The 144,179-nt window shown below is 37.0% G+C and overlaps 2 protein-coding genes and 1 pseudogene across 6 annotated transcripts; 2 read left to right on the top strand and 1 right to left on the bottom strand.

Moving 5' to 3' along the window:
- Positions 1 to 27,799: 27,799 nt before the first annotated feature.
- On the bottom strand, positions 27,800 to 113,391 carry MAP3K7 (mitogen-activated protein kinase kinase kinase 7). 5 transcript variants are annotated; one of them, XR_006356332.1, is made up of 18 exons: positions 112,930 to 113,391; positions 91,153 to 91,263; positions 90,136 to 90,201; positions 88,349 to 88,394; positions 87,195 to 87,333; positions 81,299 to 81,423; positions 80,211 to 80,339; positions 77,265 to 77,395; positions 74,750 to 74,831; positions 70,848 to 70,978; positions 69,994 to 70,123; positions 68,113 to 68,193; positions 53,829 to 53,896; positions 47,687 to 47,792; positions 39,908 to 39,969; positions 38,761 to 38,876; positions 31,519 to 36,284; positions 27,800 to 28,379 (listed from the first exon to the last, which is right to left on the bottom strand). XR_006356332.1 is itself a non-coding variant. In XM_044002194.1 (17 exons), the coding sequence occupies exons 1-17, from the start codon at positions 113,047 to 113,049 to the stop codon at positions 36,104 to 36,106; spliced, it is 1,824 nt and encodes a 607-aa protein (XP_043858129.1). In that variant the 5' UTR covers positions 113,050 to 113,391; the 3' UTR covers positions 28,599 to 36,103. The 5 variants fall into 5 exon arrangements, 4 of the variants coding, with proteins under 4 accessions (XP_043858132.1, XP_043858133.1, XP_043858129.1 ...); XM_044002194.1 differs by lacking the exon at positions 27,800 to 28,379 and having other exon boundaries at positions 28,599 to 36,284; XM_044002195.1 differs by lacking the exons at positions 27,800 to 28,379; positions 68,113 to 68,193 and having other exon boundaries at positions 28,600 to 36,284; positions 112,930 to 113,389.
- Positions 40,139 to 40,761, top strand: LOC122753477 (mitochondrial import inner membrane translocase subunit TIM14-like). Its single transcript, XM_044000865.1, has 2 exons — positions 40,139 to 40,169; positions 40,379 to 40,761. The coding sequence occupies exons 1-2, from the start codon at positions 40,139 to 40,141 to the stop codon at positions 40,759 to 40,761; spliced, it is 414 nt and encodes a 137-aa protein (XP_043856800.1).
- A 4,953-nt stretch (positions 113,392 to 118,344) lies between the features above and the next one.
- On the top strand, positions 118,345 to 120,416 carry LOC122725633 (annotated as a pseudogene).
- The last annotated feature ends 23,763 nt before the right edge of the window (positions 120,417 to 144,179 follow it).

Below are 144,179 nucleotides of genomic sequence, written 5' to 3' on the forward strand. Positions count from 1 at the left end.
GGTTTTATTTTTGTCCTTTGAAGCCTAATCAAAATGGACCCAAATTCCTACATGCTCCAAATGTTTGGGGAAGATTCTTTAAAACCTTGTAATCCACATGGAAAAGACAGATCAAAGGAAAATTAGATGGCAATTTGTTAAAGAAATCTGTGGCGGCATTTTAATTATATAATATTCCTCTGATTGAAATGAAGAATTCCCCAGGAAATGCTTTATACGTTAGAGACACTCTCTTCATATTTTATCACAAGTTATTACAGCCCTACATAGAGCAGTCTTCATGTCAGGAAGCACCTAATATTCTGCATAATAAAAATAGTTGATACATATTAACAGCACTTTCTATTTCCCAGACCTGTGAAGATTAAGGAGCTCCTCTTCCTCCTAGGTTATAGGAAGTGGAGTGGGGAGAAGTGGAGAAAAGGATTTGGGATGGTGGGGGGATGTAAGGGGATGGGGAGGGGTCTGATTTCTATAGCAGAAGGAAGAGGCCTCAGGGCAAAGGGGTCTTGCTGGGGGCACATAATAGGACAATATGAAATCATTTTTGAAGCATTAGAGCCTACCCTCTAGTCCAATTTGTTTCAACAATAATCCCTACATACCTTTAAAAACCATTAGACACTCTGAAATAATTTCATGGGGAAGCCGACTCATCTTCTATTGATGGAAAGAGTATTAGTCTAAAGGTCAGAAATCCTGGGTTAGAAAAATCACAGGGTTACAGTCAAAGTTATGTGACCTTGGTGAGTTAATCTTTCAATTAATCAATGAGCAATTATTAAGTGCCTGCTGGTACCAGACCCTGTGCTCCTCCTAGAGATACAAAGACAAACAAACAAACAAAAAAAGAAAACCAGTCCCTCCCTTTAAGGTGTTTACATACTGCCTAATGGAATCTCCAGGCTTCTTTATATATGAGGGATGAATTAGATGAACCCTGAATCTCGAACAATCTGTGAGTCAATCTCCTAAGTGTTAAGCTATTCACAGCAGTGTAATAGTGTTTGCTGAATCATTCACCCCTTTCAATACAATGTGTGTGTGTGTGTGTGTGTGTGTGTGTGTGTGTTACCTTATTTATAGAGAAGATATTTGGTAAAGAAAAAGAGGAGCATGACGGTGAACTTCTGCTTCTGATACTTAGTAGCTGTGTGACCATAGACAAGTCACGTCACCCTGGGTTAACTCTTGAGACTTTTCTGCCAAGTTATATATGGGTTATTACTAAGGAGTCAGGTGGGGCTAAGATGAAAATAGAGTTTCAAGGTGAGGACTTTATGCTACCAGAGTATAATCATTCGATGACAGAGATGGAAGGGACTTAGAAAACATCCAGTCCATTCCCTTCATTTATAAACAAAGACACCAAGGATCACAGGATTGAAAGGGCTTGCTCCTGGTCAGCTTCAAAGTTGAGACTATTATTGAGGTTTCCTTCCTCTCAGAGTTTTTTCCTTTTCATTAGGCCATACTGCCTACTTTGGAACTCTTAGTTTCAACATACGTTCTTATTATTCTTTGGCCCAAGCAAGGAACAGGAGTTTAGGAAATATGTTGGTTTTTGCTGGATTATCACAAATGATCAAATTCAAAATTCTTAATAGCAGAGCCAAATAAAGCCACTTTGAGCCAGATCCCAGGAACATTTAATTGGTAAAATTTAAAACATGGAGAGAGAACTTTCCATCATTTTTTCTTTTTCCTATTTCCAAATCCACATCAGGGACTTAGGATGGAAGAGTTGATCTTCCTTTCAACAGAGCATTGGTTTCCATGGCAACTTGGCTTCTTCCTTTTCAGAGTTACAAGCTGGGAAATTCTCTTAAATGCTTAGGTAGGGTGGCTGCCTTTGAAATGGTGCCTGGGAACAGTGGTTTGGTTCGTGTCGTGTGTTCTACACAATCACCTCTGGAGTTTTGTGACTTGGTTTGTTTACAGTGTATAGATGTGCATAGATTCTGGGTCTGCTGGGCTTTAGATCACCTGGCCCACATTCTATACACCTATGATCAAATGTATATCCTGAAATGAACAACAGCCCTGGATAGATAGTGTTGTTGTGCCCAAATTCTAATGCTGGGACCATACTTTGTCACTCCAGTCATCTTCAGCTGCACCCATTCATTCATTTCTACTTCATGTTCTTTGAACTAGAATCAAATCAACACTACCTTGCTTCTGGAAAGGCTAGTCAGTCAAGTTCCTTGTTTTATTCATCATTCCTGTGATTTCTGAGAACAAAACACCCATCCTTGGCCACCACTTTCCTAAATGTGATTTCTCCCCCAAGAAGAAAGTAAGTTTCCTGAGTGAAGGGACCATCTCTCTTTTGTATTTGTACCCCAACACCTCACACAGTGCATGCTACATAGTAAGCACTCAATAAATGCTTTTTTTATTCATTCATTCACTCATTCTTATATAATCTTCTGATAAGATATTTTCAAGAAAGATTCCAGACACTTTTATGATTGAACATCCTGGATAAGAATCCACTCTTCTTGCAATGAGTGGCTGCCTTTTGGCAATTTTAATGTTCAGGTGACCCTTGAGTGCAATATCACATGTAAGTTACTTCCTCATCAGTTTGTCTGGAGGATGTAAAGTTTCAAAGGACAAAGATTTTAAATTCTCTATATTGGCTACAGGGGCTTTCCTAGATTCCTGCTATACTGACAAATGGATATTTTTCTAGTCTATGCAAGATTTGCAGTTGGCTACAACCACCTACTGGCAGAGTTATAATAGCAATGTAAATATGCAAATGCTATGTATGTGTCAAAGTATTCACACACACGCACACAATCTTAATCAAAGCTCACATTTGGATACTGCTGTAAGGTTTCCAGAGCTTGTTTTTTACTGGATTTGGCATCATGGATCTGGTTTGGAATCTTAGCTCTATTATTTAGACTACCTCCCCCGACATATTCTACTTCTGTAGCCATGGGCAAATCACAGCCTCTCTGCCAAGGTTAGGTTTAGAGTTAGGGAATAATAATAATAATAACAACAATAATAATAATAATACCTCTAGTACCTACCTCACAGAATTGTTATGAGACTTAAATGAGATAACATACAGAAATCACTTTGAAATCCTTAAAATGCTGGGGCAGCTACGTTGTGCAGTGGATAAAGCACAGGCCCTAGATTCAGAACACCTGAGTTCAAATCCAGCCTCAGACACTTGACATTACTAGCTGTGTGACTTTGGGCAAGTCACTTAACTCTCATTGCCCTGCAAGAAAAGAAAAGAAAACAACCTCAAAATGCTATGTAAATATCAGCTATTTATCTTTTTCCTCCTTATTTTCATTTTTATAAACTATGGAGCTCAAATAGAAATGGTCCTTAGCTACAGTGTGTTAGTAAATGCTTAACAACGGGTTCTCCAGGGGGAAAAAGTATGCATGACACACTTTAACTTTAATCTGCATTATTAACATTTCTTCATCACTTCTTTAACAACAAGAACAACTGGTAAATCCAACTCTGATTTGTAACATTTGCTGAATTGAGGTGTAAATATTCACCCTGAAAATTTAACAATTGGCTCTCATGAGCTGGCTCCAGCACACCCCAAATCCTGGGGACAAGCTGCTATCCTACTATTATTCTTTTATGTTAGCTGTTTGATATATTATTCCAAAAGTAGATAAGATGATGGCTTTAAAAAATAACTGAATGAGAGCACTGGGATGTAGGGTTATCTTCTGTAGACTCAATCTTTGGGACAGCTCCTCCAACAGCAGAGAGGATGACAAAAAGGGTAAGAACTTTTGCCCTTTCTTACATGGATATTATTTCTTCTGCTGTTTCATTCTTCTGAGGGCTTTATTATCATTATCATCATCATCATCACTCTTTTCATCTTTTTTGATGGAATTCAGGCAGAGTCAGTCAGAGGACAAGTCACTATTCTGCTGTTAATTATTTTGTATTGAATGGTCCTTGTTTCATTTCTTGCCATGGTCAGAGAATTCATCACTAAGTGGCTAGCCTAGTAGTCTTCTCCATCCCTAGAAAGACCCTCAAAAAACAGACAGATGCACCAGTACCAGATATAAACCCAGATAATAATAATATACACTATTACGTGATAAATACTAGGGAGTTAAAGAACAAAATGCTTTAAAATTATGAGTTTCAAGGGGCAGCTAGGTGGCGCAGTGGATAGAGCACCGGCCCTGGAGTGAGGAGGACCTGAGTTCAAATTTGACCTCTGACACTTGATACTTACTAGCTGTGTGACCCTGGGCAAGTCACTTAACCCCAATTGCCTCACAAAAAAAAAAAATGAGTTTCAAATTCTATCCCCCCTTCCTTCCCTCCCCTCTCCTTCCATGAGACAGTAAGCAATCTGATATAGTTTATACATGTGCAATCGTGTAAAACATTTACATATTAGTCATTTTGTATAAGAAGGCTCAAAAAAAGAATGAAAGTGAAAAATAGCATTTTTCAGTCTTGTTTTAACATTAATTGGGGGAAAAGTAAAATATTATATTAAAATTTTAAAAAGAGGTAATCAGGACCCCACTTCATACTTCAGAAACCTCTGATAAAAGAATACAATACCTGAATTACCACAAACTGAATGGTAAACATTTTGGCAAGGATTAAATATATAAAGCTTAAAGAAACTTTTAAAACATAAAATTTTGAGGCAGCTAGGTGGCACAGTGGATAAAGCACTAGCCCTGGATTCAGGAGGACCTGAATTCAAATCCGGCTTCAGACACTTGATACTTACTAGCTGTGTGACCCTGAGCAAGTCACTTAACCCTCATTGCCCCACCAAAAAAAAAAAGATATGAACTAAAAAAAAAAAAAAAGAACAAGGTGCTTTGGGGTACTCAAGGGAGAAGATCCATATACAATCAGGTAAGGCTTTAGGGAAGATGTAGCATTTAGTTTCAAAGCATCGTAGAGTTAGAAGGGACCTTGAAGTTCATCTAGCCAAAGTCCTCTTCTCTCCTGTGTCATTTTATAGATGAGGTAACACACCCAAAGGAATAGAATGACCTGCCCAAGTAGTAGAAAAAAGTAGGGGTGTGACACTGAGTTTTGTGACTCCAAATCCAATTATCTTCCCATGACATTATGCTGGCTCTCCCGAGTTACAAGGATGAATGGCAACTCAGGAAGTGGAAGATGGAAGACATCTTAGGTATAGGAAAGTTTTAAGCAAAAGCACTAGAGTAGGAAAGCACAGGGAGTGTTTGGGAGACTGTAGTTTGAGATAGGGGAAGAATAGAATCCAAGCTAGAGAGTAATGTGAGATAAATAAGAAAAATAAGGTGATGTCAGATTGTGGAGGCTCTTAATGCCAAGCATTCAAGGGAGCAAGTGAACATTTTTTGAACAGGTGAATGACATGATTTAGTTACTATCTCTATGTTGATGATTCTTAAATCTACCTTTCCTGCCGCAATCTCTCTACTGAACTCCAATCTCCCATCTCCAACTACCTTTCAGACATCTAGAATTGGACATTCAGGAGACATCTTAAACTCATTATGTCCATCCTGTCTTCAACTGTGGCTTTGTAGAAGACACAGAAATGTTGGCTCTTTGGGGCAGCTAGGTTGCGCAGTGGATAGAGCACTGGCCCTGGATTCAGGAGGACCTGAGTTCAAATCTGACCTCAGACCCTTGACACTTACTAGCTGTGTGACCCTGGGCAAGTCACTTAATCCCAATTGCCTCACCAAAAAAAAAAAAAAACTTGGCTCTTCTATTGAAAGCAGAGGAGATAACATTAAATTGTAACATTATAAAAAGACAAAAAAAGTAATAATAAAAAAGGAAATTAAAATGCAAAAAAATTGTAACATTATGAAGGTATTTCCAAGATGAGCTAAGAATATGCAGTGCAGTTGAGAGAGTGCTGGGCCTAGAGTGAGGAAAAATTGAGTTTAAATATAGCCTCTAACACCTCAGCCAAGTCACTTAAACCTATTTGCCTTAGTTTCCTCAACTGTAAAATGGGGATAATAATAGCACCTATCTCTTAGGGTTGCTGTATGGGTCAATGAGATAATAATTGTAAAGTGCTTTGCACAGTACCTGGCACACACTAAGTACTATAGAAATACTAGTATCATTGTGGTTGTCGTTGTTAAAATACTTGGCCAAAATATTTGGCCTACGGATTGGCTTTCTGGTACACACTTATATGATCTCATTATCCCACAGATAGAAAATCTCCAATGGTCTTTCTCTTTGAGTCAACACTGATTTTTGAATAAAGACCACATTTCTTAGGCTGGTTTTCAAAGTTCTTCCAAAGTTGACATCATACCAGACTCCAACCTACTTTTATCTGTTATGTTAACTGGGAAACCTTGGGAACTATGGATATGTGACTCATTTTTGGTCTTTCCAAAAGTTCCTCAGCTTTCTTGAAAGAATTTAGGCTAATAACATATTGAATATGAGAGATTTTAATTAACCTTGCAAACACACGCACACACAAACACACATGATACCTGAACCTATAGATAATCAAGGGAATTTTTCCTAGCTATCTACAGGGATTATACAGTGTTTTCTAACATATTATACTACCTGTGAGACTCAGGTTTGCTAAAGAGTTGATTGTTTCCTCGTTCTACACACAATCCAGGCGGCACACAGAGAAGTCCCAGAGAAATTCAAGGTCCAAGATTGTTCCTCCATATTATGTCTCTATGGTCCATTGCTCCTCTGTCCACATAGCTTTCTTTCTAGCTACCTCCTGAGATGTGCCTTGTTGTGGATCCCTCTGACAGTCTGATGAATCCTATGGACTAAGAATGATGGTTTTTCTTGGGGGGGGGGATGAGGATTAAGTAACTTGCCCAGGGTCACACAGCTAGTAAGTGTCAAGTGTCTTGAACTCAGGTCCTTCTGAATGATGTTTTTAAATGAATAAAAGACATAGCATTACAAAGGAAACCAAATAAATTGAAAAAAATGTATTTTAAAAAAAGTTCAGGGGGCAGCTAGGTGGCGCAGTAGATAAAGCACCGGCCCTGGATTCAGGAGTACCTGAGTTCAAATCCAGCCTCAGACACTTAACACTTACTGGCTGTGTGACCCTGGACAAGTCACTTAACCCCAATTGCCTCACTAAAAAAAAAAAAAAAAGTTCAGGACCCCAGATTAAGAACCCCTCCTCAGGTAGAGATTCTATCACCATTGCCTATTTTTTTTACTGAGTCTCCCATTCTTTGGAAGCTATGTAGCTGTAGATACCTTGCAGATCTCTACCTCCACATCACTGTCTCCAGATCCATACGGTTTGCTTGCTCTCTCTATTCCTATCTTTTTTTTTTTTTTTTTTTAGGCAATGGGGGTTAAGTGACTTGCCCAAGGTCACACAGCTAGTGTCAAGTGTCTGAGGCCAGATTTGAACTCAGGTCCTCCTGAATCCAGGGCCAGTGCTTTAACCACTGCGCCATCTACCTGCCCCTTTTTTTAAGTGTAGTATCTCTGTTTAGTGATGGCTCCAAGGAACATGTATCTCCCTGTAGGGTCTTCAGGATGCACAAACCTCTCCCAAGGTCCCCAGGTAGCTCAGGATCTCATATTTATAGTCATTATGTTTCTTCTCATATCTCTCCTCAAGCGTGTGTCTTTGTACTGAATACCCCCCATCTTAATTTTTGCCCGTTGACAGTCTACTTATATTTAAAAGTTCATCTCAAATACTACCTTCTCCATGAAACATTCCCCAATTTCCTAAGCTAGAAGTGATTTTCTACTATCTGTCTCATGGCACTCATACACACTAATCATAGTCTTAACAAATATATTTATCTGTATGTATTGTATCTGCTCCTACTAGACTCTAATATCCTTGAGAAAAAAAATCATGTCTTATTGATATTTGTATCTTTATCAGTGCTTTTCATAGAACCTTTTACCTACTAGACACAATGAATATTTCTTGCATGAATTGCCACTGTTGAATGAATAACAAGCTAACTGAATAAAAGAATAAAGGAAAGTCTATATGAAGCTTATCTTAGTGTGTTTTCCCTCCTTTTGCCTCTCTGCTTAAGCATTAATATTAACACTTCTTGATTGGGGCAGGATATAGCTCTTTTCTCCTGAGAAATAATCTACTTCTTTTTCTTTTTCTTTTTTGGCACCCTGAGGAGAAACATGCTGTTTTCTGTATGGCTTTTCTCAATGTGAGCTGCAGGAAAGCTAGAGTTGATTTTATCTCTCTGGGTGAAGAACATGGTATTATTGATGCTCTGCGCTGTGCCTAGTATGTGTCTCTTGCTCTTTGATTCCCACTATCTGTGGGCTAGATGTGAGTAGTGATAATTTGTTTGTAATACATAATCCCTGAAAGCTGGGCAAATGGCTGACATGAGCAATCCCTCTTCTGCCTTTCAGTTAAAGACTGCAGAACCTCTAACTTCTAGGGGAAGTATGTCAAGCAGATCCTTGAGAATGCTTCTCCCCTTCTTCTGGGTCCTCTGTTCCTCCGCATCCTGGTAGACAGAAGTGGTTGCGATGGAAACAGAAAACAACCTCATTAGCCCTTGACTCCAGAGTTTTCATTTTTCAGACATGGTGGGAACAGTGGCAATTACTGCATGGAATCTTTCTTGGTTGATAAGAAGGGTAGGACATTAATGATGGTAATCAGTCAACCAATCAACCAATCAGTGAGCATTTATTAGCACTGTGCTAGCTCATGAGTATAAAAAGACAAAAATGAAACAATTCCTGCCTTCAAGAATATCTGTGTGTGTGTACGTACATATATATACATATATATATACACACATGTATGCATCTATATATGTATATGTAGATAAAATAATGATTTAAAACACATATATAATATATATCTTATATTATTATAAATGTATTTAATATAATTTATATATTTATAATACATATAATTTATTTTGCATTTTATATATATAATACAAGATAAATTAGAAAGGAAAGTGCTATAAGTTAGGTGATGTCAGGAAAGATTTCATTTTTTGGTTTTTTTGTTTGTTTTTTTGAGGGACAATGAGGGTTAAGTGACTTGCCCAGGGTCACACAACTAGTAAGTGTCAAGTGTCTGAGGCCGGATTTGAACTCAGGTCCTCCTGAATCTAGGGCTGGTGCTTTATCTACTTTGCCATCTAGCTGCCCCTCATTTTAAAAAAAATTTCAATTTTATTTTATTTTCAGTTCTGAATTCTAGGCTTCTCATCTCCCTATTGCCCCACCTATTGAGAAGGCAAGAAAACCAAAACCAGTTACAAATATGTATAGTCAAATACACACAAAAAAAATCATGTTAGGGGTGTGTGTGTGTGTGTGTGTGTGTGTGTGTGTGTGTGTGAAAGAGAGAGAGAGAGGGAGGGAGGGTAGGAAAGAAGAATGGAGGAAGACAGGCAGAAAGGAAGAAGGAAAGAAAGAAGGATGGAAGAAAACACACATGCTTCAATCTACACTCTGAATCTATCAGCTTCATATCTAGAATTGGATAGCATGTTTCATTATGACTGAAGTCATAATTTGAAGGAAATGGTATTCTAGGAGGTGGAGGTAAGGAAGAAATGCACTCCAGTATGATGGATGGCCAGGCAAAGGGTCAGAAATAATAGAAGGTGTAGTATGTCAAGATTAGCAAGAAGTCTTCTTCAACTAGACTGGAGAGTTGGGAAAATGGGTTAATATAAAATAACATTGGAAATGTAGGTTGGGGTCAGGTTATGAATGGCTTTTAAAATTAGAGTAGAACTGTATTTAATCCCACAGACAATAGGGAGCTTTTAGAATTTTATTTTATTTTTTTTGCAGGGCAATTGGGGTTAAGTGACTTGCCCAGGGTCACACAGCTAGTAAGTGTCAAGTGTCTGAGGCCAGATTTGAACTCAAGTCTTCCTGACTCCAGGGCTGGTGCTCTATCCACTGTGACACCTAGCTGCCCTGAGCTTTTAGAGTTTAATGAGTAGGGAAGTCACATGGTCAATGCTCATTTGTTACATTACAGAGATTTCATTTAAATACTGGGTCCTTTAATAAGGAGCTCGAGTCCTTTCAGCTCAAATCTATGATCCTATGATCATTGTGATGTAGTGGAAAGAGCATGAAATTTAGATTCAGACAAGCGGGGTTTAAATCCTGGCTTTTAGTGACTGTAATTTTAGGTAAGTCATCTTTCTGTGCCTCAGTGTCCTGATTTCTAAAATAAAATGTTTGGATATAATGATCCCTAGAGTGTCTTCTAATTTTAAATCCTGTGGATTTTTTTTCTTCTAAATGTCAGATTCACTTGGAAAGAGCACTGGTGTGGAAGGGTAAGGGGCAAGGGCAAGATAAGACATCCTGAGGGAGAAATAGGAGGCAGCATGTGCCCGGCAAGTAAAACCAACACTATAGCCAAAGCCATCATTCCAGAAAACAAATCCTAGGGAGAAGGGTGGAGTTATCTTCACCAACTGCCCACCAACTGTTCCCTATGTCCCAGGCAAGAGAACCTAGGTGAAGCAACAAAGTCTCTGAGGAAAAGAAAAGAGGGGGAATGGCCCAGGCAGGTTAAATCACCATCATCACCATTTCAGCTGCCATATCCTTTAACACTCTGAAAGAGATGGCACAGTACCTTGTACCTACTATCCCCTATAGACCGATGACCTTGATTTTAGCCTAACCCTGCAGACATTCAGGGAAGAAATCACTGTGCAAAAAAGGGACTACTTTGCTTTTTTTCCAGACTTCCTAAGTTTTTATTATTTTTTTCAATTAAAAAATTATTTGTTTTCAACCTTTGTTTAGATAAGATTTCCAATTTCAATTTTTTCTCCCTCCCTCCCTCCCCTCCCTGCCCCCCTCCTCTAGACAGCTGGTAGTCCGATATATAACATTAAACATATTTCTGCATTAGTCATGTTATACAAGAAGAATAAGAGCAAGAAGGAAAAACCTCAAAAAAGAAAAACAACAGCACCAAAAACAAAAGAGATAGTATGGTCCAATCAGCGTCCATATTCCACAGTTTCTTTTCTTTTTCTTTTTCTTTTTTCTGGATTTGGAGAGCCTTTTCCATCATGAGTCCTTTGGAACTTTCTTGTACCATTGGATTGGTGAGAAGAATCTAGTCTATCGCAGTTGATCAACACACAATGTTGATGATACTGTGCACAATGTTCTCCTGGTTCTGCTCATCTCACTCATCATCAGCCAGGACTACTTTTCTTGATACTGCCAACACTAACTTCTGAGGAACTGTCACTGATAGACAGGTAAGCCCAAGAAATCTCCAACTGGAAGCATTCTCCAGACCATTGGTCCTGCTTTCAGCTCAGGCCCCACAGCCATAATCCTAAAAAGCAACTTCAGTGTCTGGGCAACAGCATCTATAAGGGACACAGCCATAGTTACTGAAGATCCAGGAAAGAAAGTCCTTGCCACCAAAGTCCTTGGTACTGCCAATGGTTCAACATAAGAAACTGACATGGTTTTAGTTAGTATGAATGACATTACCATCTTCTTTGCCACTGTACCCTTAATGACCATAAAGCCTTTCCATTTGATTTGAAACTAAAAACTTCTATATGTATAGTTTCTCCCACCGGAATGTGAGCTCCTTGAGAGAAGGAATTGTATTTTTCCATGTGTCTCCAACCCTTAGCACAATGATTTTTAAGTGCTTAATAAAGTCTTTTTCTTTCATTCATTCATTTATTCAAGAGTTGGGTTCTACTATAAGCTCATAACTCTAGCTCTGATTCTCAAAAAACTATCAGTTACATTTTCTGTACCTCAGTTTCCCTATTGTTAAGGATAAGAATTCCTAACACTGCCCCTCTCACAAAGATGTTGATATATACTGAATTGAGCCATGGAACATTTTTGTCCTTCTTCTGTGAGATCTCTGGTCATACAAATGAGATCAGCGTGGTGGTAAAAAAAAACAATGGATAAAGAATGAATATTTCCCAGATTGAGACATTAAGTTGTATGGGCGAAACATTGAATTAGTTCATTAGTACATATGTCTTGGACAAGAATTGCAGAATGAAAATAAGTTGTGTGCAGAACTTAGAGTCTAATCTCATTTTTGCAAATAATGTAACTGAGGCACAGAGGTTGAATTACTTGCCCAAGCTACCCAGCTAGTAAGTGTCTGAGGCAGGATTTGAACTCAGGTATTCCTGACTCCAAGTCCAGCCCTCTCTCTACTATATTATCTAGCAGCTGCCAATGATCCCAAGCTGATCCTTCTCACAAAAGTCTACCTTAAAATTAATATTCTCCCAGTGATACTTTATGGCACAAATCCTGGAGTATTAATACCTTAGTAGGAGCTACTGTTTCTGAAAGATATCAGTGGGAGAACGATGGGCATACTCAGAGTTTCAGTTTCAGTTGAGGCTTTATTTTATGTGTGTGCTTTTTTGGGGGGGGGGAGCAATGAGGGTTAAGTGACTTGCCCAATGTCACATAGCTACTGTCAAGTGTCTGAGGCTGGATTTGAACTCAGGTCTTCTGTTAATCTGGGCAGTTTATATTTTTGTAAATATTCATCCATACCTTTAGATTGTCAAATTTATTGGCATATAGTTGAGTAAAATAACTCCTTGTTATTACTTCGATTTCTACTTTATTGGTGGTGAATTCACCCTTTTCATTTTTTTTTTTTAGTGAGGTACCTCTTCAGCCTCAATCTCAGTCAAAGCCTTCTATTTTATATCTCCTATCTCCTTTTACTATATCCTATAGCCCCAGCCTCCTATCTTCTATCTCATATATCCTTTTCAATTCTGTTTCTGTCTCTCTGGGTCTCTGTCTCTCTCCCCTTCCCTCCCTCCATTGATGGCTTCTTTGGGGATATAAGCTCAGTAATGGAGTCTCTGGTTCAAAAGATATGGTCATTTTTTTTTAAGTGAGGCAATTGGGGTTAAGTGACCTGCCCAGGGTCACACAGCTAGTAAGTGTCAAGTGTCTGAGGCCGGATTTGAACTCGGGTCCTCCTGACTCCAGGGCCGGTGCTCTATCAACTGTACCACGTAGCTGCCCCTAAGATATGGTCATTTTAGTCACTTTATATAATTCCAAATTTCTTTCCAAAATGGTTGTACCATTTCACAGATGTACCAACAATGTATTAGTGTGCCTATCCTTCCACAACTTCTCCAACATTGAGCATTGCCATTTTTTCATCATCTTTGCCAATTTGTAGGGTTTGAGGTGAAGCATCTGGGGGGTATTTGATTTGCATTTCTTATTATTAGTGATATAGAACATTCTTTCATGTGGTTGTGAAACTTGAAAGTAGGTTTGGAACAGCCATTGTGGTGAATGGAATAATGAATTAAATAGGAGTGGAAAAATTTCCTTGTTTCAGTTGAAATTAGATAACATGTATTTGTTATAGTTGTGGAGTTGGTTCAGTTGTGCATAACTCTCAGTGACACTATTTGTTTTTTTTCTTTTTTGGCGGGGAGGGGCAAAGATACTGGAATGGTTTGCCATTTCCTTCTCCAGTGCATTTGACAGATGAGGAATTGAAACAAACAGGGTTAAGTAATTTACCCAGGGTCACACGGCTAATAAGTAACTGAGGTCACATTTGAATTTAGGTCCTAACTCCAGAGCTGGTGCTCTATCCATTGCACCTCTTAGCTGCCTCAAATACACAACAAATATATTTTTTAAACTTCCTTTAAATATATTCAGCAACATTTGATTATAAGTGAATAAGGTGACTGGGGAAGTTACAATTCACAAGCACAAAATGGGAGAGGCCTGGTGAGAAAAGAGTTTGTCTGAAAATGATCTACAGGTTTTAGCTAAATGAAAGATCAATATGAATCAGTAGCATGCTGTCACAATAAAAAAAAAGTGATCTTGGGCTACCTGAAGACACAGCTTCTGGAAATAAGAGGTGATGGTTTCTTTGCACTTTCCTCTGGTTAGACTAGACCAAATCTGGAATATTGTATTCAGTTGTGGCTACCGTGGTTTAGGATGGAAAATGCCAAGTCGGAAAGCATTTAGAGAAGAGCCACCAATTTAGTCAGATAAGAATCGGTTGAAGGAAAGAAATTTCTTAATGGTTCCTCTGTTGTTATACTTAACATTTTCTAGTTTTTCTTTTTCTTTTCTTTTCATAGAGATGGGGTTATTTCAGTATGCATGCTTTACTTAGTAATTGTATTCATATTTTTAAAAAATTCTGCTTTAGAAAGTTTTCAAGTCAAATAATTTGTTCTCCTGTTTTCAAGGGGTGCTTCAAATACCTCTCTTTTCTTGAATATCCATCATTTTTTATATATGACTAACTTCATGTATGCATAGTACGCCATTTTAGATTGCATCTTGATTTCCTTTGTTTTTCAGAATATAGTATTCCATTCCTTATTGTGTTTTCTGGTGGGTGCTGAATAGTAGTGTTCACATGTCCTTTCTTTTGCAGGTGAAGATATTCTCATGGTAACTTGCAGAATTTGTGTTTTGTCGTAAATGTTAAATTTACCCTCCATGTTGTCTTGGAGTTTGAAGCATAATTGTTGTTTTGAGGGGAACTGTAGCTTTTTTTTCAATTGGTGCTTTGCTTTCTCTATTCTCAGGGTTTTGGATGGATTTCTTGCATTAACGTGTTCAGGTATTTTTTTAATTTTCTTTTCATATTATTCTGGAAGGCCTGTGATTCTTAAATTGTTTTTATAGATCCTGTCTTCAAGATCAATTTGTTTTGTTTGCAAAAAGACCATAAGCTCTTTTTTTAAAAAATCATTTTCAGTTCCAATTTTTCTCCCTCCCTTCACCCTTCTTCCCAACCCACTGAGAAGGCAAGAAATATGATACTCATTATGTATATGAAGTCATACAAAACATCATAATCTATTTTAATTTTTTCTAACATTTTGCTTCATGTATTTGTATTTCTATGCTCTCCTTAGTTTTTTGGATAGACTCTCCATGGACTCACGTTTTTTCTGTTCTGTTATTTCTTCTGTTTAGACATAAATTTCGTTGTTCTGTTAGTTCTAACTTCACTCAAAATACAGATTCCTCTTTTGAACCATCCCATCATGGAGCATACTGCTATCTTGGAAATTCACAGGGTTCCCTGATTAATCAGGGATTGGTTCAATTTCTCTTCTCTTGTCTTCTAAAATTTATTTAGAGGCCTTTGTAATCTTCTAGATGCCTTGGTATTTATTGCCGCATCTGGTTTAATCTCTACCTTGTTTAAAGTTTTCTTTTTCCTAAGATTTTTGATAGTTTTAGTCTTCTTTACTTATATATTGTCTCCCTTCCTTCCTTCCTTTCTTTGCGGGGCAATGAGGGTTAAGTGACTTGCCCAAAGTCACACAGCTAGTAAGTGTTGAGTCTCTGAGGCTGGATTTGAACTCAGGTACTCTTGAATCCAGGGCTGGTGCTTTATCCACTGTGCCATCTAGCTGTCCCCTGTCATTTACTTTCTGATTCCTTTTCCTTTAATGATGAGTTTACCCTGGGTTGGACCTTAAAGCTGTCTTATCCTTTTTCCATTTTGGGGAATTTACTTTTCACTGGCCTTGGCAAAGACATCTTCTATATAGAGGAAGTTAAAAACAATCTCATTTTACTTATTTTTGTTTTGCGGGGCAATGGGGGTTAAGTGACTTGCCCAGGGTCACACAGCTAGTAAGTGTCAAGTGTCTGAAGTCGGATTTGAACTCTGGTCCTCCTGAATCCAGGGCCAGTGCTCTATCCATTGTGCCACCTAGCTGCCCCCAAAACAATCTTATTTATAGGGTCTACTATAAATTTATGTTATCCAATTTCAACTGGGCTCTCACTGAAACAAGGAAATCTTTCCACTCCTACTTAATTTATATCAAGCAGCTTCTTGGGGTACAGAACGGGCCCTTGCTGTGTTACAATCCTTTTTCCTTTAGCCTCAGTATGATCCTGTATTCTGGCCCACTGTCCCAATTCCTTCCATTTAGTTCTTTGGGCTGAAGGATAGCCTGCTATTTTTATAGTTTGGGAGAAGGGTGGAGTGGGTATTCTATGCAAAACTTCAACCTTTGGGATTACTAACCTAAAAGTCAGGAAACAGCCACCCTGTTCCCCACTGATGTCTGCTTCTTATTGTAACAGAAGGATAGGGAAAGGATGGGAGTACTGAGAAACACTGAAGCAGGAGAGAAATCTCTGAGTGGGTTCCAAAGAACAAGCCAATGGGTCAGTTTGGGCACCATGATGTTGAGTGTTAATTCATGAGATTGTTAGTTTGTTGGTTTCTTCCTTTTGTGTTGTGCAGAAATGACCATCATTTCTCTACTTCTGCTGCATGGCTCCTCTTTGGTGGTGGGACTTTGAGAGTTCATGGAGTCTAGAGAAAATGCTTCATTCTCTTTTTTGTTAGTCATATGACCAAGAAATGGCAGATTAATTGAAGAAATTTGGGACATTTAACCTGAAGAAGAGAAGACCTTGGAGATGATGATAAAAGTGATGGTCATTTGTCATGTGGAAGGGGAATTAGACTTGTTGTTTGACCCCAGAGGGCAGAACCAGAAGCAGGGTGTAGCACTCACAAAAAGGCATATCTAGACTTGATGTTGGCAAAAACTACCCAACAATTAAAGCTGTCTAAAAGTTGGAAAACAGGCTGCTTTGGGAAGTTGTGTTTCTCCTCAATGGAGGTCTTCAAGCAGAGATCAGGTTCCTAATTGGTAGGTAAGTTATTGTTGCGATTGTTTTCCTGTACGGGTTGTACCAGATGGCTATTGACATCCCTTTGGACAATAAAATTTTGTGAATTTTGAAACTGAGTATTTTAGAAGATGAGTAGAATAGGAGTTGAGGGAGGTTACATTAAATGGCCTTGATATAGGTAGTAAATTAGGAGTTATGCTCATTTTCTGAGAAATAAGGGATGGGGTTGAAATTAGGGCTTGAGGAGTGAAAAGAAAGTTTGAAAGTGCCATTCTAGAGATGTGATAGTGAGTCAATAAGAGAGGAAGAAAAGGATTGCTTTATACTAGGGAGGGGATACTTTAAAAATTAGCTTCAATTTTCATTGAACTTAACTGGCAAAATTTTATGATGTTTTCCCTAGGAGTGGTTAAATGTCTAGGAGTAGGAGTGGAGAAAAAAAGAGAAATTCAAGGCTTTGGGTTTGTACAGGGTAGGAATAAAGGTAAACCAGGTGTAGTGGGATATACCTGTCATCCCAGCTACCAGGGAGACTGAGGTAGGCAGATTTTAGGAGTTCTGAGATGCCTTAGATTACACAAATCAGGTGTCTGAATGAAGTGTAGAATCAATATGGTGAACCTAGTGGCTAGGGAGGGAGGGACCACCGGGTGTTTAACTAAGGGCAAATCGGACTAGGTTGGAACGAAACTCCTGTACTGATCAGTAGTGGGATTGGACCAAGGAGTAATCCTTGCACTTCCAGCCTGGGGGACATGGGGAGTCTCAGTCTTTAAAAAAAAGTCAAGGGAATTGGATTCAAGGGTGAAGGGGAGACTGTTATTGAAATAACTGACTCAACACTGGGTGGAGAGAAATGCTGAGGCACCTGCAATACTGAAAACTAAATGGGTCAGATTCTTGCTGGACTTAACGAGGCTTAGTCCCTCAGATGAGAGGTTGTTTCTCTTCCCCAATAACCTGTAGTTTGGCCACCATGGGCCCAGCTGTAGTATTACAACCCTTAATGAGCTGACCTAGCAGGTGAAATCTGAGGATCCTTGTCAGCATTTCAGGGCTCCTGTGTCCGGTTAAACAGAGCCAAGTACTGAGGAGTTTTAATTAAGCCCCAATTGGGAGTGAAGAGGGAGGAGGGCTTGGGGAAAGAGATGAAAAACTCATTTCTTATTACAGCATGTGTTACTGCTTACATAGCACGGATCAGGCCTCCTCAGCTGCCACCAGGGAAATTACCATATGTAAATACCAGCCACTGGATCACAAAAGGTCCTCCAATGCTCCAAGTGATTAGTGTTCAACTTAATCTTCAGGGATTAGTATTTATGCCAAGTTAATAACTGAAAGGATATTCAGTAAATGACTCATTTAGCCATAGTGTACATTTATGGTTTTACACAAATAATCACTACAATTTATGGTGATTACAATATTATGTTCCATTTCCACTTGTGTTTGGAGGCAGCTGTTTCTCCCTGCTTTCCCTCAGGTTGAATATAATAAGATCCATATTGGGTCATGTGCTGGCTTTGGGAATAGGGATTGCTTTTTGAGAAAGACCTTATCTATTGTGCTGATTGTACAAATACGGCCCCTATGGAGAGATGCTGTTCCACTGGCCCAATTCCAAGATTATAACTATTCTCCTAGAGGTCATTCATTGTAACTGAAATGAAGGATAACTTTCTGTAAGTTTGATCACTGGGAATTTACTCATTCCTAAATCAATGTGAAATTTTCAAAAGGGCCATAAAACAACATTCTTGCTGTCTGTTTCTCCTTGTGATTTCATCAGTGCGGGGAACTCTACCAATGAAGATTAAAAACCTTTCCTGCCCAGGGTCATATAGGCAGCATGTGTCAGAGGTGCAACTTGAACTCTGGTCTTTCTAACTCTGCAATCATTGTTCTATCCTTTTTTATATTTTTATTTTGAAAAATTTATGTCAGGAAATTGAGACCTCTTCTGAATTAACTGACACTATAAAGCAATATTCAATTCCATTTTATCAGCTATCTTTTAAAATATATCCTTTCCTGCTCTAGAATTCCAGAAGCACTGGGGCAAATGCTGGCTCAGCTCTTCCCGTTCTAATCCTATCACGTCTGCCAAATCTGGCAAGAAGAGAACCTGAGTGTAGATCATTGTTTTTGTTATTGTTTTATACTGGATACCAACATGTTGCTTCTCTGCAACATCCTATCCCCTCATAAAGATACAATAACAACAGACAGATCTCTGGAGGAGAGGTTATTTAACCTATGGTTAAATCTACATACTATTTTTCTTTCAGATATTTCATTGTGGAGATGCAGTCTATAATTGGTAGGCGCTTATATTTGGCCAACATTTTCCTCTGGTTGTTAGAGAGAGGACAAGGGAAAAAAAGTTAACATGTTTAGGAATCATAGCATGTTAGAACTAACATGAAAGGGATCTTAGGGATCATTTAACTTTCTGCTTTTCAGATAAAAAAACTGAGGTAATATGACTTTTCTATTTCACCTGGGATACACACAGGTGGTCATACCCTTTATCTTGACATCATGTACAAGTGTTCCACTTTCATGTTAAAGAAATCTGAAATTCCTTTATTTGGTAAAATATTTTATCTTTCTTCCCTTTCCTTATGCCTCTTAGGACCCCTGATCCTATTTTTGTCCTCAGTGACTTCCAATTCCTCTGCCCTTCTAGTACTTTACAAGGTCATTATTCCTGCATTGGCTACTCTCACCTTTCTTCCTAGTCTTTCACCACTTGGTGAACCAGGTCAACTACTTTTTTTTTTTTTTTTTGCGCGGGGCAACGGGGGTTAAGTGACTTGCCCAGGGTCACACAGCTAGTAAGCGTTAAGTGTCTGAGGCCGGATTTGAACTCAGGTACTCCTGAATCCAGGCCCAGTGCTTTATCCACTGCCCCACCTAGCTGCCCCCAGGTCAACTATTTTTTAATGCCTTGTTTGTCCTTTAGCTGATCATGCCTTACCACATCCCAGTCTTGGATCACTCTCACCACCTATCTGTTTCACTCCTAGTTTATGTTTATATATATATATATATATATATAAACATAATTTTCTTGAATGGAAATGGAGGAAATCACAAAATCACACTGTCTGCTATAAATGTATTTATTTTTAAATCTTTCATCTCAGTTGGGTCCTCACTTTCAGTAAGGTAATCCTATTCTTCTTTAATCAATTTTTTTCACTCGCCACAAAGGCTATTCTACACCTCTTCTCTCTTCAAACCTGTCATAATACTTTTTTTCTCTTCACCCTTTCAGATGAAGAACTTACCTTATAAATCACTGAAAAAGTTTACTCTATTTGCCAAGAAGCACCTCTTCTTTCTTCCCCATCTCATGTCCTTCTGATGTCATCTCTCAGTATCTCTTCCTTCCCACCATTGTTTTTTAAGTGAGGCAATTGGGGTTAAGTGACTTGCCCAGGGTCACACAGCTAGTAAGTGTCAAGTGTCTGAGGCCACATTTGAACTCAGGTCCTCCTGAATCCAGGGCCGGTGCTTTATCCACTGCGCCACCTAGCTGCCCCTCATATGATATCTTAATGGACAAATCTAATGTACTTCTTCCCCCCCCCCCCCAGTTTTCATTCTTCTTGAAAATTTTGAGAATATTGACCACATCTTCTTGGGTGTATCTTCTTGGGTTTTAATGATAATACTTCTTCTTGGTTTTCTTTCTACCTAACTGATCCTTTGGTGGATCTTCATCCATATCACACACACTACTTTTGGATATTCCTAATCAGATCTCTGTCCTGGGTCTCCACCTTTTATTCTCTCTACACTAAAAGATAGTGGTGATTTCATGAACTCCTATGGGCTTAATTATCATCTCTCTGCTGATGATCTGGCCCTAGTCTCTCTCCTGAGCTCCAGTTCCATTTAATCTTATTATCTAATAGGTATTATAACCCGGCTATCCCATAAAAACCCCAAACTCAAGATGTCCAAAACTGGACTCACTCTCTTTCCTCCAAAACTCTCTCCCCCTTCTGAATTTCCCTATGGGAACCCCTATGCTCCCAGTCACCCAGCTTCACAATCTCTGCATCATCCTTGGCTCTTCATTTTTGCTCATTCCATATATCCAATCCAACCCAAATGAGATTATATTTGTAAAGTACTTAGCACAAGGTCTGGCACTGGGTAGGTGCTTAATAAATGCTTGTCTCCTATCCCTTTCTCTTTGTTGCCATATCTTGTTTCTACCTCCACAATATCTCTTCAATAGATCCTCTTCTCTCCATTCATAGAGACATAAATGCAGGCCCTCATTTCCTTTAACCGAGACTTTTAAAAAATAGCCTTCTGGGAAGCTAGGTGGTGCAGTAGATAGAGCAATGGCCCTGGATTAAGGAGGACCTGAGTTCAAATCCGGTCTCAAACACTTGACACTTACTAGCTGTGTGACCCTAGGCAAGTCACTTAACCCCAATTGCCTCAAAAAAAAAATAGCCTTCTAATTGGTCTCTCTGCCTCATCTTTCCCCATTTCAATTAATCTGCCACAAACCACTAGAGTGATTTTCCAAATAGTGTGCATCTGATGTCAGCCTTAATAAACTCCAGTGGCTCTCAATTTAGTCTAGGAACCAACAAGATAAAACCCAAACATATAAACTTTTTCATACCTTGACTCCATCCCTTTTTTCAAGGTTCTTACATATTACTCACTTCCATGTATTCGCAGACTGCCCTCCCCACCCCGCCCCCGATAATGCACTCCCTCCTGACATTTTTCTTCAAGACTGCTCAAATGACACCTATAGGAGACCTTTCCTCACTCTCCCCGCTGCCACCCCCATGCTAGTGCCTTCCCTTCTGAGGCTACCTGCTATCTCCTCTGTATGTATCTTGTATGTACCTACTTATATACATCTCCAACATCAGAATGTAAGCTTCTTGAGGGGACCCATTTTTTGGGTTGCTTTTTCTTTGTATTCCCACATCCTGATATATGTTCATTGATTGATTGATAGTTGAAGAGTTAGTTGTAGGACCTGACCAACTTAATGCTCTTTCTTTTACACAGCTCTGTTCATGGGAATTGCAACGCTGATCAATAAATGCAAACTCCATTTAACGATGAGACTGTGGTACAATGGAATGAGTATTGGCTGTTTAGCATTCAGAATCTGTCCCCCTCTTATCTTTCCAGTCTTCTTAGACTTTACTCATTACCTCCTCTTCCCTACTCCTCCTTCCTCTGTGGTTCAGTGACACTGGTTTCTGCTGTTCCTTGAACAAGACAGTCCATTTTCTGACTCTGCCTTTTCCCTGTCCCTCATGCATGAAATGCTGTCTTCTCCAGTCTCCTTCAGGTCCCAGCTAACGTCCCACCTTCTGTAAGAAGCTTTTCCTGATTGTCCTCAATGCTAGCAACTTCCCTCTCTATCTCTAATGTATCCTGTCTATATCTCTTTTGTACATAGTTGTTGGCATGTTGTCTCCTCCATCAGATTGAATTCCTTGATATCAAGGACTGTTTTGCTTTTTGTTGTAGCACCAGCACTTAATACATTGTCTGGCACATAGTAGGTAGTTAATAAAGCTTGTTGCCTGACTCCAGAGTCACAACTCTGTTCAAATGCCATCTCTGTTGGTTATTATATTACCTTATTACCTTAGGGTAACTTCTCTGAACCTAAATAGCACGAGGATCAGGAATTTTGCCTGTGTAATTCACCCTCCAAACTTAGCTGGGCTGGTCCTTATGTAGATGCTCACTCTATTGCTGGTTTGATATTTAAAACCTTTCTGGTTTGGTAGGGTCTAGCAAAGGCTGTACTGCATTGACTTAGGGTTGGAGAGCCCTGGGTAGCCACTACATGCCACCAGGAGCAATTAGAGGAAGACTTTTTTTAGAAGTCAATTTATTTCACAAACAAAAATAAGGTGGAAAATTTTTCCAGAAGGCTAATTATTTTTTTGCCAAATCACAGCCTACATTTCAGTGTGGGGGCCAGAGCTCATGCAGCTAGTTGAGATGAAACCGGCCCTTGGTTATTCATGGGACAGTCTATTAAAATAGCACTTGTCCTGATTCTCACCGTTGGAGACTAGATAGGCAAGTAATTTTGAGGACAGGTCATTATTTACACTATCAGGTTATTTGGATGCTAAATGAAGCTCAAAGGTACAATTATAGCTGTAATACTAGAGCTTTGAAGACTGCAAAACTAGCACAAGGACTAGCCTGTTTTTGATTACCTGTACTCTTGATTTATGGATGTATCTTAAGTGCACATGAATCTTGGTGTAAGAATCAAAGGTCTTTAAAAAGAAGTGACTGGAATTAACAACAACCAATTTTAATTCTGATTATCTGGGGCCCTGATGTCAGGAAATGGTGTGATATGAAGATGCTTCTTTTGGATTCATCCCAAGCAAAAACAAATTCAATTCACTTCAATATGAATGTTATCAGGCTGCAGTATTTTCACAAGCCTTCCTACACATCTCAAAATAGGAGTAAGGCAGCATCTGGTGGTGAGGCATAGCAGTAGCCTAAAGTATACTGCTGCAAAATCATAGGCAATGAATTTCGTTTCACCACCTCCACATAGGTGAATAACTCCAAATGACGAGAGGGAAATGGTTGCTATTTTTAAAAGATCTTTCCCCCAAAGGGATTCCAGTTTTTTTTTTATTGCTTGTTTTAGTGTTTATCACTCTAGTATTCTAATGGACCTTTGATTTCATCCATGTGGGTACTCCCTCCAGTAATACAGCTAACAACCCATCTATGCCTGCCCATCCTGTGTGACTCTTGTTCATATCCTCCTGTCTATGCATCATGGAAGAGGGAAGGCTTACCCAACATGTTGGGGAGCTTCTTCTAGTTCTTTTGGATACAACTGGAACATGTGGTTTGTTTATAGATCATTTCTTTCTCTTATTATTTGACAAATCTGTTTTTTTTTTCTCTTGGGCATACATTTCTCTGATATCCTTAATGCTGTTGTTGCAAAAATCCCTCATTGGTGATTTATTGAAACCTGGTCACACCCAGAGCATGCTTTATCATTCATATAATCCCAAAGTTCTTATATTTGACTAAACTCTCCTGCTATGTTAAAATCTTTTATCATTTGTCAATGTGGAGTCAGCATCCTTTGTAAGGCTGGAAGATCTCATATTACCAGAAAAAATTAATTTGCCTTTTATACTTCTTTTCCTCAGAAATAACATCAATTCCCAGACTATTGTTGTCTTTGCTTGCCTAAGGCACCTGATCTATCAAGATCATAAAAGGTAATAAAATTGACCTGGGATATTTGATTTTCACAGCAGTCTACAGTTGTAACCTGCCAACTTGTCCGTTTCCAAATGACTGTACCAAGACTGGTTGACTTCAACATCATCCCCTGGCCCCTGCCCTTATCTTTGTAGGAATTCACCAGTTTACAATTACCATGGCTATTTTCCCTGTTTTCTTACCCTGTTGGTATTCCCTTTAGGTTTTTTTGAGGGTGGGGCAATGAGGGTTAAGTGACTTGCCCAGGGTCACACAGCTAGTGTTAAGTGTCTAAGGTTGGATTTGACCTCAGGTCCTCCTGAATCCAGGGCCAGTGCTTTATCCACTGTGCCACCTAGCTGCCCTGCCATTCCCTTTAAGGAAATAAAGATGTTCCTAATGTTCTTAATCATGTCTCTAAAAAATGTCAAATACTCATGTATACTAGAATTTATAATAGTCCCTGCTTATTTGAATATACTAGTTTAAAATATACCTCACGCTTCTTTCTCTGAATGTGATTTTCTACCTTATCATTATTGGGTTTGGTTAAACAATCATAGTTATTTGTTTTAGTCTGGGGTGAGGGGGGTTTACTTTGATAGAGATAAATGACATGGAAATTATAAAGAGGTGATTGCTGCCATCAGTTTTCCTTCCCTTCAGGCAGGCAGTATTTTCCTTGGTATTACACTTGGCATTATGCAAAGGAAAATATTAAAATGCCTCTTCTCTTCTTTTCGAGGCAATCAGGGTTAAGTGACTTGCCCAGGGTCACATAGCAAATAAGTGTCTGAGGCCACATTTGAACTCGGGTCCTCCTGACTCTTAGCTGCCCCTCTTTTTTATTTTTCTTCAAAGTATACATGTCATTTTTTCCCCGTGGTTTTAGCTTTAGATCTGATACTTTTAAGATGCTATTGTCTCAGGGGGCAGCTAGGTGGCACAGTGGATAAAGCACCGGCCCTGGATTCAGGAGGAACTGAGTTCAAATCCGGCCTCTGACACTTAACACTTACTAGCTGTGTGACCCTGAGCAAGTCACTTAACCCCCATTGCTCTGCCAAAAAAAAAAAACAACAAAGATGCTATTGTGTCAGTCAAGAATTTATTAAATGGGGGGCAGCTAGGTGGTACAGTGGATAAAGCACTGGTCCCAGATTCAGGAGGACCTGAGTTCAAATCTGACCTTAGACACTTGACACTTACTAGCTGTGTGACCCTGGGCAAATCACTTAACCCTCATTGCCCTGCAAAAAAAGAAAGAGAATTTATTAAATGTCTACTATGTGCCATGCACTGGTTATTACTCTAGTGAGTTGTACTGATCTTGTGTGGCTTTTTAAACTTGGCATTCAAGATTTGGCTAATTTGAGATTTCCCCAACTCTGAGGACTGTGGGGTTAGAGTTGAGAGAGACCTTAGAGGTCTAGTCCAGCCCTCTCATTTAACAGATGAAGAAACTAAGGCCCAGACAGGCTAAGTGATTTGACAAAGATCACACAGGTACCATGTGACTGAAGCTGGGGTTAAAATCCAGAGTTCTCCGACTCCAAATAAATGAACGAATTAAAAAAAAAATTATCAAGTCCTTACTCTGTGCAAAGCACTGTATTAAGCAGGGGGAATACTAATCAAAAAGACAGCCAGCCCTTGCTCTCAAGGAGCTAACATTTAGTGAGGGAGAAGTTTCAGCTACAAATCAGATGGAAAGGTCCCATGGCCCTGAGTGGACCAGCGAAGTAGATGATAATGAATCTTTATTCACTTTCCACTAATAAAACCGTATCAGTTTCTGATGGTGAACCATTTAACTTTCATCTAAGAATTTTCCATCACTCTTTCTATGACATCATGGATTCGTCACTTTTTTGTGTGTGTGGCATAGGCCTATTCTCAGAATACTGTTTTGTTAACTACATTTCCAATGGAAGGAAATGCTAAAATTCAGTTAGAAGTTACTGAAGATAAAGCTGCAAAGTTTTTTCCCATCTAAATTCAGATACTCTGAAATCTATGAATGCCCAAGGATCTTAAATCCCAGGTTAAGAAGCCCTGCACTATATATACCATAGTGCCTCTATCATATCAATAGATGCTTGTTGACTAGTTTATACACAGATCGTTGAAGAGTTGGGAATAAAGCTTGCTCTTTTCCTTATACTACACTGCTTATGTGGGTTCCAACACCCATATATATTTTTTTAATCTTCAAAGCAAATTTCATCCAATAAGTCAGTAGAGAATGGTGGAACAAATGCTGGTTTTGAAGGTAGAAGACCTATTTAAGAATCCCACCTCTGATGCTCATTTTAACTGTGACTTTGGAGTAACTACAAGCTACCACCTGCATTTTATTTCTTAGTGCTCTCTTTCAATAACATCTTTCACACAAACATCCTGTTTATTTAAATGTCTTCCTGAAGTTCATGTTGCCTTGCTGACTTCTGTCTTTTAAGAACTATGATGTCATCATTTTGTGTTCCTTTCCATCAACCTATTTTCAAGAGGAAAGGTATCATCGTTACAATTTTACAGAATGATCAAGGACTAAGAACTCACTAATAAATTTTGGCAGGTGAAATGTCACTTTGGGAGAATAGTAAGAGGCAGTAGATGTAGCTGAGAGATGGCTTTGTAGTCAAAGACCTGGGTTCAAGTGTTGCCTCTGAAAGCTCTAGCTGGGTGATCCTGTGTTCTTTAACTTCTCAGTGCCCAGGCAACTCTAAGACTAAGAGCAGATGTATGAGCTACTGATTTGTACTGGCACAGGTACACTGCTAAAATCACAAGTCTGAACCCAATGAAGAGAATAATTTCAATGTTTGAGGTTTTACTTCATTTGCTTTCCTTTAGAGGTGGCCTAACTTCCAACTTCTAGGATCATGGATCTTTTTTGTTTATTTTTTTTAGTGAGGCATTTGGGGTTAAGTGACTTGCCCAAGGTCACACAGCTAGTAGGTGTTAAGTGTCTGAGGCCGGATTTGAACTCAGGTACTCCTGAATCCAGGGCTGGTGCTTTATCCACTGCACCACCTCGCTGCCCCAGGATTATGGATCTTTATAACATATTAACTTTTCTCAGAATGCATCAATTACAATGACAAATCCAGGAAGGTTTTCCACCCCCTCTGTTCTTTTTGTAAAACTCATGATTTCACTGCTATAGGGACTCTGAGTAAGGAAATGCCTTCTACCACTACAAATGTCTGGTCATTTGCTCTGCATATTATAGTCTAGGCAGGGGTTCTTAATCTGGAGTCTATGAACTTTAAAACAATTTTTGGTAGCTATTTTAATATATTGTAATTGCTTTTCTGTTTTACTTTATGCATTTAGAAGTATTATTTTCAGGACTCCATAGGCCTCACCAAGCCCTATCTTTGAGGTGGAATTTCCTAGGTCTTCCTGAGTCGTAGGCCATTTTACCATGGCTGCTGCTTCATGAAGACCTTAATATCACTTATTTATAGGATATCTTTGAGCAGTTTTAGACATTAAAGAAAAATATTCTCAAACACTTTAAAATTACATATTGAACTAATTCAGCTGACCAGTATGTTCTCATTCTTAGAACAGTGAGTAGGGAAGGGTGAGGGCAGGGATAAAGAGTCCCCCTCCTCCTTAAGGAAGAAAGAAGAAAAATAGTTAAGCTTGTTGAGGGGGAAAGGGATTTTCAAATATTGAGGGCAACCTGGAGGAAGTAATGCTCAGGTTCTTGTGGTAGGAAGCCTGTTAATTACTGATGAGTCAGTGAAAGAGATGAACTGAAGCCTACTCACAAGGCCTCTGAAGGCTACTCAACAAAACACACTGACTTCTTTTTATTTATTTTGTTTCATTTTATTTTATTTCATTTATTTATTCCGACTTCTTAACAATCTACAAATTTGTCATCACGACTGGGTCACATGTAGCTGTGTTTATACTAACTTTAGAAGGCTGTTTTCTAAGAGCGATCATAGTGTTGCCTAAAGGCTCTGTGTCTCAGAAAACGAACCTATTGTGTGGGCAAACCAATCCATCCAATGCCAGAGGAATGAGAAGAAAGATTGGATTCCAAGTCAACTGAGTAGTATCTATGTGTGCTAAATCTTCAGTATGTTGAATATAAATAAATAAACAAATAAAACAAGCTTGATTTTGCACTTTTCTTAATACATAGGATACTTGTTGGGACCGAATTTATAAAATATACTGATACAGAAAGAAACAATAAGCATTTAAGCGCTTACTCTATGCTAGGCACTGTATTAAGTACTTAGAATCCAGAGGCAAAAGCCAAATGGTTGCTGCCTTCAAAGAGCTTACATTCTAAGGAAAGAGAATAAACACTGCAAAATATAGCAGATGTAAAGTAACCCCTGAGGGTAAAGCATTAGCAGCTAGGGTAATCAGGAAAGAAAGGCCTGATGTGGATGGCAACATTTAAGCTGGATCTTGAAGAAAACCTGGAAATCCAAGAGGTAAAGGTGAGGAAGGAGAATGGAAGGTATGAGAGATAACTAGTCTCTAGACATAGCAAATGTGAATTGAATCAACAAGCGTTTATTGAGGAATAAAAAAAGAAAAATTAAAGTCCTTGCCCTCAAGGCAAGGAACTTACTGGGGGACAGCATATAAACAGAAAATTCAATACAAAAAAAAAAATTGTGTGTGTGTGTGTGTGTGGGGGGGGGGGCATTAACAATTAGAGGAATCAGGAAAGGTCTCTTGTAGGAGGTGGAACTTGAGCTAAGCCTTGAAGGGAGCTAGGGGTTCCTTGAGGGCAGACATGGAGATATGTAACTTTCTCCTTGTGGCAGATTGTTGGTGGGAAGTTATGGAAGTGGGAAATGGAATGTGCTGTTCCAGGAACAAATAGGCTGATGTGGATGGAAAATGGGGTTATTTGAGTAGGCACGAAGCCTGATACTTCCCAGGCACTGTCCTAGGTACTACTTTGGTAACAAAGATTAAGAGAAACAAACTAAACAAACTAAAAAAAAAAAAAGATCCCTGCCCTTAAGAAACTGGTATTCACTTCAGATAAATATGTACACATATAAGAAAATAATACATATACAAAGTAAATACAATTTTTGGGGAAGGGCATGACTGGGAGAAGGCAATAGTAGTTGAGGGGGTTAGGAAAAGCTTCACAGAGGAAATGGTGCTTGAGGTGGGTGTTGGAGAAAGCTAGAGATTTAAAGGGGTTGAGGTGATGAGTACATTGGAGGCATGGGGGCTAACCTGTGGAGAAAGGAAATGGGATGTAATCCAGGAGGAAAAACAAATAGGTCAGTTTGGCTGAACAATAGTGTGAAGTAATGAGAAATGAGTCTGGGGAGGTAGGCAGGCACTGGACTGTGAAGGGCTTTAAAAACCAAATGTGGACATTTGAATTTGGTGTAAGGGGCAGTAGGGAGCCAAGGTTGTATTATAATAATAGCTAACATTTATATAGCACTTACTATGTGCCCGGCATTGTGCTAAGCACTTTATAATTATCTTATTTGATCTTCACAAACCTGAAGGTAGGTGTTATTATCTACATTTTACAGATAAGGAAATGGAGGTTAAGTGACTTGCCCAGGGTAACATAGCTAATGAATTTGAGGCCATATTTGAACTTAGGTCTTCTTGACTCCACTTTATCCGCTGTACCACCTTGCTAAGCAGGTTAGTGACATAGGCAGAATTATAGTTTAGGAATATTACTTTGGTAGCTGTGGGGAGGCTTGTCCCGTCATGTGCTTATTTGAAGTAGGCAAATCAATTAAGAGGCTTTTAAATAGTTTAGGTGAGAGGTGGTGAAGGTTTAGAAAAGGACAGTAGCTGTGTGAGTAAAGTGATTCATTGTTAGAGATGTTGTGGAGATGGAATTGACAAGACCTGGCAACTGACTGGATATGTGGGATGAGGGAGAATAAGAAATGGAAAGGATGACTGAGGACACAAAACTGAGAGACTGAGAAATCTAGTGGTGCCCTTGACAGAAATGGAGAAGTTATAAAGGCCGGGTGAGTTATTTGGGGCATTTTTGATGGGGGACACCTATGGGAAAATCCAAAAAAAATTGGAAATCTCCAAAACAAGAGCTGCTGATGTAAAAGTGAAGCTCAGGAGAGAACAGGGTTGGATATAAATCTTTATATGTCTGAGAGTCATCTCCATAGAGATAATTGAACCCATGGACATTCTTGAAATCACTAAGAGAGGAATAGAAAGAGGTGGGCCCAGAGAGAACCTAGAGATCTACCCTGTTTATTAGGAGAGTATTATCCATTAAAACAGCTAGCTATACAAGGGGCAGCTAGGTGGTGCAGTGGATAAAGCACTGGCCCTGGAGTCAGAAGGACGCAAATCCAGCCTCAGATACTTGACACTTACTAGCTGTGTGACCCTGGGCAATTCACTTAACACTGATTTCCCCACAAAAAACAACAAAACATTTGAAAGTCCTATGTGGCTGGCTGAGACTCATCAGATAGGCTTGGCCTACTTTTACAAGTCTATAAGGTTATACTGGGTCTCAGTTCACCTGATCTGTAGAGGCCATTGAGAAGAGGCTGGCCAGGCTAGAAGACAGGAGAAAAGGAACTGGAGCCTCTTTTGTTGTGGAGGAGAAAAAAATCAAGAAGCTTAAGGGTCTACTCCCCTAAATTTATTTATTGCCTGAAAAGCAACAAATTTCCAGTGCTGGCTCGAAGCATGAATTGAGGAAGGTTGGGGTGGAGTTAAGAGCCATCTGAACAAATACAGTGCTGGTGATAGACAGAAGTGTTGCCCTATAGTTAAAGATGAGCTTTCATTGAATATAAAAATTCTGAATGATGTCCCTTTTTTATGCCCAGAATGAGATAACAAGGAAAGAATTAAAAGATGGAAATGGGTACCACTAAATTGCACATAAGGATCATTGCAGGCACAGAGAATGACTTAGAAAGCCACATATTAACATTACATGTTTTATTATATTTGAGTAAATATTTCCCAATTTCCTCCAATATTCCCAACAGTGGTTCAGACTGTACTTGGGAGTGTTGTGAGCTGCATGTTTGACACCTTCTAGTGTAATGATTTGTAAAAGCGATCAAATAACCTGAAAATCAGTAATCCTTTCTATTCAATCAAAAGGAGGCAGCATGGCACAGTAAAGTGCTGGATTAAGGAGTGAGAAAACATGAATTCAAATGAGCTGATACTACCAGTCTAATCTGGACAAGTCAACTTCTCTGGTTCTGTTTCCTCAAATGTGGAATGAGGGGGCTGGACCAGACAACCTCAAATATCCCTTCTAGCTCTAAGTTCCTATAAACAGTTATTTAACACCCCCTATTCATCTTGATATTATTTTGCAACTTACATATATAAATATAAAATTAGACATTATAGTGATGTTTTTATCTATAGACTGCAGGCCTCATGAGGTCAAGGATTATTTTATTTGAACTCTGTTAACTTCTCACCCCACTCTCTGTGCCTAGCACAGGGCTGTGGACAGAATAGATGCTTGTTGAATTCATTTATTATTCTCTTCACTAGGAAACTTGCAGTGAACCACCAACTTTGCATTTCTATGGTTAAAAAACAGATGTGTTTACTTACCTTACTATAGATGACGGGGTTTTAACTACCCTTTGTGTAACACATCAAAAGCAAAGAACTCTGTGTGGAGTATTAAGAATTTATACTGCATTGGTAGTCAGGATACCTGGCTTCTAATCTCAGATTTGCCATTAATCAAGTGACCTGCACAAAATCATGTAGTTAATCCCTTTGGACCTCAGTTTCCTCACCTGTAAAATGAAGGGATAAACAAAATGATTTCCAATAAGGAACTTCTCAAAAAATTCCTGTGATTCTATGCTTCACAGACTCTAGGACTAAATTAAATATCCTCAGATATTTATAAAATGCCCAGTTTTCATATAACTACCAGGTCTTGTAAACATGTCTGCATCTTTTGCCAAAAATGTCTTCTTTTAGAAGACAGCAATTATTTTAAAATTGCTATGAAATAATAAAGACTAAAAAAGGTTTAATTTTAAAATCCCTGTCTGTTTTTAAATGAGTAAAAACTTAAAAGGTGATGCCCCAGTGTCTACTAATTACAGAATCTCATCATCACTTAGTATGGAAGCTTGCCATTCTTGGTCAATATATCAATTTATTACCAGATTTGTGTGTGTGCGTGTGCACACGTGCGTGCATGCGCACACATACACACGTGTAAGATACAGGGAGAAGTTTCACCTAAAAGAGTAAAAGTAGAAGGTTGAAGTCATTCTGAAGGGTGCAACAGTTCAACACACTAAAATACTTGATTGAAGCGGACTAAGACCAATTTGGCATTATCCCAAATAGCCAAGAGGCCACTCTGAATGGATTTGCCTTGTAAGAATGTATGGGGTAGGGGCAGCTAGATGGCGCCGTGGATAGAGCACCGGCCCTGGAGTCAGTAGTACCCGAGTTCAAATCCGGCCTCAGACACTTAACACTTACTAGCTGTGTGACCCTGGGCAAGTCACTTAACCCCAATTGCCTCACCAAAAAAAAAAAAAAAAAAGAATGTATGGGGTAGAGAGAAGAAACAGATATGAATGTGTAAGCAGTATATGTATATGATGGGTGGAGGGTAGGTGTGGGAATCAGGAGAAAATGGGATAGATATTATGACAAAGGTTTGTTGAAAAGTCTGACGGAAGCATCTGGTGGCAGAGGAAAGCAGTTTTCCTATTAAGAAAACGATCACCTAGAGACAAAGAAAACAGCGAGTCATTCATTCAGGATTCATGGGGGTTATTAAAAAGATACAATCCATTGATTAAAAGAATCTTTAACTGGAATAGGTAATACACAATAGCTTCCAACCCCTACCCCCAGCACAGAACTGCTCTAAACAATAAGTTAGTTAGTACAGGGGGGTACTACAAGGATACTGAAAGTTTTCAGTTTTTATTATATTTTGTGTAAGGTAAATACACTGTTGCAGCAGAAAGCCACACAGCTCATTCCTATATCATATGAAATCATTTGCCATTTTATATACAAGTTTTGAATTACAATCTTCAATTTTTCATCAAAAACAAAAAATAAATCTAAAAAAGCATTTTGGGAAGGGGTTAGAATCATATAGAATACAGGAGCATATTGGCATTATACAATATCTTACATAAAAATTCTGAAAATATAAGTTGAATTCATTACCTTTTTAAGGCAGAAAACAGGGAGGTGAAAATCAGAATTTAAAAAGGGGTGAGGAAGAGAAAAAAATAGATTCTTCACCTCTATGAATATATGGAGGGATAACTTTAATTAGAAACATAAGAGTAATATGAAAAATAGTCAACATGCCAAAATATTTAAACAAAAGACAAGTACAACATTTGTAAACAACTGTATAACAAAAGCCTTCTGAACATGCTAATGTTGCTATAAAGAAAATACTGGTGGTTGATTTTTGTTTAACTCAAAAGTCATTGCTACTGCATAGATCTTAGAGGAACAAAATATTTTTTCTTCACAGGTCTTTTTAAGGTAGGCAGATGTTACATAGGGAGAACCAACTTTTCGTAACCAAGGGCTGATTTTAGTTGGTAGATTAGAATTCTTGCTTTCCTTCCTTCTCAAACCCCATCCATCTATGATGGTCAAGGAAGAAGGTAAAAAGTAGAATTAATTAAATTTGGCTTCTTAATAAAATTCCATTTAAAAGTTTGAAGTGAGAGTACGTTGAAGAGATTGGTTAACATGAAGTTTGGGAATTATCTAGGGATTCAAATGATCAATGCCATTTATCCCTGTCCCCCATTACCAAGGATAAATAGTCATTGTCTTTACTCCCTTGTTAAAAAACAAACAAAACCCAACAAATAAACGCATATAACTTTAGACTGGCAATACAAACTACTTAAGAACTAAACAAGTTGAATTTCACTTAATGTATAGGAAAACTACAGTACTTAAAAATACGAGTTGACTGTAAACAAAGAAGCAACTGCTCTAAATGGCCATCTGAATTATGTACCATGTCCTCAAACTAGCATGACCTTCACATAAGCTAAAGAACTTCAATTTCCTCTTTTATATATAGATAGTGATGTGATAGAGCAATAACCAGTTGATATCCTGAGATATGATCTGACATCTGCAAATATCAACCATGCAGGTAAAATAATGCCTTCACATCCATGCTGCTATGCATCATGCTTTGAAACATGTTATGAAAATGACTGATCATAGACCGAGTCCATTTTGGTAAACAGACAAATGTATGAAAGCAGCAATGCTTTGGATAACTGTGCTATTCATAATTCTACAGTTATTTTCTCTGCCAATTACATTTTGCTATAAATATGTGTGCCCTTAAGTTGATCCCAATATCAGTTTCAGCTAGCTAATCAAATTATTTGAGAATGATAACCCTCCCTTTATTTAAAAAGTGAAAATTTTAGCTTCCAGAGACTTCCCAACAATAGATTTAAGCTAAAAATAATTCTTTAGTAACAAATCATCCTTCATTCTTTATAATACCTATTCTCTTACATACATATAAATGCCTGTGCACATAAACACACATGTACACACAAAAACACATACCATGAAGCTTAGTGGGAAGAGAAAATGGAAGAAAATAAATGTCCTTTTTATGACTCATATTTTAATCAACAATTCTGATATTAAGACTAAATGCTCATTTGAAATAAAGCCAAACAACTAAACACCCCCAATAAAAGTTTCAATTATCTTTTTGGAATTTGACAACACGGCAACCTGTTATTTTAAAAATGTTCTCCTCAGAAAATACAAATGTGTTCATAATTTGAGAATAACATCTTATCCAATGGGCTGACTTTAATGTCAGATGAAAAGATATTACTAGGCTGTAGAAATTCTAAGTGCTCCATAATCTTTTATTATTATCTCAAAGTTATTTCTATCCACATGATTGTAGGCAATGAAGGATACTCATACACACACACACACACACATGCACACACATACACACACACACACATTTCTAGGTGATGAAGTGTGGCTCCTTTTCTCTTCAAGCAAAAAGGCAGCAGCAGGCATTCACTCTAGGATAGGCTTGCTTGGAGTTGGCATCATTCACATCACTGGAATACAGAGAGTGCTCAATGATAGGATACTGTTTGCTTTTACTTCCTAACTTTACTTCCCTCTTGATTTTCTAGCTTTTATTCCTCATTTAGTGGATTCCTTCTCTACCAAGTCCAAGTCTTTCATGCCAGAAGAACTCATTGCATTTGTGAGGAATCCTGCTTCTTTTTCCATGCCTTTTGAAAATACTGTATTAAAACTAGGCAAATATTGCAGTGGAAGGAATGATCATTTAAGAAGGATCATTTTCATTAGCCTTTGAGTTGCAATTTAAGAGATATGAGAGACACAACAGTTCTAAGGTTTCAACCCATGCATCCACACAATCACACTTAATTAAAAACATTAAAAAGAGACATTTTGCTTACTGTATCGCTATCAAACTGCAGTTCAATAAGGCAAGGCCAAACCGCTCCTTTTCTAAAATGAAGCAATAGCTGCTTACTTACCTCCAAAAATCTTACAGAAGGAAATCACTAAGGCAGGGGTGTTGACATCAGATTACCTTCCATTTTACATCATTCCTAAGGGTCAAATGTCTCTGCAATGTATCACCAATTATTCTAGGACAGCACTTTGTCTTTAAACTTGGGACAATGCTTCTTTTCATCTAAAAGTGATATCTTAAATTTGCTTGAGATGAGATACAAGAACAAAACTATTCTCCAAGTTTTTGTTTTGTTCTTACTGAGGTAACATCCTAATATGAAAACCAAGAAGATCTTGCATAATAGCAGCCATTTTAACCCACCTCCTCTTTCTATCAGGCTAGCCTTCATACAATAAGCATGCACGTATAGTCATGGTTCACTGTATCTGCCTTAATGCTGAGTTCTGCTGCTTATTCAAGTCATGGATGTCCCATGTTATTCAACAAGACTGTTGAACTGAATGTCCACCAGAAGAATAGGAAAATAAATGATGTAACAAATGCAGCAAATATAGGGAGTAGGCATTCAGAACACATCAAGAAGCTAACACTCATGAATTATAAGTATTAATGTTTCCCTTTCCCCCTCAAAAAAGTCTTTCTGTGCATGATTTTCAAATCCAACGTCTGAGGGAATCATGAAGTGCCTTGCCGTTTTTGTTGTTGACTCCTGATGACCTCTAATTGTTTTTTACATTGCTGGTAGTACGTAGAAAGACTTTTGTTTTCATCTAAAAGCTTTTTATGTTCTTGTACCAGACGAGATGTATTTTGCTGGTCTTTTTCATCCTGGTCCAGTTCTGCTACTAGTTCTTGCCTAAAAAGGATACCATATAATAAAATGTTCATTATGATGGAAGAATTTGCATAATATTTGATGTTAACTGGTAGTATAAGCAATTAAAACTTTAATTCTGGTCCATCATTATGTATAATATAATCATAATGTAGTGGGATGGGAAATGCCTTCTAAAACTTCATAATCCCAATATAACCACACAAATAATATAATCCTTTCTTAAATAACTGCTCTCCTACAATCAGAGGATTTAGAAATGATAAAAGTGAGGTACAACAACAACTAAAACAGTTAACAAAAATCAGAATATCATGCCTGATCAATCCTAGTACCTTCTACTCCCTTTTTATCTAGTCAGAGAAAGACTGGCCAGGAAAAGATTATTTCTTGTGGTATAGGGGATGAGGGGAATAGGGTGCTTGGTTTTATCATACAAATTCTACTTCAATATTCATGCTACAAAGTCACAATCATATTTAACTATATGCAGCTTAGCCAAAGATGTAGATAAGACAGTCCCAACCATTTAATTGAAATAGATGCTATCTACCATAAATCCCTTTCCTGTTTTAGAATACACTACTTTGCTGGAAACACTGGGCATACTTTGGATTATTACATGTAAGCCCCCCATAATAACACATTTGGATTATATTATTTGATTCTGTATATATTTTCAGAAAAGACCTGATCATAGACCTTGGCAGAGCTCTAGCCTAGAGAGCTTGTTTTTATTGAAATCTTTTAAAACTGAGGGACTTTAGTGTTGACTTATATAAAATGAATATGTCAGAATTGGACTTTGGGGGTGGAAAGAATAATTACTATAAAATTCTTAAGTAAAATAAGTTAAAAAAAAAAACAAAAACAAGGTAGAGTGAAAACATTAAGTATTTAAACCTGGTAAAACATTTTGCCTTTCTTATTTAGAATTTTTCTCCATTTGTTTCCCCTCACAAGAAAAATTTACTTAATTTGGTAACTTAAAAACTATCAACTAAATTATAAACATCAAATGTAAACAGTCTCATTATCCTGAATTAATATCTCTAAAATAGTTCATCTTATATCTAACCCCTTCAACTGGCAACTTCTTTCAAATATTTTTGTGGTAAGAACTATACCAGTGTAGTATGCCAGGGGTAATAAATAATATTTATAAATAAGAATAGCTCATCAAAATTCAGAGGCCCAACCCTCAAAATAACAAGTTATAACAAATAACTTATGATAAGTTATTTCACTTCATTAAGATAGTATCCTTCAGTTTTCAACTCATTTCTATACCAAAGTTGAGACAACTAACAATAGTTTTCAGGATATTTCTTCAGACAATATCTCTTCCTTCAGCATTTTATTTTAGTAACCCCCACTAGCACCAACCTGGTCATGATTAAACATGCATTTCATATGGGACTAAGAGGAATACAATTGTAGAAATGTCTAAAAATGGAAAAGAAGTGCAAAAGAAAGAATATGGGAACTGAACCTGATTTGAATCGAACAAATATACTTATGGGTATTTTGTAATTTCGGAATAAATGTCTGCTGGAGGTTTTTAAAACAAAACAAAACAAAATATTTCTGTGAATATTACACTTCTAAAATAAAAGAATAAAGGATAGTCACTAGCATAGTGTATAGAGGGATGATGGCTTTTGGAATTAGAAACACCTGTGTTAAAAAATCTTGCCTCTGACCTATTCTGGCTGTGTGACCTGGAGAAGTTTATTTAACCTCTCAGCACCATAGGTCAGAGGGGTCCAACGTGCAGCCCACAATACTCCTAAGAGAGACCAAACCAGATTAAAATATAATTGTGAAATATCTGACAAAATAAATAAAAATACAATAAAAGATAATGTTAATATGCAATTTTCTAAGTCCATGTTTACCCTCAGGGATCTTTATATATAGTTCAGTGGCTCCTGTTTCTATTTGTGTTTGACAGCATTGCCCTATCCAAGAGTACAGATGCTGATCTGCACTGGAAGAAGCAATTTCTTTCCCAGGAATTCCCTAAAGCAATAAAATCACAAATCTGGTCCTAAAAACCATCATCATCATATCCTAGTAATAATAATAAAATACTAAGCATGAGTCACTTAAAATAGTTTATTTACATGAGGAAAACTTTTAAATTATTAAGCCTTTTAAGTGCAGGAAACAGAGTTGAAGCAGCAGTGATGCATCTCACTTAGTACTAAAAATGGTGTGTGTCTGTATACATGTATATGTGTACACACACAGCAACCCAAAGGGTTCATTTAGAGATACAATGACCCCTGCAAGTAGTTAGCAGTATATTTGAACTTCGGAATATGGGTATCAATGAGGGTTTGAGGTTAGGAACATAGTTATTAATTCTGAAGACCTGTTAATCTTCATTTTGTAAAAAAAAAAAAAAGTTACCCATAATTTTTAATCTATTTCAAAAACATGTTAAAAATCTCTATATATGAAAACTGACAGGGTTGTTGAAGAGTTTACTTACTTTCTCTGTAACAGTAATGCTATTTCTGTTTGAACTTTCATGTATTCTTGGGCCATTTTACAATGCTGTTCAAACACAGCCATGGATTCTTTGGAGTTTGGGCATGGTGCTAGTGGCTGAAAATAAATCAGACATGTTAAAACATAATCAAACGAAATCTCATTATCTAATCTAGCTAGTTGGACTGTGACTGTAATATATTTATCCAGTACCAGGTTGCACAAACCAGTAAGCTTTTAAAAATAAGTGCTAAACCATGTCCTGGAAAATCTCAGTGCACTCTTGCCAGGGTTAACTCAGAACTTAAATTTACACTTGCTGTTTTAACACTTTCTTTGTTACACAGAACCATGACTAAAGCTCTCTTAGTTAAAGGTATTAAATTTCAGGTTGCCAAATTACTTGTATTATACCAAAAGATGTTTATAGCTCATATAATCACATGCAGAAGCACCGAACCTTGTTATTATTTATATATTCAGTCACCATTAACATCAGAATGGATTGCAGAGTGCATCAAATAATAAAGAAGTAATTCACATAACTGCTGTTTTAATGTTCTGATCTTAAAGAATAAAAATGTTATGCTAAATGGTTGTGAATAGGTATCATTTTCCCTTAAAATGACTAGTAAAATATAAGAACGTATCAATTTGAATATTTCTCATCTGATCACCCAAATTAAAAAGAAATTTACTGTAACTTCATTCAAAAGCAAAAACAAGCCAATAAAATAGTGGTCATCTCTCAAGAGAAATTCTTTTTGGTAAGAGTTGTTGCTGTTTGTTCTTCATTCTTCAAGAGGACCATGATATCGGGGTGATGTCATGACTTGCAGTGAACTGGATTTAAGTGAGGGGGTGGTCTGCACAAGGTCACCAACCTCACTCTTTCCTCCAGAGCCATCTGGGTCCAGTGGCAAGATATATATCAAGATGATTGGAGATGGCCCCAGATATTTTAAATTTTAAGGCAACTGGGATTAAGTGACTTGCTCAGGGTCACACAGCTAATAAGTGTCTAAAATCATATTTGAATTCAGGTCTTCACAACTTCAGGGCCAATGGTCTATCCGCTTCACCACCTAGCTGCCCCAGTAAGAGTAGTGAGTTAAAGTTGAAGAGTATTCAGCAAGGAAACATAATACCTGTAGCTGGTGATCCAATGTAAGGTATGCCATTGGGATGGAGTTATCTGATCCATTAGTATCTAGAATTCAAGAATTCACATTTTAAAAAACTTTATGACAGAGATAATTACATAAAGGAATTGAGAAGTATGCTTGGATCTTATAATTTTTCAAATAAAATAATAAAATATCAATAATTATCCAAAATTATTACAATAAAAAAACCCCACAACAACTGGCTACTATAGAATGGCCAATGAAGTGTTTATACAAATGCTCAGTAAAATGAAATGTGCATTTATTAGATGCTTTTCCTTAAACTATGCTCTGATACCCTAGCATTAAGTTGGCTGACAACTACAGCACTATTAAAAAACAGCCTGGGGCTTCCTCTTTGCTTGGGCAACTGGAGGGGAAGGCTGTGGGCCGGGCAGGGCCAAGGTCCAGCCCTGCCGGACTCATGGCCTCTGGGTTTGGGATGAGCTGTAGCTTTGAAGACTCAGGGCAGTGCCTGCCGAGCCAAGGCCAGTACAATGGTAGCAGTTGGACTGACGATTGCTGCTGCAGGATTTGCAGGCCGATATGTTTTGCAAACAATGAAGCACGTGGAGCCCCAAGTAAAACAAGCTATTCGAAGTCTGCCCAAATGTGCCTTCAATGGTGGCTATTATAGAGGCGGATTTGAATCCAAAATGACAAAGCAAGAAGCCGAACTCATATTGGGAGTAAGCCCTACAGCCAATAAGGGGAGAATCAGAGATGCTCACCTGCAAATCATGCTTTTAAACCACCCAGACAAGGGAGGTTATGTACCAGACAAAATCAATGAAGCTAAAGATTTATTAGAAAGTCAAGCTAAGAAGAAAAATTAATACACAGATAATACATTTTTTTTTTGGTGGGGCAATGGGGGTTAAGTGACTTGCCCAGGGTCACACAGTAAGTGTCAAGTGTCTGAGGCCGGATTTGAACTCAGGTACTCCTGAATCCAGGGCCAATGCTTTACTCACTGCGCCACCTAGCTGCCCCATATATTATAATATTTATATAAACATTGATTACTTTATGTATAGGAGTCCTGATGTTTTATAATAAGTTCATGAAAGTTGTAATATTTCTTTACTGGTAAAAACAAACAAACAAAAAAACCAGCCTGGGACCATCACACCAGAATGAAACAGAACTTGACACAATTCATTTTAATCAGATTCTCCCTTTTGGCAGACACTTGACTACTGGATGCTTTAAACTCTGGTCCAAACAAGTCTTACCCATCCAAATCCTGTTTTCCCTCATTCCCTTTTATATAGGGCTTACTTAAGGCTGTGCTTTACACAGTGACCTAACTGGTCAATTTGTTTGCATTAATCCTCCAGTCAATTCTGCTAAAACAGTCTGAATATACTGGGGAAAAGCATGGTGGAATAACATTAGAAATTTTAAGAGGACAAAATGTTGAGCTGCTAGCATTTTATTGATTAGTACTCCCCAAGGAATGTTATAAATGAAGACAAGTGCAAGAGGAAAGCTGAGACATAGCATTCAATCTACATGGCCAGGTTTATGGCTTAGTGACCCCCTGATTGGCTGCTTCCTGATGGATTCCATCCATCCTTCCTAGTATCTTGAGAATTCTTTAGCTGTAATGAATCAGTCTACAGGTTTCATATGTAATCCACTTTTCTGCTCTTCTTTGTATGTTGAAATGTTTATGTTAGTTGATGTTTAAGTTTATAATAAATAAGATTTACATACTTTTAATAGCAAGTAAGATAAAAACTACTAAATTCAGACTAAGCTGGGGGAAGAGGGGAGAAATTAAGGTAAAGAAAGACAGTGTGAATTAGCCTAAATTTATAGAACCCTTTAAAAAAAATGTCAATTTATTCCTTTTATGTACACCCCAGTGCCTAGAAATGGGTTAACAAAGCATTATTGCCTTGCAGAGGTCCCCAAGGAAGTTGCTTTAATAAAAAGATGTGAATCATTAGTATCTGTTTCTAAAATGCTTCAGTACTTGAACCAAATGGTTGTTTTGAATATCTACTTAACATATTTAGCCCAGGAATGGGGAACTTGAGACCTAGAGCTCAGTTTCACCTGGCTGATTTGCCTTCCTGCTGGGCAAGAAGTATTTCAATTACGTATACAGTTGTACAAGCAAAACATTTTCAGTAATACAACAAACATTCAAAAAGACATGATGGTGTAGCTGGCTAGAGAGCTGGCTTTGGCTCTGGGTTCAAGTCCTGTCTCTGACCCAGTCTGGCTATGTGACCCTGGGCAAGTCACTTGCTATCTAGTGCTCTGGGTCAGTGGTCAAACTCAAAGAGAAAATCGATCTCTGCAGGCCACATACTGACTTAGAAAACCACAAATTAACATTAGGTTATATTATATTTTTAAACATTCCCTGATTACGTTTTAATCTGATTTTGATAACACTGGGGTTTTATGGGCTTCCTAGGCCAGTGAGTTTGAAACCTCTGCTCTAGGTAACTAAGACTCTCAGTTGCCCACTGAGATTGGTAGAGGAATGTTTTCTCCCTTGTGTTTCCCAATACTACTGAAATCACAGGTTCAGTTCTTATCTGGATCCCTAACAAATAGTCCCAATGTAGTTGTTATTCCATGAACATGTCTACTGCCTATCATAGCAAGTCTAAATTCCTGTTTGCCTTTCAAAGCTGTATGTCATCTCGTTCTGCTCTATACATTCAATTTAATTTACTTCTGCTCTCCAACTGGTATCCTCTCTCTAGCCAGGTTGTTCTCTGTTCCACGAACTCTCTCTCCTCACCTTTGACTCTGTTATCTGCCTGCTTCCAAGTCACCTTCCCAATTTTCTTAGTGACTTTAGTAGCTGGCTGATGGTCTTCCTCTGCAACCCATTTCACTGCCACCCTCAGGGATTTCAGTATTCATATGGATGATCCCTCTATAGTGACCTGATCACATAATTTTCAATCTTTCCAATATTAAAGATTAAGACCTTTTCCTACTCCATTTTGGTGACACTGGCTTGGTCAAACATTAGCCCTCACTCACTTGGTGAATAATTCCACTTTGCAGGGTCTGAACTTTTAAATTCCACTCTCATCCTATCCTGATACCTTTCCCATTCCCTTAGTCAAACTAGATCTACTTCTTTACCATGCCTTCTGAGATCCCTTTGTTGCCACTCAGTTTATCATTTCTACTTGGCTTTAATGACCTCCATACCTAGCCTTGACCACATGATCAGACACTTTAATTTTTTAGTAGCTGTAGCCACAAAAACCATCTGTTATATTGATCTGAAAAAACTTCCTTTTGGTTACCCTCCTCATACAACGTTTTTTCTCTTGCTTTTCCTCAGGGGTTCTGAACTTAAAGAAATTAAATCTAGAGATCAGGCTGATTTAAATATTTATTGGTACATAAACCTCAGTGGGAACTTTTGTTGTGACTCCACAATCCTTCTATTCTATCTTTACTTTACTCCCTATCCCAACTGCTCAAAACTTTTTATTTTTTCCTGTCCTCCCTCCCCCTTTCACCCCTTCCCCTGGGCCATTCCCCAACTGAGTCTTGGCCTTCCATAGCTAAAGCAGAAATCAAAGCTGTTCACTCAAGAATGCTGAATGCTGGAGCAATTTAATATAAACTTCCTCAGCTTTCCTCTATTCCCCAAAACTCAGACTCTTCACATTCATTCTTTCCTCTGGTAAGAGGAGGGTCATTCTTCCTCCTTACTAACACTAATCCCTCAACCCACAATTTGGATCCCATTCCCTCCTCACTTTCAAGTATGAAGGCCTTTCCTGAATCCTTGTCTCTCATTTCACTCAGACCGTCAGAGAGCACCTTGTTTTGCTACTAAGGCATTTATCATATCATATTGTTTACTATAGCTCTCTAAACCTAACATCTCCTTCAGTACATGTATGGTACAAGTACTGTATGGCTACTGCATACAGTAGGCATTTAACTGAAACCTATCAGTTTCATCTCTATGCTTTTGTTCTAAGTACTTCCCTGTCAGCTTTCAATGAAACCTCCTTTCTCTGACTGAACCCCTCTAGCACTTATAGTCTATATCATAACATTAACACCCAATTGTCTATCATCATACACTGTTTGCTCTTGGTCCCCTGAATCACACTAAGTTTAAGAGGGCACATTTTGTATTTCTGCATTATCTGAAACGTCTAAGGGAGTAAGAACATATTTTTTCTTTATGTCTCTTCATCTCAGTCTCAGAAGTATCTTCATTCTTTTCTATCTCTTTGTGTGTTTCTTTCTCAATTTGTTTCTTCCATCCCCTCCAACTTAATTAGGTCCTAATTCAGGGGTGCATTTATCAAAAAAAGAGTTGCATGTTCCCCTTTTCTAAATGAAAAAGAAAATGTTTCTCCTTTGTAAAAACAACCTAGTTAAATTTCTTTTTACTTCTATGACCTAACATTTTTCTTGAAATCAATGTCCCTCAATTAAAAAAGGTTCCCTAACCTTATGATTTTCATCCTGTTTATACTATTAATTTGCTGTCTTTATAGAGGCAAATTTTAATACTGTGAATGACCACAAATTCCAAGTTAGTATTCTGAATTCACGAGATTTTTACAATATTTACTTATTGCTTGACAATAATACTGACCAAAAAAAGGATATACTACCACATTTAGAAAATAGCAAAAAAGACAATGGCAATCTAGGTGATATTAATGAAATTTAATTTCCACTGGCCTAATTGGGATTTTTGACTACCACTGGTTATCTCTGACACCACACATGAAAGAGAGGGGCAAAAAGTCATAAGGTAAAAAAAAAAAATAGGGATGAGGTTACTTTTGTTCAGTAGAATTCTACTACTTTAATGTGATAAGTTTACAATCTGTTACATGCTTGTCAAGCTGAGTGTTGGTTCGGGCTGGAAAGGGAGACAAGGTTAAGTTGGATGTCAAAATTGGGATCAAAGGTCAGTATTGCAGGACAAAGAATTTGTGTGCTCTGGACAAGGTCTGAAAATTTCATCCCCTAGGTGTCACCTTCCACTGGCAGAGCTTCTGAAACTCAACTGTATTAAATACAAGTAACATCACAGAACTTTTCGTGTGTTACTGAGTGACATTTTCTGGCATGTAAAACAAGCATTTATTAAAAGTTCTATTACAATGTACCAGGAATAATGTGCTGAATTCTACACAGAGCCTTAATCTGCGGACTCCTAGGTCTTCGCTCTCATGAGACATATATCAATAGTAAGGAAAAAGTCCTTTATCTGAGGTTGAGGAACGAAGCAGGGAGGGCTAGAATTTTCAAATGCACTTATCTATGTTAAAACATGAAAACAGGCTTTCTAGTTTTTCTACCATTGGTGGAGATTGAGAGAGTATCACTTTGCCACAACTTAGTGACAAATTTGGCACATATATCTAGTGTTAAGTGTATTGGACCATCTTGGGCTGTGCTCTCCTAGGAGTGAAGAAGCCACCACTAAATTTAAACTAACTAAAACTAGTGAACACGCCCACTTCTAAATATAGTGCTATCCTACATGACACACATGGGAAGAGAAGTGGGCCAGTTCAGTTTTAATTAAATTATAAACATGAGTAAAACATGTCAAATATCTATTACCATATATGGATAGTGGAAATATGCTCATGACTTAAATTCTCTAAGGACACTTAAGCTCACAGATTTAGGGCTAGAAGTGACCTTAAAGGTCATGTGGTTTAATCCTTTTATTTTAAAGGTGAGGAAACTGAGGCTCAAAGACGGAGTAGGGCCTGCCTGAGGTTACCCAGATTAGAAGAAAGCGGCAGGTGGAATTCTACTTCAAGTGTTCTGACTCCCAGACCAGCTCCCTCTCTAGTGCTATGTGCCACTCACTTACTAGACATGACATGGTTACAAATGGGCATCAAAGTGTTTTGAAAACCGTACTGCACTCTGTAGTTGGTGTGGGATATTTATACTCTTATTACTGTTCTTCACTTAAGATGATGCTGGTATATATACCAGAACACTCTAAAACATGTCTTCTTTGCCTCAGGCCACAGTTAGCTTAGCTGTGACTATGATATTTTACAGTTGTTTTTTAATGATTTTAAAGTCTACATTTGTGAACATGTTGACTGTGGGACAATACTTGTTATAGCCTATAAGGTGTACATTTTATAAAATATATCTCACAATGTATTAAATTAGTTACTCCTTTTGGATTGGAAAGGCTTCAGGATTCATGGTCATGAAAGGAAGTAACTGGGTTTGTTTTTGGTTTTTTTTGGTTACATGGTAGGATTGCAATCATATTCTGAGCTGGAAGGTACCTTAAAGACCACCACCTTCTCTTTACAGATGAGGAAAACAGGCTCAGAGAGGTTAAGGGACTTGCCCACAGTCACATAGCCCAATAAGTATCAGAAGCAGGATTTGAATGCAGGTCTTCCTGACTTCAACTTCAGCATTCTATCTATGATACAATATAATTTATAGCCTTACAGGTAAGGGTCAAGATGATCTTTTTTTTTTCATTCTATATTAGTTTAGTATGTAAAGTGCTTAGTTAATTAATCCAGGTTCTTTACTCCCATCAAGCAGAAGTATGATGAGAAAGGAAAAATCACACACAAATATGATCTAAATGACAGTTCTTTTAGTGGAAACAAAACAAAACAAAAAACAATGACCAAAAAACCCAACCACCATCCAATGCCTCTTCCTCAAATTATGTTGCCTATCAGGAAAAATACCCAAACCCAGGGAAACAAAAATATAAAAGGCAAGCCCATGTTTATAAATCGTCTTCCCTTTGACTATTGCTGAGGTATAATCTTGCTGGCTACTTGAACAACTTAAATATATTACCTTGCCTTTGTAAAGATTTTACCAACTGACACTCATATTTCCCCCTAAACTCTCCCTACTTTGTATCTTCTTTATTATTGTAGCACCATCCTGCTTCAGGCTGACAACCTAGGAATCATCTTCGACTCCTCGCTCTCACCTCCATAACCAACTTGTTGTCAGCACCTGTTGATTTCACCTTTGCAATAGTCCTTAAATATACCCCTTTCTCTCCTCTGACACTGCCAGCCAGGTATAGGTCCTCATCACCTCACGCTTGGACTACTGCAACAGCCTGCTGGTGAGTCTGCCAGTCTTATCTCTCCCCACTATAATTCACCCTTTGTGCAGCCACCACAGTGATTTTCCTAAAACACAGGTCCAATCATGTTGTATGTCCTATTTAGTCTATCCCACTGTCTCCCTATAGCCTCCAGGATCAAATACAATATGCTCTGTTTGGTGTTCAAATCCCTTCATAATAACCTAGTCCTTTCCTACCTGTCCAGTTTTCTTACACCTTACTTCCCCCACCATGTACTCTTGGATCCAGTGATACTGGCCTCTTTGATATCTGACAAACAAGGCACTCATCTCTTGGCCCTGTGCATTTTTTCTGGCTGTCCCCCAGTCCTGGAATGCTCTCCCTGCTCATTTGTGCCTACTAGCTTCCTTTAAATCCCAATTCATAATCCCATCTTCTACAGGAAGCCTTTCCTAATCACTCTTAATTCTAATGCCTCCCCCCTCTCCTATTTGCCTCCTATTTCTTCTATTGTAAATACCTGTTTGCTTGTTAGACTGCAAGCTCTATGAGGACAGGGACTGTCATTTGACTCTTTTTATATCACCATTTCGCACAGAATAGGTACTAAATAGATGAATATCATTAACTGAACATAAATGTAAAACAGAGTCCCTTACATACAGTCTATTAAAAATGAGAAATCATCAAGAAGTTACCTGTGGAATCATCAGGGGTCCAGGGATGGCTCCTTGTTGGCTTTTCAGAAGTTGGTCCTGAGGTAGTGATCATTCTGACGCTAGGACTGGATGACCTACTACTCACCTGTATATGAAAAAGTGAAAGGTGGTGAAAAAAAGCAACCCCAAACCCATCATGATGTTGAAAAAAAGATGCCATAACAATTCTATGTAAAATCATGATACAAAGAAGTATGACTGAATATATTGAGTTTTACAAAAGTGTTAATGAAAAATAAGATTTTTTTTTTTGCTTGACATGTGCAACTGAAATAGTTCAAAACAGGTAGAAACAACAACAACAAAAAAGAATTCAGATAGGTGAAAAGAAAATTAATAAAAATTTAACAATTTATAAGGTTTTTGGTCTACCACAAATGTCAGTAGACTAGCAAATCTAAAACAGAAAGGCATATTTTACCTGTTCACAGAATTTATGATGAATTAGCAAGTCACTGATGTTTTACTTCAGGTTCACAGCACTAAAGATTTAAGTCAACTAGTCTAACACCCTTATTTTTGCAAATGAGAAAATTGAGGCCTGACAGGTTAATTAACTTGATCACAGTCATGAACCTAATCAAGGGCAGAACAAGGATCCCCTACTTCAAATGTGGTGTTCTTTCCAGTGTACTATGCTACCTTAACTTAAAATAGAAAGCAATAGTTTCGATTATTTCTGGTAGCATCTCCTATTCTTGGCACCCCTCACAGAAAAAGTGCTTCAAATAACTCAAGTCTAGGTACTCTGAAATAGATTCCAAGTCCTGCTTAGCTTAAGAAAAAAAATTATTAAAGGTCTTAGTGACTAATAGAGAATGCTGTGTTGATATGATTGTAGTTTATCTTTTCCAATAGATGCTTACAATAAGGGCATTAACTACTTTCAGTGTTTTAGTGAAGGGAAAGCAAGCAACCGTTGGAAGTATTAAGAATCAGTCTAATTTACACTATAGGATTTTTAAAGAGGAGAAAGATAGAGGAATAAATATTTGTGACCTATGACAATGAATGAAATGTATGAGATAATAAACTTAATAAAAAACAAAGGAAAAAATCCACAAAGAGGTTAAAAAAAATATTCTAATGGAAGTAAGTGGATGGATGAAGATGTTGAGAACTCTTAAAATGTGATCAAACCTAATAAGGCTAATAATCCTACAATTCAATACTTAACATAAACCATCATACTTCTGAATTTAAAGTCCATTTTGAAAATATATTCTCCTATTTGAGTATTTGTTTTCAACCTCTCATCTGCCTTAGGACCTGTCTCTTTCACATTATCCACATAGTAGCTCTCCTTTAGAATTCTTGCATCTATGGAACTAGGGAATGAAGTTGATATTTTTGTCACCGGTTTCCAATTTTGTCTTAGCTAATTTAAGACCACAGGAAAGGTTAGAACAAGTGAAACCCCAATCCATAAATTGCCAAAGGATTCTTTATACTTGAAAAGATATATTATTCAATGAATAACATGATGCTGCTTCAATGTGTTGGATATTAAAGCTTGAATTCAAATAAATCAAAACTCAGAACAATAACTTCCACATTTTAAAAATAAATGAAAGGGATACAGATTGAAGCATACTAGTTCTACTTTTTTTGTTTTTCTTTTTTGAGGTTTTTCCCTTCTGCTCTGATTCTTCTTTCACAGAATGTGATTGTACATATATAACCCATTGCTTGCTGTCTCGGGGAGAGGGGAGGGAAGGAAAAATTTGGAACTAGAAATCTTAAAAAAAAAACCAAATGTCAAAAACTCTCTACATGTAACTAGAAAATAATAAAATACTTTTATGATTAAAAAAATGAAAATCAAGTGCTATAAATGATAAATTTGACATCTTTAATCTTTGATTTGAAAATTCAATTGGTTTGTGCTTAAATTTGGATTATTTTTAAATGAAAAAAGCAAATAATTAAACCCAGTAGTTTTTATAACATCAAAGACTTCAAAGCATTAAAATAGTTTTAAATGGTTACAAAACATCTAAAATATTTAAAAAATGAGTATTCGGGGCAGCTAGATGGCGCAGTGGATAGAGCACCGGCCCTGGAGTCAGGAGTACCTGAGTTCAAATCCGGCCTCAGACACTTAACACTTACTAGCTGTGTGACCCTGGGCAAGTCACCTAACCCCAATTGCCTCACTAAAAAAAAAAAAAGAGTACTCAACCCACAAGGTAGATAATTTGATTTATCATTGGGAAGGAATGGGACAAATGTTTAATAGAGTACAGAAATACTACACAGCAGTTCAGGGTGGCAAAAAAAAATATTAAACCAAACTTAAATTAGAGAAGTAATTAGCAGAGGCAGTCATTTACCAGAATTACTTTGCCCAGGATCAAATCTCTAGGTGTATAAAAAGAATCAGGAGGTATTTTAAGGATATGAATGATGACTTTTGATTTCTATGTCTCACTTTTAAAATTGGGAACATATTTTCAAAAGTTACTAAATTTTGCTTCCCGCTACTACCATTTAGGCTGACTTTCCAAGTAGCTTGGCCAACTGTTAACTGTGTAACTTTGGGAAATCCACTTAATATCTCTAAGCCTCAATTTCCTCATCTGTAAAACAGAGTGGTTTTACTAGATAAAAATAGCTAATATTTATATAGTGCCTACTACGTGCCAGGTACTATGCTAAGTGCTTTACAAATATTGCATTTATTCCTTACAACCCCCATTATACAGTGGAGGAAACTGAGGCAAACAATTACTTGCTCAAGTTCACACAGCTAGTAAATTTACCTAAGAGTGGATTTGAATTCAGTTCCTTCTGACTCCAGGATCAGTGCTCTATTTACTGTGCCACCTAGTAGCCTCTAAGTTAGGCTAAGATGATCTCTAAGTTTCCTTTTCTGTTGGAATTCTCTGAATCTATGAAAACAATTGGGTATCTCCTGTGATGTAATAGTATGCAAGCAAAAAAACCCAACTAAATATTGATTTATTGGGCTGCTCAATAAGTGAATGCTCAATGAACATTCCAACCACTTGTAATACAGAGGGGGAGGGAAGGGGGACAATACCAGTTTTATTGCAAAGTACAATACAAAACAGTATTATTTAGGACTTTGGATAACATGGTCATATTTCTCCATCTTGGGGGAAAATCTCCCATTCCTATACATTTATACATTACAACTAAAGAATTTTGTGTCTTCAACAAGAAACGTTTTCTACCAATGCAAGTCTGCCCCTTTTCTCCAATTTAGAGTGTTGGGAGAGTTGTTTGTAGACTTATTGAGGATATTTTTACATAAAGGTTTTCTATATCTGTTATTCCACATGAATGAGTTATTTACTGAGATAACTTATTTTAGTTTTCAGGAAGGGAAATATAGGTTATATAAAAATTGCTTTATTAAAGTCATACTTCATGTCACTGGTTGAACTAGAAATAGAATCGGATAGGTTTCTTTCTTTTTTTTCCCCTTTCTTTTTTGTGGGGCAATGAGGGTTAAGTGACTTGCCCAGGGTCACACAGCTAGTAAAAGTCAAGTGTCTGAGGCCAGACTTGAACTCAGGTCTTCCTGAATCCAGGGCCAGTGCTTTATCCACTGCGCTACCTAGCTGCCCTCATTGGTTTCTTTCTCTAGACAATATTCCCATATTTTATTTCCAGTATCACAGAAAGACAATTATTAGCAAAATGCCTTTTACATAACTGCTTAACAAATGTTTGCTGAATTTAATTGTATTATTATGCCAGACTAATTGGCATATCAGATTTCCAGGTACTTTCCTCTTTTGATAATCATAAGCCATCTTCTTCTCTGTTATGTTGAAAAGTGAACTAGGAATTCCATCACTAAGCCCTATGTTGCTAAGTACGAAGAGCCTATGAGATTCTAAAGAACTATATTGTGAAGACATAAGACTTTCCTTAAGTAATAATACTACCCATGTCCATAAATCAAGGATCTATGATTCTGTGGATGTGGGAATGTCTTTCAACTTTTTTGATATTCCAAACCACATATATAATTTGGTGGACATTAGTTCCAGAGAGCTGTCTGAGGCTTAACATAGTTTAAATGACTTGTGCATCCTCTCACAGCTAAATCAGAGATAGGTTTTGAATCTGGGTTTTCCAAACTCCATGTCCTGCAAATGTGTCCACTATACCAGAATGCTTTTATATCATCTACATAAGAACTAGAGAATTTTTCTTAAATCTCATTTGACATAAAATTATGCAGAGGAAAGAATAGTTAGTACTTATATCACAAAATGGACAACTGATAGCTAAAGAGTTTGTGATAGTAAGTCTACTTACAAAAAGCAGCCCAGGTAAACTAGAAGCTATGAGCTTTCTATAACCTACTTTAAATAGTTCACCTTGGCTGAAAAAAGAAAAAAAAGAAAAATCACCCAGAAAATTTTAGAATAGTTTATGACAACTCAACAGAATAGACTATACTCTCTCTATATTTCACACTTGAAGGTATTACAAATCTAGGAATGAGAAAGCAATTATAATGTTCACTAAGACAGAATGCACTAGCGGGAAAATTAATAAGGTTGAAAGAAGAGCTCTAATTCAAAGCAATGCCATTACTAGAGTGTAAAGAAAGGAATTATAGTCCCTTGTGAAATGAATGAAAGGAAGCATCACATTCTTAGTATAAGGAGTAACTCTTGGCTAGAAGGAAGATCATAATTGGGATATCAATGACAGTAGTAAAGAAAGTTTCAAAGCATGAGATCATCAAGCCTCTAGGAAGTCGAGCAGATGCCAGATGTCCAACTATTTGCTACTAATTGTAATTAACAAATATGGTATTTGAGGTGGGAAAATAGGATAAAGTTGAAAGCTCAGATTCATTATAAAATAAAATATTAATAATGAACAAAATGGCTAATTAGGTGGAAACAAAATTTAAAATTTACCAAAAGCATGAAAAAACACCACATTATAAGTATTTTGGGGAATGTTGCTGCAGACCACAATCATTTTTTTTTAATTAAGATTTTTTTCAGTGAAAAGAACAAAAACCCTGGAATCTTAACATTTTAGATTCTGTTTTAAAGATTTTTATAGTTATAAAATGGAGGTTGAGTATATCTGTTACTTAAGCAGCTTTGAGGTCTTTATTAATGACTGTAAGATAACGTCAATACTTAAAGTGCATTATAAAAATTGAAAATGATAATGGATTGCTATCTTAGAATAAAAGGCACTAAAACATTTTACAATAAGTAAATGCTTACATTGTATATGGTAGCCAATATTTAAGAATACTTTACATGGGTTAGAATTTTGAATTAGAATTGAAAAGTAGAATTTCTAATATTTCTGATGTATTTTATATTAATACAATCAGTCTAATCAAAACAAAAAAATTAATTACACTTGATAAATAATACAACCTCCTGGGGAAGATAGGAAAGTCTAGTGATAAAGTAATAATAATACAGGAGATAAGAGATGAATTAATGAAATTACATTATTAAAAGTAATGAAGAATAAAAATCATAACCCGAATAAAGCCATTTAAAGAGTGATCACTTTTTAAAGTAATGTTAGGATTATAACTATAACAACCATAACTATATATATAAGTATACATACACACACACATACATGTAATTTTGATAAATGATGCCGTATTAAATATGGTAGAATCTTCCAGGCATGCCAATGATTTCCTGGGAATGTCACAGCCTGTCTGAGCTACAAGATAGGAATAGTATCATTGGTTCATCTTACAGAGTGATAGTGAATTTAATAAATAACTATCATATATTTATATAAAGATTATGAGTGAAACTATTCTACTAGTTGATATAAAATACTAAATACATACTTCAAATATAAAGCTTAATTTATTTTATTTTCTAATATAAAACAATTTATTTTATTTTCTGTGTTTATTTGGACTTTAATCTACCTGTCTTCATAAGATAATCTTCCAGTCAAATTATGCTACAGTTATAGTTTTTTTTCCTATGCATTAAAGTTCAAGATCAAAAGAACTTGGTCAGTTTCAGGTCAAAGAAGTTATTTGAATTTACAACACAAATTCTGCATAATGTATTAGAAAATAACTTGCAGTATTCTCTCATTTACTCTTCAAAGACAGAGAACTTAAGAAATGTCTTACCTGACTGGGTTCTGTTCCAGTAACACTCAAGTCTTGAATGGATCTACGCCTTGGCTGTCCGTTGCCAGCTAGAGAGAAAACAAAAACAAAAACAAAAACTCACATCTATTTAGAAATGAAAGAAGAGTACAGCAGGAAGTTGGACTTTAGATAAATCCAAAGAGAGAAACAAAGTGTGGAAAAAAAAGTATGACAGTTTGGGTGCAGAGGAAAAAAAGGGATAGAGGGAAAGAAGAGGAAAGGAGAAGAGACAGCTGCAATGTTTTAACTCAAAAAATGCTGGCCTGCAACAGAAAGTATACCCTAATACAATAACCACTCCTACCACATGAATAGCTGCTACTCTCTCTTCCACCATCTTCTGTCATGTGTTTAAATAGGATTAATGCTTGGGGGCTGGGGCTGATGACGGCATCTATTTCAAGGGCCTTACGTTATGCAAGACAGCTAAGCATGCTGTAAGACACTACTAGCTTTAACCTGTAGTCTTTTTTGTTGTTGTTGTTTCCCAAGTCCCACTATCTTTAGGCTCATCTTGCTTGCTTACATTAAGAAATATCCAATATCATATTTAGTTCAATATTAACCTTCATCAGAATTCAGGACCTAGCACACAGTAGGTGATTAATGAATCTGTTGAACTGAATCTAACATTTTTTAACTGTCTAGTTGTGAACAAAAATTTCCCCTCATTTTCCTATATGGCCGAACAACTATCCCCTCTTTGCCTATCAAATATAAATCTTGTTGTTCTTATGAACAGACTATAATTTTAAAAGTGATATAATCAAAAAAATCCTATCAGTTGATCAAAGAAAAGCAAATCTTTAAAAACTGAATGAATTAAGCAATAATTTAACTGGGTACTTTTGGGTTAGGAATAGCATTGTTTATATAGTATCTCCTAAGACGAGGGATCAGCTGTCCAAAAGGAAACACCAAAATGCTCTGAGTAACAGCTGACACAATGCTCTACATTCTTTTGACTTGGAAGCTGCATTACGTAACTTTCCTACTAGCGGGCAGCATTCAGAAACATTCATTCTAGCACTTGTAACTCTATGAGCACATACCATTCATACTCAGTGTTTCGTAACCTACACATCACATTGATTTACCCAACTTTGGCTCTTATTGGCGGCATAATTAAGTACACTTATTGCTTTCAGCATCACTAAGTATTTATCTGACACAAATTTTAAATGAACCTTTAAAATTAACTGCTTTTGTGCATATATTTAACTAAAATAACTCAAATTCTAGTGGTATGAAGTTATAAATTCTTACCAACTCTTAAGAGAATTATCTTTACATTTATCTGTGTTTTCATTCAAGGACCCTTAAGGATTCAACCTTTTTTTTTTAAATTAATTAATTAATTAATTAATTAATTGTTTGTTTGTTTTAGTGAGGCAATTGGGGTTAAGTGACTTGCCCAGGGTCACACAGCTAGTAAGTGTTAAGTGTCTGAGGCTGGATTTGAACTCAGGTACTCCCGACTCCAAGGCCAGTGCTCTATCCACTGCGCCACCTGGCTGCCCCAGGATTCAACCTTTTTAATGTGAAAAAACTAGTTCTAAGAAAGTATTTAATAATGAAACTTAGTATACAATGCTATTAATGATAATACTGACAATTCAGTGTTTCTTGAGGACATAAATGATATCGTCCACAACTAAAAACAATTTCGGACACATTTCATTCAACAATCCAATTCTAAAATTAGCTTTGATAAAACAGGCTCATAAAAGTGTCTGGAATTCTCATTCCACATTAGCAACATTTGTGAATGTAAGAAACCTGGTATATGTGTCCCTAAACCATTAGATCATCATTGCAATAAAAACAAAAACAAACTAAAATATTCAGATTGGGGTGGGGGAGGAATAAGGAATCAAAACTTTTAAGGGAATAGGGGAAAGCAGAACCGAGAGTTAAAGAGTGAATGCCTTTAAATGAGGAATTCTCAAGCTAGTAGGAAGAGCCAAAGCAAGCAGTACTGGGTGATGCATTTCAATTAGCATAACCATGGCAGAAACCATCTGGCAAATAGTTCACACAAAGCAAAAAAGGATTGCAATCAACAAATACTTGTTGCTCCAATATTAAGCTTTAAGCCATAATTTGGAAATATGAATGCAAAATAATCCATCTCCTGTTATCTCAAATGAAAATTACTAGGTCTGTTGCTAGGAAATTTTGATTGATTCTAATTTTTTTACCCTATAGAATACTAATTTGGCAACTCACTAATTTTACACTTTTGTATGGTTTCCTGAAATGTATATACCTACATTACACATGGTACTGTAAAAGAACTTGCAGAAACCTAGTGGATGAGGTAGATGAGTTCCTTATTAGCTAACTTTAAGTGATGATATGAATACCATATCATCACTTTTGAAGTCACAATTGAGCAGAGCATTTTTAGTTAACCACAAGGAACAACATTTTACTTTAGAACCAAGTAGACAAGCCAAGTATATGGTTTGAAATGATAGCATGAGAAAATATTTTCATGACCGATCTGTCTTACATCACTGAATCCAATTCTTTGGGCAGTAATGTCATATAGAAAAAGATGGCTTTTGAAATAAACCGATTTATCTTTGAGCATGTTGAAAATGAACAAATAGGCTTTACATAGACCACTGCTTCCTTGGTCTAGGAATTAGAAAGTTCCCTGAAAAAGTGATGGTTCATATTCCTTATACTCTTGGCTCAGTAAGGTCTGTTTCCCCAAACTTTACACTTTTCCAAAAAGCTTTCTCTCTTCTCTTTCTCTCCTGCCACTCATACTCCATACCTTTCTTCCTAATGACCACCCCCCTCCCTACACTTGCTTTGATATACACAGGACATTCTCCATTCTTGATTTTGCTTGGACTATTCAAACTTCTGCTTTGTGACAGACTCTCAGGATACCTTTCCTCATATGCTAATAGCACTTCATGTTGCATTATTAGATCCTTTACTATTCAAAATTGGGCATTTCAATTTGCGTGCACCTTCAAATCCCCATTTGGTGCTTAGGTAGATTTTGTGTTTAATCCTCACAGATAAAAGTAGACTTTTATTAGAGGAAGGTATCACTTTGGACCTTTGCCTTTTAATAGACTCTAGAAAAATCAGTGATATGTTATCTGTAAAGCACTTAGCATAGTGTTTGGCACACAGTAGGAGCACAATAAATTCTTATTCCCTTCCTCAACACTCCTCCTGTGGAGGGTTATCTTTTCAGGGGTCCAGCTGGGGTCAATATCATCATTTACCTTTTGCTCACACTGTACTAAAAGCCCTAGGAAGCAAAAAGAAATGAAGATAAAATGGGGCTTACTTTTGACATTGTAGCAACCCTTCCAGGTAACTTTCTAGTTTCTTGCTAGCGTTAGAGATTATTTTACACAAAATTTCCTATTAATTAGTTTATAAACTCTTTCCAAACTTCATTTTTTTTGGTTTGTTTTTTGGTTTTGTTTTGGCGGGGCAATGAGAGTTAAGTGACTTGCCTAAAGTCACACAACTAGTAAGTGTCAAGTGTCTGAGGCCGCATTTGAACTTGGGTCCTCCTGAATCCAGGGCCGGTGCTTTATCCACTGTGCCACATAGCTACCCCCTCCCAAACTTCATCTTAAAGGTCTTACCATTTCCTTCCTTTTACAGATCTGCAACGTTTACAGAATTTTCCATATTTTTCCCTTAACAGCACTGTCTACAAAACATGCCCTAAATGACAAGGTAATTTGGTCCCTGTCTCCAACTATTATTACAAAAACAGAGATTAGTGACTGTAGGATTCTACTTTACCCAAAACAAAAAAGAACCCTGAATATCATTTAAAAAATCAGAACCAGTCTTTCTGTTGCAGAAGGTCTGTCAATTTAAAAAGGATGAAAGACATACCTTTAGTTACTATGGAATTTAATTTTTAAAATATAAAACCAATACACTGTCCTGTTGTCTACTTATTAAATTCTAAAAGTATTTTTACTTGTATAAAGATAGCTATAATTTAAAGAACTACTTCAAAATCCTGGAAAGCTATATTTGGAAAAAAAATGACAGGAAATGGTAAGGCAAAACATCTTACAAGAAAAAATTCTATTATCAATCTGACTGAAATCTATAATTTATTTGATCATTTCTCTGAGAACAAGATGTTTAACATATTACTCATTAGAACATTAAATCACTTCATCATTTTTACTCAGTTATTTTAGGCTTAGAAATCACAAAAGGTAGCAAAGTGCTGCTGTACCACTTTTAAAAACTGAAGTATTTAAAAGTCCTTCATCAGGGGCAGCTAGGTGGCACAGTGGATAAAGCACTGGCCCTGGATTCAGGAGTACCTGAGTTCAAATCTGGCCTCAGACACTTAACACTTACTAGCTGTGTGACCCTGGGCAAGTCACTTAACCCCAATTGCCTCACTAAAAAATAAATAAACAAACAAACAAATAAAAAGTCCTTCATCTATATGTGTGATGAAGAACTTCAAGTGCTTATAAAAAAAGAGAAGGGGAATGATTGTCTTAAATTAAGTTAATAACTCAACCCTGAGTTATGAATGTCAGGATCTTATAACAGCATTAACACAATTATTTAAATATAAAATCGTCTGTAAAAGTGGCTACATTTTACAATAACAGAAATCAATCTGAGTACAAATTCTGGACAATAAATGTTATTACTAGAATAGGATGGATAGGTGAAGACTCCTACATCTTAAACAAACCTTTTAGAGATAACAATTGGTTCTGTTAAAAAAATATTTTTATCAATCTCAAAATGTATTAGTTTTTGTTAAGAGATAACCAGTGGGAGCAGCTAGATGGCGCAGTGGATAAGCACCGGCCCTGGATTCAGGAGTACCTGAGTTCAAATCCGGCCTCAGACACTTACTAGCTGTGTGACCCTGGGCAAGTCCAACTGCCTCACCAAAAAAAAAAAAAATAAATAAAATAAAAATAAAAAAAGAGATAACCAGTATGCAACTAGGTGGCACAGTGGATAGAGCACCAACCCTGGATTCAGGAGGACCCGAGTTCAAATCTGACCTCAAGACACATAACACTTACTAGCTGTGTGACCCTGGGCAAGTCACTTAACCCTCATTGCCTCGCCCAAAAAGAGAGAGAGAGAGAGAGAGAACGAACCAGTACTATATAATTCAAGATGGGGCTAAATAGCTTGGTCAAGCCTATGCTCATCTAGTACGTGAGAAACCATGAACAATATTCTGGTTTTCTCAATGGTTAAGCTGAATTCCTGTTTCATTACTGTCCACCTGGACACAGTTTCCTCCCTTAACATAGACCTTTTTAATTGGCTAGCTTCCTGCGGCTTGTTTGTGGACTGAAGGCCAAGGCATCTCAAATCCTTAAATTCTGAACTCAAAATCACAAGCCACTCAATCCCATTCTCTTGTGTCACCCCCATTCTCCCAACAACCCCCCCCCCACATTATACAACGAAGGTAAGATATAATGAATCAGTTCTTACTGTGACTTATATGTTGTTTCAAGACCATAATCTCTAATTTATTATTAACATATTTTCAACGAAGGCAAGAAAAAGTACTGTCACTAAGACAAAGAGTATTAGCATGGGCAACAAAAGTTATAGAAAAGTAACAGAAAATCAGAGGATAATTTACTAAACAAAGATCTCCATGCTTTTGTAATCCTAACTCAAGAAGACTAAAAAAAGCCATAAAACCTTAAAGAAATTCAATAAAGAAGGGATTAAAAATACTTTAACTTAGACATGGGAGAGTACAACACTTAAATCCCTAAGCTTTGATGGTTGGAAAACACTAAAGAAAATGTATCTCTAAGAAAAACCCCAAATTTACTAACTCACAAAATAGTTCAACAAATAAACATAAAACAGGGTCAACTAGTTTGATTACTTCATTGAGAACTTTTGGATATGACATAAATGTCTTCCCCTTCCCTCCTAACTTGGGGCATATGGGGTATTCAGGACTATCACCTCTGGTTTGAGGGCTTGCCAAGCCCCTTTCAGGGATACTCAGGGACACTTTTGGAGTCCACCAGATTCACCCAACTCTCACCCATGGCTCCAAGAACCTGTAGTATGTGTAGCAGTCATACCCTGCTAAATCATCTTGGCAGATGGGCTAAACCAGGTTGAGGGTAACTGACAGGCCTTAAACATGTCAGTGATTTAGGGGGATGTTACCCCAAGCATGTGAAGACTTTCCCTGGAGGAATTGAGGGATGAGAACAATTCCCTCCAATGGCCATGAAGGCTTGGTTAGGCATCAAAGACATCAAGGTCACCCACTGCATCCCAGGCCATGGCCAGTTGTCTTCACTTTTGTCCTGCTGCTGTACTATGATGATTCAGGAAGAGAGAGTGAGGCTGATGACTTTGTGCAGCTCTGCCTCACTTAAATCTAATTCAGGCTCAAGTCAAGACATCACCCTGTAACGTCTCTGCCCTTATTTGAAAATGAAGGACAAACAACAATAAAGCCTAACTTACTGAGGAAGCGATAAGTCACTTGGAAGGACCTTTTATATAAAATGAAAACAAGCAGGACTCCATGATCCAGTGGCACGTTTAGCTAAGCTGAGGATGACATGTTTGATATTTCTTTTGGTGTAGATCGTTCACTTCACTTTCTCATCCCTATTCTAGGGGAAAGGTGTACAATATGACTCACAAATAGTTCCCATTTACTAAATTAAAGGCTAATGATGCATCAATAAATGCTTTAGCTCTAAGTTGCTTTTGTTTTCTCAATGGAATAGGGTATTAAAGTGAACAGTAATGGAATAGTTTTGTCTTAATTGTTGCTATATAAGCTATTATTTGGGAAACAGTACTTTAACAGAAAGTGGGTGGAGAATTTTAAAGGAATGGACTAATTTGGGGGCAATAATTTCCCTTTATAACATGCATAGAGTAGAATCATATTTTGTACATGATTTTATATAAAGAAGACAAATGCAACTAAAATTAGAATGGAAACAGACAACTGGGAACAAAATCTCTGCAGCAAGTTTTGCTTATAGCGGTCTCATTTCCAAGATACATAAGCCATTCCCCAAATGGTAAATGGCTAAATTATATTAATAGGCAATTTCCTAAGGAAGAAATCCAAACTATCAATAGCCAGATGAAAAAATAAAAAAAGTACCAAATTACTAGTAATGCAACCCTGAGGTTACATCCTACCCATTAGATTGATGAAATTTGCTAAAAAGGGAAAACAACAAATGTTAGAGGGAAAACAAGTACGTTAATACCTTTGTGAAACTATGAATTGATTCAGACATTCTGGAAAGCACTTTGGAACTAAGTCTGCAGATTTACTAAATTGTATATACCCTTTGATCTTGTGATCCCACGAATAGGCCTATATCCTAAAGAGCTCAAAGAAAAAGGATAAAATATTTATATCAGTTCTTTTTGTAGCAGCAAAGAACTGGAAGCCAAGAGGATGAACATTAACTGTTATGTAATAACAGTTGGGCCAAAAGAAAAGAGGAAGGGAATGGATTCAGAGGCATGTGGGAAGATTTGCATGAACTGATGAAGAATGGTGTTTTTATTAGTGAGGGCAGATGCGAAGGAAAGAAAACTGAATTTTAATTAATTGAAAAAATCCTTAATAATTAAAAAAAATCACTGTGCTCTCAACTATCTATAAAGTTAATTAAAACACATAATTTAACAAGGCCTGGGGTCTTTTTCTTGTGGAACAAATATAAAACCCTCTGTTTGGTTTTTGAAACTCTTCATAGCCTGGACTCCTCATACCTTTCCAGTCTTTTTACATCTTACTCTCCTCCACTGTACTCTGCAGTCAAGTGACACTGGCCTCATTTCTGTTCTTCAAAAAAGACAACCCATCTTGCAAACTCCATTCATTTTCACTGGCTATCCCCCATGCTTGGAATGCTCTCTTTTCTCCCTTCTGCAATACATACATCATGAACAAGCACATATTCTAAATCTCAGCACCAAACTTTTCTAATGAGGAACTTTCTAATAAGCTTTTGGGAGATTTCAATTGATTTGAGTGATGTAATGGCCAGTTTACTCTTTTCCCAGGCAAGGAATGATTAAGGTTTTTTTCTGCCTACTTATTATTTGCTGGTATATAGCTAAAGGGGAAACTTTCCTCAAAAGAAAGTATGAACAAAATGCTCCATGACACTACTTTGTTCTAACTAAATTCCCTTAACCACCAAATCTTAATTATATGCAACACCAACCAAAGTCAGCTATGTTGAGAGTCAAAATAAGTTCAAGTAGAGCAAAATGGTCATGCCAAAAGGGGCTCAGAAATTTATTTTTAGTACTGAAAGGCTAATTATACAGTAATGACAGACAACAGATCATTTAATATCATGGTCTTTAAATCAAATAGTTCTCCTTAGAGAACTGAGGGGAAAAGAATCTTCTTAATTGTCCTCCAGATGAAGGAAAAAAAAAAGCCACTGCTACTCCTGTTATTCAAGTTTCCCAGTAATATTATGCTAATCAGTGGATACAGTGAGAATATACAATTCAGAACAGATCTAAGGGGCTGTTGAATGCAATATTAGTATGCAGCACTGACACATTTTCCTCCATTAATTTTCTAATCCAATATCTCACTGGGGTGTAGAAATGATCAGTGAAACATAAGCTTTAGAAGGTTCAAAGAAGGTGGAGAGGGGGCGCAGTGGATAGAGCACCGGCCCTGGAGTCAGGAGTACCTGAGTTCAAATTCGGCCTTAGACACTTAACACTTACTAGCTGTGTGACCCTGGGCAAGTCACTTAACCCCAATTGCCTCACTAAAAAAAGAAAAAAGAAAAAAAAGAAGGTGGAGAGTCTCTTAGGGTGTGAGTCTAGTGACAAACTGTCATCTAAAGACCAACATAAGTAAATTGAGAAAGGTCACCTCAGAGGTCTGTCTATAGCAGTTCATGAAAATGACTACTAAGGAATAAGAGTGCTACAGTTCCCACTAGGGAAGGAAATATATTATTTACCAGCATTATCTGTAATGGGAATAAGCTAGAAGCCTTCCCAATACAATAAGGGGTGAAGCAAGGATGCCCATTATCACCTCTATTATTTAATACTGTACTAGAAATGTTAGCTATAGCAATAAGAAAAATAAATTAAAGGAATTAGAATAGGTAATGAGGAAACAAAACTATCACTCTTTGCAGATGATATAATGTTATACTTAGAAATTCCTAGAGAATCAACTAAAAAACTACTTGAAATTATTAACAACTTTAGCAAAGTTGCAGGATACAAAAAAATCTACATAAATCATCAGCATTTCTACATATTACCAACAAAGTCCAGCAACAACAGAAAGAAAGAGAAATTCCATTTAAAATAACTATGGCCAATATAACATCCTTGGGAGTCTATCTGCCAAGACAAACCCAGGAACTACATGACCAGAACTATAAAACACTTTTCACAGAAATAGATTCAGATCTAAACAACTGAAAAATGTTAATTGCTCATGGGTAGGCTGAGCCAATCTAATAAAAATGACAATCTTACTTAAGTTAATTTATTTAAAATGTGTTATACCAATCAAACTATCAAAAATATTTTATAGATCTAGAAAAAACAATAAAATTCATCTGGAAGAACAAAAGATCAAGGATATCAAGGCAATTAATGAAAAAAAAATATGAAAGACAGTGGTCTAGCAGTACCAGATCTCAAGCTGTATTATAAAGCAGTAATAATAAAAACAATCTGGTATTGGCTAAGAAATAGAGAGGTGGATCAGTGGAATAGAGTAAGTACAAATTATACTATAGTAAGTTACTATAATAATCTAGTTTATGATAAACCCAAAGATCCAGACTTTTGGAACAAAAAATTATCTGACAAAAACTGCTGGGAAAACTGGAAAACTGTGTAGCAAAAACTAGGTATAGACCAACATCTCACACCATATACTAAAATAAAGTCAAAATGGGTACATGATTTACACATAAAGGGTGATACCATTAGCAAATTAAGAAAGCTTGGAATTATTTATAGACAGAAGAATAATTTAGGACCAAAGAAGATATAGAGTACAATACAAATTACAAAATAGATAATTTTGAATATATGAAATTAAAAAGTTTTTATACAAACAAAACTAATGTAAGGGATTATATTATAAGGGAAGCAGAAAACTGGGAAAGATTTTTGAAACAAGTTATCTCTGATAAAGGGCTCATTTCTCAAATATATAGAGAAATGAGTCAAATCTATAAAAATACAAGTCATTCCCCAATTGATAAATGGTCAAAGGATATGACCAGGCAGTTTTCAGACAAAGAAATTAAAGCTACCTCTAATCATGAAAAAATGCTCCAGATCACTACTGATCAGAGAAATGCAAATTAAAACAACTCCGAGGTAACACCTCACACCTATCAGAATGGCAAATATTACAAAAAAGGAAAATGTTGGATGTTGGAGGGAATGTGGGAAATCTGGGACACTAATCCACTGTAGGTAGAGTTGTGAAAAGATCCAACTATTCTGGAGAGCAATTTGGAACTATGCCCAAAGGGCTATAGAACTGTGCATACCCTTTAATCCAGCAATACCACTGCTAGGTTTATGTCCCAAAGACATAAAGAGAAAAAGACCTATTTGCACAAAAATATTTATAGCAGTCTTTTTGTGGTGGCTAAGAAGTGGAAATCAAAGGAATGGTTAAATAAGCTGTGGTACATAATGTTGATGGAATATTATTGTGCTATAAGAAATGACAAGCAGGATGATTTTAGAAAGGCCTGGAAAGACTTGCATGAACTGATGTATAGTGAAGGGGGAACCAAGAGTGCACAATGACAGCAATATTATTTGATGAAGAACTATGAATGACTTAACTACTCTCAGCAATAAAAATGATCCAAGACAATCCCAAAGGACTAATAAAAAAGCATGCTATACAACTCCAAAGAAAGAATATTGACTGAACGTAGACTGAAGCATGCTATTTTCCACTTTCTTTCATTTTTTAAAAGGTTTCTTATACAAAATGACTAATATGGTAATGTTTTACATAATTGCACATGTATTACCTATATCTGATTGCTTAATGCCTCAGTGTGGGGGGCAGGGAGGGAGGGAAGGAGGGATAAAATTTAGAACTCAAAACCTTAAATAAAAATTTTTATTATAAAAAAAGCATACTCTTTGGTCTAACTAGGCTAGAGCAAGGCTATGCAAATTGCTTTTGTTGTATGGATCAGATATTTTGTTGTATGGATCTGAGGCTGATTCTCTCATGTAGACTTAAATCTAAGTGCCCCTATAAAAAGGTTACTTTTGCTGAGTGACTGAATTGGATGAAAAGGTGGGGGGGACACTAAACTTCGAACAAGGGTAATTTATTTGCTAATAGTCAGGTGTCTTATAGATAAATGACATTAAAGGAAGACAGAAAGGCAAGAATATTAGGCTCTTTTAGATTTGTTTCACCATGCTGCTATATTCCAGGATTAACTATTTATTCATTGCAAAAAGAGACAGATCTTCAGAGTCAAAGTCTTTAACTTTTGGGGACTCCATATAGAAATTTTAAGAATTTAAGAGGCATAAAAACTTTAAAAAGGACCACAGATTACATAAATAAACAAAGTAGCTTATACTTAACACAAATAAGCTAATTCTGATCACCCATGAGTTCCAGGGACTGTATTTCATTCTATATACTGCTTTGTACCAGAAGAAAAGTATTAATTTTGGAAATATTATTCCAGACAATATTGGGACTACTTCAACCTTAATAGAAAAATAGTGTGTGTGAACTTTCATTCAGGTTTCTAAGCTTCTAAATTCCATTTTTAATACATCAAAATGTGTTTTCTTTGGTTATACCATATAACTTTCTGGGAAGTACATTAATTCAAACAAAAACCCTAAACTACAACTTTGGAAATTCTATGGAATTAAGGATCACTAGACTTTAAATACTTTCTATCTTGATCAATATTAAGAAAATTTGACCCATTCCCAAAGGGTGGGCTATATTTTGATATTATCTATAAAATATTAGGGGACTTCATATATGACTTATCTTTTCTCCAAAAAACTACTTTCAATCCTGGAGCTTCTGTTCTTTTGTCAAAAAGAAGAGTTCACTTATTTGCACTAAAGAGTTAATTAGGAAATATTGCAAAAATGTTTACAAAAATAAACTGTTGAATGAAATAGCCATTTTATGAATTCATTGCTCCATCAATTGATGACAGAATCAAATATTTCCAATTCTAAAATAACAATGTAAATTAAAATTGTAAGACATGAGATTCTTGTATGATTTAAATGTACAGCTCCACCTGAATTTATAGTGAAGGCAAGGTATTTATTTCCAAACACAACACTGACCATACAAAGCAAAGCCATGCAGAAAGCCACATGCTCAATATCACTAATACTACTTGGTAGGTTATAGATAATTTCCTCCTTCCATTTACAGAATCACACAGAATTTGAGCCAGAAGAATCCTCAGTCATCATGTCCAAATTATACTTGAATCAGAATGCCTCCTACAACATAACTAACAAGTGGTCACCTGGTCACCCATTCATTACTTTTGAATAGCTCAGGCTGTTAGGGTTAGAGTGTTTACTTTTTATCAAGTCTAAACTTTCCTTTAAGCAACTTACTCAACTAACTACTCCTAGTTCTACCCTTTGGGGACAATTCTTTAGATATATGGAAAATAGCTATTCTGTCTCTCCTAAGTCTTCTCTTTTCAACATCAAGTTTCCTTAGATTCTCCAATCAAACTTTATATAGCATGAATCATCAAGAAGTTTTTTATTTCAATCTAAATTTGTTTTCTTTGTAGAATTTTTAGTGCTCAACTAAAAGACTAGCTACCTTACTACTGCCCTGATTTCTTTAAGCATTCAACTGTTATTTCAGTCAGGGTTCAGTACCATGAAAGAATGGCAACATTTTCAGAGTATATGTATGTTCCAAATTAATTTCTTAAACTTAAAAGCCATTCTGGTTGGATAAAAATCTCTGAAGTTAACATATTACTTCAAAATTTAAAAAACCAAGATATTAGAAATAAATCAAAGTTTTAATTTTTCATCTTTCTAACAATCTTTTCTTATGTAAATGAAACATAATAATAAGTAGCTTTAAGACAAACATAAACTGTAGATAGGAATGCAAAACTGTATACTGTCATAGAAGTAGTAATGGAGTAAAATAAATTTTAGAATATCTGCTAGATCTCAGGGCATCAGAATAAACAAACTGTATTTAATAAATTTCCCCTGTTCAAACATTTAAATAAGTTCTTTTACTTTTGACTAAGAGGGTCACTCATTTCAATTAATTACTTGGATTAAGTCCAGAATAGTCCAAAGGAGAAAAAATTCCAACAAGGGATTAGGAGAGGGAAAGGCAACTAAATAGAACGAAAGTCAAACAATGTGCTGCTTTCATTGAATACCCTGTTTTACAGTTATCTAACAACTGGTAAAATACAAAAACAAAGAAAAATCAATCTGACTATACAGTACCTGGTAAAATACAAAAACAAAGAAAAATCAATCTGACTATACAGTACCATGTGTGGATTAGGTGCAAAAGTCACAAACTATTCTTCTAACTTAAAATGATTATCCTGATAATAGTACAGAATCAGAACTATCTTGTTCATATGTAAGATTTTTTTTTAGTAACATATACAGCAAAACATCGTATTTTGGAATTCTACATTATTTTTGCTTTCCAAATGAAGTAAAATGGCAATTATGAAATCCCTTTCCCCCCTTGTGAACTCCACATTTCAGCTGCTACCTACAGAAAGAGGCAGGATGTTAAACTGGTAGTGAGTGCAAAAGAAATAAACTGAAAAAGAAGAGGATCTAGGAACTGGGAGTAGGAGAATTAAAAGTCATTGCCTTTTTCTGCTAGGTTCTAGGAAGGCAGAGACCCTTCTAATTTAGCAAACACTTAATATCTCATTTCAAGATGAGAGGAATTCTATCAATTCCAGCAGTCATGCTCTCTCCTTCTAGAAAATGTTAGCTTTTTCAATTATATTTTGACATCTGAGCCATTTTTTCAAGCCCAACTTTCTAATAATGTTTCCACTAGCCAGACTGATTACTTCATGCAAGGAATCACTTCCTTTTAAATGGTTATTTGCATGGTTTCTAAAAAATTGGAGCAAGAAGTATTTATTTCTGTTTAATTTAATATGGTGGGTCATTATTTCAGCTTCTTAGTTATTAGACCAACTCAAGTGGTCTGTGATACCTGATATGACGATCTCAGGGACATCCAGAATGTTGCCAAATGAAGCAGTTTTACGATGGCCCCGTTTAGGCTTGGAACAGGCTGCAAAAACACACATATACAATACACATGCAAACCACTACAAAAAGTAACATACAGAATGATTAACTACAAAAACATAATACTTTTACTATAGTTATGTTAACACCATGCAAAACTACATGCAGAACTATCTAATTTTTCATCCATGCTTACAAAAGAAAAGCAGAGATTAAAGGCGAACCACAACAACTAATACAACACTTCAGACACATTAGTTTGAATTAAGCCAAGATAAAAACAAAACAGACAGACAGACAAAGATGGACAAAGCTGCTTGGCAATGAGGAGGGAAATTCTTAAAAGTGTCTGTTGGGGGAAAATAACCCTGCCTATTCAGCATTATATGAGACACTAGAGTGTTATGGGAACAGTATGAGAGGGGGAGGATCAAAGTATATAAGTTATGAATAGTATTCTAATTACACAAAATATGAAAATATATGTATATATATCAAAAGCAGATGCTAGTCTTTTCTTGAACATGACCATCAGTCCTATAGAGTAAAACTAAATATAAATGAAAACCAAAGAAATTATTTCTAACTTTTCATAAAAACCCTTATAACCACACAAACTTATTCTTAGGGTAAAAGTGGATCTCATATTAAAACATATATAACTAGATTTGTAATGGTTTCAAATGCATACACTAAATTGCAATTTTTAAAAAAATAAAGCATTCTTGCCATGTCTTAAGTATGTATGTGCCTGTCAGCTCTTGATCAATAGGGTCAGCTTTGCATACTGACTGGTTCACTCACTCTCACAGCAAATGGTTCCAGAACAACCCCCCCCCAGCATTATAGAGTTGAGGATACCTTTTTCTGATCAGCATTTTGGGGGCAACATTTACTTTTCTTGAGAAGGCTACTATCTAAATGTGTGTGTGTCTTTTTCTTTTTTGGTAATTTGATTGATTTCTATCATGACAAAAGGAAAACCTTATTTTTAGAGAGAACAAATAACAGTAACTGAAAACTTGGCTAGGAAAAAGGTACAGATTTCATTAGCTCCATTATGTTAAATAAGCATGTACCTTTTAATTTCCAATCCGCTATCTTTCATGATGACATATTTTAAGAATGTGAAAAGACAAAACCATATCAGTATAAATAAAACTATTTTCTTTAAGAATCCAATAAAAAAACTACTGAGTATTTCTCCAAATGAAAAATAACCACAGTTAACTCAATTATCCATGCTCATATGGGGAACAGCAGGCAGGGAGGACTATCTAATCTTGGGCTTCAGAACACAGTTTTCTGCCAAATTTAAAACAAAATATTTTGTCATTCAGTAGGAAATAACCTACATAAATCACATCATTTACAATCTATTGGCAGAGATATGACAATCTTTGTTTGGCAAGAATTTTGGTTTCTTCCAATAGTTTTTTCAGTTTAAGTATGAGCTGGGTTATGCTTGATAAAGGCTTTGTTTGATATGAACAATACTTTAAAGTAAATTATAGTATTTTCATTTTCTCCTCTGAACTTCAAGGAACATGTTTATTTTCAAGTTAATCTTTAATAATTTTTAAATTTTGTAAAAAAAATGTATCCTTAAGTGAACTGCTAATTGTTAAACCAACTTCTATTTTGTTTTGTTAAGACAAAAAGGGAAAAAAACAAAAACAAAAAAAACACCAAACAACCACCACCAGACACCCACTATATAGAAAACCAAACAAACCATTATCCCAACAAAAATATAACAGATAAATCTATTTGAAAACTTATTCCCATGATAAAATACTTGCTATTGCTCTCCACCTCATATACCTGCATTTCCTTTTTTTACCTGTGGTAGCAGCTATTCTTGCTTCTATTTCAGACATGTCAGCACTCATCCTCTTGCCCTCTGATGATGGTGGCAAACTTTCCACACTGCTTCCTCGAGATGCTCCCATGCTTAAACGCCCAGAATCACTCTGTTGAAATTGTAGAACTGTTTGAATAACTGACACTTGGAAATTTATGATGAAGTTTCCTTCAGGGGGCAATCTGGAGGGAGGAAGGTGCTAACTTGGGCCTTTTTCAAGACTATCTCCTCTAGGAAGACTGGAAAATTGTAAGATACTGGCAAGATTCATGAGGGCAGCCCCTATACTTCTGGGAGATAATTGTCCTCCATTTGTTAATTGACCTTTGTTAAACTGCCTGAAGGCACAAGAACAAAATTAATTGCTGAAGTAATTTCAAATGGATAACTGTCATGATAAAACAAAACAAATATTAATACCACTAAAAGCAGGTGTGAAATTGTTTCCTGTATATGAGCAGGCCAATGTACAAAACAAGGCTTCAGATATATACTTACTGTGCTAATAGTAGGAGATTTTGTTGGCTGATGACATGAAAGATGCCATACAAGATGGAAAAAACAATGTTCATTATAAGGGAGAATAACAGGATGGTGGAAAGTAGATTTGAGGAAAAATTAATTTTACAACTAGGTCTATCCAGGCTGATTACTTGCTTAAGTAACAAGAGGACAGAGAACTGTATAATGGGAAATAATGGATACTGAACAAAAGAACAGGAGGAGAAAATATGCACAGGAGATAAGGCATTCTCATAAATTAATCAGTTCTGTTTATGTAGAAAAGATTATACTACTGACAAGATGGAGGCATAATTTTTCACTCAACAAACCTGTTGTTTGGCTTGATTTTTCAACAATTTTGATTCTAAGCGCTTAATGGTATCATTTGTTGCTGGAATCTGTTCCATATTAGTGTCACTCTTATTACTGGTATTTGTAGAAGTGATGTCCATGAATGAACCTATGAAGGCAAAAATGTTTATAACAGTTTAATTTAATATATAATGTTGTGAGGAAAGTTGTGTAAACCTTAAAGCAATATACTGATATGGTGGTGATGTAATTTTTAACAGTAATAACAAAAACAACACCACATTTACACATTGCTATTACTTCCTCTCTCAAATATAAAATCCTAAAAGACTTTTACAACCTACCCTCTTGTCCCCCACTTTTCCAGTCTTCTCACATCTTAAACTCCTAACATCTCCTCATGGACTATGCAATCCAGTGCCACTGGCCTCCTTGCTATTCCTTCAACACGACACTCCATCTCCCAACTCTGGGCAGTTTCAATGGCTGTTTTCCCATGCTTGGAATGCTCTTCCTTCCCATATTTGGCCTCCTGGATTCCTTGACTTCCTTGAAGTCCCAGCTAACATCTCATCTTATAAAGGAAGTCTATTCTGAGACCCCTTAATTCTAGCGTCATCTCTCTATTGAGGCCTCCCCTCTTCTTGTCTTCCTCCATTAGACTGTAAACTCCTTGAGGGTACGGCTTGTCTTTTTCTTATTTGTACCTCCAGCACTTAGCATAGTGTCTGGCATATAGCAGATGCTTAATAAATGTTTATTATATTTTATTAGGAAGGTTATACTCATGTGAATAAATATAAGAACAAGCAGGGGTGGGAATGGGAGGGTAAGGAGTATGGACAATGGTAGGAGGCCTTTGGTTACTACAGACCATCTAGAAAGAAATGGCCCTTTCTTAGTCTTTCTCTTCCTTGACCTTTCTGATACTTCTGAGACCAATACCCTCCTCTCTCCTGGCTTCTGTCTACATACTGCCTGGCTGCTCCATCTCAGTCTCCTCTGCTTCAATCATCATCCAAGTCATTCCCTGTATGTACGAAATAGGGTCCTGGGCCATCCCTCAGTCATCTTAATAGCTTTAATTGGTGTGATTTTTATTCATATCACTCTCAGATCTATATATACAACCCTCACTTCTCTCCTGGGAAGCTCCAGTCCTGTAGCACTGACTCTACTGGACATTTCTACTTAGATGTGCCATAGGCATTTTAAACTTAGCAAGTCTGAAACAAAACTCAGTTTCTTTATCCCTAAGCCCAGTCCTTCTTCTTATCCCCCTAATTCTGTAGTGGGATATCTTTCTAGTAACCTAGGTGCACAACCTTGGTTCACAGTCCTTGACTCTTCACTCTTCCTTGCCAATCTGTGACAAGCCTCACTGATTCAACCTCTACAATATCTCTGAGATATCACCTTACACCTATCAGTATGGCAAATATAACAAGAATGGAAAATATTGGTTGTTGGAGGGATTGTGGGAAAACTGGGATGCTAATCCACTGTTGGTGGAGTTGTGAAAAGATTCAACTATTCTGGAGAGCAATTTGGAACTATGCCCAAAGGGCTATACCCTTTGATCCAGCAATACCACTACTTGGTTTATATCTCTCAAAAGAGAAAAAAACATCTATTTATAAAAAAAAAAATTGATAGCAGTTCTTTTTGTGGTGGCTAAAAATTGGAAATCAAAAGAATACCCATCAATTGAGGAATGGCTAAACAAACAGTGGTATATGATGGTAATGAAATATTACTATGCAGTAAGAAATGACAAACAGGATGATTTAAAAAAATCTTGGAAAGACATGTATGAAATGATGTATATTGAAGTGAGCAGAACCAAGAGAACACTGTGCACAGAGACAGCAACACTGTTCAATGAAGAACTACGAATGACTTGACTATTCTCAACAATACAATAACCTAAGGCAATCCCAAAAGAATATTGATGAAACATACTATCCACCTCCAAAGAAAGAACTGATATTAATGCAACAGACTGAAGCATGCTATTTTTCACATTCTTTTATTAAGTGACAAATATGGTGATGTTTTGCATGATTATATGTGTATAACACATAATGGATTGTTTGCTGCCTTGGGAGGAGGGGAGGGAAGGAAGGAGGGTTAGAGATTGGAACAGAAAAATATAAATAAAAATGTTTAACCTGAAAAAACAAACAAACAAAACACCTCTACAATATCTCATAGGTCTACTTCCTTTTCTTCAGTCATGTGGTTACTAACCTAGCCAGAATGTCATCAGCTCCTGCCTATACTATTCCAGTGGCTGCCTAATTGGCTTCTCTGCTTTTAGTCCCAAAGTTCTCTCATCTATCTTTTATAAATATGCCAAAATGACATTCTTAAAGCTCAGGTCTGAACTACTCCAGATGCTTTGGTATCTCCCTACTGCTTCTAGATAGAAGATAAATCCCTCAGCTCCACATTTACAACTCTTCACAATCTGGTTCCAGTCTACGGTTTCAGACCAATTTCAGATTACTCCCCTTCACATACTTTATTATTCCTTCCAAATTGGCCTACCTGCTGCTCTCTACACATGAAATTTCATCTCCTCCTTCCATGCTTTTATACAGGCTGTATCTCCTAGTCTCATAATGTTTTCTTTTCTCAGATTTATTGGCAGAGCTGAGCTGAGTCCAGAAAGAAGAGGAGAAGGATTTCAAGAGGCAGGTATGTGAAGGAAGAACGTTGCAAGGTTGGCAGACAATATATACAAAGGCAGGGAGATGAGAGAGGTAGGACAAGATCCAGTCAGACTGTGGAAGACTTAAAATACCAGGCTTTGGAGACTGGTTTATTCTATGTGCAATAGTGAATGATAATGTTTGAATAGGGAAAGCCTTTACACATTGTAAAGTGGATTGAGTAGGGCAAACACTTAAGTGTACATTAAAATTATGTTGACAGTTGGACAAGACAAAAATGACACTAGAAGTTGGGGAAAAACTCTTCAGGATTCTATTTTATAGTCCAGGCAAGTGGGTGTGAATGAGAGTAGTAAAAATAGAGGAAAAGAAACCTAAATTCATGTCACCTTAGGAAATTATAAATCTCTACCTGGGCTTGGAGACCCTGAATATATGGTATCTGTAGGACTGAGCTAGGAGAAATAGTATCCAACTAGATAAAGTTTTAGCCCTCAGAAAAATCTTTCCTTGTTATTACTTCAGAAGGATCTTTTAATATACATGGGCTCTATACTTTCTTATTTTCCTCATATCATATAATTGCTGTGTAAGGTCTAATATCCATAAATGAAAAAATGAAATTAAAAGCCAACATTCCCAGCAAAGAAAAGTTTTTTAATTTTTAATTTGAATTTATATTTATAATTTCAAATTTTAGAAAGCAAAGCTCCAATATAAATTAAATCAAAAAGAATTTAATCTGAATTTTAAATTAAAATACTTTAAAACCAAATTTTGTCAAGCAGTTTTTGTTAGGGTTATGGTTTTTTCGATGACCACAAAATATAGCTACCATCATCATTTATTACAACACAAGATTTGGAACCTTAATGAGAAATGCTAGACTAGACTTCAGCTTTTCAGATCTTCCCCCTTATATACAAAAAAAAGAAAGAAAAGAAATAAAGAAAGAAAGAAAAAACAAAAACAAAAAGAAAAGCCAACACCAATATGATATTCAACTCATTTACAAATAATCATGTGAGAATTCAGACTTCTTAGCAGTTCTTTATGGCCTACAATACCTTTTTAGTATAGATACTGTAACATAGACTGATGCACCTGGAAACTAAAATTGCACTTGATCATATGAAATGAAGAAAAATAAATGCTAATTTAGATGTCATTCTTTTGCTTGTTGATGATAATTTCATAGGTTTAGAGAAGAATCAAGTTATTAGCATTTTAACTTCTCCACCTACCTGTGCTTGTGGCAGAGTTACTTTGTCCTTCATCTGAATACTGACAAGGATATTGCAATGGCTCATCTGCTCCTGGAAAGTACTGTATAAAAATGTAAATTATAATTTAACATAAGTGTCCACTATGTAACAAGTACCTCAATTTTTTAAACTATAGAATACTAAATGTGGGATTCTCCCAAAACATAAACCTGGGTGAAAGTTGGGCCTTAGATACTTATCATTTTTTTATATATTTAGTCTGTATCTTAACATGGATGATACCATAGTAAATAGAGCTACTAAATAATCAGTAATTTGAAGGAACTGAAACACATTCTAACACAGAATTGTGTTATAGGCTTCAATTTCCTCATTTTGATATGAAAGAGTTGTATTAAAAAGACTCTGAGACCCTTCTAATTCTAATTTTCTGATTCTAATAATGTCCTTGACAAAATTTAAGTTATTTTTAATATTTTACTTTGATCAATTAGTCTTCTTCATACAAGAATGGAGATTTATATTCTTGATGAAGATTTCTTTACATTTAAGTACTTTTGACCCACAGATTGATTATAACAAGTCATAACCACAACATAAATAATATATTCATTATAAAATTGTTTCTTTTCCCTTGAACTGAGTTGTCCATTTTGGCACAAATAAGTGTTTACTGGTACCCTGGAAATATTGAGAAAATCATAGCAAGGCCTTGTACATGTTGGATCCACTATAGAGTAGTTACTGAAGGATACCTACAATCATCACAGTATAGAGAAGGTGTAGAAGGGTTTGATTTATATCAGTGCACCCAGCACCCATATCAATGACATCACAGAGCCAGCTATGAAGCTAACAATATTTTTAAAAGGATATTTTTTTTAAAAAGACATTAAAATGTATTTGCAGCAATGTTAGCCAAATGCTGAAATAATTGCTACTGTCAAGGACTAATATTGAAAATTCTGTAATCTCAACAACTTAATAATCTTTTAAAATAATCTTTTAAATAATCTTTTAAACACCCACTAGACCTAGTATGATCATTTTCACCAGGCTAACTTATAGCAACTTAAATAATACTAGCCTTGGGACATATAGACTAAAAAGAAAAATGAATTAAGAAAAAAACATTTTGTCAAACTAACCAAGATACCTATGACACAAATCCACCAAATCCATAAGCACTAAATTTCTTGAGGATAAAGATCAGACCTTTTGATTCTGTATACAGAATTAGTGCTCAGATTAGTTGGTTAACTACAGATGAATTAGTTGCATCAAACAATTAGTTTAATTATCTTCACAAGAATGTCTACTTATTTTGACTGAACTGATCCAAATGATGTTTGTTTCAACACTATTGAGACACAACTACAGTCAATCTTTTTTTTTTTTTTTTGGGTGGGACAACTGGGGTTAAGTGACTTGCCTGGGGTCACACAGCTAGTAAGTGTCAAGTGTCTGAGGCCACATTTGAACTCAGGTCCTCCTGAATCCAGGGCCAGTGCTCTATCCACTGAGCCACCTAGCTGCCCCCTACAGTCAATCTTAAATCCTGGGAGCTAAACCTTGTCAGATTTTCACAATACAGAAATCATTCTTAAGAACTCAGCTACTTTAACATAAACATGATCTTTTTAAAATGAAGGCCATGGCAAATTACTATGCAAAGAAATAAAATGGTTGAGGAATAACTGGTGTATTATTTTAAAAAGACCAATAAAAATGCACATTTTGACAGTGGTTTCAGAGTTGTAAAATGCTTTTCCCCAACAACCTATAACATAGACAGTACATTATTTATTTTCCTCATTTTACAAATGACAAATGAAAGCTCTAAGTGATTCTGTCATGGTTATAGAATTGTTAAGTGTATACAAGGCAGAATTCAAACCAGTCTTCTGATTCCAAGTCTATCATTCTAGCCACTTCAGCTTGATGAATGGAATTAAGCCTCCTTTCAACTCTAAAGTCTATAATGATGCTGCTATAAGTCTGACTGAAGAATTTTTAAGTGAATAATCTTGCCATCATTTATAAAATGTCCTACATCAAGTAAAATGGTACTCAAAAATTTCACCTCGAACCAGAGAGGAATTGTCTAGTAAATGTATTTCCAAAATTAAAGTATTTAAATGTAAAGAAATCTTCAACAAGAATATAAATCTCCATTCTTGTATGAAGAAGACTAATTGATCAAAGTAAAATATTTAAAATAACTTAAATTTTGTCAAGGACATTATTAGAATCAGAAAATTAGAATTAGAAGGGTCTCAGAGTCTTTTTAATACAACTCTTTCATATCAAAACGAGGAAATTGAAGCCTATAAAATGACTTGTTCATATATGACTTGTTTATCATATAGCTCTTTAGTGACAAAGGTGGAAACATAACTTGGTCTTCCTGATTCTTAATCAAGTGAATGATAATCTACAACTCCTGTAAATTTAAAAAAATTAACCATAATCTCATTTAAGTGAAACTTTCCGAAACTTCAAAACCCAAGACCCCTCAAAAGAAGAGTTATACCCGCATCAAGTGAGTCATTATTTTCACAATTTCCTCCATGGAAGGTCGTTGTGAAGGATCCTTTGACCAACACCTGGTCATTAAGCTTTCAATAGGCTTGGGCAAATTTTTGATCAGTGGGGGTCGAGTACCTATAATTAAAATTAGAGACAAAATATAAACATTTAGTTTATTTACACCAAGGATGGTGTCAGCTCTTTGTAGGTATAAGCAATTCCCAACTTAATAAGAATGTGTCTTGCAAAAATTTGTAAGTTGTTTCCAACTCTGAATGTTTAAAAGTAACATTTTAAGGGGCAGCTAGGTGGTGCAGTGGATAAAGCCCCAGCCTTGGATTCAGGAGGACCTGAACCAGTAACATTTTAAATGGTGGTTTGGTTCTCCTGGCTAAGTTCAAAACAGGACATTTGTACCTAATATATAATTTTATATTTCAAGTACCTCAGACTCTCACTATTATGAGTGAGCATTTTATGGGAAAATACATTTGAAAATCCAGTTTAGGATGTTTGGTACCATTATCCTCTCTACTCTTATGGCTTGAAGCAGAGTGGCTAATAGGAAGTGGTAGACTATAAGGAAATCAGGAATGAGAGTGGAGTCAGGGTGGCTCAAAGAGGTGAAGGTAAGATATAGTTAGGGACAAGGGGTTCTGTCATTCAGTTTCACTTGGCTCCCTCACACCCCACCCCCTTCTAAGAGTGACAAGGACTGATCAAGCTGTTTCCCATTGTCCTGTCACTGTCTATTGTTTCCAATGAGAGTTTCTTTCCTTCTTTTGCCCAGTGGAGAATGAAATGCAGCCACATAAGTATGCAAAATTTGGGCAGTTATCTAGTGTTTTTACTGCTAAAAACAAAAGAAGCAATAGGTAGGAAAGAAGATGCTACCCTCCTAAGCCAGATTTACCTTTTCTTTTCCCCCCTACTTGGACCATCTTAGAAAAAACAAAATCGCAAATAGGTGTTAACAATGCAAATAGGCATTGTCTAAAAAGACTGAAGATTCACCTATGTTTATTTCACAGGCAAACTAGGATCCTGGAATATCATATGAGAAATACAGTACAAGTCAGGCTGATGGAGGCTGAAGGAGGAGGCTCTAGAGTCAAAGCATCTTCTTCTGAAGTTTGCTACTCCTCATGTAACCTTGGGCAAGTCACTTACTCTCTCAGGGCCTCAGTTTTCTCATCTGTGAAATGATATGGGAACCCCTCCAGGTCTAGATCTGTCATTCTAATAGGTGAGATGGGAGAGTGGGGGAAACATTGGCAATAGTAGGGAAGGAGGAGTCAGAGAAGAAGGGTAATAGGCTCTGACCCTGCTTTCTCCTTGCTATAGTCAATTCTACTGCCAAGAAAAATTCTATTACCCTGGGAAAAGATGAGAAACAGGGACAGAGTTGTGGGTTGGGAAGGTCAAAAAACAACAATTCACATTGCTTGCTGGAGAGGAGAAATCGCAATTAATTGATTGTAAAGAAATAAAAAGAATTCCTGAGGCTATCAGCCAGCATCTGTAGTACACGAAATTTAGGGACAACTAGGTAGGGGTCCTTCATTTATTTCTAAAATAATGCCTTCTTTTGAATGGACCAATTTACCAAACTTACTGAAAACCTATAAACAAGAACATTCTCCAACTTCTTTATGCTCAGATTGAGTTTATGTTAGAAAATTTTGTTCCCAAAGGAGATTTATTCTTTTAAAAATAATTTTTGAGGGCAGCTAGGTGGCGCAGTGGATAAAGTACCGGCCTTGGATTCAGGAGGATCTGAGTTCAAATCCAGCCTCAGACACTTGTCACTTGTCACTAGCCGTGTGACCCTGGGCAAGTCACTTAACCCTCACTGCCCCGCAAAAAAAAACCCCAAAACCAAACCAAAACAATAACATAAAAATAATTTGTATTGAAATCTCTTGCTTTCACATTGCCTAAATTTCTTCCTGTATTCCCCCTTCCAACCTACTTTGAGAGCCATCTCACAAAACAAAAAGTATTTTTAAAAGAAAGTTAAAACAAAAAGAGAAAAAAATCAGCAACTCTGATCAATACATTGAAAAAAAATTCAGAAAATCATTGTATGCAATGGAACTCCTACTTAAAAAAAGGAGTACAGGGAAGCTATCTCTTCTTGGGGCCACGTTTGTTGTTGGTAATTTTGAAAAATCCTTAATTGTTTTCTGATTTTTCTTTTCCTTTTACATTGTGCTCTTTGTATATACTATTTTCTTAGTTCTGCTAATTTGAGGCTGTACCCGTTTCATTCATCTTCCCTTGCTCTTCTGAATCTGTCACATTTATAGTTTCTTAAAATATAGAAATCTTCTATTAAATTCATATACCACAATTTGTTTATCTATTCCTCAACTGGTGGGCATCTACTTTTGTTTCCAGTTTTTGGATATCACAAAAATATAAATATTTTCCTACATGTGAAGACTTAAAAAGAATATTAATGACCTCCTTGGAGTATACACCTAGTAGTGTTATCTCTGGGTCAAAGAGTATGGATATTTTTTTCATCTTTATTTGCATACTTTCAAACTGCTTTCTAAAATGGTTGCAGTAATTCAACAGTTCCACCAATTAGTGTGTTTATTGTCTCATAACGATTTCAACATTGATTATAGCTTTGTCACATTCTTAGATGTGTGAGATAAACCCCAGAGTTGTCCTGATTCACATTTCTCTTAGTATTAGTTATCTGGAGAAATCTTTTATATAACTGTGAATAGTTTGGTATTCTTTTGAGAAATGTCACATTTTCTAAGGAATCTACTAAAATGAGATAACTACTTTGCAACAAATACTGAAAACTCTTATGGGGAAAAAAAGTATAACTAGTTTTCACAGAAATTACAAATACATTCATATATAGATATATGTATATCTATATCTACATCTATACATACATACATACATAAATACTTTTCCTTTCACTCACCATTATGAACAGCCCACATTATGCGGAAAGCTGGACCACCAATCTCATCAAAAGGTTTCCGACGGGTTATTACTTCCCAAAGGATAATACCCCAACTGAAGACATCACATTTTTCACTGTAATTGCTACCTAGAAGAAAACAAAGTAATTAGCATAATCTGATGCCTTTTCTTTACAACATTTAAATAAAGTGCTTTTTAAAAAGTTTTAAAGTGGGGGCAGCTAGATGGCACAGTGGATAGAGCACCGGCCCTGGAGTCAGGAGTACCTGAGTTCAAATCCAGCCTCAGACACTTAACACTTACTAGCTGTGTGACCCTGGGCAAGTCACTTGACCCCAATTGCCTCACTAAAAAAAAAAAAAAAGTTTTAAAGCATCCAGACTCCACAACTTAATATGCAGAGACTGAGAAACCATTCTTTGTTGGGGTCCCATAATTTTTCCAGGCTACTAAGGTGATTCTTCTAAAATGCAATAAATATCATTAAAGTATTTTGTAGCCATATTAAATGGGGAAATGATGTTTTAGGTCATTCACTGAACTGAACTTATCTAGTTACAATTCTTATTTCCTAATGGATTAATGTTTATAGTTAAAAAAAAAAGGTTTCACTGCAATTAATTTCATTTAAAATAGTATCCTGTCTACACAACAGAAACACTATAAAATTTATAAAATGCCTGAAATGCACAAAACTGGTCATTATCACTAGGAATCTGTAGCAAATGGAAATGTAATAGAAAAATTAAAGGCAATATAAGCATGTCTTCAAATTTAGTTCAATTTGCTATTTTGTAGTCTTCTCAAATATACGTTTGTCCAACTACTCTAAATTCTTTCTAAAGCATACTCAATTAAATTTTTTAGTACTAACATAAATTTCTTAAATGTACAACTCAATGTGTGGAGAAGATGTAAATGATGCATATCTTTCTTTGTGGACTTAGAACCTAAGATGGTATTTACATTTTAGATGTATATCTATCTACCTTACTATTTAGAACACCTAAGTGACTTATGAACTTTAAAAAAAACTATTTTTTGATCTAATAGAAGAATTTGGTCATCTAACTATCATCATTTTACCTTCAAAAACTTCAGGTGCCATCCAAGCAGCACTTCCCTTGTTGTTGGTCATGTGTGTCTGAATGTCACAGGCAGTACCAAAATCACAGATTTTTAGAACTGTCCCCCCAGCAACCAGCAGCAAACTGTTAAAACAACAACTGTTGTAAGACCAGTAAAGTAATTCTAATGGAAAATAAATGTAATTGGTAGAATTAACAAAATCTATTCAACTTCTGTAGATTTATAATTGATCACTTTATTTTTATAAAGTATTAGAGCTTGATTAAAAAATAATAGAAGAGGAATACTTAATTTTAATACTTAATTTTCATCTTATCTCTATTCAGTAGAATTCCAAGATCCATACTTCCTATAAGTCATTCTCTCATTACTTTTATCACAATATGGTTACTGAAAAACTATGTGGCAATAAATAAACAAACAAAAAAATAAGGTATTTTTTAGGACTTTCAGCAAATAAAGGAGGGAATAAGCTAAAAGGAAAGTTGATGGAAGATGGTCAATCGCATTGCTTTTTACTTCTCCCTTCTATTGAAGTCATTCTCTATATCTCATTTTTAGGTCTCATTAACAGAAGACTGAGTCTAGTCAAAAATGAGAAAAGCCATGGAATTTATCTACCTTAGTTACTCTTGTGTATTATGACACTAACGAAAACTAAAAGTATTTTTAAACAATAAAAACATTCAAGTAGAAAGTGTTTCTTTTTGCTTGCAGTTATAGACTAAATGCAGTAAACTTCATGTTACAAAACAACAAATCACCTTTAAATCATTATTAGCTAAGGGGTTTGACAGACACTGATGATGCTCTACATCTGTGATATAATACTTCTTTATTCAAATAAAGTTAAAGGTTTTGTATTGTTTTTCTTATCACTACTTATATATTCCAAATTTTAAGTATATGTAAATGTGAATTAACACAACTGTAACTTGAAAAAGCAAATCTTTGGTGTCCATAAAAATCAAAGTGCCATAAATTTCTTTGGTACTAGTTTTTTCTTATGAAAAGTCAGGCCCATAGATTAAATCTGAACAGCTTTCTGCCATGATGAAAGCCAGTAATATTTTCTATCTAGTTCCTGTACATCAAAGGAAAGAAGCATTTATTTGGTTTGCTTAGAGTTAGTAAAAGCAATCTCCTTTTGAATAAATTATTAAGTAAAATGTCAAAGTTAAGATGGCTACAACTAAATATTTCCATTTTTACAAAAAGGATAAAAAGAAAAGAAAAAAGCCTCTAAACCAATTATGGTTAAAATGATCAAATGAAATACCAATGGAGTAATTTTCTGATCTTTAGACTCTGGGCTTCACAACTGTTACACTATCAGAACTATCACTATCACATAGCATTTCCTCACCTAGAAACAATTGTCTGATTCTGCCTATTAAGAGAAACATGAATTGCTAATAAAATTTGTCTTTGCATAGCAGTTTAGACTTTAATAAGAACATATCAGAAAACATCCTTTAGTTACCAATTTTAATTAACCTTTCAAGCAAAATAATATACCTTAATTCTGATCAGACAGATCAACAAGAATTTATGGTTAAATTTAACCAAGGTATCTTGATAAACAACTCATATCAACTCATATCAAAAGTTGGCTCAGCATGCCTATACCTGTGTTGCCAACAATAGGTACCAGTTCACTAGATATAGATGTGGAACTGCCAAAATATGTGTCTGGGCTAATGGATTGTCAGAAATTGAAAAAATTTAGTTTCCTTCCATATAATTTGTTTGCCATCAATATTATTTATATGCATAGGACATATATTCAAAATAGTCTTTATTGGAAATATTACCATACATGAAGCTCATCTGGGCAACTATTCAAATAACTAACTCAACTTCTAGTTGTTAGGGATATTCATATAGTGTTGGTTCATTTATGGTATGCTTGGCTTATATGTACTGATACTTACACACATTGTGTGTGTGTATATATATATATATATATATATATATATATATACACACACACATACACATGTATACATATTTGCATGTAAAATGAATGGCACGCATATATATATACACACAAACATATATACATATATATCCCTAGATTCTAAAGAAATGGCATATCTAAAGTCACACATATATATACATATACACACATACATATACATATATATGAACTGAATTTTTTAAAAAAAAACCTTTTTAATAATCTGTGATTTCATCCATTTGGTTATTTATTCTTTCAAATGCACATATGAACTATGTGTAAGGGTTGTTATGCCTAGCACAGATGAGTTAAAAACAGTTAAAGGAAGACACTGAAAGCTCAAAAATAAAGACTGTCATTAAGAAAACAATTATGGATCTGAGATATGTGATAATCATAAAATATGCTCCCCCCCAATTCAAAAGTAAAGCTGAGACACATTGAAACATGGTTTTATAAGATAGACAAAATACAACTTCTAGACAAGAATTCATGAATTGAAAGACCATTACACTGGGATACATTTAGATTTGTCTATGAAAAATTGAATAAAAGTCAAGACACTCAAGAAGATATGATAAAGGTATGAATAGACATATATAAACAACTATAGAACTGAAGAGCTGGAATGTGGAATGAATGGTTCAAAGAAATAATGTAGTACAGAGGTCTCAAACTTGGGGCTGGGCCCCCAACACTCCTGACTGTGGTCTTAATCAGATGAAAATACAATTGGGAAACATTTAACAAATAAAAATACAATAAAACACTGATATTATTAATTTGTGGCTTTCTAAGTCAATATGTGGCCCACGGGGATTCATTTCTACATTAATTTGATGCCAATGATCTAGTCCATAAATGAGAAAAGTACACACACACAGAGTTCATTTGCATACATGTACATGTATAGCTGGCTTATATATCTGTGTACATGAATGTATATTTGGCTTATTATACATCTATGCAGTAAAGTAAAATGACCTGTCTAAGGTCACACAACTAGTAAGTAGTAAAGTGACTTTGCTGCTGGTGATAAATCCATCCCTCTTCAGTTCCTCCTCATGGAACCTCCTAGATTTCTGTAAGGTTCAGCTCAAGTGCCACTTCCCTATATGAATCCTATCCTGATTCTAGGTTTTTAGTGTTCAAAGCCTATCTCAAATTATTTTAAATTATGTAATTTTTCCTTGTTCATGTTCGTTCTCCCCCAAAAGATAAGTTTTCTGAGGGCATGGGCTGTTTTGTTTTGTATCCTCAGCGACTAGCATGGTGTAGTTTCTTAAATGAAAAAGTATAGGGGCAGCTAGATGGCGCAGTGGATAGAGCACCGGCCCTGGATTCAGGAGTACCTGAGTTCAAATCCAACCTCAGACACTTAACACACACTTACTAGCTGTGTGACCCTGGGCAAGTCACTTAACCCCAAATGCCTCACACACACACAAAAATATACAGATTGCCAAAAAGTTCTTAAAATTGACAAAATGGAGATACAGGGGGGGAAAAACACAACACAAACACAAATCACCCCCACCCACACCCCCACCAACCCAACATTGGGAGAAGAAATCCAAGAAGGTACAATACAAGCTCTAGATCTAGGAAACTTAAAATGAAAAGCTCCCAGATGATCACTCCTCCAAAAGTCCATCTTTTTTTGATATTCTAATCTGAAGAGTGGTTGGAGAATTCATGTCATGGGTCAAGGTAAAACTGGTAGCTGAACTGAAGTCACCTAGGGCATATTGAAAGAAAGGCCCTGTTCTTCCACAGACTTCTGTGAACTTGAAGAAAGAGAATTCAGCTTAGGTCCCAGAGTAGAAGCAGGCAATTTAGCAAAAAGGAGTTGTGTCGTTTGAAAATATATGGGGCACCGGCCCTGGAGTTAGGAGTACCTGAGTTCAAATCCAGCCTCAGACACTTAATACACACTTACTAGCTGTGTGACCCTGGGCAAGTCACTTAACCCCAATTGGCTCATTAAGAACCAAACCAAAAACCAAACCAAACCAAACCAAACCAAAAAACAAAAGAGAAAATATATGGGGGTAGGGGCAGCTAGGTGGTGCAGTGGATAAAGCGCCGGCCCTGGATTCAGGAGGACCTGAGTTCAAATCTGACCTCAGACATTTAACACTTACTAGCTGTGTGACCCTGGGCAAGTCACTTAACCCCAATTACCTCACCAAAAAAAAAAGAAAAAGAAAAAGATGCACATTAAATGTTAGTAAAGAAAGAGAGCACACTGCTCAGAATTAGAGTTCAGAAGCCCTACATACCTAGATAGAAAAGAGAGCATGGGGACCATGTAGCTGCCTCCTCCAGCATAAAATCCCAGGCTCAGCATAAAATCCTAGGATGGGGAGAGGCGCAGCGAGAAGAGCAGAGGAGAGAAAAGAGCGATCCCCCTTGCCCCAAGGGTTTTTATCCCCTCTCAGGTAGAGGTGGGTCACTGCATATTGATCCAAGCTAATTGGCCAGTAACATTCAAATCCATTGATTGCCTAGGTGAGTTAATTTCCTTTAGTTAGTCAGGAAGATCAATCTACATTTCCTTTGCCAATTCTACTGACTCTGGGCTGGCCTTAAAAGAGGTCAGGTAAGGCTCCCTTGAGTGGGGGGTTCTCTGGGTCCCCCAGAAACCCCATTATTTTCTCACAGAGTGATCCCCCTGCCAAAAAGACCCCATACAAAAGAAGAATCTTTAGACTAGTGAGAGTGACAAGTAGAACTTAGGATGAATAGTTTACTGCTTTAAATATGTTCCTAAAAAAGGGGTACAAAGTGAGTACATACTTGTGACTTAGCATCAAAGTCCCTTATCTTCCAGAAAAATGCCATAGCATATTTGATCTGACTGTGTGGGACTGTGATGGTAAGGGTTTAAAAGAAGATACATTTAAAGAGGAAAAATAAGCATAGCAAAGGACCTCTTCCCATCCCAAATGACTGCCTACAAAAAAAACAAACAAAACTTCCCCATGATATTAATACTTCTGAAATAAATACCTAAAATTTTGAAGTCTTTGACCAATTTTGAAGGTATAAATTAAAATCCAATATAATTCTGACCTAGATCTTCTAGTAACTGGATTAATTCCTTTATATGGAGTAAAACTGGAATTTAAGCAGTAGACACTAAGTATTGTGTCCTCCAGGTATAAAATTAGACCCAGTGAGACGAAAGGGTCAACTATTTTTACAGGCCTATATACTAAAATAACAATAATTGTGATTATAATGATAACAGTTATGATCATAACCAGCTGCCCAGGACTGGGGATACAAATACAAGAATTGAAGTCTTTGCCTTCAAGAAGCTTATATTCCATTGAGGGAGAGAATATGAACAGAGAGGAGTATATACATAATACCAAATGAATCCAAAGTGATTTGGGGAGGGAGTGCACTAGCATCTTGGTGGGGGTGGGGCTGGCGGCATCAAATTATCAGGAAAGGCTTCAAGATTGGGCTAGTCTTGGGGGCAGCTAGGTGGCACAGTGGATAAAGCACCGGTCCTGGATTTAGGAGTGTACATGTGATCCTAGAGGTAATAAGGAACCAGGGGAGTTTCCTGAGTAGAGTGGTGACAGGATCAGAATGATCATGGAGAGAGGGAATTTATTCTATCAAGGAAACCACAGGCCCAGAACAAATTGGGGAGTGGGGAGGATGAAGAAAGTTTACAAATTACCTTTCTCCCAACAACTTTGTTAGATGATACAAACACTATTATTCATTTTATAGATTAGGGAATCGGGCTCCAGTAACTTGCTCACAATCACACAATTGTTTTAGAGAATGCCCTTAGCTCTTTCCACTATATTAAACTGCTTTATCAGATAAAAAGGTCATTATAAATGACATTTTAAAATATAAGCTTATATTATAATCAACTTTCTTACAAAAGATCATGAAATGGGAACCTACTTGGGTGGTTTCAAGTCCCTGTGAATTAGAGCTTTTGGTTGCATACTGTGAAGATACGCCACTCCCTGGGAACACTGTAAACACCAGCTCATCGCGTGGGCAGCAGTGTAGTATGGCAAGGGCTCGGCACCGTGTAGCACTTAAAAAAAAAAAAAAGGCACAAACTAAAAAGAACTTGATTGTATATTACTCTACACAAAGAGTTAATCATTGCTGATGCCGCCACCACCAGCACCACCACTACCACTACCACCACCAGGGCATCTCAGTGTCATCTTATTCTTCCGAAAATCCCCTCATGAATCCTCTTTTAATTTTTCTTCTCATTAAAAAGGAGTGATTTAATATGCCTAATTTTAAGCAGATAATTTACATACAAATTACCAATCATATAATAATACTCATATCAAATGTGATTCATTCAAATGTAATTAAAACATTACCATATTCCCTTTCTCTATATATGTAGAAATATATACATATAGCATACTACATATAGGTATACATACAAATATACACCATTATTTTACAGAGAAAGATTAAAAAATGAGAATAATTTGGTTGTACTTCAAATTACAGCACAAAAGAGAACTGCTAGAGCAATAGAGCTCTCATGGCAGGAATATTTTATGAAATAGCAGGGTTTCCATAATTGTCTTTTTTACTGAAAGGAAGAAAAATTAATACTGCAGTTATTGGTAAGACAGGTAGAGATGTGAAATGAAAAGGCCCAAATTTGAGATGGTGCAAAATGGATTTTTAAAAAAAAGGCTGAAACTTGAAGTCAAACATACTAAAATAATTTTAAAAAGGAGTTTTATTTTACTTATTGCTTTTCAAATTATCAAAGGAATCCTAACTAATGGGAAAAAAAGAACTGATAAATTTACAGATTAGAATTATTTCATTATCACTTTTTCTTTCTCATACAACACTTAGATTTTACTTGTATTTTTAAAAAACATGACTAATTCCAATTGTTTTTGTGAGTGTTTAGAAATTATCACCTTTAATATCCTGATAACATTATTGAACAGCATTCAAAGTACTTTACATATAAACTTAGAGTTATAAATTTTAAAAAGTTTTTTTTTTTCAGTTTGTATAAGAACTTATTTCTTAAAGACTATATCACCTGCTGTAATGATACTCACCATTATATAAAGAGCCTCCTTCAGCATATTCCATTACAAGGCATACCTAAAGGGGAAAAACATGGACTTTAGGATACAAACACAGAAAGGACTCCTAAAGTTAGATACTTAAGAGACATACTTATTCGACCTACCTCAGTGATGAAGAAACTAGGACACTGAATGGATTAACTAACTTGGCTAAGGTCATTATTAGTTTATGGAAGAATTAAAAGTTAAAACAAAGGTTTCCTGAGGTTACCCAAAACATGAGAACACGAAAGGTAAAGCCACAATCAATCAGAATCATTTGAATTGTATTGGGTCTATATAGAGAACATTTGGAATGGCTAACCTCTGAAAAGAACATAAGTTCCATCAGAACAGGTATCTTTTGTTACTTATCTTTGCATCTCCAGTACTCTGGTACACAGCAGGGACTTAATAAATGTTTATTGATTGAAATCACTCTAAAATTAATTTGATGAATGGTGAAGAAAAACAAATTAGTTATTTTTTCAATGGGAAATTCAACTCGATGCAAGAAATTATTTTTAAAGTGCTAGATTCCAGCTAGATGCTGAGAACATAAAGGTAAAACCCAAAACATTCCCTGCCCTGAAGAAGCTTATATCCTGTTGGCCAAGATGGGTCAAGTAGAATGAATAAGCCTGAAGCAATAGTAAACTAAAAAAGTATGCCCTCATTTAAGGACAAAATCAAATAAAATACAATGATGAAAAATCCTTAAGGCATTAGAAAAACATATCCTAATTTTATAGGAGAGATGTGACATGTGTTGTTGGCTAAGATTAGAACAAGAAACATATGCATTTACCACATTCGTGGATGATGAAAAGACAAATGTGAAATCTGTATGACAGGATGAAATTGTTTTAAATAAACTACTGATTTATCTTAAAGTTTAAAAATAATAACTACATTTCAAGTTGAATTTGTATATTCATTAGTATACAGGGAAAAGATTTGATTTTTAAGCATTAACTATTTATCAAATATTACATTATTTTTTTAAAAAGCTATTTTAGGGGCAGCTAGGTGGCGCAGTGGATAAAGCACCGGTCCTGGATTCAGGAGGACCTGAGTTCAAATTTAACCTCAGACACTTGACACTTACTAGCTGTATGACCCTGGGCAAGTCATTTAACCCTCATTGCCCAGCAAAAACAAAAACAAAACAACCCCGCCCCCCCCCCCCCCAATAAATAAATAAGCTAACTGTAGAGACTAAAACTGGTCGGAGGGAACAGATAATAAAATGTCTCCCTCCTTCTGGTAGAGAGGTAGGGAACTAAGGAGGCAGAATGTTACATACATAGTCAGAAATGATCAAAGTATCAATTGTTTGTTTTTCATTGTTATAAGGGAGTGTTTGATGCTGGGAGATGGGGAGAAATGGAAGAGAATCATCAGAAATGACAGTGATACTAAAATAAATGACATCCCCAAAAAACCCCTACTTTAAAAAAAATGTAGAGTGTAGGGGCAGCTAGGTGGCGAAGTGGTTAGAGCACCGGCCCTGGAGTCGAGGACCTGAGTTCAAATCCTGCCTCAGACACTTGATACTTACTAGCTGTGTGACCCTGGGCAAGTCACTTAACCCCAATTGCCTCACCCAAAAAAAAAAAAAAAAGAAGAAGAAAAGAAAAGAAAATGTAGAGTGAGAAAAATTTCCACAAGCATATGTATTATGAAGATTTAGGTTTAAATAGTTTTGTATTAAGCCCTATCACATCTTCTATATCACTGTACAGATAATATATCCACTGAGAACATCATAAACTTACTGGATTTAAACAGGCTCCATATAACTTCACAATATTTGGATGGTTTACACGGGACAATTGCCGAAGCTGGAACAAATTAAGTAACCCTTTAAAAAAGTATTAATCTTTAATGCAGTTATTTTAAAATTATGCTGTAAATGAAAGTATAAACTACAATAAAATATCAAAATACAGACACTTTCAAAGGCACACATAAATTATCCACTAGCTATTAAGGTTTAAAAAAAAGAAACTGATAAATTGGTTTGATAGCTACTATATGATTATCTCTTTCAGCATGGTAACAACATATGAAACTCTGCCTAGATATCAATTTAAAAAGCAAAACCAGGGGCAGCTAGGTGGTGCAGTGGATAAAGCACCGGCCTTGGATTCAGGAGGACCTGAGTTCAAATCCGGCCTCAGACACTTAACACTTACTAACTGTGTGACCCTGGGCAAGTCACTTAGCCCCAATTGCCTCACCAAAAAACCCAAAAAACAATAAACAATAAAAAGCAAAACCAAATTTTATATATATAATATCTTTTCACAGTTACTGAATTCAAGGGATTCCTGCATGACTGAATATGACTAGAGTTTAATATTTTCTCTCTGAACTAGGAAATTTAAATTTTTCACTCTCCAAAGAATCTACTTTGAATTAAAGAAAAAAAATTACAATTCAATTAGAAAAATATATTAATATTCCCCAGCTCAATTCAGGTAATGGGAGAAAGTAATTTTTACCTGTTTAAGTTACAAGGTAATGCCATTAATTTTGAGATAGCTAAGTAGTTTGGTTGATATGGTAAATCTGTTATATTCTAGAAGGGAAGTAAGAAAAATCATTTACAATGTCATTTCCAATGTTTTAACTATGCAGGGCTCTGACATTCAAATGGCTAAAGGAATTCCTTCTTAAAAAAATAGCCATTTTATTTATTGGCAAAACTGCTTTAAGTACCACACCCATATGATAAAAAACTGTAATAGCAAAAGATACTTTCTTAAGACATAACAATCTGAGTGTCTTACCTCTACAATAAAGGCTTTTCTCTCAGATTCGCTTTCTATTTGTTTAATGGCCACATCTTTTGCTCTCCATTTAGCCTTGCATACCACTCCAAAGGCTCCTCTTCCAACAACCTAGGATTCAAAAATGTTATAATGAGATGCAAAGCAAGATTCAAAAAATTTATTTATGCCAATCTGAAAGTCAGTGGTTGAAAAAAATTTTAGAAATAATTTGCATTTGAATTCATAGCATTGGAATCAACTTTAAAAAAAAGGATGAATAGACACAGAATCAAATGGAGATGTAGTCCCTGTCCTCAAGAAACTTGCAGCTAGAACAAATATGCTGTGAGGGAATTTATAGAATAAGAAAACAGTAGGAGGAGCTAGATTAGACAGAGTGGCAAATGGCATAAAGGAGAAAAAAAATGAAAGGAAAAGTGATGGTGGGAAATCCAATCAGTATTAAGAAAAATATCAGATTTTTAAAAATATAAAAAGTTATTTGAATAAAATATCTAAATTATTGGACTTGGAAAGGATCTATGTGGTTATCTAGATCAATTTCCCACCTGATTAAAAAAAAATCTCTTCTATAATATCCCTGACAGTTGGTTGGTCTATGTTTGAACATTTCTAGTAAAAGAAACTTCCTTACTCTTAGAGGAGATCATTTCATTGGGGACAGTACTCTTAAGGGCTACAAAGTTTTTCCAAACATTGAACTGAAACCTGCTTCTCTGTAATTGCAATACACTGGCATTAGACCTTGTCCTCTGGAACAAGAGAACAAGTTTACTGCTCCTTCCATATGACAGCCCTGCAAATATTTGAAAAGTTATCATTTCTTCTACAATAGGCTTCAACAGGGACTTCCTGCTGACAGTAACCCAATCTTGAAAGCAGAGAGGTATTATTTTATAAGGTGTCTCAAGAAGAGGAAAATATCAAAAGAATGTACCTATATCTGAGGGAGACACTAAAAACAGACAATGGGTTGGGCCAAGAACTGAAAGTAAGTATACTGGATTTTGTTTGGGAAACTGGACAGTGCTTTTAACAACCCTAACCTGCTTCCTGGTACAAATACCCACAACTGTTCTTCCGACAATGTGGCAGATTTTTCAAATCTTGGAACACTGTAGCCTCTGAAGAGTCAAAGTTGAGAGGCTGACCCAAAGGCCACTGAAAAATGCATAGTAGGTACAAGGAGCATAAAGGAAAATATCAAGAAAGTTTATGATCAGAAAAGGAGGTGGGACAGTCATGTGATGAGAGAGGGGATAATAGATGGATAGCCAGAACATCCCACTAGTAACCACAAAGCATAAAAAGACCTAGGAAAAGGCCCTCTAGGATGCTAAGTGGACTCATCCTCTTTGGAGGATCTTTCAGGGAAAAAAATGAAGAACCGAAGAGACAAAACCTCTCCTTTACAAATTGTATTGGCATGATTTGATGGCAGTTTTCCTGATGAGCTGTCAATATATATATATATATAGTCATGTCTATATCTGCATCATACTTTGCCTTGAGCAGAAGCTTCTTAAAAGTGTTTGCTAAACTGATAACAAACTGAAAATATAAGAGGTTATTTATTATTTAGGTTATTTAGGTTCCAATCTTGTGTTTTCTCTCTTTTCCTGTTCCCCAAGTTACACAGGCAGCCCTCTGCTTTCTAATCCCAGTTTTCTCATAAAACTGGTAAAGGAACTAATATTGGATTTTTATATTTATTGAAAGATTACACTATAGTTCAGTCAATGTGAACTAAGGTAAATCAGAGAATGAAAGACTTTATTTCAGTTAAAGGAAGACATGAATTTCAAGGAGAGGGTGTATTAAGGAAAACCTCTGAAATCACTATGGGTGACCCTGAAGTAAATCCTATTCAGTCACTTAACCCCCCGCCCCCCAAACCATTCAGTTATGGGTACCTGTGGAAGAAAGTGAGAAGGAAAGGTCTCCATTGGATTTTCTATTCCTCCTAGGAGGGGGCAAACTGTGCTGGACTAGACTACTGTGGCTACCAGAGCCTTATTTCAGAAAACTGCTCAGGGTAGAGGATAAGAGACTTCATGCCCCACCATCACTGGCTTCCTTCAGGTCTCTGAACCTTCCTGGAAGACCTTCTCTCTTCAAATCATCCCCCAAATCTCTCTTTCTTCTTTACCTCCAGACCACAGATTAGGGTACCTCCCTTCTCTTTGTCAAGACTGCTACATGTATATTATGTTTTCTGGAACTTCTGGTATTATTCTTTTAGAATTTACTGATATGTCTTAGAATAATGCATCTTTTCTGACATTATACTTTTGAATTTCTGGCTGTTTTTGGTCCAAACCTGTGATAGGGAAACTCTCTCTAAGGAGAAAGACTGAAAACTCATTTGTGATTTATAATCTTAAAACAAGGGAGTTAAGTAACATGTTTTAACAGCTTGAAGACTTGATCCCAGGGCTTCCTGACTCCAAAAAAAGAGCCTTTATTTACCTGATATTTATTATCAGTTTATGTTAAACATCAACTGCCACGACCAGTTGCAAGTTAGACTATATAGGTACAAAGAAACAATGTATCTTTTTTACTTATCACTTTGTATTTTATCAATCTGTTCATTTAAAATGGGCTAGAAACACCTGTACTTAATTTCTAATTGCCTTAATCTGCTCAGTCAGACATTTACCAGTCTCCAGTACATACTAAACAGTAGAACAGTAGAAAGTATACTCAGTCATTATTTCTCCTTACTGATGCTCATGTGCCATCTAGTGGGCAAATAAGTGAAGGTTTTTTATGCAAAACTACCGAGAAATCATTAATACAGTTGTCATCCTATTTCATTAAAATCAGGGACTACCTGTATTAGGCACAATCTCTTCCTTTAAGAAGCTTAAATTATAGTCTTATTTGGGAGAAAAAACATAAATTCTTGAAAAGTTAACTAACACTACAAGATAATAAATGACAAAAGGAAGCAGCTATAGAACAGTCCAAAGGCCTTCACTAAGCTTTGAAACTTAACTAGTCATTAAATTTCTGAATTTCAGTCTTTATTTAAAAAATTTGGATAATGATACCTCATAGAATAATTGTGAGGAAAGCAGAAGCAGTTATTTAAAGGTAAGTTATTATCCATTTAAAAATAATTTATAGGACCAATAAATGCTATTTGTTAAAGGAAAAAGGAGATCAAAGTAGGCTGGGTTAGGCTTCCTGGAGAGGACAGAAGTTTGGGAACAATCTAAAGGACAGTCTGGGAAGAGGAAGGTCTGCACAAAAACCTTGTTCAGTAGAGAACAAATAGACAAGTTTTGTTGCAGTAGAGGGTTTCAATTTGGGAGTATAGAGAGAAAAAGTTGGAGAAGCATGCTGGAGCTATATAATAGGGTACTGAATGCCAGACTAAGTAGTTTGTACTTTATCTTCTAGGCAACGATAGTTTGCATTTATATAAAACCTATTGTGTGCCAGGCAATGAGCTAAGTGCTTTACAAATATTTTCTCATTTGATCCTCACAATAACCCTGGGAGGTAGGTGCTATCATTACTCCCATTTTACAGATAAGGAAACTGAGGTAAACAGATATTAAATGACTTGCCCAAGGTCATGCAGCTAGTAAGTGTCTGAGGCCAGATTTGTACTCAGGTCTTAAACAAAGGGATAACATAATCATAATGGAGCTTTAAAAAGTTTTATATAATAGTTTCTTAGAATGAATTGGAAGAGAGTAAGGAGGCTATTATGGTTGAAGCATGAGGTGATAAGATTTTAAATAAATGCATCACTAAATCTGAGTTGGAAGGGATCCAAACCATATTTGAAAAAACAGGTGCTCTTAACCCTTTCTGTGTCATGTATTTCTCTGCTAGTATAGTGAAACTTATGGAACTATTCTCAGAATTTTTTTTTAAATACATGATTGAAGGAAATGCTATGTTTTAATAAAAAGGTTAATGAAAATAAATATATTTTTATTATCTAATTACAAGGACACCCTGAAAACTATCTGGGGTCTCCAATTAAAAATCCTTGATCACCAACATAACAGACAAATAGTCATCCAGGATTTGCCCAAGTCCTTCAGTGAGAGAGAATGCAGTGAAAGGGAAGGCAGTTTTGTTAGAAAGTTTTTCTTTAAATCAATCCTAAACCAGCCCCTGCCAATTCCATCTATTGCTCCTAATTCTCCCATATGGGGATAAGTACAAATTGAATTCCCTTTTCCCATACAGCCCTTTAAGAGACTTGAAGAGGGATATTATGTCTTTTGTTAATAGGCTAAAGAAACACCCCCAGTGCATGTACCATGGATGCCTTCCTCTGGGTGCTCTTCAAATGAGTTAGAGCTAAATTCAAAGCTCCAGATGTGGTATGACCAAGGCAGTGTATAAAAGAGTGATCACCTCCTTAGTCAAGGACTATCTGACTCCAGTAAGGGCAAGTGTGTATGAAAAGGAAGAAGACAAATATGAGATATCTTAAAGGCAAAGTTTATAGGACATGATTACTGAAAATAGAGTGCGGGAAAGAAAGGTGTTAAAGATGATTGAGATTTTCAATTTGGGAGACTAGAAAGTTAGTGGTATAGGAGAGTAATGAAATTGTTGAATTCAAAAATTAGGAACTTAAAAACAAACTCAAAAATATAAAATGTACTTTAAAGTCAAGAAAACAATTTCTGATCCTCCTGGATAATATTTTCCTATATTAGCACAACTCAAAGTTGAATCTAGGTTGTCAATGAAGGCTAGGAATTTGTTTTATAAAGATCCAAAAGTTTTGCTGGAAGTAAATTATTATAGTAGATATACATGCCTAGGGGGTAGGGAGATGAATAAAAATTCTTATAGATGTATACATTTTGGAGTTTTTATTTTATTTTTTAGTGAGGCAATTGGGGTTAAGTGACTTGCCCAGGGTCACACAGCTAGTAAGTGTTAAGTGTCTGAGGCTGGATTTGAACTCAGGTAATCCTCACTCTAGGGCCGGTACTCTATCCACTGCGCCACCTAGCTGCCCCTACATTTTGGAGTTTTATTTTGAAGGTTAATATAAAACCAAATGTTTAGATTTAATTTCATTCTTTTATAAACCAGAGGTTCATAATCTGGGGTCTGTGAATTAAAAAAAAATGTATTTCAACAGAATTGTTTTTCTCTGTAACCTTTGTGTTTTTTTTTAATTTTATGCATTTAAAATATTATTTTAGGAAGGAGTCCATAGACTTTACCAGTCAGTCAAAAGGCATTCAATGTGTCTATGACACAATAAAGGTTAAAAATCTTATGGAAGAATTACTTTATGGAAAGAAGCTACAGAGTTCAAATAAGCTATATCCTCAGAATTGAGATGTCAGAAAATCTGACCTAATGAAATAAAAACTATTAAAAATCAAAATAAAATGGATGAGATAAGCCATCTGCCTACATTCAGTTTTTCCCATACTTATTAAGTACCCCACTCCAGCTACAAAAATAATTAAGAAGCTACCTTTCCCTCAATGAGATTACAAGGAATGAATGAGAAGGCTCATACAAAGGTAAATATAATAAAATGTAGAACATAGCAATGACATAAGAAGTGCTATGAGATCAGAATAGGGGGAGATCACTTCCACATTGTGGGAGGGGGAAGAGAAAGAAATCAGGAAAGATTTTATAGAGAGATTATATTTAAGTTGGGCTTCAAGTCTGAAAAGCCTGTCAACAGGGGGAAAAATGCATTTCAAGGAGAGGGGAAAATATAGAACCATAATAGGATGGGGTAACTGAAGGTATGTGGCACTGAGATGACTTACATTATTTCAAAAGCATAAAAACACCTGAGTCTGGCACATAGTTAGCAAGACTAATTAGTTAAAACAGGAAGCTACTAGATACTGTATTTCGTCTGGTCATCTGCCACATTCCAGGTGAGCTTCTTCATCCTCTGGTCTCTTTCTCTCTCCAACTACTCAAATGAATGTCTTTAAAAAGTGGCTTGAGGATAGTTTTCATGCTGTTTCTCCTGGGTACTTTTTAAAGCTTTCTGAAGTACAAAATATGCTACAAAAGACTCTTTCTTTAACAATGTAAGCAACAGGGGCAGCTAGGTGGCACAGTGGATAGAGCACCGGTCCTGGAGTCAGGAGTACCTGAGTTCAAATCCGGCCTCAGACACTTTTAACACTTACTAGCTGTGTGACCCTGGGCAAGTCACTTAACCCCAATTGCCTCACTAAACAACAACAACAACAACAAAAACAATGTAAGCAACAGTGGGAACATATGGAACGTGCTTTGTATACAGCACCTAGTTCAATTTGGTTAAAATGGAGATTGAAAAAGGGGGAGGAAAGGTAGAATAAGAAGGATGAAAAGTCAAAGCTGGAAAATGGAGGGTTGTGAATGCCAGACTAATAAGTCTGGACTTTATTTAGTAGGCAAACAAGGGCCACTGAAGGTTTTTTAGAGAAATGTAGTGTCATGATCAGAGCTATGTATTATGAAAATTAGTCAAGCAGAGAAATGTACCATGGTGGACAAAGAACAAAATATTGTGTGAGATTTAAAATTGGATATTAGATCATAAATCTCCCCTACTTAACCTTTCCCTTAATTTATCTCCCAGACTAGTAAATGGAAGAAGCTTTTGGTTTTCTAGATAGACCTTTTATTGTTATGGTAGTCACAAGGTGATGTTGATTAGAAGGATAGGAAAGTAGAAACACAATACAAATCGTCTTAAGTCTAAGCTTAGTCTATATTCCTTATAAAAACTCACCAAAAGAGAAGGCCACCTTTGGAGAGAGAGAGATCGTCTGTGCAGCGCAGTCAGGAGACCAGCAGAGCAGGAAAAAAAGCCCCACTTCCGTTCTCTCCTTGCCTTTTAAGCTTGCACCCCGGAAGTCGAGTGCTCTGATGTGCGCAGCAGGCGGACTGTTGGTCTCCTCCCCAAAATGGGTGGCCCTTCAAAAACTGGCGTCTTTCAGTTATCCTAACCGACTGTTAAAAAACTTTCATATTTTTTTACCACAGTTGGCAGAAAGGACACAGGAATGTCCTTCCACTGACTTAACTATTTAGGGATGATGGCAGTGGTAGTGAGGGTAATGGGCATGGATTCTGGACAAATGATTTCCTTGGTGTAGGGAATTCACAGTATGGAAAGTCCCTCCAGTGGTGTCAACAATTCATCTTTGACTTATATATCTTAGAATTGCCTGGGAACCCTGAGAGATTAAACATGGTAAAGGTCACAGTGTTCGAATTTATTTCGCTCCATTGATGTCCAACTTAAATATTACCTCCTCCACAGTCTTCCCTTAAATTTGAACCATCTAGATTTTCTTAGAAAATTTTAATATTTTGTTAATTTATGGATGTTACATTATGTTATATCATATTAAGCATTATGGTTATCATGTTGTTTCATCTCCTCTATCATTCAGTAAGGTTCACTATGAAGATGATTAAGGTCTGATGCAAGGCAACTAGGTGGCTCAGTAGATAGTGCTGGGCCTGGAGTCAGACAGACCTCAGTTCTTTTTTTTTGTTTTTGTTTTTGCAGGGCAGTGAGGGTTAAGTGACTTACCCAGGGTCACATAGCTATTAAGTGTCAATTGTCTGAGGCTGGATATGAACTCAGGTCCTCCTGAATCCAGGACTGGTGTTTTAACCACTGTGCCACCTAGCTTCCCCCCCCCCCCCGCCCCAAACCTGAGTTCTAATTCAGCCTCGGATACTGACTAGCTGTGTGATCCTGGGCAAGTCACATTACTTATGTTTGCCTTAATCCAATGGAGAAATCCAGTATCCCTGCCAAGAAAAACTGATGGACAAGTACTGGCATGCTATAATCCATGGGGTCATGAAGAACTGTACCTGACTGAATGACTCAAGAATAACGAGTGATTCATAGAATGAATGAATTAACGATCTTGATTAGAATAAATAGGAATTTATATGTCAACATGTGATGGTAAGGAATTCTAGATTTGGATCTCTCTGCCCCTTACCTCTTGTGTGACTTTGGACAAGTCACTTACTCTTTCTAGTTTTCAATTTCCTAAATATAAAAACTGAGGAGGCTGGAGCAGAAGGTCTTTAAAATTTCATTCCAGATCTAGAGTTATGATTTTATATGAAAAAGGGCAGTGGCAGTGGGAATAAAAAAGAGGGAATGCAGAAGAATGAATGAATGAAAAAAATTTTTTTAAATGCAACCATGTACTATATACTAATTTAAGGGCTATGAGTACAAATACAAGCAAACACATAAAGGGAAGCTAGAGAAAGGTTGGGGTGGCATAAACATTTTTAGTTTCTTTTAGGAAGAAAGCAAATGTCCACCAAGATAAGATAGGGATAACAATAAAACCATATGAGGGATCTTCCCTCAGAGAAAACCAATGATTTTTGAGGAATGAGTTTGTGCTTTGAAAAGAATGCCTGGGTCCCAGAACTCAAATTGGAACCCCAGCTGTGCTGCTTACTCCTGGGACCTCGGGTAAGTCACATAACCTTTCTAGTCCTTAATTTCCTCCTTTGCAAAATGAGAGGGTAGGCCAGGATGACCTCTAGAGTCCTCCCTTAGGTGTATGAGCCCATATTAATTTTCTGTTTGGAAACAAAGATACAAACAATGGTTATGTTTCTGTTCTCTCTGACAAGGAGAATGCCCTTTGCACTGGAAAAAACAAAACAAAAATGACTATCAAGGAATTGATCCTCAAGATAAGTGCAGAGACAGGAAGGGAGCACTTAGCAGCGCTTGATGAAGTAAATGTAACCCACATATATAAACTGGGTAATGAAAGAACTGCTGCTAAACTGTTGTGGTTGATAGTTAAAAGGTTGTGGAGAGTGGGGCAGCTAGGTGGCGCAGTGGATAAAGCACTGGCCCTGGATTCAGGAGTACCCGAGTTCAAATCCGGCCTCGGACACTTAACACTTACTAGCTGTGTGACCCTGGGCAAGTCAATTAACCCCAATTGCCTCACCAAAAAAAAAAAAAAAAAAGGTTGTGGAGAGTGAGAGAGATACTGCAAGAACTGTAGAAAGGCAGATGCCTTGATTTTCAAGTAAAAAAGAAAATGCAATTTGTTAACTATAAGCCAGTGATCTTGACTTCTATCACTGGGAAAATAATAGAAAGTATTATTTAAGAAATAATTAAGCAATATGACTATCCAAAGAAAACAGATCATAAAGAATCATCATAGCTTCATCAGGAATGGGTCATGATAGACTAACATGATTTCCCTTTTTGACAGGGTTACTAAAGTGGTAGATAAGGCAAATACTATAGACGTGGTTTACCATTTACAAAGGCATTCTTGGGGAAAAGAGAAAAGGATGTCGGTTAGAAGATAGAACAATTAGAAGGATTCAGATCTGGGTGAATGGCCAGACTCAAAGGCTTGACACTAACAATGACAATTTGGCAAGAAATCTCTCCAATGGAGTGCCACAGAGAACTGTGACTGATTCTATACTGCTTAACAGTTTTATCAGTTACTTGGAAGGAAGTAAGAAAGGAAACAAGCACTTATTAAGTGCCTACTATATGCTAGGCATGGTGCTCAGCACATTACAAATATTATCTCATTCAATCACAAAATTAATGCTGTTATTACTCCATTCTTACAGTTGAAGAAACTGAAGCAAACAGGTTAAGTGACATTTTTTCAGGGTCACATAGCTTGTAAATGTCTGAGACCAGATTTGAAACTTAAGTTATTTTGGGACAGAGCCCAGGGCGCTACAGTGTGCCACCTCACCGCTGAAGAGGGATTGATTATATTTGTTCTGTTTGGCCCCAAAAGGCAGAACTAGATGCAATGGGTCAAAGTAAAACAGAGGCAAATCTGGGTCTCATATAAGGAAAAAACTTCTGAACAAGTAAAGCTATTCAAAAGTAGAAGGGACTGCCTTGAGAAATAGTGAGTTCTGTGTCATTGGAGGTCATCAGGCAAATGATGAACAGTTTTCCTGTGTCACAGTGGGACTGTTCTTTGGATACAGGCTGGGCTAGCTGGCACTAGGGTTCCCACTAAATGTGAAATTCTGTGCTTCTACAAGTCTCCAATAACTATGTGATATGACTAGAAACAAGTGCATAGGGAAAAATCTTCATGTCTTAGAAAAACTTCATTTATTCTTTAATTGAGAAGTCTTTGGCCAATGTAGGTGATATCAGGTAAAATATTTCTAAAACACATTTCCTGGATGTTTCTATAGCTATTTTAATTTTTAAAAGCTACCCATCCAGGGGCAGCTAGGTGGTGCAGTGGATAGAGCACCGGCCCTGGAGTCAGGAGTACCTGAGTTCAAATTCGGCCTCAGACACTTGACACTTACTAGCTGTGTGGCCCTGGGCAAGTCACAACCCCAATTGCCTCACTTAAAAAAACCAAACAAACATTAACAGCTACCCATCCAATTGCTACTTTGGAAAAATGTGGGAGGAATGTCACAATCAAGTTGGCTTCATTATGATAAGACATATCTAAGGGCATTTGTATAAAGGATTTTTAGATCACCAGCTTTTGTTTTTTTATTCTTTTAAAAAATTAAATACTATCCTAAAAATATCTAGCAATGATACACATTCCACATGTCTAAAGGTGTATGTGCTTTAGAAGATGTGATGCTTAAACCCATGACTGTCAAGCATATAACAGCACAGAGAGAAAATTCAAGAAAAAACATCAATTAAATTTAAAAAATGATTTTTAAAAATAAAGATAATACTTAAAGTCACACACAGTGTAAAAATGTGTTCGTATGTACATGGATAAGAGCTATTCATAATTATAAACAAGTCATTTGTGTGGCAGAAAGGCAGGCAGTAGAAACTAGAAGAGAAACCTGGAAATCAGCTAGCTTCATTGACAGAAAACTGAAAAGAAAAAAAAAAAGGCAACAAGAATGATACAGAAAGCAAGTAAGCTTTCTCGGCCTAAAAGAGATAATTACAGTGAATCAATCTGAAAATGGTTTCCCCCCCCTTTCCTTCTGTTTAATCATAAGAGGGTATTTTGGAGGTTTTGATGTTGCCAAGTCATTTCATCAAATACAGAAAGAGACTTAGAACAGGCAGTTATAGGAAGATCTCAGATAAAAACAGAAGTGTCAGAAGGCACTTAGATTCCGTCCCCCAAACTGTAAAATGACAGTTAAAATTAGGTAATAAAGCTGTGAATAGGAAACACCAACGGTATCAAAAGTTTTCCTAAATACAAAAGAAACTCAGTTAAACAATATCTGAAAATAGTTTAAGGACAAGGAACTGAACTATGCCCAAGTATTTACAATTCTTCAAATTTTACTTTATCTTGTACAGAACTTAAGTTTATAAAAAAAAAGATTTGATTTTATGATGTATCACTTATTAGTAAAGAGCTATTAAAATAAGAGCCACTTTCCAATAGCAAAGTAGTCTAAGATATGAAATCAGTTTTGAAAGAGATATGAAAACCATTAACAACATGAAAGAATGCTTTGCCACTAAGTATAAGGCAAATAAAGACAACTTAAATTTTACCTCAAAACTATCAGATATATAATGGCAAATGTTAGAGGGTCTGTGGGAAGACAGGAACACTAAAGGACAGTTGGTGGTTTAAAGGTACAAAGACTTTTGTCCTGTGTACCAAACTACATAGAGGGGGCAAGGAGTTTATCACTACAGAAAATTCCAGTTTTCGTATCTTAAAGTCAAATAATTTGCCAGAAGAACAGCTTTCAATTTGATAAGGGAAAAACAACAACTTGGGTTTTGATAGATGGGATTTTGTCTTTAAACATTTTTTTAAAAAGAAACATCTGTATAGTGAGGATATTTCATAATCTGAGTTTAACCTGTTATTGTCACTTTATCTAAGAAATATATGACGGCTGATAGAGTTCACATTTTGATTAGTAACACACAATTTAAATGTCATATAGTTAAAATCCAAAATAACAATTATATTTCCAATTGGACCTAAAATAAAATATTACATAAGAAATAAGAGTCTTGCAGTTCTTCCTTTCTCCATTTTCCTTCCTTCATTTAGCATATAACTCTAGGATCATCTTTCATAAACTATTGAATGACATCATTCCCTCTTTCAAGAACACACAGTGGCTCCTATCTATTGAATCAAATCTAAATTCTACCAAGCAGTCTAAGTCCTTAATCAACTAACCAATTCCTCTAACTTAACTCCTCCCCCCAAACCAATTCTCTACCTAATCTCTAGCTGCTTCCCAGCTAGACTGTTTCTTTTCTGCCACTCCAATCTTCTTACTGTTTCTATACTGATCTCCCCTAAGAAATGCCCTTCTCTGCTGGATCATGCCCGTTAGGAGCTATGGCAAGAGAGAGCCTTACTTTTTCTAAGAGGCTTTCCCTGACTACCCTCATGGTTACATCAGTCACACTATTATTTTTACATGTCCATATCTTCTGGACCATACTATCACACAATTGCTTTTATTCCCTACTTAGTTTAGGTGGCACATCTGGTTTCCCTAAGAAGACTGAACATTGCTCCAAAAGAAGAGATCACCTTCTTTGCTATGTTTCTTCTGCACATGGTGGTTAAACAGTAACTATAAGTAACTAATTCTTTTCTACTGACCCTTTTGTATTTCCCTCCCCAAATATTTGCCAAAGAACAAATTAGGTTGATATTAAATAGAACATTTTAATCTTTTTAGTAATTGGAGTAAAGGAAGGGTATTAAAAGGAATAAAGCATGTTAAATAGATTTAACATATTCAATACAGAAAGAAGTAAATTAAATATACAATAAACTTTTTTCAATATGAGTCTACACAAAATCGCTGAGTTAACCTTTCTTAACAACAATGACAAAAACAGAAATCATATATATTCTACTCTGATACCTCATCATGGTGTAGCAGTGAGCCTAGGTTTTCTGGCTATGCCAGATATGTTGCAAATTCTGGTAGATTCTATTAAGTTGGAAGGTCTTTGAATACACCTTCTTCTGAAAACAAGTCTAGATAAATTCATATAGACTTATTATTAAAAGATTGAATCTTTTTCTTCCAACAATTCATCAAGACTTTCTGTTAAGGCATTAAGGGTTAATAAAGGGTTGCTACTTGGGATGCTGAAAGCACTGATCACATCAATCAAATCATATGTACTATAAACCTTTGAATTTGAGGTTATAAATACAGGGTTTGTGTGTGTGGTTTTGAATTGGGTACCTCTAATAAAATCAGGAGGATTACCTCCCCTTCCTACTAGTTGGGAGATGGTAGTCCTAGTATGAGTCCATCAAAAATGGCACTGATTGGGGGCAGCTAGGTGGCTCAGTGGATAAAGCACTGGCCCTGGATTCAGGAGTACCTGAGTTCAATCTGGCCTCTGACACTTGACACTTATTAGCTGTGTGACCCTGGGCAAGTCACTTAACCCTCATTACCCTGCAAAAACAAAAAAAAACCCCAACAAATTCAATCTCCTAATTTCAAATGTCATTCTTTTCACTATTCCAATCTGCCTCTCATAAGTAAATAGCCTGGCATAGTTTCCTTAGCTAGTCTTGAGTCCATAGCTAGATCAATCAACAAACAAATATATATATTAATGGCGCTAATATGTATGTATATACATACACACAGGTATATGTATATAACTTTAAGGTTTGCAAAGCACTTAAAAATAACTCATTTTATCCTAATAACTATCTTATGAGGCAGGTGTTATCCATTTTACAGATTAGGAAACTAAGGCAGACAGGTTAAGTGACTTGACCAGGGGTCACATAGCTGGTAAATGTTGGAGGTGGCATTTGAATTCAGTTTTCCCTGATTCTAACTCAGACACTATATACCCTGCCATCTAGTTGCCTTATTAAGTATTTAGGTATGTGCCAGTACTATGATAAGTGCTGAATTACAAAGAAATAAGAACAGTCCCTGCCCAGATCTGGAGTTTTGGGCAACCCACCCCCTTGGGGGGGGGGGGGAAATTATGAGAACAGAATGTTATATGTGTTGTCACACATGTCAAACTGTCTTGCTGAACCATTTTTCTTTGTTAACAGGAGAGTATTCAATTTCGGGGGAGGAGAGTTACACATTCAGACATAACTGTGATACTAAAATAAAAAGCAACAACAAAAGTTTTTTTTTTAATAGAAAACCTGGGTTTTTTATAAGTCTGCAAAGCTCAATTGAGTCCGACATGATTGGCTTCACAACTACTAAACAATGTGGTTTTAACTTTACTAAAAAAGGCAAAGTGTCTACAATAGACACAATAGAGAAGGCGATAGTATAGTCATATTCTGTCTTGGTCATACCATATTAAGTTCTGGGTATCAAATTTTTTTTTTTTTGGGGGCAATCGGGGTTAAGTGACTTGCCCAGGGTCACACAGCTAGTAATTGTTAAGTGTCAGGCCAGATTTGAACTCAGGTCCTCCTGAATTCAGGGCCGGTGCTTTATCCACTGTGCCACCTAGCTGCCCCCTGGGTATCAAATTTTAAAGAGGATACTGACGAAACAAAATACATTGAGAAGACATCTGCCTAGATGGCCAGGGTATTACAAAATATAAGAATCAACTGAAAGAAATGGGATGTTCATCCTGAAGAAGACAGGGACATGGCAGTAGTTTTCAAATATCTAAGGGACTGTCATACAGAAGAGAGACTTGGTCTCCTTGGCTCCAGAAGCCAGAACCCAGGAGCAATGGGCAGATGTTAACAGAGCGAATGACTATAGATAACCATTTGTCAGGGATGCTTGATAGATTTCTGGGGGCATGGGTTGTTCTACATGGCCTCTAAGGTTCCTTCTAACTCATATTTTGTTATATGAAAATATTCCTAGGAAAACAAGGTAAATGCTCCTTTCTTAAATATTATTTGGTAACTTGGCTGAGGTTGTTTAACAGGAGATGAGAAAAGATATGTGTGAAGCTGTACTCTTCTCAAGTTACTTGCCTTTTCCTAATGATAGAACTCTCTGAAGCTCCTTCACCTTAAGTAGAAAAATAAAACTAGAGTGGGGTAAAAGTTAGTAGTCTAGTTGTTTTTTGTTCCAAGTTTGTCTCTAAATAGAGTACTTCCAAAGTCCTAGTTTGGATCCTTCAAAGTGATTAAAGCACTTCTGAAAAAAATATAAGGAAACACATTTCAGTGGTTATAAGATAAAATGCAATTCATATCTTAAAAGTCTTACATTTTCTTCTACTACTAATCACCTGAATAAACAAATAATTCCCTTCACTTTTCTGCTAAATTCAGATAAGGTTTATCTACTGCATTGACATCTCATGATACAAGGTAAAATGTAAGCTCTCAGTGGGATTAACTTTATCTCCACAAAGATGAAACAAAAAATTCTAATTAACAGTTATTTTTACAAAAGGGAATTCAAATTTAAAAGATCATATTCCAATTATTTTATCTTTTCATACTTAAAATCTCAAAAAGGTAAAGTACCACAAAGAAAAAAATTTTTTTTTTGCTTTTGGTTAGCCAAATTCTACGAGAGAGAGAGAGAGAGAGAGAGAGAGAGAGAGAGAGAGAGAGAGAGAGAGAGAGAAGTCTATAAGGAAAAGAACATTTGTAGTTCTTTATAATTTTAAAGGGGCAGGTAGGTGGCACAAAGGACAAAGGCTGGCCCTGGAGTCAGGGAGACCTGAGTTCAAATCCAACTTGAGACACTATCTGTGTTACAAAGAGTAAGACATGATTTTTAATTATTAAAAAATAAAGAGCACTAATTTAAAATATGCATTAGAATGTGCTAAAAATAGCAAATAGTTTGCTAGTGCTGAATTTCAATACTGTATCATCTATTTATATGTACAAAATACATTATGGTTTAAATAAAGTTTTTAAACCATCTATTAACCTCAAAATACAATTCTTAAGTCTTTAAAAAGTTAAACAATATGGAATAGTGAACTTTGGCTGGATTGAATCTACATTCCTTATCAAATTGATTTCTTTGCTTTGCCAATTTCTACCTTTAACAGTGGAGTTAGAAAAAAATCACAGTAAGAAAAGGTGGGTGGGGAAGGATAGCATCTATGGATATATCCATTATAGCTAGGGTATGAGGTATGGCTGGATACAAGGCAGTGTTAGGGGATGGTTCTTAAGTCGAATTTTGGTGGGAAAAGCAGCTATAGAAAAAAATTTCTCATTACTAGTTTGAATTGTTTTGTCATGAACTGAAAACCATTGAAAAGCACTTGCATGAATATTTTCTTCATAACTATCTTTTGGAGTAGGAATCCAAATATTGTAATTCTCCCTTTCATAAATGATGAAACTGGGTAGCTGGGTGGTGCAGTGGATAAAGCACTGGCCCTTGATTCAGGAGGACCCGAGTTCAAATCCGGCCTCAGACACTTGACACTTACTAGCTGTGTGACCCTGGGCAAGTCACTTAACCCTCATTGCCCTGCAAAAAATAAAATAAAAAAAAATAAATGATGAAACTATGGCTCAAAAAGGTTAAGTGATATGACTCCATGGTCACAAAATTATTAAGTGTTAAGAGTCAGACTAATTAAGACTAGAAATAATTCAAATACCAACATAGATGTATAGCATAGTAATCTAGTAAAGGATGTTGGATTAGTGCTAGGAAAAATTTTAAGGGATTTAGTGCTAGGAAAGTATTTCAGATAGCAAATGGGGGGGGGAGGGGTGAATGTTACTGCAGGAATTAGCATGTTTAGAATCTGGGTGCTATTTCCCCAAGGGACTTATAAAAGACATTGTGGGCAATCTGCACTAATCCTGTAAATAACCCAACCAAATATTAAAACCAATGATTGGGGCAGCTAGGTGGCACAGTGGATAGAGCACTGACCCTGGAGTGAGGACGACCTGAGTTCAAATCTGGCCTAAGACACTTAACACTTACTAGCTGTGTGACCCTAGGCAAGTCACTCAACCCTAATTGCCTCACAAAACAAAACAAAACAAAAACCCAAATGATCACATTGGTTCCTCTTTCTATTATGGTAATCTGATAGAACAGAATATCTTAAGATGTTAAACTAAGACTTTACTGACAACTGAGGAAAACAACAAAAATCTTTCAAGGGATAAATGGTTATTTTCCAGCACAAGTATAAGTTTGTGTCAAAAAGGAATTTGAATTTCATACTTACTTAAATAAAAGAACTGAGTACATTTGATATATATTACCTTTTTTTTTTAGTGAGTCAATTGGGGTTAAGTGACTTGCCCAGGGTCACACAGCTAGTAAGTGTTAAGTGTTTGAGGCTGCATTTGAACTCAGGTACTCCTGAATCCACTGCACCACCTAGCTGCCCCGATATATTTTACTTTTAACAAGTATCTGGAGGGGCAGCAATGTGGTACAGTTCTGGGTAGAGCACAGGCCCTGGAGTCGTGAGGACCTGAGTTCAAATTCATACTAGACACTTGACACTAACTAGCTGTATAACCCTGGGAAAGTCACTTTACTGGGATTGTGTGTGTGTGTCGTCCCCCCCCACCCCGAATCTGGAAAGTCTATTTTTCTTTACTACAAACTGAAAGAAATAATTAATAAAATATTACAGAACTATAGTTAAATGTTCTTCCTCTCTCAAATGATTAGTTTGAGTATTCACTCACCACCTCCTTCTACAAAAATCTGAAAACATGTAGTTAACCTCCCCATCAAAGTACCCTCTCTTCTATGAGATAAACAAATTAATTTCTTAAATTACTTTAATTATACATCGCCAAAACAAACAAATAAATAAAAACTCCCAGCAACCCCCAAACATTACAGATAGCCAGAAGGTACATAGTTCTGTGTAGATACTAGCACAAACTGAAAGACACACAATGCAAAATCTGAAATAAATTTATTCTCTATGGTGTAAAAAATATTCCAAGTTAGATAAATAATTTTTTAAAATATCCCAATATCTTTAAACTACACAACTGGTCAATAAGTTTATCTAGGTATGTTAAATTGAATTGTATACCACCTTATTTTTAAGTAGAAATTTCAAAGACTATGGCTAGAAATTTGTTGTTGTTTGTTAAGTATATCTTAATTACAGAAAAAAGAATACATATTTGGCAGTTAATGACTAGGGCTTTTAGTTTTGTTTGGTCCAATTTTGTAGAATATATGAATGGGCCTGTTGGTTATTTGATTATCTCTCTGCCTAGAAATCTGGAATAAGAACCAGCAACAAAGATCTCACACTTATTTGTTCAAGTCTAGGGGCCTCCAACTATTTCAGAACTTCAAAATCTATTAATAAACATACAGCAGAGTGGAACTGCCATCTGCTGACAAGACAGCCTAGATATTACAAATGTGAAGCTTTAATTGTACTAATCTTTGAATTTTTCACTAGAAATCTCTTACTGTATATTTCATTATTATACATAAGACCTCTGATCCATATATTATATGTAGTACTTAACTTATTACAGAGACAAATCTATGTAATCTCTTTAAGTTAAATGGAGATTATGTAAACTTTTTTTGGGGGGGAGTTACCTTTTCATAACCATTTCACAATTTCTAAGAAAATCAAATTAATATTACTGTGGAGTCCAAGACTACCTACAATCCTATATGATTTCAACAGTTACCAATGTAAAGCTCCTCTGAGCTGTAAACTTAATTTTGTTATTATAGTTGACCATTTATAACAAATACTTAACAAATATACAATGAAACAAAATAAAACAGCCATAAGTTATTTTAGTTTGTAATTTCTCCTATTCAACCCTTTAGCCTCCAAAAGGAAATGTACTATTCATTCATTCTATCTTCTTTTTATTGAAGTATTAAAATAATACAGATATAACAGTGTCAGATGCTGTCTTTGGGATCCATATTCTAGAGCTGCTTTATAAATTGAAACCACTTTAAATGAGGTCATTGTATTTTAGAAACTAAACTCCTTTAAGAGTATACAAGATAGATGTGCATCTATATGTAAATTCTACTCAATATTAAAGTATCACACGTTGATTTCAATATATAAAGCATCAAAACCCATCTCAGAAATTCTAAATTATTAAAATTTCTCTAACACTTGGCCCTGACTCAGGAATAACCTTACTATTCCACTATGATGCCTTCTTCTGTTCTAGCTAAATTCATCTATCTGCTGTCTTCCAGCAGGCCTGCTCAGTTTCTACCTCAATCTGCACTTGCAATGACCTTCATATTCTTCTTCATCGCTTTCTTTCTTTCTTTCCTCCTTTCCTTACTTTCTTCAAAACCCAATTCAAAACTCCATGCATGTGATCTTTGATGAATTGTGATGAGGAACCCACTCAACACAGAAATATTTGGTTTGTGGTATATTCACTTGCAGCTGATTGCTGAGATAAGGAAGACATATGAAGGGCATGATAGTTTTCTAAGAACTTGAAAGCTTTTATAGACTGATGTTACTGACTGCCTCAGGTGGTAGGCATTTACTTAAAGTTCACATAGAGTCTTCAAGCAGAGACTGGAAGGTCATTCTTTTACTGGGCGTGTGGTAGAGGGTATTCCTATTCAGTTATGAGTTGAAGTAGATGATCTCTGATCTCTTCCAACTCCAAGATTTTGTGAGGCTTTGTTCTGCACAACTCCAGCAATTGTTTCCCTTGTATGTATTCTATTTGCTCAAGTAGACTATAACTTCTTTATCAACAGAAGCTGTCTTATAATTCTAGTATAGTCTTCTGTACACGAAGTAGGAATTGAATAACTCTTAGTTAATAGTCTGCATTTTCCCCTGTTCTATGGAGATATAATTACAAATTCTGTATTAGGGATAGAATACAAGATTTAGTCATAAGATATGAGTTTGAATCCAGCTCTGCCCCTTACATACTATGACTTAAAAAAAACAACAACAACCCACCCTGATCCATAGGCATGGTAGTTACCTACTGTAAATTTTTAAAGAAAAAAAGATTACTATTTTTATAAGTGACAGCTTTTATTTTTGAAAGAGTAAGAATTTGGGCTTCAAATATGTTAAAAAAAAAAAGACTGACATTTCAAAAAAGAAATTCCTTTGAAATAATAAAGAACTTGTGCTATTTTTTCTTAAAGGTTCTCTGGGTTTTAATAATAATATGAATACGGGGCAGCTAGGTGGTAAAGTGGATAGAGCACTGGCCCTGGAATCAGGAGGACCTGAGTTCAAATCCAGCCTCAGACCCTTGACACTTACTAGCTGTGTGACCTTGGGCAAGTCACTTAGCCCCAACTGCCTCACCAAAAAACCAAAAACAAATAATAATATGAATATAAAATAGTATTATTATGCTTTGTTCATAAAATAAGATTATTTTCTTGTTTGTATTACCTCGAGTAAATAACAACCTGATCAACTTTGTTATCATAATCACACCCCCTGTCACCTACCTGGACAAACCCCAAACAATTAGCTTTATTACACTCTAGAAGGAAAAACTGAAGTAGAGTTGTGATTAAGGAAAGGATTCAGGTTTCCTAACAATAAATTAACTTTTTTTAAAAATTCTAGACCAAATCTAGATTATGCAGCATCTTTGCATAACTTTGTGCTCTTTTTGGCACTCTATGTATTGCATACAATGAAAAGAGTCATTACTATGAACAATGTATGAAAGCCACCAAAATTTTTAATTTTAGGAATTCCCATTTTATATAGTATGTTTCCTTTGCATATTCACATTCAAGCAACATTGTCTGATTTAAGAGAACAAAGCCTCACCCTACACAAGTTTCGTTTGTGAAGTGCTGTCAATACGATTTTTGTAAAATCAAAGAATCTAATTAGAGGGACTTTAGAATTTCTGTAGTTTAACCCTCAATTTAGAGCAAGAGAGGCTCAGAAAGATTAAATTGCTTTTCAGTCAAATAATGTGTAAACATTTTAAATGTAACTAGAGAGCTAATTTAAAAGTTTACTTTGTAACAAACAGTTTAAAAGCCCAATTCCCAATTTCTTTTCCCCTAACCCCAAGTCTTCTGTCAAAAGCACCACCATTCTGTGGGTAACCTTAGTCATTTTTGAGTCTTCCTTCTCGCTGGAAACCAACAATCCAAATGGTGTTGACTCTACTTCTGCAATATCTCCTATCATTTATCTCCTCAATTCATACTGCAACCATCTTTGCTCAGGCCCTCCCTTTTTACTCATTCATAAAATAAGGGACTTAAATGAGATGAAGTTTAAGGTTCCTTTAATCTCGAAAACCTTGGTTCCTAACTAAGACCTGACTTCTAGCCTATCCTCTCTCAGATTTGGAGTCAAAGGAGAGTCTGGTGCAAACCCCAGCCAGTACTGAACATGTCTCTGGGCCTCAGTTTCTGCATCTGTAAAATGAAAAGGTCGGACTAGATAACTTCAAGGTTCCTTTCGGCTCGAAATTACTAACTGGTTACTACCGTTGTGCGAATACAGCACTAAGTTTTAACCGGACCTTTATTAGAATTGGGAGGAGCAGAACTGGGAACCTGCCAGCAGCTGTAGGAACCGTCTGACCACAGTTCTGGAGATTATTCTTTACAGAGAGGGAAACTAAGTCTTCCTCTCGAAAGCCGGTTGTGGACCCTTCTAATCCCCAGCATAACGACACAAAGCACTGAGATACTGCGCCCAGACTTATGCAGTGAACGAGAAAAGGGAGTCTCGCCCCGAAGCAGAGGAGAGCGGGGAAAACTCAAAGGCCCCAGACTCCCTCCGACCTCCTACTTCCCCGACCCCTCTGTTGCAGCTCCAGCTCTAGACCCAGAGTCCAGCTAGACCCGGACAGACCCGTCTAGAGGCATGCAAAGAAGGAAAAAGGGGTCGGCACTCACCTCTTCCACCTCGATCTCCTTATAGTCGATTTCTTCGAAGTTGAGGACCTGCGAGGGGGTCTCGATCATCTCACCCGCCGAAGAGGAGGAGGAGGAGGAGGCTGCGGAGGCTGTAGACATGATTCCTCTCGGCAGCCGGGGAGCCCCGTCAGGAGGCCGCCCCGACAGTCCGGAGGTCTGTGTCCTCCGTCGTCCGGACCGACCTTCAGCCCGGACACCGACAGTCCGGGGACCCAGGGGCCCGGGGAGCCGTGGTGGAGGTAGCGGCCGAGGCCGTGTCCCGGCTCGGGCTCGACTGCTATTTCCGGTCCAGGGAGGGGAGGACCCGCCTTCTGGTCATCCGGTTCCGCTCTAAAACCGGAAGAAGGGGCAGCGGCGAGGCTGCGGGATTTTGCCCTGTGGTCCTGGCGCGCTGTATTCTGGGAGCAATAACAGAAAAGACAGGCTTCGGAGGGAGAGGGACACTTCTAGCCTGGACTTCCAGAATGAGTGTCGCGAGCGTTGGGCTGTAGACCCACGTCTCTAGATGGAAGATCCCGCGAGAGCTGGGGTACAGACCAGAATAAAACGCGCGAACGGCCGCATTGCTCTTGGCAAGCAGGTTCTACTGGGGAAAGATTGTACTCTGTGTTCCTGGACAAAGCGGGAAAGTTTTGGGTAGCGGAACCTGACCGACCCTTCCTAGTTGAACTGACCACCTCTTAGTTTCGCTCCCTAATTTGGGAAGAAACTTCCTAACCCAGCCCCTTGAGCACTCTGTGTATGTAGGGGGCAGCGGCGGAGGGAAGGAAGCCGAGGTCTAGGAGAAAGGGATCTTTCCTCCTGACTGCGGATTGTTGGACTCATCCCCGTAAACATGCGTGTCCCGCCCTGACCTTCCACGGTAATTCGAGCTGTGGCTCCTGGGAACACTGAATATGTTTCCTCCTCTTAATGACTGTGGCAGAAGTAGTAAACCAACTGGCAATACTGACCATCTGCCTTGTGGCTAACACCGTCAGATGCAAAGTAAGCCTATGCCCGTACTGCTGTGCCCAGGCAGTCAATGCTGGGAATAGTGGAGTAGGAGCTTTAGGCTCCTTTACTGCCTGCAAGAATACTTCCTCAAATTCTCATCAGTTTTGAGTGATCCTGTCCCAAGAGAAAACATTCAGTCCCTCAACTAGCAGTTGTCTGGTGAAGTGCCTGGAGCTAAGAAGTGGTTCAATTGTTTCCGACCCTATTTAGGGGTTTCTTGGCTAAGATGGCTGGAGTAGCTTGCAATTTCTTTCTCCAGATCATTTTACAAATGAGGAATCCGAGTCAAACAGGGTTAAGTGACTTGCCCAGGATCACACAGGTAGTAAGTGTCTGAGAACATAGATTTGAACTTGAGGTCGTCCTGACTCCAGGACCGGTGCATAACCTAGGTGCTCAGGAGCCAAGAAAACCTGAGTTCAAATCTAACCTCAGACACTTAACTGTGTGACTGTGGGCAAATTACTTAACCTGTTTGTCTGTTTCCTCATAGGGATAATAATAGCACCTACCTCACAGGGTTGTTGTGAGGATCAACTAGTGCGCTTGGCGCACAGTAAGATCTATATAAATCTTTTTGTTCGGCTTACTAGGTGTCAGGCACTGTGCTAAGAGCTCGGGATACAAAGTACTGCAAAAACTTCCTTCAAGTTTACATTCTAATAAGGAGAAATGTAAATAAGTAGGTACACACAATGCACATAAGCAGTAGATTGGATTGTAAAAGAAGAGAAAGATCTAGCAGCTGAGACAACCTGGAAAGATCAGAAGGAGGAGGTGATTAAGCTGATGCTTAGAGGAAGCTGGGTATTCTGGGAGGAAAGAGGACGTTCAGACATGAGGCAAGAAGGGACAGCAAGTAGGCTGGTATAGTAGTATTTAAAAGGTGGAGATTAGGACAATTGGAAAGGTAGGAAAGGAGACAAGTTGTGAAAAGCTTTAACTGTTCCTCCCCTTCCCCCAGAAATGACTTTATATTTGATCTTGGAGCTAATATAAAGCCACTAGAATTATTGAGTGGGGAGGAGGAGTGACATGGACCACTTGAACTTTCGGGAAATAATTTTGGCAGATGAGTAGAGTATGGATTTGAGTGAGAAGAGATAAAATGAAGAGGAAGACCAATTAGGAGGTTATTATAATAATACAGACAGGTGATGAAGGCTTAAACTAGGATAGTGTTTTATGTGAATGGAGAGCAGGAGACACACAGGAAAAATGTATAGTAAAAACCAGGATTTGGTAACATTAAATATGTGGGGTGAGTGACAGTGTGCAGTAGAGGATGACACTAAACTTGTGAATCTGGTAGACTGGGTGGTATGTGTGGGGGGGTAAAGATAAAGAATTCTTGTTTGGATATGTGAAGTTCAAGATGCCTTTGGGACATCAGTAAAGAAGTATCAGATTGTTCTCTGTGCCCTACAAATTAGACAACTTCAATTCTTCTGCATATTTGCTGGGGAGGAAATTTCAGAACTGGCCTATTTCTTCAGGCATAATCAAACCCTTGCCGCTACAAGTAGTATTATCCCTAACTTTCACAATTAAGAAAACTGTGGCACAGAGGCTTAAATAACTTGCCCAGGATCACACAGCCAGCAAATATCTGAGTTAGCACTGGAGAAAGCTTTGGGAACTGGAAAGAATTTTGGACAAACAGACTTCACTCAACTCTTCTTCAAAGCCTTCCCATTTTGATAGGATGGTCTAGGAGCTTACATTCCACTTGCATAGCCCTTAGAAAACACAAGATCACCATGCTTCAATGAGGACCCAGGTTAGGCCTTTAATTTGGTACTTTTACAAAGTTTTTTCTTCTCTTAAAACTCAAGTAACTATAGTAGTTATAAAGTTACATACATGCAATATTATCCTCATAAAGCAAAAGCTCCCCAACTGCCTATCTTATAATTCAGTTTCCATTTGCTTTTGTCTCTTTTTTTCTTTTGTGGCCCAGAATTGAGACCATGTGTTCCATTCCTTTTCTTCATATCAAGCTTCCCCGTGATCCCTGCTCTTCATAATTCAAGGACTTTTACAATCTGGTTTGACCTTGCTATTCCACCTTTTTTTCCACTGTTTCCTTTATGTGCTCAATGCTGCTGCCAAACTGCTATGTTATCCCCCACTAAAGTCCTGTGCTTTTCCACCTCTGTGTGTTTTATATCTGGAATGCATTAAAATATTTCCTATCCTATAAGTTTTAGCTCATTAGCCATTTCTTCCAAGAAACCTTTCCTAATCTTTAGGAACTTTAATGTTTTGCTTATGTCTCATGGAATTATATTAATATTCGGTCACTTCCTGTCTACTGGATGCTTCCTTACTGACTGCAAACATGCTCATGTCTCTTCCATCCTCAAAATGCCCTCACCTAATCTGTCCATCCTCATTAGCTGTCATCCTATATAGTTTTCCTTTCTGTGGCCATCTACTTCATTTCTTCTCTTCCTCTTCTTTTTTTTCTTTTTCTTTTCTTTTTTTTTGCAGGGCAGTGAGGGTTAAGTGACTTGCCCAGGGTCACACAGCTAGTAAGTTTCATGTCTGAGGCTGGATTTGAACTCAGGTCCTCCTGAATCCAGGGCTGGTGCTCTATCCACTGTGCCACCTAGCTGCCCCCTTCTCTTCCTCTTCTTAACTGTACTCTGGCTTCCATCTTCTTCATACAACCAAAACTGTTCTCTCCAATGTAACTAATGACCTCTCAATGGCCAAATCTAATGGCCTCTTTCAATTCACATCCTTCTTGACCTCTCTGCAGCATAACATTGATCTCCCTCTGTTGATCTCCCTCAATTTTTGGATACTCTCTCTAAATTGTAATGATAACATTGGTTCTCCTCCTTCTCAGTCCCATTTACTAGATTTTTAGCCAAGTTATTCACTGACAGTGAATGTCCCCCAGGCTCTCCAGTAAACATGTTTTAAGGTCTTACTCATTGTGATTGTTGTTGTTGTTGTTGTTTGTCCTTCATTCTCAAAGAGAATCAGGACATCAGGAGGTGATGTCATGACTTACAGTGAATTGGATTTAAGTGAGGGAGGACTGTATAAAGTCACTAGCCTCACTCTTTCCTCCAGAGCTATCTGGGTCCAGTGGCAAGATATACATCAGGACGACTGGAGATGGCCCTGGATGTTTGAGGCAATTGGGGTTAAGTGACTTGCCAAGGGTCACACAGCTAGTTGTAAGTGAGATTTTCCCCAACCCTTAGATATAAGTGATTTAACTGGGATAGTAATCAGTATAACAGACTACAAATGGTGATCTACTCATGTAAGTGTTCTCTAGTCTTTTGAGATAATAATAATATAGCCCAGAACATAGATATTATATAACTTGTTCTTAATATATATACTCTAAATATTCTTTTCATGGCTTAAGCAAATGCAGTAATATGTTCCTATGTAGCAACTTTACAGTAAACTTGTTTCTTGACCATCACCTTTCCATTGTGGAACCAGGGTACTAAAATAGTATCTCTTGAGAGAAAGAACCAATCAGCATGTGAGAATCAAATACTCCTGACTTCTGCGAAAAGATCTGAGAAAAACACCAACTTGGTAGACTGCCAGGCAGGATTCTGACCATGTTTCTGTCACTAAAGACCATCTTCATGATGTGGTCATGGTGACCATGTTAAAATGTTTTAATTCTGTACCATTTGCATTATGCTATAAGAATGTAATGGGAGGAGTTGGTTTAAAAATAGTAGTTTAGGGGCAGCTAGGTGGTGCAGTGGATAGAGCACTGGTCCTGGAATCAGGAGTACCTGAGTTCAAATCTGGCCTCACACACTTAACACTTACTAGCTGTGTGACCCTGGGCAAGTCACTTAACCCCAATTGCCTCACTAAAAAAAAATAAATTTAAAAAATAGTAGTATATAAATACTTTTAAACCCTTTGGGGGTATAAAACCCTGGTTAGCCCAAGGTTCAGAGTCGTTGGGTCCTAGACCTGAGTCTGGCTTTATTATGAGACAGGATTCCTCTCTCAATAAACCTATTATTTTTTACAGCTTGGAGACTTTGCTGCTTCTTACCTTCCTCAGACTTAGAAATTTTTGCACATAGGGTCAAGTGTCTGAGGCTGGATTTGAACTCAGGTCCTCCTGACTCCAGGGCTAGTGCTCTATCCCTGCACCACCTAGCTGCCCCACTCATTGTGATTTGCCTTGAAAGAAATACAATGATTAAAATAAAATAGAGTCCTTGCCCCAATTGGGTTTACAATCTAATCAAAGGATATGATAAAAATAGCTATGCTAGTGATTCAACTAGCATTTATTAATTGCCTACCATGTGCCAGACACTGGGTTAACCACTGGGATTACGAAGAAAGGCAAAAAACAAAAATCAAAACAAATAAAAAATAGTCCCTTCTCTCAAGGAGCTCATAGTCTAATGGGAGGCAAGTAAGAGATCCATTCATGCCATTTAAGAGAATTTCCAGTTCAATGACTGCACTGAAGGCAAATCATTGCCTTGTATTTAACAGGACTTTGTTTTCCTGGAGAACCACCTTTAGTGTAAAGCTGGAAATAGTTTGTCTTTAAATGCCATCTCTTAGTTTTCGGTTTTGTTGCACTTTAGAGGAACACTAAGAAACCATCAACAGCTTTAGCAATGGTGAATTTAACTTCAATTTTCTTGTTGAAGGCTTTACTGCTAATGATATTCTGGACCAGAAAATTGATGAAGTTTCTTCTTCTGAGGACAGAGATGCCTTCCATGTTGCTGTCCTTAGTGACATCCTAAAGAAACATCTGAAAGGGTACAAAACTCTTCCTTGAATACTTCCTTTTTATGCTGTTAAATGTAACAACAGCAGATCTATAGTGAAGACACTAGCTGTTATAGGAGCAGGATTTGATTGTGTAGTAAGATTGAAATACAGTTAGTCTTAGGGTGCCTCCAGAGAGGATAATCTATGGAAATCCATGCAAACAAGTGTCATAAATTAAGTATGCTGCCAAGAATGGAGTACAAATCATGACTTTTGATAGTGAAGTAGAGCTAATGAAAGTTGCCAGAGCTTATCCAAAGGCAAAGCTGGTTTGGAGGACTGCCACTGATGACTCCAAAGCTATGTCATCTAAGTGTTAAATTTGCTGCCACTCTCTAAACTAGTAGTCTACTTCTTGAACGGGCAAAGGAACTGAATATTGATGTTATTGGAGTCAGTTTCCACATGGAAAGTAGTTGTAATGATCCAGAAACCTTTGTCCATGGGGGCAGCTAGGTGGTGCAGTGGATAGAGCACCAGCCCTGGAGTCAGGAGGACCTGAGTTCAAATTTGACCTCAGACACTTAACACTTACTAGCTGCGTGACCCTAGGCAAGTCACTTAACCCCAAGTGCCTCACCAAAAACAAACAAACAAACAAACAAACAAAACTGATGTCTGGGGAAGCTAGGTGGTGCAGTGGATAGAGCACTGACCCTGGATTCAGGAGCACCTGAGTTCAAATCCAGCCTCAGACACTTGACACTAGCTGTGTGACCCTGGGCAAGTCACAACCCTCATTGCTCTGCAAAAACAAAACAAAAAACAGAAAACTTTGTCTAACCAGTTTCTGATGCTGGATGTATCTTTGACATAGGGTGGTGGGGGGGAGTTGGTTTCAACATGTATTTTCTTGATATTGGTGGTGCCTTTTCTGGTTCTGAAGATGTAAAACTTAAGTTTGAAGAGATCTCAAGTGTAATCAATCCAACATTGGACAAGTATTTTCCTTCTGACTCTGGAGTGAGAATTAGCTGAACCAGGCAGATACTATGTTGTATTAGCATTCACATTTGCAGTTAACAATATTGCCAAAAAAACTTCTATTAAAGGAACAAACAGGTTGTGATGATGAAGATAAAGCAAATGACCAAAACTTTATGTAATATAGCAATGATGGAGTTTATGAATAATTTAATTGCATCCTGTTTGATCATACACATGTTAAATCTCTTCGACAAAAGAGATACACACCAATTAGAAGTTTTACTCTTCTAGCATATGGAGACCAACATGTGATAGCTTTGATTGAATTGTTGAATGCTGTGATTTACCAGAAATGCATGGGAGAGATTGGATGCTGTTTGAAAACATGGGTGCTTGTACTGTTACTGCTGTTTCTACCTTCAATGGATTCTAGAGACCCGCTATTTCTTATGTGATGTCTGGGCCAGCATGGCAATTTGTGCAACAAATCAAGAACCAAGGTTTTCCAACAGAAGTGGAGGCTCAGGATATCAACACTTTGACATCGTCTTGTGCTTGGGAAAGCGGAATCGAACATCACTTAACCACTTGTCCTTCAGCTAGTATTAATGTATAGGTGCTGTTTATAGCTGTAACTTGCAAGCTTAGATTGCGTAAGAGCATTTGGGGGAACCATTAACTTAATTCTTGCTAAGTTTTAAAACATGTTTTAAGAATGGATTGGCCCAAATGCATCAATATGGAAAACTAAGGGACGGGGTCACACTTATCTGTGTTCCTATGGAAACTATTTGAATATTTGTTTTATATGGATTTTTATTTACTTTTCAAGTATGCTTTTAAAGATTGCTCCTCAGCTGCTAAGTAAGCATTTGTAGCTTACATAATAGCAGAATGGGATTGACTTTAGGGTTGTCACCTGTTTTCAAATAAAAGTATATTAAAATAATTTTTTAAAAAGAGATTGTTGGTATCTTGGAAAGAACAGTTTCAGCTGAATGATGAGGCCAGAAATCAGGCTATAGAGAGTTTAGGAGAGAGTGAGAGGAGAGGAGGTGGAGTTATAATGGTAAAAAGTTTTCTAAAAGAGATGAATGGAACAAGAGAAGGTTTTTTTTTTTTTAATTTTAAGAAGGAGGAAAGACATGAGCATGTTTGTTTGTTAGGCATCAGGTAAACATCCATTAGAGAGAACGTGAAAATAAGTGAGTGTAGGGTTGATAGAGGGGCAAGCTGCTGGAGAAGAGAAGAGGATCAAGAGTACATGCAGGGGCAGCTAGGTGGCATAGTGGATAGAGCACTGGCCCTGGAGTCAGGAGGACCTGAGTTCAAATCCGCCCTCAGATACTTAACACTTACTAGCTATGTGACCCTGGGCAAGTCACTTAACCCCATTTGCCTCACCCCCCCCCAAAAAAAAAGAGTACATGCAGAGTAGTTAGCCTTGTCTAAGAAAGGGGCTACTTCATTGTGTGAGACAGGGGTGAAGGAGGAGAGAGTAAAGAAGGCATTTGAATGTGAAATGAGGAGAGAAAAGAGAGCTCTTTGAGCATGATATAATTTTTTTTTTTCTGTGAAATATGATCTAAGGTTCTCAGCTGCAAGGGTGGGAGGAGAGAGTACCATGGGAAGTTTAAGAAGGTATTTTAAAAGACCTGGAAAAGCTGTTGTGGTAAATGGGATAGTGAATTGATAAAGGATATATAAAAGGATTGCCTTGCTGAAGTGAGGACACAGTTGAGAGATTATGTAACAGAAATTTTTAGTGGCTCCAGTCAACCTGGTTTTGCATTTTTCCCCAGCTCTCTTCAGGAGCATGTGATTAGGAGCAAAGGCAACAGATGGTAAGAGTAATCCAAGGTTGGGCCTTTGGAAATCATTGGTATAAGATAAGAGAGCAAGTGACTTGAGTAGAGACAGTAGTGTAGAGTTGATCTCGTTCATGAAGAGATTGAGTAAATGAAGGGAAGAGCATGTAACCAGTGCAGGGATGATATCTGGAAAAGAACTTGAAGGGTGGAGGGACAGGAGGGACAGAAGGTCACTGTGAAGACAAAGAACAGGGGCAGGAATCATAAGACAGGGAAAGGTGAGTGATTAGGATGAGATAAAATAATTTGAGAGTTAATTAACTAGCAAATTGCTAATTAATTTATGGAATAAGGTAATAGGGCCGTAAGGGGCGGGGTGCATCTGGGTCAAGTTGGGTGTACAGGAAAACCCAGTTCTTTGTATACTCTGAGAAAGGCCATGATAGCATATAGGGAGTAATACTTCAATCACACTTTAATAAGGCACAGAGGGTAAATGGCAACTGGTAAAGAAAGTACAGAGCTGAGTGACTTTGAGGGTTCAGAGGCAGCTGGTGGTGAGGTGATAGAAGAAGGCAGGCAACATGGGGAAGAAAATGGGGAAGGGGAGAGCCAGGTAATGGTGGATTAAAGTCGGGAGCACCCGAGCAGCATAAACCCTTAAGAGATGGAAGAGTGCTTAGGGGCAGGAGTTCAGGGTCTCATTTTTATAGGGTTTTGGTGGAGAACAGACTAACTCTTATCTGTGCCACCTTGGGGTTACTTCATTAATCTATGCATATCAACTCAAATTTATCAGCAACATTTGGTGTTCTGCTGGTATTACTGAGGATGTCTGAAGCTTATCTGAGGCTTTCAGACCAAAGGCAGTTGGTAGGACCAACAGGCCCTCTATAGTAAGACCTAGTTGGCTTTCCTGGATTTAGCATATAGTCTCAGGAGGTAGTTTTTACTTAATTTGTAAGACAATTTGCAAGTAACCATTATGTTACCTTTACCTGTGGGGCATTCTAAATGACTTCTAGGTTCCCTCTTGCATTCTTACTTCTGCTATTGTTATTTTATACTGGCTACTTTTAAACTTACTATACTAACTCATTGAAGAAAGAAGAGAGTATTCTAGGGGTTTGATACATAACAGGTACATGATTCTCAATGATACTATTGCAGATGTCTAATTAATCATCATTCACAAGGATAATTCCAAATTAAATGCTTTCTATTCAACATTTCTATCATGTATCCAATTTTCTGATCTTTTTTGAAGATCCTGCTTTTTAGACACAGCACCATTTTGTGCTGGTGAATGAATTAACTTTGAGAAAAGAATTTAGTCCTTCATTTAAATTCTTTGGAAGAGATACCATGAAGCAATAGAAAGAGTATTAGATATGGGGATCAGAGGACCAGGGTTTAGAATCTGGTTCTGCTGCTTATTGGGTGACCTTGGGCAAGTCATTTAACTTTTTTGGTCCTCAGTATCCACATATATAAAATGAAGAATTGGACTAGAGCCCTTTACGGCCCCTTATAGTCATAAATATATGAAATTGGAAAAAATATGAAAATAGACCTATGTCATTTTCTTAGAATTATCCCATGATTGGGGTTTGGCAGGATGAGTGGTGTTAGGACAATTGGGTAAGGAATTTAAGTGTAATCTGTCTTTGCCTCTACTTCCCAGGGAGAAGTGACTTGAAAGAGAGGACTACATTGTAGACTAGGGAGTTTATTCAGCGTTCCTAAGTTCTTGGTTCATTTCCTGACCTTTAACTGGAAAAGTATTTTTGCAAAGAAAAAGAGGAGGATGATTCTAGGAGACATTAGAAGGAATGTCACTGGAATAAATAAAAAATAAATAAGTATTAAGTGACTACTGTGTTGTTCAGTTGTGTCCAACTCTTTGTGATCCCTATTTTGGATTTTCTCAGCAAAAACACGAGTGGTTTGCCATTGACTTCTTCAGCTCATTTTACAGTTAAGGAAACTGAGGCAAACATGATTAAATGATTTGCCCAGGATCACACAACTTGAAAGTGTCTGAGGCCAGATTTGAACTATGGTTGTCCTGATTCCAGGCCCTGTGCTCTCTCCTTTTCACCATCTAATTGCCCTAACTACTATGTGCCAGGCACTATGCCAAGTGCTGGGGATACAAAAGGAGGAAAAAGAGCCCCTGCTCTCAAGGAGCTTAAAAATCTAATGGAAACAAAATGCGAACAAATATACACAAAGCAAGCTATATGTAGGATAAATAGGAAATAATTAATGGAAGAAAGATTTAAGAGGGGTTGAGGAAGGCTTCCAGTAAAAGAAAGGATTTTAGTTGATATTTAAAGGAAGCTAGAGAGCTCAGTAGGTACAGCAAAGAAGGGAGAGCATTCCAGACATGGGACCCAGAGAAAATACCTGAAGCAGAGTAATGGAGTTTCTTGTCTCTAGAAGGGCCAGGAGGCCAGTGTCACTGGATCAGAGTATATGTTTGGGATTGAGATGTATGAAGACTGGAAAGGTAGGAGGGGGCTAGGTTATAAAGGGCTTTGAATGCCAAATGTAGCATTTTGTATTTGATCCAGGAGGCAATTAGGGAGTCTCTGGGAGTTATCAAGTAAGTGTGTGTGTGTGTGTGTGTTTTTGTGTGTGTGTGTGTGTGTGTGTGAGAGAGAGTGAGAGTGAGAGAGTGAGAGAGTGAGAGAGTGAGAGAGAGAGAGAGAGAGAGAGAGAGAGAGAGAGAGAGAGTGAGAGAGAGTGAGAGAGAGAGAGAGAGAGAGAGAGAGAGAGAGAGAGAGAGAGAGAGAGAGAGAGTCAGTCACACCCGTGTTTTAAAAAAATCACTTGTGGTTGAATGGTAGGGAGAGATCCACCAGAAAGATATTGCAGTAATCAAGGCATGACGTTATGAGGGCCTGAATTAGATTAGTGACAGTGTCAGAGGAAAGAAAGGGGTATAGTCAGGAGATGCTACAAAGGTGAAATTGACAGGTCTTGACCATAGATTGAATATTGGGGTGGAGATGAGAGATAGTAAGGAGTTGAGGGCGACTCCTACATTGTGAGCCTGACAAACTGGAATGATGGTATTGCTCTCTACAGCAATAAGGAAGGGAGAGTTAAGGGTAGGTTTTGGGGGAAAAATAAGTTCAGTTTTGGACATGTTGAGTTTAAGATGTCTATTGGACATCCAGTTTGAGGTGTCTGAAATAGAGTTGGAGAGGTGAGACTAGACGTCAGCAGAAAAAAATGTGACAAGATAGGTAGATTGAGAAACATTAGCTTTGTGATGGTGATCAGATATGGGAGCTGATGAAATAATCAAGTGAAGAGGTCCCAGGACAGAACCCTGAGAGATACCTGTACTCAGAGGATGTGATCTGTAGGTTAAAGGGCATGATCTGGAAGATAATTCAGCAAAAGAGACAGAGAATTGATCAGATAAGTAGGAAGAAGACCAGGAAAGAGTGGAAGAGGGAAGAGAATATTAAGGAGGAGAGAGTGATCAACAGTGTCAATGGTTGCAGAGTAGTCAAGGAGAATGAGAATAGAGAAAAGACCATTGGATATAGTGACCAATAGATCATTAGTAATTTTGGAGAAAACAGTTTTGGTGGAATTATGAGGTTGGAAGCCAGATTGCAAGGAGCTAAAAAGAGAGTGGGAGGAGAGAAAGTGGGGGCACCTATTGTTGATGACCTTTTCAAGTAGTTTAGCTACAAAAGACAGAAGAAATATAAAAAGATAGCAGGGATGAGAATTTTTTTCAGGATGAGGGAGACATGGGCATGTTAATAGGCATTAGGGAGTGAGCCAGCAGATAAGGAAAGACTAAAAATAAGTGAAAGAGTGGAGATGACAAAGGGGACAATCTGTTGGAGGAGATGGGATGGAATGTGATCACTCGAATGAGTAGAGGAATTAACCTTGTAAAAAATAAGGGATGAAGGAGGAGATAGTAGCAGAAGACATCTAAATAACAAGAGATGAGGAAGAAGAGAGAAGAGGGAGCTCACAGTGAATGACTTTTTTTCCCTCCTTTAAAACATTAGGTAAGGTTCTCAGCTGAGAGAGTGGAGGAAAAGGGGTAGGCATAGGAAGTTTGAGGAGGGATCAAAAGTTTTGGGAGAACGACTCTGGACAGTGAGATAGTGAGGTGATAAGGTAGGTATAGTAGATTTCCCTAGCAGTAGTGAGGGTCCAATTGAGGTTGTGTAAAATAAATTTTTAGTGGACCCAGTCAGAATAGTTGTGTGATATTCTTCACCTTACTTCAGTTGCACATGCGTAGGAACAAAGGCAGCAAATGGTGAGACTGATCCAAGGCTGAGGCGTAGCTGGGTATAATTTGGTCATATGATAGGCAGTCTAGGAATTCAAGAGAGGAGGACCATGTAGAGTTGAATTGGTTCACAAAGGGGTCAAGATGGTGAAGAGAGGAGAGTAGTTAGTGTAGGGGATATGGCCTGGGAGAGAATTGAGGGGTAAAAGATTTGGAGGCCATGGTGTGGACAAAGTAGAGTTTTGTAAGGAAAGAAGGAGGAAAAAGTGGAAGTCTAATAGATTATTATTGCATAAGGGGATTTCACAATTCTTGATTATAGAGGTGGTACATTTGTGGATGATGGCAAGATACAGGAATTGCAAGAGATTGTGCCAGTGTGAGCAGAGAGATGATTTGGGTCAAGGGAATGATGGAGACATTCCAAGAATGAACTCTGGCTCAATTGAATCTGTACTGCTTACCAAAGCTGATTCTAGGAGGAACAACAGATGGTGCCTCTCTCCCCCTCACTTTCTCCCACTTCAGAGAGAAGCTAAATATCCATATATTATACACTTCTCAATTTCATTTGACCTCACTATGCTGTTTGACAGGCAGCTGAGGTTTGGAATCTTTGTTCTTTTCCCAATCACTTGCTTTCTACTTTAGTCATTAACTTGTGATAAAGATGTTAATCCATGAAAGAACTAGGCTATTTGATATGTTATGCCTAGCATTTCTATTACCTAATGTACAATAGCAATAAGAAGAGGAGGAATTCCCCCTTTCATACTTTTTTTTTCTCCACTAAAGCCTGACTGGAGGTAGGAATCAGAGTCATTAAATCAACAAGCATTTATTAAGTACTTACTGTGTGGGTCAGGATCTGTGCTAAATTGTGGAAAACAAAGAAAGACATATTGTCTTCAAGGAGCTCACATTCTAATGAGGAAGATAGTATGCATATAACTATGTACCTGCAAGATATAGCCACAGAAAATGGAAGGTAATCTCAGATGGATAGCAGTAGGCAAATGAGGTGAAAGGGACAGAGCCAGTATTCTCATCCATAAGCTTTGCAAAAGTGATAGAAAAACACCCAGGCCTTTCCCCCTTTCTCATTTGTAAAAGAAGGGCAAGCCAGAAACATCAGGTGCCTCATTCTGAGAGGCTTGGATTGGCTGGTTTTCCCAAGTGTTTCCAAAAGCATAACCATAATAGGAAAAAGCAGGGTGGGGTGGGTAGAGCAAGGATGCTATGGCAGTAGCTTAGGTCAGGGCATCAACTATGTATGTTTGATTGCCATAGCAGTGCTATCATATCATGTGAACTTGATCATAAACTTCTCCAGGTGGTTTCAGTCAAGGATAGAGTTCATTCTAGGAATGGAATAGTAACTAAAGGGAATGGGTTTTGAAGGGAAGGAAGATAGACCAGACTGAGAATGATAGGCTTGGAAGAGGAGAGGGGGGGTGAGGAAGAGGGAGAGGGAGAGGGAGAAGGAGAAGGGAAAAGAACGAAGAAAGAAGAAAAGAAAAAAAGAAAGAAGAGAGAAGAAAGAAAAAGAAGGAGGAGGAGAAAAGAGAATTGATCATAGGAACACAGACTTAGAGACAGAAGGGACCTTAGAGACCATGAAGTCCAACCATCTTTTCACAAATATGAAAACTGAGGAACAAAGAAGTTATGTGACTTGCCCAAGTGTTAGGGATGGGCTTCATGCCAGCATCCTGTTAGTTCAGGTTCAATGTTGGGACAAAATGAAGTACTTGTAGGTTGTTCAATGGTTAACAAAAAAGGTTTATTTAACCATAACAATAATACAATAGTCAACCATTGGCAAAGCAACTAAGCCCCTGCAACTCTTAATAGCTGCTTTGAGCTCCACTGGCGAGAGTGTCATTAGCACTCACCTTTTAGGATCATGATTGAAATCTACAAATAAGAGAAACTGAGTTCTAAGCATAATCAGCTTTTTAGCAAAGCTAGCAGTTGGCAATAAATGGCATCCAAGGCTCTTCAGTAAGGACCCCATCCTCTAACAGTCCAGTCCTCTTACAGTCATAAAAGAGGAAACTCAAAAGTGACACAATCTATGGCACTGTGAGTGTTATTGAAATAAAATTGGCTAGAATCAAAGAATGGAAAGTTTGTACAGTTTGGGGCAACAGCAACAACTTAGATTTCCTGGAATATCTTACATCAATGTTTCATGGAATACACTTAACCTTTATCATAAGTAAACTTCTCCTAAAAGTGAGTAGTGGGTGACTTACAAGAGTGAAATAGGGAACTGAAGTTGTAGGCATAAGTAGTTTAAACTCACATAATTAGGGAGAACAGTAACTTGATTGAGCCTTAATGAAAGAGTAGTATATATCAGATTTCAGTATCACAACTCCCTTCTTTGATCACTTATATAAACAATCATCTGAGGTATAAATCAGAATAAAAAGCATCAATATGTAATGAATCCTATATCATTCCACCAAATCTTTAGAGGTAACAATTACATACTCATAATGGTTGAGTAAAATCTATATTTACAAAGCTACTTTGTAATAATCAAAATTAATTAATTTTGAGAAAATCTTGGTACTGCAAGTGGTTCAAGAATTAATATAACAGTTAATATTATGTCGTTTGAAAATATATGGGGGTGCCTATTTCTGTCCTAAGTTTTAGGGAATTTAGCTGGGGTTCTAATATATTGCTACTTATAAATTAGAGGCTATAGCCCCAGTCTTTGGCATTAAGCATTTATTAAAGCATATTAAATGTTAGTAAAGAGAGAGCCCATGGCTCTGAAAGTTCAGAAGCCCTATATTACTTAGGATCGAGAGAGTTCCAGGGAGCCAAGTGGCTGCCTCCTCCAGAGTCCCGGGAGAGAGCGAGAGCGGGGGAGGGGGAGAGAGAGAGAGAGAGAAAGAGAGAGAGAGAATGAATGAAAGCTCAAATCAAAGCTAATTGGCTAGCATGAGGGTAGTCCATATTAAAATGAGCTGAGGTCAGAGTCCAGAGGATAGACCCTCTGAGGGGAAAGGCTTTCGGGTAGGTGTGATTTTAATCATTGTCTCACTTCAGAAGCTGAGGTCCAACCTTACTGACTCTGGGCTGGCCTTAAAAGAGGTCAGGCAAAGCTCTGGAGTTAGGTCCTTGAGCGGGGACCCTCTGGGTCCTCCAGAACCCCCCAAACCCATTATTTTCTCACAATACAGAGCCAGAAAACAATTTTGAGGCCTAAAGCAAAGAGAATATATTTAAGCAGTGGAGTAGTTAGTATGCTTCCTCCTAGCCAGGAAATCCAAGAGAACTGGGAAGAAGGAATTCTATCATGAGATGGCTGAGCCACAGTTTTCTGTTACAATTTGGTGAGTTTCATTCATTATTTGTTGGAGCTCATGAATATTTGTAACAATTTAACCTGACCTATTAATATAAGAAGAACAGGATTGATTATTGAGAGCATAGGTTTCTTCATGAGCATCAGTGAGAATATCTAACATCCAGTGGTTTTGTAAAACTTTCTGCTAGAGAATCCACTTCTCCCTGGATGGAAGAGATAGCATTAGATGTTCCAGAGATGGAAACATTAACTTTTCTCAAATTCAACAAGCAACCCTGAAGAAATATAATAATGTTCATTGTTTAACATCAAGTTATTCTGCATCTTAGTATCCCATCCTTAATGTCCATTTAATCAGCATTTTGACTTTTTGGTCTTATGTAGTTGTCTGGTCTCTGGATGTATCTCCTCTTGAATGTCTAGAAGTAGGTCTCATTCTCAGGGGACCTCTGAAGAGGAGCTTCTCCTAGTAGAGCTGATTCTCTGGCTCCTAGTCACTTGCTTTTGCTAAAATCTGGCAGTAGCAAAACTCGATACAATAGAGTACAATTTAATACATTTTCTCATACATGACTATAAGAAGCATTATCAAATTAGGAACCCATAATTTTCTTGACAATTTAGTAGGTAAAATCCTTAATCCAATTTTGAAGACTTGTTACTATAACATACTCAAAGCCTGTATGTCTCAATTAGAAACATTTTCCCCTAATTCTTAGAAAGAACAGTCTGATCCTATTGCTTTTTGAAAATTTACTATTCTCTTTAATTAGAAAACTTTCTTGGGACACTTGAAAACCTCTTGATAAACTTTTACTAATCTTTACAAATTTTTCTGATAATCCTTGTCTGATTCCCCCCTTAAGAGGATATTATCTCCATATCTCTGAAAGAATGAGATACCTAATGTTATTTGCCTTCAATTATGATCTTTCATATGAATCTATTAAACAATAGAATTAGCATTGTTCACTTGCTTGATTATAGAAATTTGCTATGAAAGGAAAAAGGAAGGACAAAATTATAACAGAGGGGAAAAAATCTCCTTTAGCTTTGTTTGATTACAAACAAGAGCTATAGTTTACAGCCAATAGTAAAGTTCTACCCTATTTACAGGGTATCCAAGTGAGTCTCAGAATTAGGTGGAGAGGGGGCAGCTAGGTGGCACAGTGGATAAAGCACTGGCCCTGGATTCAGGAGGACCTGAGTTCAAATCCAGCCTCAGACACTTGATACTTACTAGCTGTGTGACCCTGGGCAAGTCACAACCCTCATTGCCTCACCAAAAAACGAATTAGGTGGGGAAATGTCCTGTTCAGAAGGAAAACAGCACAATGGGGAACTGAGTCAGCAAGATTCTACCTTTGCCTTTGAAAGGTTGTTCCTTCAACTTTTCCCAGGGACAGACATACATTTATAACAGTTTTCTGACTGTACTCCCTTTAGGCAACACTTAGTGTTTCCCTTGAATGGTGGACTATTGGCTTAATGACACCTCAGACAAACATACCAGAAATCAAACTCAGATAACAATATCAAATTACAGTCCCATAAGATTTTACCTCAAGTAGCAAAACTTCACTAATTATAGCTTAGTGCTAGGTTGTTATTATTTCTCTCATGTTCCAACAATGGCTAACAATTAACACCAGCAAGGGCATTTCAGTTATCCTACATAGTACCTGGTAGTTGACTCAAAACTCCTGGAAGAATGCTGACTATAGTAAGCTGCCAATTAATATTGCCCTTTCACTTATAAGGCAAGGTTGAAATCTTTGAATCTAAAATCTAAGTTGGCACAAAGATATCTTTAGTACATATTATTTATTAACAATGTATTTCATAATTTTGATAAGTGATAGCCATATCATTCAGAAAAAAACTCACTATTATAAGCAGGTTCCCTAATGCACAGTCTTTCATGTGTGAATATAATGAGGGAATTTCCTCATTTTGTCTGGGAGTTAATTCTAGTTTTTCAAACTATAGTATTTTAAGAATTTTATTATAAGCAGTCAGTGGAGCTGGCAAGATCTTATGCCCTCACCCAAGCAGTGAGTGTCAAGGGGCTTAACAGATTCCTTTAGCAAAATATACTCAAACAAAAAATTAACACTTTAAACACATTATCAATTGTATTCATAACTCAACAGGATTTCTGATCCACTTATGTTGAAAATACATGAAAATTTAAATCTAACAATGAAAAAACATTTTGTATTATTACCACACTAGAGAAAATGTCTAATAATGTCCTTCCATTGAACTAAGCCCTTCAAACTGTACCTGACTTGCTTCTTTCATAATCTGATTTAACAACTCTCTTACTTTCCTCTATTTGGTTTCTTTTTTTTTTTCTTTTTAGTGAGGCAATTGGGGTTAAGTGACTTGCCCAGGGGCACACAGCTAGTAAGTGTTAAGTGTCAGAGGTCGGATTTGAACTCAGGTACTCCTGACTCTAGGGCCGGTGCTCTATCCACTGTGCCACCTAGCTGCCCCCTCTATTTGGTTTCTTAATAATTATATCTCGGAAGTTTTTATAGAACGTATTTTCCTCCACTAGATTTTATTATACAATACTTAATTATAATATAGATTTTTGGGGCTTTTCTCTAGTTTGCCTAAATAAGAGGTTACAAAGATTTTTCTAAATTAAATTTTATCCACCTTTAAGGTGCTCCATGGTAAGCTTCTTGAGGAAGTTTTTAACTAACAGATAAGAGTAATAAATTTCTCCTACTTCCCTTGTATTAAATGTTACTCTCTGGGAAAGAGTAATATGAAGTCTATGTACTTTTGATAGAGTTTTTATTCTTAATTTGCTCTTAAACAGAATGATACCTCAAAACTTACTAAGAGATTTTAACATTTATAAAAACATTCAGAATTACAGTGTGGCATTTCGCAGAATTATTTTCAGATTTCTCAACACCTTTGTTGAAACATTTAAATTAACTTTTAGTTTGCTCTCAATTTTTGGTTGCAAACCTATAAGACATATTGATGTTTCTAGCAGTTACAAAAACCTCTAAACCATAACAAGGAAATTTGTAGGAAACCTTCTGAATTAAATCTTACTTTCAAATTCTCCCATGATTAAATGAGCTTCTCTTCTTTCATGGTCAAAAAGAATTAATATCAGGTGGGGTTTTTTAAAGAACAAAAGCGAAGCAGTTTGCAATTTAAAATACCAGGTAAATTTTGAACTGCCAACTGATTTACCACGGAACTCTACTTCCACTTTTTGTGGCAATAAAAACATATAGTTCCTGGGATTTCCTAGCAAGACTTGAAAAGGAGCCGGAGTAATTTGGGCAGTGACCAATATTATTTTAGTTTACTCCCTAGGATTTTTCCTTTGGATTAAGTAGATCTAATCTTTATTTAATATTTAAATCTTGCCTGAAGAGGAAAGATGTCAGTAGGCTGTCCCTTGTCTTTTTGTTTTTGTTTTTGTTTTGGCAGAGCAAAGAGGGTTAAGTGACTTGCCCAGGCTCACACAGCTAGTAAGGTCAAGTGTCTGAGATCAGATTTGAGCTCAGGTCCTCTTGACTCCAGGGCTGGTACTCTATTCACTGCGACACCTAGCTGCCCCGTCCCTTGTTTTTTAAAAGAAACTTGATCTCCTACCCTAGTAGAAGAAGAGTAAGAGGGAAGAGCAGAAGAATCCAATAAAGAAGCAGAGAGAGATGGACCCTTTAAGGAACAGCCTATTGGACAGGGCTGCCCAGCACTCCTAATAGTTCATTTGGGATGGATGAGGTTGTTCAATAGCCAATCTTAATTTTAATCTCTCCCAATCCTAGATCAAGTTGCACACAGCATAATAGTGTGCTGTTTTGTCATTTGTCATTTCTGATTGAACTGGGAGTTTCACCTGGTTCCAAGCCCTATGAATAATTTTTAACAAAGGAGTTTCCCTTGGAATAATCTTGTCAGACCCTATTGTTCCACAGAGAAGTTGCCCTCACTGGAACTTTTCAGGAACATAGGGATTCCCCTTCTGTGATGTGTAAAATTGATTCTAAGCTACAATATTTTTGAATTTTTTTTTTGAGAGGCAATTAGGGGTTAAGTGACTTGCCCAGGGTCACACAGCTAGTAAGTGTTAAGTGTCTGAGGCTGGCTTTGAACTCGGGTACTACTGACTCTAGGGCCGGTGCTTTATCCACTGCGCCACCTAGCTGCCCCTATTTTTGGATTTTTAAAACATTTACTCTTAAATTACAGAGATCTTTAGAATCCAGCCAAAAAGAGGAAGTTATTGATATTATACATTTTGCTTCAAACCTCACTTCCTCTTTTGAAATTTTTTCTTATTTGAAAATTTAGTTAAAAGTTGGTGTGCACATTTTTTTTTTCTTTTATAGAATTAATTTCAAGGACTTTCTGCCAATTCCCCTTTTTATTTAAGGTGCCATATGGATTCTCCCACCTGTAGAAGAGATTGGTCTACTCACATTAGGTTTCTCTTATATGTGTGAGAGAAGTGATTCTCTTTCCTCTGCTCTAATCCTTTTCCTGGGGGTCCCTGTCCAAGGGATCATATAGCTTGACTGAGTCCCTCAGCCCTTGTTTTCTACTATGGCTCAGCTAAACTGGACAAGTAGATATGGCTGCCTTTGGGAGCTTAATCACAGACCTAGTCTTTGGCTTATGAGTCTAAATGAAGCTCAGGGGACTCTAACAGGGAGTTCCTCTTGGCAGTCCATGACATTCCAATTGGTAGCCCTTGCTATCAAGACTGCTGTCATAGTATGCTCAGGGTAGTCTTGAGGCAGTTGCTACCAATACTAGTGCCAGGACAAGTGACCAATTTATTCCTACAGAAAGGAACAGAGAACATTATTATACCTTGAGTCCTTCTGGTGAGGTTATCACTTTGGGGGTTATTTTAGATAGGATGAATTAGTAGTGAGGGCAAGAGGGAGTCCAACTTTCAAGGTACCCTTAGTGAAGAAGTCCCTTGGGAAAAAGTATCTACCAGAGTGCTCTAGTGGGTTCCTTGGATTAAACTGGAATCACATCACTCAGCCTCCTGGTTGGCTTGCTAATTGTTTTGATTGAACTCTTGAAATAAGAGAAAATAAGGCAACAAAGTTTGAAGCACAGTCAATTGGCAATAAATGGGGCCTAAGGCTCCTGGGCAACCAAGGATGCCCTCTCCCCTCCCCAAGAGTCAAGGCAGTTCTTTTATAGTCATAAAAGAGGAACCTTGAAAGGGCAAAGAAAGTGACACACTTTGTAGAAATGTGGGTATTACTGAATTACAATTGGCTAGAATCAGAGAATGGGGATTTTGCACCACCCTAGGCAAAAGCAACAACTTAGATTTCCTGGAATATCTAATATCACTACTGCATGGAATACATTTGTACATTATCTTAAATAAGCTTCTACTAAAAGTGAGTGGCAGGGGCCAGCTAGGTGGCGCAGTGGATAGAGCACCGGCCCTGGAATCAGGAGTACCTGAGTTCAAATCCTGCCTCAGACACTTAACACTTACTAGCTGTGTGACCCTGGGCAAGTCACTTAACCCCAATTGCCTCACTAAAAAAAAAAAGTGAGTGGCAGGTGACTTAAAAGAGTGAAATAGGAGACTAAAGCTATAGGCTTAAGGAATTTAAACTCACATAACGAGGGAGAATATAAAAATTCAATATCAAATAAGTCCCCTCAGCCAACTAAGTCTCCAAAAAAGGTCTCAATACCTTTTAAGGAAAAACTAGCTCAACTTGTATGGAGGGAGGGAGGAGTTATGATATTACCCCCATGCACACCAGAGTAACTGTAGGGGCTAAATTTAATATGGGGAGAGTTAATTGGGTGGCTCACTGTAATATTGGGGTTCAGAAAATAATGAGGGAACTCTAGGTCCAAAGTTTCCTCCCCTCCAAACTGCCTTTTTTAGTTATTTCTTCCTGGCCAATAAGAAAAGAGATTAACAGCCTCTTTTCTACAAACAAATCAGATTTTATTAATGGGAATAAAATACACAGCAAAGGTGAAATTAAACCAATGACAAGGGAATAGGGAAAGAAAAAAATGGATAAGCTCCCTGGCTCTAGCAAAGACTGATACAATCCCCAAACTTGCTTCCAGCTCAGCTAATTTAAAAAGCCAATAGGAAACAGCTGTGCAGCCTCTCAGCGGTCTGCTCCCAGAAACTCGCTGAACAGGAAAGATGAGCTCTCCTCAGGGAGCGTTCTCTTTTCACCTTTTACTCTCCCTCCCCCAAAAGGGAGGTCCTTCAAGATGGATGTCAGAGAGTGGTTCCCCTGCTGACATCACAGCATACGTCACTCAGGGCAGGCCAGGTGTGGCCCATATCCAATCATCCCTAGCTGGTTTCCCAAGCAGTACTAGATTATTCAGGTGGGACCCCTGGGCATCTGCCAAATTCCATTATTTTATCACATCACATAGCTAGTGAGTATCTGAACCAGGATTTGAACCCAAGGAATCCTGATTGGGGCCCAGTGATCTGTCTAGTATACTACATTCTCTTCCTACATTGAAGCATGAACACAGAAAAGATTCAGGAATATAGAAGAAGGATAGATGAAAGGATGAGTGATTGAGATTAGAGAATGGAATTTCAGCCTCTAACATTAGTATGTATCACCATCACTCCAATGCTTAGTTTCTTTGTCATTGTTTGTGCCATCATTTTTAGGTCACTATCAGTCACTTAAGCATTAAGTGCCTATTGCATGTACTATGTAGATAGTATTGCATTAAGGGCCCTGAACACAAAAGAAGTAGACCCTTATGCAGTATTTTTTTCCATATAAATATTTTATTATTTTCCAGTTACATGTAGAGATAGTTTTCAACATTTGTTTTTATAAAATTTCTTGTTTCAAATTTTTCACCCTCTCTCCCCTCCCTTCCCCCCTCCCCAAGACAGCAAGTAATCTGATATAGCTTATATATGTACAATCACATTAAACATATTTCTGCCTTATGCAGTATTTATAATTTATTTGATGAATAAAGGCCAATATACAAGAAACAACTGATAAACAGTATAGTATGGTGAAAAGAGAACTGGAATATCATAAGATATATCTTTTAATATTGATTTGCCCGTTAACTATAGTTGCTTGTGATCCTTGGACAGTCACTTAGCATATTTGTGCTTCATAGGATCATAGATTTAGAGCTGGGAGATATCTCAGAGGTCACCGAGTCTCTTTTCATACTCCTCTCCTTCTGCAATGTCTTGACCATTTTACATTTGAGAAACTGAGACCCAGAGAGGCTAAGTGATTTGCCTAACATCACTAAGTGATAGAATTAGGATTAGAACTTGTTCCTCTGAGTCCCAATTCAGCACTCTTCTGACTGGACCATACTGCCTCAACTTTCTTATCCATAATGGGAATAGAGTGGTCTAGAATGTCCTTTCCAGCTTTATCATTCTGATTCATAATAGAGGATGTAATTGAAAAAGCAAAATGCAGGTTTTATATAAATGCTGTGAGTACACATAGTGTGGAAAATTGTGGTAATTTCTGGAGTAGTCTTAGAAATGTAGCTACCTTTATACTCACTATGAATTTTGATAGTAATTCTAGTTTTCTGCAGAAAGAAATGTATGTAGTTAATTTGATAAATAAGGAACTGAGTATTCAAAAGAACATAATCAGAATGTAAGTTTCTCACAAGTAGAGATTGTTTCATTCTTTGTCCATGTATCCCAGCACCTAGCACAGTTCCTGACATATAGTAGGTGCTTAATAATTACTTATTAACTGAAGGAAAATTATAGAGAAGAAAATTTAGATTTTATATAAGGAAAAACTTCTTAACAATTAGAGCTATCCAAAAATGCAATGAATACCTTAGAGGTATTCTTCTTCAGAAGAGGTCTTTAAACAAAGGTCAGAAGATCGTTTGTCAAGTATGTCACGAAGTGGATTCTTGTCCAGGTAGTTTGGATTATATCACATCTGGGGTCCCTTATAACTCTAAGATTCTGATTCCATGAGTGATAAAACCTATAGAAGTGTAACTAATGTAATCAGCACTTGGAGGCGAAAGAGCTAAGAATGACTTTAGCAAGCACAATCATGACATATTTGCAAAGTGGAAGGACATGACAACTACTGTTGAGGGATATCACTTTCCAACAAGGTGTCAGTATCCCTTCCGGCCACGAGAGGATTCTAGTCTTGGAAACACCTAGTCCATTTCCATCTCCTTCCTCCCCAGCTTAAACTCATGCTACTACATTAGTTCTAAAGCTTTTACTGACTCCTGCCTGATTAGGTAAAAAATTAACCTGAGAAGAAATGAAACTTTGCTTAAAGTATTAAAATATAAAGTCTTCTATCTAGCTTTCCCATCTATTTCTCTCTCAGTTCACTATTACATTCATAGATTCAGAGACAGCATGATGTGATTACAGTTTATTGTACACAAAGGGAAAGGGATAGGGCCTGGACCTGTGACTTCATTGGTATAGAAAACTCTTAGGTAAAGAAACTCCCTCTTCCAATTTGGATCTGCACCTTCTCTGCAACTTACACTCATAAAACAGGACTCTTTAACCTGGGGTCCATGAACTTATTTTAAAAAACCTTTTCATTGCTATTTCAATATAAATTAGTTTCCTTTGTAATGTTGTATATTTTATTTTATGCATTTAAAATTTATTCTAAAAAGGGTTGTGAATTCCTATCTTAGAGAGTTGTCAGGAGTACTGTGAGGTCATATGCCCTGTCCAGGGTCACACAGCTAGAGGCAGTACTAGAACTTGTGTTGCTGGCTTGAGGCCAGCCCTTTATCCATCACTTCATGATGCCTTGCATTGTACACAGGATGAAGTGAAAATGAGACTAGGTTTAATACTCTTGTTTGGTCACATTTGCCTCTAACCATCTCTAAGCTATCTATCTGCCTCCTTCCCCTCCAGATCTTTAGGTATGAATGCTGGAATCCCAACCACTTTCACCTAAAGCTAGTGTTAAAGGAATAGGGGGAGTGACACTCTCCCCTAGTCTCAGGATCCTGGACTAGAAACAAAGGAACATAAGGAAGATATTAAGGGGCTTTCACCGTCTGTCTTATATTCACATGTCTGAAGAGAAATCACTTCCTTAGCTCACCAACCCAATGAGATGAACAGTATGCTAGTGGCCTCAGCATTTTATCTCCTTGAAGTTCCTAATTTTCACCTTTGTTTTAGAATTGGAACATCTCCTGCTTACAGTAGTTTCCATTTACCTTATTTTCATGGCGCTACAGTTTCTGGCTATTTCTGGTTGCATGTTTGTGTCTCTCCCTGTATTTCCCAGTCACTGTCCACTCACGTATATCTCATGGAAGTCCAAATTCAAAGATAGTGAAGAGAAGACAGGAAAAAAAAACAGAATACTGCTATGTACATACAGTGTCCCTCTTCCTGTTGAAGGACTTCTGCCCTGCAAGTGAAAGCTCACTAAGACCCCTGGTGAAGTGGGGGACAGCCAGCCACTCGCCTGTGCTTGCATCATTAGAAACTTCGGTCAAGCTCTCTTTTCATGAATCATCTCTCTGGGCCCAGCAGGAAACAATAATTCAAAGAAATAAAAGGACAAGGTAAATTTTCCCAAGCTACAACAATGGGGAAAAACAAGCAAACGAAAGCCATAGGCAGTATTACTACCAAAAATGTGATTTGAGGACATCACTTACTCTTTTTTTTTTTCTTTCTTTCTTTCTTTCTTTTTTTTAGTGAGGCAATTGGGGTTAAGTGCCCAGGATCACACAGCTAGTAAGTGTTAAGTGTCTGAGGCAGGATTTGAACTCAGGTAACTCCTGACTCCAGGGCTGGTGCTCTATCCACTGCGCCACCTAGCTGCCCGAATTACTCTTTTTGTTTGTTTTTGGTGAGGCACTTGGGGTTAAGTGACTTGCCTAGGGTCACACAGCTAGTGAGTGTTAAGTGTCTGAGGTCAAATTTGAACCCAGGTCCTCCTGACTCCAGGGCCAGTGCTCTATCCACTGCACCACCTAGCTTCCCCAGACATCAGTTACTCTTGACCAACACGCCAACTTTTCTATCTCAATAAAATATATGATCTACACACATGCCAAGTGTATCCTTATGAAAATATAAAACGAGGACAGATACATTTTCCCAAATAATTTTTAGCAGGTCTATATTTTCAGTAACAAAATTGGCTGAAAGGTTCAGAGTACAAGATCTTCTGCTTATCAGTTGGTTATTTTTTAAATCATTTGATGTGATAAGTAAAAATTCAAGCTTAGAGATTATGTACCATTATATCAACAAAGTATTTCTAGGCATATGTAAGGATTATACAAAATTCCTTGATAGTTGCAACTTTAGAGATAACCTTGTTAAATGATTAGTAATATTAAGTAAAGCATAAAAGGAGGAAATTTGTGTTCACCAAAGGTGTTCACTGTCATGGAGGATTTTGTTTCTGAATTCAAACGGAAGAGTGTTTCTTTATGAATGGTAAAATCCTTCAGATGTTTTTATTTGTGATTATTATTGTGCAGCAATTGTGCTTCCTTAATGAGATGCATAACCACCCAAAAGAAGTCAGTTTAATCATCCAGAAAGGAAAACAGAGGTGGATATAGTACATCTATTGTTCAAGCTGTGATATATAGCTGAATATCCGGGATAGATAGCTGATGGAGAATGAGTTACCCATAGTATTGCAGTAATTTTCAGTAGACATAAAAACTGAAATATTCATATGTAATTAGATAATGATATTGAGCACATTTGCTATAGAAGTTAGTTTGAATCTTGGGCTACAAAGCAAAAAAAGGGGGTGGGGTGGGAGGGTGTCTTACCATGTTACTGTCCTGAGAAATGTTTTTGCTGAGCATCTTGGGGAGCTTTCTTCTTTTGTGGGACCAGAAGCACTATTCATATGATTTGGCATGTGGTTATTTTTTGGAATACCAAAAAAATAGCATGGCCTAGTCCTCAGTCATCAGACCTCAAGTCAGGAAGATCTGTGATCAAATCCTACCTGAGATGCTTACTACTAGTCTCAGCCTATGGCAAATCGATTAACCTTTCTACGACTGTTTCATCTTCTGTGAAATGAGGGAGCTAGGCTCATTGACCTCTTAATTCCCTTCTAGCTCTAAATCTTTGATGCTACTATTTTTATAAATAGGCTATAACTTCACTGTGACACTATCATAGAGTGTAATTAGATGCTACCTCAGTTCATTTAGTTACTAAAAAAACCAAATGATCTTATTAGGAGACAGACTTGTTTTAAGATAGTCCCTGAAATGTATGATGAAAACATTGAAATGAAGTTCCAGTATAATGTGCTTTGTTACACTAGAATAGAACCAGCATTTGTGAGACTAGGCAAGGCTTGTAATCTATTTATTGTTCTTCCTATATTGGCAAAATGCAGTATATTATTGAAAAACATCAATTTTTTTTTCATTACTGTACTGTAGTGAAGTTTCCCCCTAAGCTATTGCTGTTTCTCTTTATTCTGGTGAATTATATTCACCTTGTGTATACATAATACACAGGGGAGTGCTCTGCCGCAAGTACTTAGCACTTTAAACCCTTTTCCTACAATGGTGAGTGTAGTGTAGGTCTTTTTCCATTGCCAAAATATCTGGCACTCGTGATAGTTTGTTGATACACAGAATGTACCTACGTTGGCTTATTTTATTTATTTAATTTTATTTAATTATTATTTAATTTTTTAATTTTATTATTTATTATTTAATTATTAATTTTATTAATTATTTAATTTTATTTATTTAATTTATTTAATTTAATTAATTATTTAATTTTATTTATTTAATTTTTTGGCATGTTGTGAGGAAGTCTGTTCATGCAAGGCAAACACTTCGTGATTATTTCATAGTCTTTGATCACATGTGTTTAGCCTCCTTTTCATACTAGGTTTGGAAGGGATAATTGCAGAGTTTAGAAACATGGTATTTCTTCGGCTCTTTTCCCCAACATTTAGTAGCAAATACTCTCTAAATAGATGCTTATACTTGATGCTTTACCACTAAAAACGGAAAGAGCCAAATGCATAATTTAGATAATCAAGCAGGATTCATTGAAGTATTTTGCATATTAGACTAGGGTTCATGATGACGGAGTAAAAGTTTAGAACATGATTGCTTCTGCTTTTCTCCCTGGGTCTGTGTGAGGGAAAACAATCCTCTTCTCAATAATTCTCGGGAACTCAGCAGTGATGTGACAAAGGCTCTTTTATTTCCTTCTCATGAGGAGGCACCCTAGTGTGAAGCTATTGGGTGCAAAGAAAGGGGGCTCGAAGGCCCTGTTCTGTATCCTAGTCCCTAATGCAAATGGACCCTCCTCTTTTTCATCATTGGTCTGATTACTCAAGGGTTACAATCTACCCACAAAAACTAGCTAATCAGAACACAGTATTCCCACCCTTCTTCCTTATATGGGTATAACTCAGGAGCAGACATTATTCTTCCTTATATGAACACAACTCCAGAGCAGACCTTATTGAGACCAGGGCTCCTTGAACCATGTGATTTTGTTAGCCTGAGGGGGAGGAGGGGATCTGAGACCTTTGTCCTACAAACAGGTCAAGATGAGTATGATTGACTGTTACATTCTCATTGAGAGGAGATAACTACCCATTTTTTCACAGTCTGTGATGAGTCTTCCATGTGTGATTAGTTCCAATATGGGGGTGGGGTGGGGGGGAGGGGCCAATAGTGCACCAGTGTATTTTTAACAACAATGCTTTTTGGCAGGAGTTATAATTTGAGTTTGGATTGTTCTTGTTTATACAGTGTCCCATAAGTCTTAGTGAAATTTTAAGCCTGCAATAGCTTTAATAGCTTAAAACTGCACTAAGACTTTTGATACACCTTGTATAGAGGGAAAAAAAACTTATTTTTTATATAGTTATCAGCTAAGTCTCATCTTCTATCTGTCTCTGAAGGCTTGGGAAGTTGATTAGTTAGGGTTCATATAGTAGAAATCATGTATGATATTTCTTAATTAATGCTCATTCTTTTTTTTAGCAGCTTGGCCTTGACATACTTTCATTCCACTCAGTGGTCTTAGATCCTGTTTGTTTTTTCTTTGCCCCACCCCCATTCCAACTTCACCTCTCACTTCCACGTTATCATAGTTTTTTTTTCTCTTTTTCACCTTCTAGAAATGTAATATATTGATTGTAGAGTTACATTTTACATATGTTGTAAAAATGCCCTATGATAATTTGTAAACAACTATATTCCAGCTAATTTTTCTTTTTTTTTTGAATTTTTTAAATTATAAAAGTATTTTATTATTTCCCACTTACAAGTAGAGATAGTTTTCAACATTTGTTTTTATAAGATTTCTAGTTTCAAATTTTCTCCCTCCCTTCCCCCCTCCCCAAGACAGCAAGTAATCTGATATAGGTTATATAAGTACAATCACATTAAACAAATTTCTGCATTAATCTTGTTGTGAAAGAAGAATCAGAGCAAAAAGAAAAAAAAACCTCAAAAAAGAAAAACAACAGCACCAAAACCAAAAGAAATAGTAAGGTACAATCTGCATCCATATTCCATTTTTCCAGATTTGGAGAGCATTTTCCATGATGAGTCCTTTGGAACTATCTTGTACCATTGGTATTGCTGAGAAGAATCAAGTCTATCACAGTTGATCAACACGTAATGTTGATGATACTGTGTACAGTGTTCTCCTGGTTCTGCTCATCTCACTCATCATCAGTTCCTGCAAGGCCTGAAATCTGCCTGCTCATTGTTTCTTACAGAACAATAGTATTCCATTACATTCATATACCAGAACTTGTTCAGCCATTCCCCAATTGATGGGCATCCCCTCAATTTCCAATTCATTGCCATCACAAAAAGAGCAGCTATAAATATTTTTGTACAAATAGGTCCTTTTCCCTTTTTTATGATCTCTTTGGGAAAAAGACCTAATAGTGGTGTTGCTGGGTCAAAGGCTATGCACAGCTTTATAGCCCTTTGGACATAATTCCAAATTTCTCTCCAGAATGGTTAGATCTAATTTTTCAAAATAATATTTAAGTTGTCCATTTTTTCTAGACTAAACAAGTCTGAAGTATTTTTGTTTTAAAAAATACCCCAAATCACAACTTATATTCTGCTCAAACCTGTGAGTATGATATTTTCTATATGGCCAGAGAAATCTAAGAAGGCAACAAAAATATGTTAAAAAAGTACTGTGAAAAAAACAGCATTTAAAAATTTTTCTGAAACAGCAATAGGCACAGGTGCTGGATAGTTCATCAAGGCAGTACCCCACCCTCCTGCATTGTTCACTTCTTCCCATAGGAACCTTCTTTGAGAAATCCTGTGTTTAAATTAACCCCCACCTGTAGACATCAGCCCTTGAGTACTTCTTTGAATCTGAATTCACTTCTCAGACACTTAAGTCACCTGAGATTGTACCAGACAGTTTCAATTAACTTTGAGGGGAGCCCACATTTTCACATTTCTCACAAGGACTAATTGCAATATTGTTTTTATATCTTAATGTTTTAAAGCATCCATGATCTTGTCAATGTGGGTACTACATCCATCAGTGCAGGATTCAACCCTTTGATGCCTAATTATCCTACAGAATTATTGTCTTTATCTTTCTATGAATCCCCCAGAGAAAATTATACTCAATGTGCTGAAGGCTTTCTTTTAAATATTCTTCCATTTCATGGAGCACTATGACTTTGCTTTGACACAAGTAACTCACCTCCTTTTTGGATCATACATTTTCCAATGCTATTTATTTCTTTTATTTCTTTAAATTTTTTGCAGGGCAATAAGGGTTAAGTGACTTGCCCAGGGTCACACAGCTAGTAAGTGTCAAGTGTCTGAGGCTGGATTTAAACTCAGGTACTCCTGAATCCAGGGCAGGTGCTTTATCCACTGTACTATCTAGCTGCCCCTTCCAATGCTATTTCATGCCATATTTTGGTTTTATGGCATCATTAGATGAAATCTTAATTCCTTGGTTTGTTGCATCCACCCATTAGTGTGTAAACATTCCTTAATGGTAGCTCTTGGGTCCTCTTATAAATACTTGTGCTCATTATATGTCTTATTTGAATTATGTGCATTTATGGCTTTT

The sequence above is a fragment of the Dromiciops gliroides genome, chromosome 4 (assembly GCF_019393635.1).
Source record: "Dromiciops gliroides isolate mDroGli1 chromosome 4, mDroGli1.pri, whole genome shotgun sequence".
NCBI classification, from domain to species: Eukaryota; Metazoa; Chordata; class Mammalia; order Microbiotheria; family Microbiotheriidae; genus Dromiciops; species Dromiciops gliroides.

What these genes read in the sequence shown, in the direction of transcription:
- LOC122753477 (XM_044000865.1), top strand. Translation starts at nt 40,139, where the DNA reads ATGGCCAATGAAGTGTTTATACAAATGCTCA. An exon ending in AGTGTTTATACAAATGCTCA is followed by an intron (nt 40,170 to 40,378) that starts GTAAAATGAAAT and finishes GATGAGCTGTAG; the next exon opens with CTTTGAAGACTCAGGGCAGT.
- MAP3K7 (XM_044002194.1), bottom strand. Translation starts at nt 113,049, where the DNA reads ATGTCTACAGCCTCCGCAGCCTCCTCCTCCTCCTCCTCTTCGGCGGGT. An exon ending in ATGGAGCCTGTTTAAATCCA is followed by an intron (nt 88,395 to 90,135) that starts GTAAGTTTATGA and finishes TTTCCCCTTTAG; the next exon opens with GTATGCCTTGTAATGGAATA. An exon ending in AGGGACTTGAAACCACCCAA is followed by an intron (nt 81,424 to 87,194) that starts GTAGGTTCCCAT and finishes TTGTTTTAACAG; the next exon opens with TTTGCTGCTGGTTGCTGGGG.